At 41.5% G+C, this 144,179-nt stretch overlaps 1 protein-coding gene across 1 annotated transcript; it reads right to left on the reverse strand.

The window, feature by feature from the left end:
* Window positions 1–4,052: 4,052 nt before the first annotated feature.
* On the reverse strand, window positions 4,053–96,494 carry LOC149286338 (carbonic anhydrase-related protein 10-like). Its single transcript, XM_089494242.1, has 9 exons — window positions 96,377–96,494; window positions 93,450–93,524; window positions 41,120–41,262; window positions 40,500–40,685; window positions 37,344–37,439; window positions 13,319–13,391; window positions 10,617–10,771; window positions 4,364–4,529; window positions 4,053–4,090 (listed from the first exon to the last, which is right to left on the reverse strand). The coding sequence occupies exons 1-9, from the start codon at window positions 96,492–96,494 to the stop codon at window positions 4,053–4,055; spliced, it is 1,050 nt and encodes a 349-aa protein (XP_089350368.1).
* Window positions 96,495–144,179: the final 47,685 nt, after the last annotated feature.

A 144,179-nucleotide genomic window follows, 5' to 3' on the forward strand; every position in this document is an offset into this window, starting at 1 on the left:
GACAACATTTCCAAAAGAGTGGTTTATATTCGGGAAATGGCTAACATGTGAAAACACCATGCATATTAATCTGGAATGTAAAAAAATGTAATATTCAATTTCCTTATACCTATTTGTACGTAAAAATATTTGCTTTGGAATGTAAAAGTAAGAGATAATTGATTCAAAATTACCTAATCATTATTTTCTATTTTTTATATGGAATTGCAGAAAGAAAAAACATGTTAAATGTTTTAAAGGCATGTTTTTTTAGAATTCGCAAATACTATATTTATTGAGTATTTGTTGATTGATAACATTGTATCAGTGCCTAAAAAGCAAATATGAAATAGCTTACAAATATCTGAAGTCTATGTGTTTAGCTATAGGGGCGGGCAGGCCTTGGGAATGGGGGGCACAATTGCCGACAGGGCTGGTCCAAAATTCTAAATTCTTCACAAAAGGGCTGGTTCGACTTGGACCAAGCCACTCGTGGGGGAGTGGGAATGCAGCAAGGTCACGTAAAGCAATGTTACGTGACACTGCATTAAAAGCGAGGCTGCACGCACAGTATGCAAGAAGCCAGAAAGTGACCTATGGGCGAGGTAAGGGGGTGACGGGAGAGAAAGAGTGGGAAAGGGAGGGAGGAGGTACGTATGTACATTAGAGTGAGAGTTTATGTGAAACTGTGTGTGTTAGTATGAATGTGTATGTGTGTGAGAAGAAGTGTATTGGCATGAGTAAGTTTGTGTTTTAGCATGAGTGTGTTTGTGTCAGAGTGTGTGTTAGTGGATAGTAGTATGTGTGTTAGCAAGAGTGTCTGTAAATATGTGTGCCAGTGTGTATGTGAGTATCTGGGGACAAGCGGCCAATGTGGCCACTTGGGTTTAACTGACCCCTAGGCCTGAACTTGTCAGCCCTCCTCTGGTCAGTAACCAATGAAGAAGGTGACCATGCAGAGATCAGGTGACTGGTAATCTACCTGTAGCTAGAATGCAAAGAGCACTAAACATCTTTGAGTGCTTAATGAGTTCCACACATTTCAAAAAAACACATGTGATATAGAAAATAACGAACATAAAAATCTGTGCTCTTCAAAAATGATACATTGCATACAATAGAAAATTAGCCCTACAAAATGTCTTTGGGGTTACGATAGCACCTCTTGTGTAAGGCACACGTAATGCCCAATCAGGGGAGAGTATGTCACCAAAAGGGCTGTCATTTTGTCCTAAGTTAATTGACTGAAGATAGCATATTGAAGAGAGAAGAAAAGAGAGAAGATAAAAGATAGATGAAGAAAATGCAGAAACGAAAGTGGCCGCTAGATAAGATAGGGAAACGTTTAGAAAGTGTGAGAGAGTGAACAAGAATGAGAGCGTGAGGGAGTGAGAGAGCGACAGAGCGAGGCAGAGTGAATATGGGCACCAGGCAACAAGTTTGTTCCCAAATTAAAAATGCCCCTGAATTTTTAGCAGAACTGAACGGGTAGGGAATGTCTAATATTGCATGTCTAATATTTATAAACGTTTATGTACATATGATTTTACAGACAGCTAAGACCAGTGGTGGTTACAGGTGTTTGTAGCAACTAGTGTGTACTCCAATATATTCTGAATTGTGTCTGATAGATGTTGTAGGGGACTAAAACCTAGGAGTTCAACTTAGTGAGAAGTCAATGGTGCTGTGTTTAACCACCCAATGAGGCTCGCAATGCCTCATTGGACTAGCTAATTCCTGGTGTAAGAAAGAGGGCTCCCACACTTTTTTACTAATAAAAAGGTTAAGATATGTGTGTATCGATGCATATTAAGGTATCAATGTGCAAAAAACCTCTAATATTAAATTCTCCAGCAGTGATGCCACAACAGTTTAATGTTTTTTGTATTCAAAACATATCTCAGCCTGTCTGAGGCAAGTGGTCTTTACTTTTTGGCGTTACCTGTATTTCTGTCTTATTTAGGTCCTCCAAGTAAACCAGGAAGCATCAGTATGTAAACATCTTGCACATCTTCTCAGTAGCACTCTGATTAAAATCATTGAAGCAGCAATCACATATATGATAGGAAAACAACTGCAAGGGGGCATCACATAAATTTAAAGGGACCACAGTCATCATATGCATTAAAGTGCATTTGATGACTAAAATGTCCCGTTAATGATGTTGAAAAAACCCACTATGTCTATTGAGTCCATACTTTCTAATATATTCCTAATTGGTTTTATCCAGAGGATATAAAGCAAAACCCTGCAATAAACTAATAGTAGTTTTGGTCATAATAAGGGATAATGATTTTGTGTCAAAATAATGCTGGCGTCAAACTGCAAATTTCCTACCATTACAGATAAATACAGGTTTGTTTGTTTTTTTACATTCAGCATCCATACTATACACTGCCATCTTCTCCTTACCTTCAGTAAAGAACAACCATCCCTAAGGGATTTATTTAGTATAGAAAAAGCCTTCCAAGTTGGGAGTCTCATCACGGTGTACAGTATAAGCAGCAAGTAGACAATCTGATTAAAAGAATACCACCTTGGAAGACTTTTTCGACACTAAATAAATCCAGGTTTCTGGCGACGGAAAAGTTATCTTGGCTCTATCTTGTAGCCTATCTTTTAACATCTCCAAATCACTCACTTTTTATACAATTTTAATATGGTATTTTTCACTACATAATACCAAATATTTTACATTAAAATTTAATTTTAAGCTATATGTTTAACATACCATTATGGCCCAGAATAAACTTAAGTAAACACAATTCTAAATAAGACCTACATAAACGTTAAGTTATATGTTCTTACTTACGCTATGTTGAAGAGATTACTTTTTGATCTCAGTGGTTAAAAGGTTACGTTATGATAGATGGCAAAAGTGATAAGATGGAATGTCTATCAATAGTCATAGTGTGGTCTATAGTGATCTAAAGAATTTCACATTTTGCAACAGGGACACCCAAGATCATTAGCAGTCTTTGTGCAGCATGTCTAGCTTTAATAATTTTGGTTTTCTTCACGTATTTTAAGTCATCTGGCTGGAATTGGTCAAATTTGCTAACCTGCTTCCTGGTATTTTACAGAGGATAATAATTGTGATGCCATTTTTTTCTATCCAAATTTGTATTAAAAGTCAAAAAATCACACACTTTTTCCCCAATGTGTTGATTTTAAGTTTTTGCAGCTGAATGGCTGGAATCCTTCAGTCTGGGTTTGAGGAAGACAATGGCCTGTCAACTACAAGAAGAGAGAGAAAATGTCATTATTTATTATTGCATGAAGGATTAAGTATCATTCCAAATTATAATATAGAGTATATAGTGTGGATCACAATTTTCAGGAATAGAACCTTTGTCCATGTATTTCACATAGAGAGAGAGAGACATTTGCTGCCGATATAAATAACATATTAATACTCAATGTAATATGTTTAGATTAAACAATATTTATAGTAATTACATTGTTTTACTAAACAATGTCGTTAGAGATTAAATGCAAAGGACTGAAATCCTACTGCACTTAGGAGTTAAATTGATTTTAAAATGTATTTGATTTTATATTGATTGAGCTTGTCACGGAGCTGGCTAGTCCGACCGACTGCCTCCGCTGTATTTTGACATTTAGCACAAACATTATTCATGTATAATGAGGCAATCAATGCTAAACAAGATATAAACTATATAAACATAGAAAATAATATGTCAGGGTTATTCTCTCTGACATTACTAGTAGGGGGCAACTGTGTTATCTGCCCTAGGCCAACTGTTCCAATGGGAAAGAGCCACTATGCCACATAATATGGCACTAACCTCCATAATGCAGCACTGTAAAATATGATGTCATATCCCAGGCATTCAACACAAAAATACACCAGACAGTGGAACTGTCATAAATTCTACCATTCATTGATTCAGTTTCAGCCTACTTACAGCTTGTGGTTTTTGTTTGTTATTCAGTATAATTCTTTTGTAAATATTTAGTTAACTTAATGGAAGCTGTGACCAGGGGCTGCATGTGACACATTCATTGTTATTTAATCAATTTATGTCCTAAATTTCAATCCTTTCCAAATATTACAAAGGCTGCATGAAGAAATCATCAATTGCTACCACTTAACACAAGGGAGAAAACAACATAATCTCATGTTATAATGAGAATCTATGTATAACATGTTAACATGACTGTGTAAGTATATGTGAGCATGAATGTGTAAGTGTAGGCATTACTGTTAATGTGTAACTGGGCAAAGCTGGCACACACATGCTGTTTGGGGGCAAAGGTGGAACTGATAATCTCGGTAAATTTCCATGTGATTGTACTAATACAATAATACATTATATGATTTTTGTATAACTACTCTAACAGTTTGAAAAATACCACTTACTGTGAAGTTTGTAGTTAGCTCCTTTGCACTTCCGTCCTGGTTTGCGGAAATCAAGATTTCCCCTCAGACCACGATGGAAAAGTGGTTGTACTGGCCGGAAATTGTCACTCATACTCTGAAATATTTGAGATGGCTGGTTCTGGCTGAGTAAGCGTAAGGAATGCATCTTTAAATAGAGGGAGAGAGAAATACGTTTATGGGAATATTTTAACTGTTTCTGCAGTATATATAACATTTATATAAACATAACGCTTACATGGACTCCAACACATTTTACTGCAAGAAAATCAGGCATTCGTTAATTAGTAGAGTTTGCAAAATTAGACTCATTTAGCTGCCTGTACTGAAAATTGGCAAGCCTACCCCAGTATACCTGTATATGCTTAATAGAACTCCCACTCTAATCTATGGTGGCTGAATAGGAGTTGCAGCAGCCAATAACATGTATGTTATCGCTGGTGCTGACATGCATTGCTGGTGCTTTAATGGTACTGGACATATATGCACTAATACTAATACTTCCTACTTTCAGTAGAGGCAGCTAGAGGCAAAAAGACAGACTACTAACTAAACAATGCATGATCCAGTCTGCATGCGGTAAATACATTTCTGTATATACAAAACGGACTAAGACATGAATTTAAAAATAGAAATTACATTGTGAGAACTTGACTGTTTCTTATCTTAACCTCTCCATATGCAGATGTATGTGGTGACCTTAAGACTTTTCTGTTGCTTATACTTTCCAGCCACACGCATATTTTAAGCAACATCCCCCAAGTACTTGGGCACGTTACCATTTTTTTTCCATTGTATCGTTTTTAGTTCTTATTTTAATTGTTTTGACTGGAGATCCATTTGATGTCTTTAAAGATCTCAGGGATCTCTATTGGGACCAGAAGCTACACACATATGATGTCATGGTGGCATTGGAGTCCATTTAATTATTATTTAATTTATTTTTTTCTATTTTTTAAAGAGAGAGTAGTAGAAGCATTATTAAACACTCATCTACAGACACCAGACAAGCCACACAACCACAAAGGATTCTGGGTAGGCAAATGCAAATAAGGTCAACAAAGATCACCTTTTGCCTCTATATCCACTTTATACATGGAACCCTTGAAAGTAATTGCCTGCTGTACAATTGCCTGCTGTACAAAACTTGGGTAAGAGGTGCAGTAGCCAGGTGCACTCTCCCTCTTTTCACTTTGATCCTCAATGCAGCTTGATTACCCGCATCGCTAATCAAAGTACCTGTGATCAGCCTGCAGGGGGTCTCATCAGAGGTCCCAAGAGGGTATGGACTGTATTAATACGTTTTAAAGGGAGTTTATGGGTTAATATACATTCTTTAGGAGGCTGTCTGTAAGTAACACTGGCATATTCATTTTCCTTTATCGTATATGCACAGACCACAGTTTCCCTGGCAATCTGTATGATTCGGTTGTGTAGCACTTTTACAAATACATTTAATCTTGTGTAAACAATAGGTCTAATCTGTCTGAAACACACAATCTATATCAGATCGACAAAATGATATTTTCACGGTAATATTTGACATGATTTAGTATTTGTCTCTCACTAAAATATTCCTTTTTTACAATAGCTGCTAAATGGCCATCGGACCATGTTTGGTATGTATAAGAATAAAAAAACTATTACAAAATAGTATGATAAAAATCATGATGAACTTGATTTTTATTCTTTTCTCACAGACTGCAGAAGGGTGCATAACAATTTACATATCTGCCATCTATTTTCCAGCTTAACACAATAGCCCACGGGTGACATTCTCGCAAATGAGGTACAGATGCTATATTGTATCTCAGCAAGTGAGTTATATGAGTCATGTTGATTGTCATTCTGTACGTTTCTATGCATTGCTAATGATGACAAGATTTCAGACACAACACTAAACTACTATGTGTTAATTATGCATATCTTGATAATGCCGCAATATGTTTTACACTGTACTGTTTTAATAGCTGTATGAACATCGATGAACTTTATTAACCCCTTCGTGACAAAGGCTGATTTTACTTTTTGTACCCTTCGTGACAATGGCCTTTTTAACATTTCTGCGCTGCTTGTGTTTAGCTGTAATTTTCTTCTTTCCCGTTTACTGAACCCACACACATTAGATATTGTTTTTTTCAGGACAAGAAGGGCTTTCTTTATATGACATTGTTTTGATTGTATCATATTATTTACTACTAAAAAAAGTATAAAATATGGTGAAAAATTTAGAAAAAAATGACTGTTTCTAACTTTTAGTTGAAAAATATTTTACTCATCTATAAAAGGTAATGAAAAAACCTGCTAAATAGATTCTACTATTTGTCCTGAGTTTAGAAATACCAAATGTTTTTATGTTTTTTTGCTTTTTTCTACACATTATGGGGCAATAAGTACAGGTAGCGTTTTGCGTTGGGGAAATCTGGTAATTCTTCCCCCCATGTGCCATTTCGGGTATCTTTGAACCCGGCCAATGCAATTTACCCCATCAAATCATATATTTTTGAAAACTAGACAGCCCAGGGTATTCCAAATGCTAGTATTTTAACTATTTCCATGCACCATATCTACCACCAGTTTTTGTCAAACTTTGTGGTAGTCATTTTTTTGCATTTGTTTTGTCACACACATTTTACTTCAGGTATGAATTAAAAGGTTCTCGTTTATGTCACTATCACAAAACACCCCAATATGTGTTCAGCAACATCTCCTGAGTACAGCGATACCTCACATGAATGATTTTGCCTGGCTGTTTGTGGGCAAAAGGGCCACATTTGGGGCATGCGCATTTTTCAATGTTGAACTTTGGCATTTGGGGATCCACTGCCTATGCCCTATTTGGTACATCTTTGAGTCGGGCCATTTCAGTGTGCCCAATAAACCCATATATTTTTGAAAACTAGACACCCCAGGGTATTTCAAATCCTAGTATTTTAACTCTTTCCATGCACCATATCTACCACCAGTCTTTGTCAAACTTTGTGGTAGTCATTTTTTTGCATTTGGTTTTCCACACACATTTTACTTCAGGTATGAATTAAAAAGTTCTCGTATATGTCACTATCACAAAACACCCCAATATGTGTTCAGCAACATCTCCTGAGTACAGCGATACCTCACATGAATGATTTTGCCTGGCCGTTTGGGGGCAAAAGGGCCACATTTGGGGCATGCGCATTTTTCAATGTTGAACTTTGGCATTTGGGGATCCACTGCCCATGCCCTATTTGGTACATCTTTGAGCCGGGCCATTTCAGTGTGCCCAACAAAACCATATATTTTTCAAAACTAGACACCACAGGGTATTTTAAATGCTGGTATTTTAACTCTTTGCATGCACACATTTTACCACCAGCATGTTTTCAAAGTTTGCAGTAGTATTTTTGTGTGTGTATTTTTCCCACACACACCTACTTTATGTATGAATTTACAGCTCCTGGTATATGCCGCTGTCACACGACACCCCATAATGTGTTCAGCAACATCTCCTGAGTACAGTGATACCCCACATGCATGGGTTTGTCATTTTTGTGGGAACTAAAAGGCCACATTTGGTACGTGTGCATTTTTCTAATTGGAAATTAGGTGTGTGGCCATCCTTCCCCCGGTGTTAATTGGGACGTTGTTGAACCTGGCCAATTCAATTTACCCCATCAAATCATACCTTTTTTAAAAGTAGACACCCCACGGGCATTTAATATGCCAGTATTTTAACTCTTTCCATGAGAGAATTGTTTTAAGCTAATATGCTAATTTTAGGACTTGCTCACAAAAATATATTTTTTATATATATATTATTTTTTTTTGTCTTTTTAAAAAAAAAAAAAAATTTCAACTTGGAGGTTCCCCTGATAGTGACATCAGTGGGAAATGATTTTTACATTTTACTAGTTTTTTACTATTTTTTTTCTAATTATTATTAATTTTATTTTATTTTTTTATTTATTTTTACTAATCACACTGTGATTAGAAAGCTGGGTTCCATTGACTTGCATGGTGAATGCAGTACCTGTATTCAACCTGCAAGTGGAGCCAAAGTTCTCTAGATGGTCTGGACCATCTAGCGAACTTTTAAAATTTGTTGGTTCCTGTTACAGGGCAGCGGCCATCTTGCTTGATGGCGAAGATCATCGGGAGCTGCAGCTGTGACCGCTCTCCGGAGCGGTCACAGCCCATCGAAAGGTAAGTGTTTGGTGTCGCTGGATGCCTCCTGATCGAGGCATTCCAGCGACACCATTTAAGTTTAGGAGGCGATCGTCGATCGCCTCCTAAACGCTTTTAAAACGGGCGTCCGCCGCCATACAAAGTATGGCGGATGTTGACGCCCCGTGGAGGGGCCAGAGATGGCCCCTTCGTTCCGATCGCGGCGTTGCTGAATGCCTCGAGGTCGAGGCATTCAGCAACGTTTTTTGGGTGCAGAAAGCGAAAACAGATCGCTTTCTGCACCTGTTTAAAGACGTGCCGGTCCTGGCACGTCAATTGTCGTAAAGCACATGCTTTTCCGTGTCGTGCCAGGACCAGCAATTGTCGTTAAGGGGTTAAGGTTCTAACTTTACTATACTCCCATGTCTACAACAAACTCTATAAAACTATAAATGACTTTAAAACATTTAAAACAGTTTATACATCCAGTAACCATGCCCTACAGTTTTATATTTGTTTCTGCTGGGGTGATGTTTATAATCTGCATGCCATTTCTATGGATTCTATAATTACTTTGAGATTGTGTATAGTAATTGTATGAAATTTGTCCTCACTATGGTAACTGTGGTTACTATGGAGTAGGACTAGAAAGTGTTGCAGGTGCAATAGGTGGTACTTACTGCCAGAGCTGCTGATTCTAAATGTGACTTTTATTGTGACGAAGTTTTTGGCTCACATGCTGAACTACGAACTCATGCTGAACATGCTTTTATATAATTTTATTTTCTAATTTACCTGCCAGTGTTTTTCATGTGCGCCAAATGTTTTAAAACAATCTTCTTATAACAAATAAGGTATGTATTTAAACTGTTATTTTTTACATAGGAGAATAAAATGAGTTGGGTGATCTAAAACATTTAAATGTTACAAATAAGAAAAACTAGAAGTGATCAGGAAGGAAGCAAATTATTTTTCACCGCACTGTACATAAAAAATAGTTAAAACAGAATAACCTGCTGTTCTCATTTTCAGTAGATAGTTGCTGGTTTGAGACTTCTGTATCTGGAAATGCCCCCTTCTAGATCAAGAATTACCGTATTTGCTCGATTATAAGACGACCCTGATTATAAGACGACCCCCCAAAATCTGAATATTAATTTAGGAAAAAAAGACGATATAAGACGACCCTATAGGAAAAAAGTTTTACCAGTAAATGTTAATTCATGTAAACTATTACATTTTTTAATAAAAGCTATGATTGAGAAAAATATTTTTTTGTTTTTATTTCCTTGTATTTTCCAACCTGCCCCCCAGTTAAGCACATCTGCCCCCAGGCTTGCCACTCCAATATGGCACTGTGGCCCATGATATGCCTTTTAACCCTCTATATGCCACTGTGCCCCATGATATGCCTTTTAACCCCCTATGTGCCACTCTGCCTCCAGAAATGCCTTATACCCCTATATCCCATTCTGGCATTTAGGGGTTAAAAGGCATATTATGGGGCAGAGTGGCATATAGGGAGGCATAAGGTATTTCAGGAGGCAGAGTGGCGTATAGAGGCTTAAAAGGCATTTCTGGAGGCAGAGTGGCATTTAGGGGGTTAAAAGGCATTGTATAGAGCACTCTGCCTCCAGAAATGCCTTATACCCCTATATGCCACTCTGGCATTTAGGGGGTTAAAAGGCATATTATGGGGCAGAGTGGCATATAGGGAGGTATAAGGCATTTCAGGAGGCAGAGTGGCGTTAAGGGGGTTAAAAGGCATTTCACAGAGCACTCTGCCTCCAGAAATGCCCTTTGCCCCCATTTAACACCCCCCCCCACCACCACCACCACCAACACACACACACACCGGTGCTTCCAATTTCCTGTTGTATTGCCGGGGCAGCGGGTTGATGTCTACGCTGAAGCTAAAACCCTGTATAATGCATTTAGACTTTATCAGTTATGTGGGCGTGTATTTTTTTTTTTGATAATCAACACGAATACAACGTGAGTACATTTACTAACGTGGCTCTAAATATAATTGCTAATAAAACATTTTAACTTTTGGAATATGATGAAAAAAAAATAAAAAAAATGCACCCACCTGCATTGAGGTTATGTTTAAAGGCCTATCGATAACAATCCAAGTTACAGTCTCGTAGCATGGTGGGACAGTCATGGAACCCTGATAAGTCAAAAATCCAAAGCTCTCAGGATACAAATCTTCAATACTCAGATCTTGTATAAAATTGGCATCATCTGCAAAATACAAGGAATTTAGCATAAACAGGGTCAGATATTACCACAATTATTGCTTTTTTATGAGGTTCTGCTACACATATGAAGCTACAATTGCTTTTAACATGTTTTTACAGGCACACTTTGCACTTCAGGTATGAATTTACAGCTGCTGGTATATGTCACTGTCAAACACCACAATATGTGTTCAGCAACATCTCCTAAGTACATTAATACCACCCATGCATATGTTTGCCAGGTTTTTTGGTGGCTTAAAGGCTACATTTGGGAGGTGCACATTTTTCAAATTGCAATTTTAACATGTGGCCATCCTGCCCTCGTGTATTATTTGTGACATCTTTGAAGCTGGTCAATTCAATTTAGCCCATCAAACCATATATTTTTGAAAACCAGACCCCCCAGGGTATTAAAATGCTGGCATCTTAACTCTTTCCATGAACACATTTTACCACCATCCTTGTGGAAGGTGTTTTTTCCCCACAGAATGTCTACTGTAACAAGGTGCGGGGTGTTGTCATGGAAGGGGTATACATTCCCCCTCGATTTTGCAGGGTTTTCTACGACATATAGGGCAGGCTGTTTCTCCACCCCGCAGTTTACATGCACCTGGACTGACACGGGTTCCAGGCCGGGAGTTTAAGCTGACTCCAATGCACTGGTCAGCTGCAAGTAATTAGCTGCACTGACTGCAATATAACCTGACCTGTTGGACAGAGGGAAAAAAAAAGAGAATTTGTTTGGAAGCAGCAGAGCTTGCTATGCACAAAAGAGACCATCAAAGAGGTTGGTGGGATTATGTTTTGTTTTAGTTTAGACCCTTAGTAGTCAGGGAGTTATATGTTAGTAAGCGCTCAGACGAGCTAGGCTTTTGTTTGTAGCGAATTTGTGTTCTATGTAATCCTGTAAATATCTTCATACGTGGACTACAAATAAATCGTGGGTGATTACCTAACTGAGATGTGGCGTTAATACCCTAGAGGACCGTGCTGTTTGGTACCCTGTGTGGGTGCAGGATCACACTACTTTAGGTATGAATTTCCAGCTCCTGGTATGTGTGTCTGCCAAACAATGCGTATCTCCTGAGTACAATGATACCACCCATGCATAAGTTTGTTGGGTTGTTTGTGGGGTAACAGGCCAGATTTGGGAGGTGTGCATGGATATTTAAAATGCCAGTATTTTTACTCTTACCATGCAAGGATGTTTGTAAAGATATCTATCTATCTATCTATCTACACACACAGACACACACACACACACATATATATATATATATATATATATACACAGACTTTTTTTAACATTTTGTTGGAACTGTATGGTTCCCCCGATGGTGACATAATGGAATAATTATTTTTACATATTACCACATTTTTAATTTTTAACTAATTTTCTTTTTTTCCCTTTAATTTATTTTACAGTACCTATAGTCAAATTGCAGGTTCAGAGTTCTCAGGAGGGTCTGGAGAGATTCTCTTGGGAACGTGTTTATATTTTTAATGGGTACCACCATCTTGCCAGAGGAAAAATCTCTCGCAACGGGGCTTGTGACCACTCTTCGGTGCGATCACATTGCGCCCTGCTGGGTTTTCTGTGTTGCTGAGTGCCTTGATATCGAGGCATTTCAGCAACACTGTTTAAGCTTAGGACTAAGTCCTTTTAAACAGACGGCTCCATATTTAACATGGCGCAGTTGAAGATCTGTGGAGTGATCAGACAGGGTCCCTGATTTTGGTTTGGGAGAAGAGGATCTTAGCTCACTTTCTAAACCCATTTAAACCTATGATGTGCCAAGCACGTCAACTGTTGCCAACAAGATTTTTTTCTGTTGCATTCCTAGGATGTCAATTGTTGTCAAAGGGTTAATTAATGTGATAGCTGAGTGTCCCCTTAAAATTAACATTTGTCCCCCCTTACATATATATATGAAGGGATTACCAAGCTCAACTCCTTTGCTTACAGGAGATGTATTCAGCCAAGGTATACCAGCACTGGCTTCTGTTAGAGTCCCATTATGTCTAATAAGGCTCTGGCATGCATTTCAGTGGGAGCACTTTTTTGCCAAATATTGATATTTTTTATTATTTATTATATTTTATGAAAATGTTTCCTGCTACTCAGTGAGTGTCAGTATGCATTTTCACCATAGATGTCAAATCTGGGTTGTCTGACAGTGCTGTTTTAGTGGAGTTGTTTTGTAGCCTTTACACTCCTACCAAACTCTGTTAAGATTGTATCCGTGCCATGCATATAAATCTTTGCAACAGAAAATAAAACGTAATAAATTATAAAAAGATCAAGATTTCTAGTTACAACTCCCTAACAATGTCCATCTTCATTATTATCCTGCTGTACACACCACTGTAGAAGACCTTTCAGCATGTGTTGTTAAACAGAATCATATTATCAATCAAATATATGATCTGGTCGCATTTTCACAAGGAACTTGATAACATATCACACATTTCGTTTTGATCATGTTGCTGCTCCACTGCCTGCGAGATAAAAGGATATTGCTTTACCCCATGGGATCTTCTGAATTCTTACTTCTAAAAGATATCCTTGTGATAGTTTCTCTGTTCAACATCCTGTTGAGAAATGGATTGGAGTTATCCGCCACCTTCAAAGGAAAATACCCCAGAGTTAGTATTAGTAATGCAATGAGAATAAAACATATGTATATATTATATTGCCAAATGCATTCTAATGTACTGAAGGCTTGACCTCATGCATGATTCATTATGCAAATATAAAAAAGGCTAGTCAGTTATGTTTTATTTTGATAGTGGCACTTTAATGTACTATCTGTAATCTAGGTAGAGAACAAAAAAAGAACATTATTATAAATATGCTGAAGAACCATAGGTCTTTATTATACTCCCACATTCTTAATCGTGTTTAAGGTCTAAAATTCAAAGCATGGATGGGAATCAAGTTGCATATCCCTACCTAGTATATATAATCTCTCTTACCTATATTTTAATTATTAATATGAATATTAAATTATAATAATAAGAGGGGGTGTCTTTGAAATCCTGTAGGGGTTTGCCTTTAAGGAATATATAGTTGGCCAGGGATAGTTTGTTGTTTAATGGTAGTCCCCCCTCTAAATCATGAGGTGCACATTTTTGGTTAATTTCTCTGCTTGAATCCACTTTGAGCACTCATGATTTGGGGGTCTCATGAATACCTGGGAACTCTCTGGGTTTTGCCGGGAGACCCAGAGACAAGCACGGCTTCTCTGGTTCAACACCCTGAATCTTCTTTGTCACAGAAGTGGATTCCTCATACTCCCGATATACTCCCAGACTATTTTCCTCATAAATGGGGGGGGGGGTCCCACGAAATCAGTGGACAGTCCCAGCTGGACACATATGTGCTCAGAAGACATGGGAGGTAAATTTCGTTTTTTAAATGTTTTTTGTACAAGATAGGCAAGGATGCAGCATCCATGATAAAATGTGTCTGGAACATGAAAAAGTTATGTAAAAACCCCCATAAATGCTCTGTTCTTGGAAGATTCATGGTCTCTGTGGGCCACATAGAAAGATAAGTGGGCTGTCTGAAATCTTTGAGTGGTATGCATTCAAGGAATATTTATTTGTGGGGGTTATTTTTATGTTTATGAGTAGTTATCACAAAATGTGCATTATATGTTCAACCATAAAAAAAATTTTGGCGTAAAAACCCTTTGTGGACACATGCATAACACACATGTGATACGATGTTTTTCAAGGGACTTTGAAGATTTCATTAAGCTAGCAGTAAATAGATATACAATAAAATCCTGTATTTGTTAACAAAAAATTAAAACATTGCTAAAAAAACTTATTTCACTAATAAAAAGGATAAACGTATGCTTGTGCTATTGCCCTAGATGTGCGCTTCAGGAAATATATACTTTTTAAAGTTACCAAATTGACCATGGGATTATATGACTTGTACCTTTTTTTTATATAAAAAATGATAAGGAACATGATGATGATTTAAAAAGATGTCTTTGAATAAACCTCATGCATTTTGGATTTTGGTTTATAGTAAAATAGTATGGGAAAACAATCACATATTTTTATACTTAAGACATCATATCTTGTCCCACAATGCAACATTTCCTTCAAGTAAGCTACCAATGAAAAGCAGAACTTCAGCCTGCCCCCCCCCCCGCAAAAATCAATATAGTTTTTAATGGGTAAACTGAAATCTTTTCAGCAGAATGGAGGTTAAATGAAAGGGGCTTGAGTCGGCGTATCTGGACTCTGGCCAGGGGTTCCACACCTTCATGTATTTGTCTGACGTGGTGCATATTTGAGCCATATGTTTTTGCTAGTATTTGTGGGTGGAAGTGTTTGCCAATTCTTGCTGATCTGTGCTGATCCTATATTTGAGTTTGTTTGTGCCACTTTGGAGTTCCTAAGATTCCTGTTAAGCAAAGTTGACCAGAGGTTTGGGTTAATTTGAATTGAGGTAAACTTGCTTAGTGGATCAAACATCCAGGCCCAAATTGAGGATATGTAGGTAAGACTCCTGGGCTGTGCATCGCCTAAAACATAAGTCTGTCGTCCCAGGATAGATTTTTAGAGAGACCCATTGGATGAAAATACTACCTGGCAATCACTTTGCATCCATTTTCTTTGAACATTAGCTGTTAGTTTTGAAGTGCTTGTGTATATATCTGTCCATTGTTAGAGACTCCCTCAATTCTGATTCCTATACAGTTGTGGGATGGTGGGTTTGAGTTAATGCTTGTGATAAAGTGTAGGTATAACGAGGAGATGGTGGCAGTCGGTTTGTGCACAGATGCCTTAGTTTGGTTTGGGATGTCTGAAGTGTTTGATTTGCTTGTATCTAAGATATTCTGAGTTGGGTAACTGAAGCCCATCTTGGAGGGTATGGAAATCCTGTAGGTGTATATGGTGTAGGCACACAAGCTTAATGGTTGTGTGCATCCAACCAGTATTCCACTAAGACTGATCCTGTATGAATCCTCTCTCTTCAGCTCTGCTTTGGAAACACAGACCTATAACGTTCCATGGAATAAAGGCATACATAGAGTTGCTACTAGGATTAATGATATGTATATGGGAATTTGTGAAACCTCATATGAGTTACTGTATGTGCATATCTGTCTATTAATTAAAAAAAATGAAATGTAGACCGCCATACTTTTTTATAGATTCATTCCATAGTTATGCTGACTGGTTTGATAAGAAAATAATTACACTACCCTTGGCAACCATATGTAAATGTTCGTGTCCCCACTTGCTCTCATTAAGCTGCATTGTGACTTAAGACGTTAGCAGTGCTAGTTTAGATGAAACACTGACCAGACTGACATGTTTCAGATTTTGTGTAGAATTACCTCCCCTTCCAGACAGTCTTTTCATACTGTCAGTGGTGGTACCCACACCTGGAAACTCTCTTTAACTTTGAGTATCAAGGTTTTTCCCCCAAATCTCAAGGTCTCAGAGTAAATGTGCAGATTCTCAGGGTCACACAGTCTGGAACTAACTCCTTCCTACTATATACTGCTGTCATTATACACTACCTTTCAAAAGTTGGGGGTCATCTAGCTATTCTCATGGAAAACAAAATAATTTCTAGCTGTGCTAACATAATAAAAAATTATCAATACGTTTTTAAACTTAAACTTGAATTAGCTAACACAACGGTGCCATTGGAACACAGGAGTGATGGGTGTTGATAAACAGCCTCTGTACATCATCCGTTTCCAGCTACAACAGTCATTTACAACATTGTATCTACACTGTATTTCTGATCCATTTAATGTTATTTTGATGGACAAAATGTGCTGTTACTTCAAAAACAAGGACATTTTAAGTGACCCTAAACTTTTGAACAGTGGGGTACATAAGACTGACAACTGGTGCCTTTGCTAAAGTTTGTTATGGTCGATATCCCTGCTTGATTGCTGGTAAAATGTATCTTTACATAATGACCAATTAAAGTTTTAATGAAGACTGGTATCGCCATTTGTTTAACACGTTTGATGAGTCATTATATGGAATCTTCGCAGTGGGCTATTAACCTCTTTAGGAAGGGTTGGGTTTTTTTACCATGTCTGCGCTAAAAGACCAGAGCCATTTTTGTGTTTTTGTTTTGTCTTTCTTCAACTGTAATGTATTGCTTTCTAAATTAGTGCACCCACACATATCATATATTTTTTTTTCAGCACAAGTAGGGCTTTCTTTTGAAATAATAATTATATATAAAAACCATCATTTGGTATGAAAAATATCTAAAAATTAGGGAAAAAAGGAAATATTTTCAGTTTCACCTATAAAAACTATATATAACCAGTGCAAATGGAAAAAAAACTCCAAAAGTGTTTTTAGGTATTTGTCCAGACACCTGGGCAGACAGCAGCAGCAGTGCCCCGGCGATCAGATTAAAAGGTCTGGGCCCCCTCTACACCACCAGTATTTTCTCTTCTACTCATTTTTTTGGTGTCAAACATGGCACAGACAAGCTGTCTGGGGGCACTGACAAGTCGTCTGGGGGCACTGACAAGTCGTTTTGGGTTCAAAGATGGCGCAGACAGGTCATTTGGGGCACTTACAAACCATTTGGGGCAGAAATGGCACAGATAAGCCATTTAGGTGCAAAGGTGGTGCAGACATGCTGTTTGGGGACAAATATATTATTGAATCATTGTGGGAGACCAGCAATGCCTCTACCACTGAGGGCTAGGATGACCACATTTTATTGAGTATTGAGTTTACACACAGGCAGGTGTATATTTTATATATATATACATATATCACATAGACACTGATGACACACCATCACATACATATAAAATACACTTTATATTCTAGAAATTATTAGGAAGGCTTAGGAAACATGTTGATTTCAGATTTAATAATATATTTTCATATATATATATATATATATCTATTACCAGACATGAAAACACTCAGACAATTAACCCCCTCCATTACCAGGTACTACACACATACACACAGTCACACAAACACTGTCACATACACACACACGTCACACACACAGTGGGTTTCTTACCTGGTGCTAGCTGCTTACACTGAGCTCCGTGTGGAGGAGATATATACATTTACAGCAGTTTTACTGCATTTGTACTTCACTGTACTGCAGTTTTACTGCAGTTACTTTTGTACGGAAGTACAAATGCAATAAAGCTGTAGTATATTGAAGTATAACTGTAGGTTTGCAATATAAAAAAAAAAGTGCAGTAAATGTGCAGTAATACTGCAGTACATTGAAGTACAAATGCAGTAAAACTGCAGTAAATGTGCGGTAATACTGCAGTAAAAGTGCAGTATTGCAGTTTTTTCATGTCCAAAAAACGGCAGTATTACTTCAGAAAAACTGCAGTAATTTTTTGTAAGGGCGAGGCTTCTGAACTCTAAAGAGTTGAGAAGTCTCTCCAGATTGGCTGAGAGTGAGGGCTCCTCTTCCAGAGGTCCAGTGAAAACCTTTTCTTTTTGTCTCCTCAAGCTGGTTCCCTTACAACTGTAATGCTTTGAACCCCATGACATCGGCCCAGGTGAGGGGACTGCTTAGATTAGGGTAAATCAATGTTTATTAAGGTTTTTCAGTTTTATGGGAAAAGGCAGGGGGAAGGGTACAGAAAATCAAAGGAATCGGGGGGAGGGGGGGAGGAACGAGTAGGTACAGCTGACACTGCGCACATACAGTTATCACATCGACAGTACATGAGTACAATGGAAAATGATCACAGCATGGAAATATAGCGGTAAAAACAGCACGGCAGGAACAGGGTGCTCCAGAGCAGTAGGACACATAGTTACAAACCCCGTCCTCGCAAGGACAGAGCGCATGAAAAAGGGGGGTGCGTAGACCCTCCAGCATTCGTCACCCAGAGAAGGGGGGGGGCCGGGCGTTCCGCCCACGCGCCAGTAGGAACAGGGGTGTTAAGGCGAGGCAAGGAAGCGTCAACATCCCCCGTGCAACCTCGAATGAGCTCAGCGTGATAACCCGCACGGACACCCCCAGCACCTAACCTCAGAGGCAGAGCCCTAAACCCGTAGAGAAGGAGAGCAGCAAGGGTATGAGAGGGAAGGGAAGAAGCGAAAACAGAAAGGACAATCAAACAGACAAAAAAAAAAAAAAAAAGTGGGGGGGGTAAGCTCAGGAGGGAGTGACCACGCCTCGGAAGGAGGTAACCTGGAGGCCGCCGCTCAGGAGGGCGCGCCGTCAAGCAATGGGCGAAGTTGGGGGCTAGCGAGCAATTGCAACCAGTGAAACCAAATGCGATGATGTTTTTCAGATCTGTCCGTGGCAGAATAAATCAGTTCCTCGAGAACTCGGGTCCGCTCCACCCGTTGGACCCACTCCCGAATCGTAGGGGGGGAAGAGGCACCCCAATGCAAGGGGATAAGGGCTTTCGCAGCTGTCAGAAGGTATCGGGCCACTGAATTTTTATACCACGAAACCGGGTAGGGCATGTGGAGAAGGAGTAGGAATTCCGGCGAAAAGGGAATGTCCCTGTCGGAGAGGGATCGAACATGGGAATGGACGGCCGACCAGTAGGGAGCTATGCGGGGACAGGACCACCACAGATGAAGCAGAGAGCAGGGAGATGCACCACACCGCCAGCACTCATCCCTCCCATCAGGACAGAACCGGGCCGTGGTCGACGGGGGCCTATACCACAGGGCCATCAGCTTGTAGGACATCTCCTGGTCCCTGTTGTTTAGGGAGCATCGGTGAGTGAGCACGCAAATCTTTTCCCACTGTTGCTCGGTGAGGGTGAGTTGCAATGAGGTCTCCCACTTGCCCTCGTGAGGTGGGGGGAGGGATAAACGGCCGAGAGGAGGAGGCCATAGAGGAGCGAAACGCCATGGGGCGGGGGCGAGGTCAGGGTGCACAGCGCTTCAAACCTGGTGAGGTCCCTAAGGACCTGGTGCCTCCGGCCCAGGGAACGAAAGAAATTGCCCAGCTGGGCATAGCGGAAGCGCGCGAGGGCCGTGGGAGGGGCCGGGCCCACCAGAGCCTCCAAGGGCTGTAGACCCGATGGAGAGAGATATGCACGGATGCCCAGCGTCCCCCTGGCGGCCACCTCAGGGAAGACATCGCCTCCCATGCCCGGAGGGAAGTCGGGATTGTCGCGTATCGGAGTAAGGGGAGACGGGAGAGAAGAGACAGAGGTGCCCCGCAGCACCGAGTGCCACACGCTGAGCGTCGCCCGCATGAAGGGGTGAGGAGCCGCCCGCTGGCGGGCGCACTGCGCCTCCAGCCAGGGTAGAGAACTAAGCGACGAGCCCAGCATGCCGCCCTCCACCTCCAACCACCGCTTCCCACCAGAACCACAAGCCCACTCCACTATCCGCAAGAGATGGCATGCCCGGTAGTACGTACGTGGGCACGGCAAAGCCAGGCCACCCCTCGACTTGGGCAGGATCAAGACAGTGTATCTGATGCGGGGGGAGCGGGGGCCCCATATGAAACGAAGAAAGGCGGAGCGGACAGAAGCGAAGAAGGAGGGGGGAATGTGTATGGGCAGAGCTTGAAACAAGTAGAGGAGTCTGGGCATCACGTTCATCTTAATAGTGTTGACCCTACCTAACCATGTGACAGTGAGCCGGGACCATCTGCGGAAGTCGGACTGTATAGCGGAAAGGAGTGGCAGGAAATTGTAGGCGTACAGCCGGGAGTGGTCGGGGGAGATCCACACTCCCAAGTATTTCAATTTAGTATCGCACCACGCGAAGGGGAAAGCCGTGCGCAGGGAGGCACCGACATCATCCGGCACATTAACACCCAGGAGCTCAGATTTAGACATGTTGACCTTGAAGTTGGAAAGGTCACCGTATGTCGCGAGCTCTCGCAGGACCGAGGGCAGGGAGACGCGGGGCTGGGCTAACGCAAAAAGGAGGTCATCTGCATATCCCAAGACCTTATGGTGGGATCGTCCCACCTGGAGACCCGAGATGTCCGGATTCTGGCGTATCGCCTGTAAGAGGGGTTCCAGTGATAAGGCAAACAGCATCGGCGAGAGGGGGCAACCCTGACGGGTCCCGTTGCGAATAGGGAAGGGATCAGAAAGGATGCCGTTGATGCGAAGCCGCGCAGAGGGGACAGAGTAGAGAGATTGTAGACTGCTTAGATTAGATGACTTGATCTTAGAGGAGGATCAAGCAGAAAAGTAGATGGATGTTCCCTAAATGCCATTACCATGAAGGGCTTTTCAAAAAGCTTGTACAAACTTGCCACTAATTTGCCATGATGCCTGCAATGTTTCATTGTTTCAGGTGCTCTTTTTCTAAAATATGTTTTGAATCGTTGTGGACATAAAATGCTTTGATTAAACGGGATATTAAGGTAAAATTCCAAACCTTTACTCATTACTACCTTTAAAGGCCAGCCCCAGATCAGGGTGAGTGGCACTATGACTGGATAAGAAGCAGACTCACCTCCCATACCTGGGAAATGTGCACAAGGGCCTTCCCCTACATCTCGTGGTGATTCTCATGGCCCCTAAACCATCCTTAAATTTTTGACCCCAGCACTGTTGTAACCAGAAGGGAGGGGCATTCCAGGGCAGCCAGTGTATAAAAGGTTTGTAGCCTTAGCAGGACAGCGAGGGTTTTTTGTAAGAAGGCTGTAGTTTGGGGTAGCCGTATTAGTCCAGTGTATAAGAATGCAAAAAAACAGAATGTTGCAGAATCTTGTAATACCTTTTTTATTGGGCTAACAGTATTTAAAATAATAGACGAGCTTTCGGGAGTCCTCCCTTTATCAAGTCAAAAGCATTTCTGACCAAGCAAGTGAAAAACACAGTTTAAAACTGACCAGTACATGTTCTCATACAGGGTTAAAACAGGGGTTAAAACAACACAGTAGAGAATTTGCAGACAAAAAACTAAGAGGGTCGTAAATAGTAAATAGTGGCATATACTGCACAGATAAGGCTAGGGGGGGAGCAGGGGTAAGCGTGTAGGAGAGAGAAGAAGAGAAAGAGAGAAAAAAAAACCCACAGGTTATAGGAAGTTTTGATAGTGTGCTAAGAAGCTAAAATCCACATTAAGTCCTCTGTTTTTACAATCATAAAAATGTATCATTTTGGCTTCAAATGTCTTTCTTTCTTGGGTGTTTTTGAAATTACCTCTCAGTGTTTTGATTTTAAGGTCATATATGGAGTGACCTGTTTGGGTGAAGTGGTGCCCAACTGGAGTATATGCCACTATTTACTATTTACGACCCTCTTAGTTTTTTGTCTGCAAATTCTCTACCATGTTGTTTTAACCCATGTTTTAACCCTGTATCAGAACATGTACTGGTCAGTTTTAAACTGTGTTTTTCACTTGCTTGGTCAGAAATGCTTTTGACTTGATAAAGGGAGGACTCCCGAAAGCTCGTCTATTATTTTAAATACTGTTAGTCCAATAAAAAAGGTATTACAAGATTCTGCAACATTCTGTTTTTTTGCATTTGTAAGAAGGCGAAAGGGGAAGTTCCCAGCCTCCCTCTTTTTTCGTTCTATCCAAGTATTAAGGTTTTATACTAATTTGTGATGTGGCGGTTGGTGGAATTACAATTATAACTGGACTGGTTGCACTAGTGGGGCAGGAGTGCAAGACACTGCCTGGGCCTACGCCCTGGTGATGCAGATAGTGTCACAAGTTATAGAAGATTGATTATTCCAATTGAAAGTTACCATGTAATGTCATTATAGAGTGTCATGGTTGGGGGAATTTTCGGAACCCACAGACCATGGCCAATTTTTACCTAAAGTTGAATAAAGTATTTGTAAAACCAAATCACTGGTGTGTGTGGGGGTTAATAGGGTATGGGGGGGGCATGGTTGACGATACTATGGTCATGTATGTAAAAGATAAAGAAATCATAATTCAAATGTCAGGATTTTCCCACTACGCTTGCTGTTAAAATAAAATGTTATGCAATGTTAAAAATATGTTTTGGTTATTTTACTTTAAAACCAATATGTTCAAATATTTTTGTTTGTACAAGTCGCCATGCCAAGACCAGAGTCCGACTTAACTTATACTGTATGCCAGCCACTTTACCCACTTCTAGTTCTATGATTAGTCTATTCCTACAAAATAAAATGCTAGCTTTAGTTTAAGAAGGATCCTTAAAACAGTTATAAAAGAGTATGCTTTTTAACTCTAGATAGAATAAGCAAAAAAGCAAAGAATTTTGTTGTTTTAAAGTGATCTATATTTGTTAAGGAAAATATAAATTTAATTTTTCTTTTGATTTTATTCTGTATATTTCTATTTTTTTTTTTTCAAAATCAGATTTTTATTGAAATTTTCAAAAACAGAAAGGAGGGAGGTAGGGCAGGGATACAGAAGGAAAAAAGGAAGGGGGGCAAGGGGGAATCAGGACACCACGGCACAAGACAGTGGAACATAAAAATACAAAGCAAGGTACATAACACAAATACAGGCAGAGGCGTGCACCAGCACGCAAGCAGCGTTACAAATACTCAGCTCAGGAACAATGGAGAACACAAATCAAGAAGTCCGGACAGCTCGCGGCCACGAGCACCGGCCCGCCGAGTAGCCGGGCGACACCGGGCGAAATTAGGCAACTACACACCGTGCCCAACAACCAAGGATAACCAGTAAAACCACGTGGCCATATAGGCCTCCCTAAGTTTCGGGGTCGAGGCGGAGAGATCCTCCACCCTCCTGATCTCCTCCACCCTTGCCACCCAGTCCCGGTGAGAGGGAGGGCAAGGTCGTTTCCAGTGTAAGGGTATAAGGCTTTTAGCAGCGTCGAGGAGATGTCGGACCACCGACCGTTTGTAATGAGAGATCGAGTGAGACGTGTGATGCAAGAGCATGGGCAGTGGACGGAAAGGGGGGGGAGAGTCTGATAACTCCGAAATCACCCGGTGAACCTCCCGCCAGTAAGGTTGCAGCAAGGGACAGGACCACCATATGTGCAACATCGTGCCCACATCCCCACCGCACCTCCAACACCTGTCGGACGTACCCGGGAACATACGCTGAAGGCGCTGCGGCGTTCTGTACCAGTGTGTCAACAGTTTATAGTTAGTCTCCTGCGTCTTAGTGGCCCTCGAGCTCTTATGGGTGAAAACAAATATCTTATCCCAGTCCTTGTCAGAGAGTCGAGCGTCACAAACGGTCTCCCAGGTCTCACAGAAGGACGGTCGAGTCGTAGAGGTCACAGTCATCAGTAAGGAATAGAGCAAGGAGATGGCCCTCTCCGGTGGGCGAGCCCCCGTGCACAAGGTTTCAAAGCCCGTTAAGGGCCGTGGAGACGGTCCCCATGCGGCAAGGTAGAGAGATAGTGCCTAATTTGGTGGTACGTGAAGCGCTCCGACCGCGTCCCTGCAGCAGCGAGCTCAATGACAGCAGCCCGCCCCCCTCCAGCAGCGCCCGGGCCCGGACAGGGGCAGGAACCCCGAGGAAGTCCAACCGTCCCACCCCTCGCCCCGGAGCAAAGTCCGGGTTCTCGCAGAGGGGCAGCAACGGCGACGGCGCGGTAGACAGGCGACCGCGCAGGCCCACCCCCCGCCAAACCGCCAGTGTCGCCAGCACACAAGGATGGGAAATGCCGCCGTGGCCGCCACCCGGGCCCCACAAGGCATGGTACACACGGCCCCGCAACCCACCAAGCTCCAGATCGACCCATGGCTTAGCTAGGGGACCCAAGGTATGCCACTCCAAGATGCGAAGTAGGTGGGCAGCACGGTAATACGCATGAAAATCAGGCAAGGCAAGCCCGCCCGCAGACTTGGGCCTCGTGAGCTGGGAGAACCGCTGCCGAGGGCTCTTGTTGCCCCAGACAAACCTAGACACCATAGATCGGAGAACCTTAAAAAAGTCCCGCGGTATCCGAATCGGGAGCGTCTGGAACAAGTACAACACCCGAGGCAAAAGGTTCATCTTGACAACATTCACCCGGCCTATCCAGGAGAGATATAGCGGCGTCCACCGCCGCAGGTCCTCGGACAGAACGGCCAACAAAGGTGTAAAATTAACATGATAAAGCTGCGCGGGGTCGGCGGTCAGCCAAATCCCTAAATACTTCAGCTTTTCCGGGCACCACTGGAAGGGGAAGCAAGGCATAAGCGAGGTCACCATCCGAGGGGGCAGGGAGACATTTAAAATTTCGGACTTCGAATAATTTATCTTAAGGTTAGACAGCGCGCCGTAGAGACGAAAAGCCTCAAGAATATTCGGGAGCGAAATACTGGGGCGGTCAACAATAAACAGCAGATCGTCAGCGTACGCCGCTACCTTATGATGTCGACCACCGTCCCGTAACCCCAAGATGTTCGGGTCTGAACGGACAGCCTCCAAAAAAGGCTCCAGAGACAGCGCAAAGAGCATCGGGGACAGGGGACACCCCTGTCTGGTCCCGTTCCTTATCGCTATGGGGGGAGAAAGAGCCCCATTAACCCGCACGCGAGCAGTAGGTGAGGAGTAGAGGGCCCCAATCCAGGCCAACATAGAGGGACCCAGACCCAGATGTTCCAGGGTAGCCTCCAAAAAACCCCAGTCCACCCTATCAAAGGCCTTCTCCGCGTCGGTTGATAACAGTAAAATCTGGCGCGCCTCCACCCGCGCCTTGTGGATGACAGAGAGAAGTCGAATAGTATTATCACGCGCCTCACGCCGAGGGATAAAACCAGCTTGGTCAGGGTGGATCAACAGCGGGAGGAACCGACCCAAACGCAACGCCAGCATTTTAGCAAAAAGCTTCAAGTCGGCATTGAGGAGCGAGATCGGGCGGTAGCTCTGACACAGACCAGGGTCCTTGCCCTCCTTCGGAACGACCGTGATCGTGGCCGCCAAGGACTGGGAGGGAAACCGAAGTCCCCCCCGGATGGCATTGAGCGCAGCAAGCAGGTGTGGGAAAAGGGGCGCCGAGAACGTACGGTAGTACCCCAGGGGCAGACCGCCCAGACCCGGACACTTACCCCGCTGGGTAGCCTTCAGAGCCGCGGAGAGCTCCTCAGCCGAGAACGGCGCCTCCATGGATTCCGCCTGTTCGCGGGTGAGTTTGCGAACACCGTGTTCCGCAAGATAACTGTTGATGCGGACCCGCTTATCATGACTGGCACCCCCATCTGAAACCTGGGACGAACCATAAAGGGAGGAGTAGTACGCGTGAAACGCATCCACTATCTTAGAGGGGAAATGGGACGTGCGTATTGCGCTTAAGGGGGTTGATCATTTTGGCCAACAGCTTACCACACTTATTACCGTGCTCACTGAAAAATCTCTGACTATACAGGGAAGCCCGCCGAAACTTAGAGTTGAGAATATCAGACAGTTGGCCCCTGAGGGAGGTCAGATCCGCGTAGGTCGCCTCATCCAGGGTATCCTTATGCAGGGATTCCAACTGCTGAATTCGAACAGTAAGCCTATCAATCTCCCGCGCGCGCGCCCTCTTTCGCTGCGTACCTTGTTGAATAAAGAAACCTCGCAGCACACACTTATGGGCATCCCACACTACCAGAGGGGACAGCCCCTGCGTAGCATTATCCTGAAAGTAACGTTGCAGTTCCGACGTCGTCTGTGAGACAAGAGCCTCGTCCAGTAGAAAAGAGTCGTTAAGTCGCCACGTCCACTCCCTGGGCCTACACAACGGAGAGTCTAGCGTAATGGAAACCGGAGAGTGATCTGTCCAGGTCATCGGTAGGATCGTGGCCGCCTGCAGCAAGTCCAGGTAAGTCTGAGAGAGAAAGATGTAGTCCAGACGGGAGTAGCAAGCATGAGGGGAAGAGTAAAAAGTGAAGTCACGGGCAGTCGGGTACAGAGAACGCCAGCAGTCAATCAGGCGCTGCTCAGTCAGGAGTTTGCGAACCGAGCGCAACTGGTTAGCCGGGACACAACTGGAGCCCGAGGAAGTATCGACCTCCGGGCGAAGAGGGACATTGAGATCCCCCCCCAGAATCACAAGGCCCTCCCCAAAAGTGGCGAGCGAGGCCACGATAGAGCGGAGGGCCACATGCTGAGCCCTATTAGGAAGATACACGCTAGCAAAGGTGTAGAGAACCTCCGCAATGTAGCCCTTAACAAAGGTGAAACGGCCCGAGGGATCAAGGAGAGTATCCTTAACAACGAACGGGACCCTGTTAGAAAATAGTATAGCCGTCCCCTTAGTCTTGGACTCCGGATTGTTACTAAAATATCCCAGAGGGTAGCGGGAATTCTTTAGACTAGGGGCGTGCCCCCCCCTGAAGCAGTACCACGGAGGCATCATGCGCCTTAAATTCTCTCAGAGCCCTGGACCGTTTTTCGGGTATATTAAGACCCTGTGCGTTAACAGAATAAACGGTCAGCGGGGCTTGGCGGAAAGCCATGACAGTCGGTATGCGAAGCGGCGTCTCAGTGCCGCGGGGGGTAGAGAGAAAAAGGGGGGGGTGGGCGGAAAGGACGGTGGGGAGGAGAACAGGAACGGGGGGGGGAGGTATGTAATAGTAGTGGGATATGTAGTGTGTGGGGTAACGTGTCAAGTACCGGGCAGACCCCTACCCCCCTAGGGAGGCGAGCGGGGTCCCCAGCGAACGGGCAACGACACCAAGCCCCGTGGGGTAGAGAACGAGGCGGGCGAAGAACTCCAGAAAGCGGCAAAAGCTCCGCAGGTAAACCAAGTGCCGCCAAACCATAGAACGCCCCGCCACCCGCCCGAAACAGACACAACAGACAGCACCAGAACAGTGAAATAACAAGTAACAAATTATTGGGCAACGCAATACACAGAATTACGCAATACAAGTGCGGACCCCGGAGGAGAACCCCCCAGAATAGAGGAATCAAACATGTCCACGGCCGGAAAAAAAACAAAAAAACAAAAAACAAAAAAACCCGAACGTGTAGTGTAGTGAGAGCGAATGGCTGCCCGTGGGCCATACTGGGAGCGTCCCAAAGCAGGCATGCCTGGAGTCCAACACACCGCAGGAGATCGCACCCCAGGGTGTGACACAAACGCCAGCGGAGACGGGGGAGAGAACCCGCCACTCAAGGCGGCAATGCCAACCCCACCAGGAGGGACATGTGCAAGATGGCACGGGGCAGCGCGCGGCAGAGCGCGGCAGAGCGCGGCAGGCGGCCGACATAACAAGGGGCGGGTCGAGCCCTGCGCACCCCGAAGCCAGCGCGAGCCCCGAGGGCCAGCGCGTGCGAGCAGCACGGGCGGTCCGAGCGACACGCGGCGAGCACCGGGGCGGCCGCAGGGTAGCAGAGCGACCCCCGAAGCACCAACACACCTGGGGGGCAGGCACTCGAACCCAGACCCAGATGCACACAAATAATAAAAAACTAAACGATGCGAAAAAGTAAAAACGACGCGGGAAAAGAAAGAAAAAAGAAAAAAAAAAAAAAAGGAAATAAAAAGAAAGTCTCACACGAGCCACGGGTACGCAGCGGCTAGAAGGAAACGAAAGTCCGCACGTAGTAGCAAGTCCCGCTGCCAGGCCAGCGTAGTCGGCCAAATAAGGATACAGAGGAGTCTCCACGGGGTCACCACCGGAAAGTGGCCGGCATCAGTCACCTCCCTCCAGGAGGCCTGGCCCGCTGGGACCCGCGTTGCGCCGAGCCAGCACGGCGCCGGCGAAAATCCACATCTCGGGCGGTCCAGTCGGGTACCTCAAGCGGCGGCAGGTCCAGCTCCAGCAGAAAGGGTCGAACGTCCGCAGGCCTGCGGATGGTAGCTGTAAGGGGGCCCCGACGGGCTACCAGGGCAAAAGGGTAACCCCACCGGTACGCGATCTTCCGCTCCTGAAGCGCGGCAGTCACAGGACGTAGGGCCCGTCTGGCTACCAGCGTGTAGGGGGACAAGTCGTGGTAGAGGGAAACCTCATGCCCCTCAAAGGCCCAAAACCGGCGTGCGCGGGCCTTCAACATAATCTCCTCCTTCAGCGTGTAGCTGTGGAGACAGCAAATTATGTCCCTGGGGGGGTCTCCCGGGCCGCCGCTGGAGCGCAGGGCTCTATGGGCACGGTCAAATTTTATGGGTGTCCTCCCAGGGTCCGCAGGCCACTCCAGGATCAGGGAAAAGAGTCTGTCCAGAATCGCCCTAAGATCCTCAGGTCGCTCACCCTCAGGAAGACCCCGCACCCGAACATTGGACCGCCGCCCTCGGTTGTCGAGGTCCTCCAGATGGTAAAATAAATCCGCCATCTGATGGGAACAGGAGCGGCAGTGGGCCGATAGCTGGCGTTCGACCTCCCCGGTCCTGGCGTCAACACCGGTGACCCTCTCGTCAAGGCGGGAAACTTCAGCCCGTAAGGCCGCGACTTCGGCCCGGACCGTTTGCTTGACTTCTGCCACGAGGAGACTGAAGTCGTCCTTGGTGGGCAGAGACGAAAAAAGTCGGCGCCACTCAGGCGAAGGCGGTCCCGAGGCACTTGCTGCGGGCAGCAGGGAATCTCCATCCTCCGAGGCCCCAGAGCAGGCGGGAGTCTGCGCCATATTGGAGCCTTCCGGCTGAGTCTGCAGCAGCTGCGGAGTAGTAAAATAGCCCCTCAGCGACGCGGGTTGAGACCTGCCGCTAGACGCCGGGGTAGCCGGCTCCGGGGGACCCTTTTTAGTGCGGCCCATTGCGAATTACAACGGAGTGCCTGCGAATCTCAGGGCGGGCGGCGCGGAACAAACAGATCAGGCAGCCATCTTCTTCGCCAGGCCAGCCACGCCCCCCTATATTTCTATTATTAATACAATGCTATGTTAAGTGGCTATTGAAAGCAAGAGGCAAGGGTAACATCAATTTCTCAGGAAAATCAAAGCTGATTAGCACATTCCATAATGCAGTAATAGTCGCTTGATAATATACTTAACATAGTTTACCTAAGATAAAAAGATGCATTCTGGGGGCGGAGCGAGCGCTCAGCGAAGATGGCTGCATAAGCTGGTAGCTCTGCTCACCGTCCGACTTTTTAAGCATTTATTCCGCTAGACCCGACCGATGGGGAAGACTAACCGCGCGGGGGCGACCCCTAGAGCCTCTGGGTCCAGGGACAGACCGTCTAATCCGTCTGTTCGGTCGTTTTTCCAGGCCCCGCACGACCACGACTCCCGAGACTCGGAGCCCAAAATGGCGCCGTCTCCCACTAGTCAAGTCAGCGAGTGCTCGGACGACGGCCTTCGCGACCAGGACTCGAGCTACCCACCTTCGCTGGCTGCGGGACTCTCGTGGCAGGAGGCCCTTAAAGCGCTCCCGACAAAGGCCGACCTGGTGGCCGTGATCGATACCTCGCTGGAGCAGGCCCTTCAAGGAGTCCGAGCCGACCTCGTGGTAATCAAGCACGACCTGAAACACCTGGGAGATCGCGTGCTTGCACTCGAAGACAACCACTCGGCGGCCTGTGCTCGTATTGACGCTCACTCCTCCGCTTTACATGACCACACCGAATCGTTTCTGCAAATCCGACGTCAGCTGGAGGACCTGGATAATCGGGGTAGGAGAAATAATCTCCGAATCCGTGGCCTACCTGAGTCGGTCCCTCCGGAGTCACTCCGCCAGACGCTGCAGTCGGTTTTCAACTCGCTCCTCAAGTTGCCGGATGATGCCCCTATTCATTTTGATAGGGCCCACCGTGCTCTGCGACCGAGGGGTTCTCCGTCCTCCCCGCCCAGAGATGTTGTGTGCTGCTTCCATGAGTACACGGTCAAGGAGGCGGTTTTGAAGGCCTGTCGTACCGCTGGCGCTGTGGAGTATGAAGGGGAGAAGCTCTCCATTTACCAGGATCTCTCCCCGATCACCCTTCAGAAGCGGAGGGCGTTGCGGCCCCTTACAGCAGCGCTCCGGGAGGCTGCCATTCCCTATCAGTGGGGTTTTCCTTTTATGCTGCTTGCCAGACGGGACGGCGACACCTTCACCTTGCGACACCCTGGGGACTTGAAGCCTTTTCTGGAGGATCTCCACTTACCTGCCCTTGAGGTTCCTGACTGGGATGCGGCTCCAGCGGCTCTCCCACCTTTATCGGACCCGGCTGCCTCCTGGATACCACACTCCAATCGGAGGAAGAGGACCAGACGTGCCCCAGCGACATCGGCTGATACCGGTTAACCACCCTCGCTTCCTGCAGTATTTGGACGCTCTCTTCGTCATCACGGACTGTTCTCTACTTGGGACTGCTTTCCACCTCCCTCCAGCTGAACTTTATGCGGCACCGGTCGGCGTTTATACCCGTCGTTTGTACCTCCGACCAGTCGAGTATATCGTTTATCATTTATCGCACTCGCATTACTATTTTTTTTTCTTCTTTATGATTTTTCGCTGATTTTCCGCCGTTTTTTCCGTCGCGCGTCGGCATTTATGTTTTTTTTTATCATGTTTTTCCTTTTTTCCGCTATACGTTTATGTTTTATTTACGGGTTTATGAGCCTCGCCGTTTACAGACACGGCTGCCACCTCTCTACAAGTCCTACTGAACGTTTTCTCCGCATATACACTTCGGAGACTGGCCGCTCGACGGCCTTGTATATCGGTATCTGCTCTTGATGTCCTGGTTCAGATGGTTTGTTTGATCTGACCCCTCACATGGGGTTAGCTCTGGCTCCCCATGTCCGGATGTGTCACTCGTTTCTCCTTTTTCCGCTTCTTTCTCCTTGCTGTTTCCCCCCCTTTTTCCCCTGCCAATGGTGGGGATCTATCTTTTTCTGCCCTCTCGGACGGTGTAGCAGGGACATACTTCTTCCTTCTTGTTCCTCTTTTCATTCCCTATTCCTTTCTTCCTGCCTTTTCTCTCCTGCTCTCGTGGGCTTTCCCCCCCCCGAGCACTCCTGTCCTCCTTGGGACAGTGAATTTGGGACTCCCTGAAGTCCCCCAGCTCATTTGTCGTCGACACTCAGTGTCGCGGTGATAGGTTATCCTGTGGCCTATCTTCACTCTATGCACTACACTTCACGTATGTGTTTATTTTCCTGTTATGTTGTTTTGTTTTTGTTCTTGGTTTGTTTGACCTGTGGTGGCTCTTCTCTTCTAATTTGGCTACATGTCAGCCCTAACTCTGTCCTCTGATCACTTGCAATTGGTGACGCTTAATATAAGGGGCTTGAATAAACCGGAACAACGTTCCAAGCTTTGTTTTTTCCTCCGCTCTTCCAAATCGCACATAGCTTTTCTTCAGGAGACTCATTTTAGGCAGGGCCAGGAACATAGACTTTTGGATAGGCACTTCTCTCACTCCTTCTTCTCCAGTTCCCCTTCCTCGAAGACTAAAGGTGTGGCCCTCCTTATTCATAAGAGGGTCCGGTTCCACCTTTTGGAGGACTGGAGGGACGATGAGGGGCGCTGTATATTTGTGAAAGGTTATATTGGCTCCCAGAAGGTTACCCTGGCGAATCTCTATGCCCCTAATAAATCGCAGGGTCGTTATATTATTTCGATGCTTAATAAATTGGCGGACTTCCAGGAGGGGGTTACGGTCCTAGGTGGTGATTTTAATATGGTGTTTGACCCTCGGGTGGATACCTCCTCTGGACGGTCGCACCTCCCATACTCTCTCATTCGTAAAGTCCTCAGGCACCTTAAATTCAACCAACTAATTGACGCATGGAGGACGCTGCATCCTGGAGAGCGGGATTATACCCACTTTTCTGCTCCCCATGCCATGTACTCTAGGATAGACACTTTTTTTATCTCCCATTTTCACCTCTCCTTCCTGCGCTCTGCTGTGATTGGTCCTACTACTATAAGCGATCATGCTCCGGTTTTCCTGAGGCTCTCTCTGACTGCTCTCCCTAGACCCCAGTGGAGTTGGAGGCTTAATGAGTCGTTGTTGGACGACCCCCATAATGTGTCGACTTTATCCTCTCATATTGCTCATTATTTCGCGGACAATCTGACACCTGATGTTCCTGCGTCGGTTGTTTGGGAGGCCCACAAGGCGGTGGTAAGAGGCCATTTGATCGGCATGGGGGCGGCGGCCAAGCGTGTTCACTCAGAGGGCGTTCTTTCTTTGATACGGCAAATTGCGCTTCTGGAATTGCGTCATAAGGCTACTCTTCTCCCGGCTTTACAGCTTCAGCTTACTACCCTCCGCGCTCGCCTGGCGTCTTTGTTGGATACGCGCATCAAGCGTAATTTTCTGCTTACGCGTCATTTATTTTATGAGCTTGGCGATAAGCCGGGTAAGCTTCTGGCTCGAGCCCTGCGGGCCAAGAGGGCTCAGACTTACCTGACTAGGATACGTGATCGTCATAATACACTTCACTTTCATTCCCATAAAATTGCTGAATGCTTCCAACAGTATTATTCATCTCTCTATAATCTCCCTTCGGATCCGCGCCCTGGTTGCGATATCCATGCGGCCACCTCTGATTTTTTGTCCGCACATCTTCCCAGGGCTCTCGCTACGGAAGACAGTGCACTCCTAGAGGACCCGATTACTCTGTCGGAAATTGAACTTGCGGTTAACAATTCCCCACCTGGTAAGAGTCCGGGTCCGGACGGCTTTTCTGCCGTCTATTATAAAAAATTTCTTCCACTATTAGGCCCCCATTTGGTGACCCATTTCAACGCTATTGCCAGGGGTGAGCCCTTTGACCCTGGGGCGCTTGATGCTAGCATTGTGGTAATCCCTAAGCCGGATAAAAATTTGGACCTGTGTAGTAGCTACCGGCCGATTTCGCTGATCAACGTAGATGTTAAGTTGTTCGCTAAGGTGCTTGCCAACCGCCTCCGTCCTCTTCTGCCTGGTCTGATCCACCCGGATCAGGTGGGATTTGTGCCGGGGAGGGAGGCACGAGACAACACGATTAAGGTCGTCGACCTGTTGGCACATGGCCATCACTCTGGCACCCCGCTGGTCTTGGCCTCGATGGACGCCGAAAAGGCGTTTGATCGGGTCTCTTGGCCCTTCTTGTTCCGGGTCCTGGAGGGTGTTGGTTTAGGCTCTCGGTTCCTGACGTGTGTGCGCGCCTTGTATTCTTCACCGTCTGCCCGGGTCACGGTTAACGGCGTTCAGTCCGATCGGTTTGTGCTCGCTAACGGTACACGGCAGGGTTGCCCCCTTTCCCCCCTTTTGTTCCTCCTCGTGGTTGAGCCCCTTGCGATGGCGGTCCGTGCACACCCGGACATCTCGGGTATTACTGTTGCGGGCCGTTCCCATGTGATTTCCTTGTTTGCTGATGATGTCTTGGTGACGTTATCTGATCCGGGTCGCTCCCTTCCTGCGTTGCTCTCGGTCCTCGACCGCTTCCTCTTTATTTCTAATTATAAGATTAATCTATCCAAGTCCGAGGTGATGGGGTTTCGTTTGACCCCGGAACTCTCTCGCCATATCCGTACTACTATGCCCTTTCGGTGGAAAGTAGACTGCATTAAATATTTAGGAGTCCGTATCCCTGCGGCTTTGTCTAAGATTAAGGATCTCAATTTTGATCCCCTCCTGTGCACCCTCCTAGCTGATTTGCACCGGTGGGCTTTCCCTCATGTGTCCTGGTTCGGGAGGGTCAGTGTTCTGAAGATGAACATTCTTCCCCGCTTTTTGTATTTTTTTCAAACCCTACCTATCTTTCTTCCCCGCTCCTATTTCCGTAAATGTCATGGGGCTTTTCTCCGCTTCATATGGAAGGGCAGGCCGCCGAGACTTTCTTTCTCTTATCTGACGAGACCTAAGACGCAGGGAGGGTTGGGTCTCCCTAACCTGGAACTTTACTGGCGGGCGGCTCACCTACGGCGTGTTGTTGAGTGGTCAGTTGGGGCAAATCGCCTTTGGGTATCCGTTGAGGCTGCTGCTATATCTTGCCCGACTGCTGCCCTCCCTTGGGTACCTAATCCACAGCGCTGCGTAGTGCAAGCTCCCCATCCCCTAATTGGCCCCACTCTGAAGGCTCTTGGTCATGCAATGCGGCCGGGGGGTCTTGTGTCTGTCCCTTCCCCCTTGCTTCCCATCACTGGCAATCCGGACTTCCCTCCGGGTAGGGATATTGCTCGCCTGGCGCCCTTGGCGCTTGCTGAAGTCTCTGTTTTACGGGTGTGCCATGTGACACGCGGCTCGGCTCTTAAACCCTTGGCGGAGCTGACGGGGACTGTACATAACTCCTTTTTGACCCTTTTCCTCTACCACCAACTTAAGCATTTTCTTTCCTCGTCCGGGGCTCTCGCTGGGGGTGCATGCTCTCCCACCGCTTTTGAACGACTTTGTCTCGAACCCCGAGAACCCCCTCACCTGCTCTCTGTTCTTTACGCCCTTCTTCTTGCACCGGTGGTCGTCACTAAACCTTACTACTTCAGCCTTTGGGAGAGTGATCTGGGACTAGCCCTTTCTATGGAGGAATGGGAGAGGATGCTCATGATTGTACATAAAGGGACCGTATCCAGTAGGGTGCAGGAAACCCTTTTCAAAATTGCTACCCGGTGGTATAAGGTTCCCCTTGATTTACATAGATTCCTGCCCCAAATTTCTCCACTCTGCTGGCGTTGTAACTCCCATCCGGGCTCCCTTTTCCACATATGGTGGGATTGCCCTGTTATAAAGCCCTTTTGGAATGCGGTAGCTGTGGTAATTCGGGAAGTGTCGGACCCTACATTCATGGCCGCACCGGCCTCTATCCTGTTGCATTATAACAAAATTCCGTACCATACCTATAAGGGATCTATCACATTCCATTTGATTAATGCTGCCCTCACCACCCTTCCGAGATCCTGGAAGTCCGTCAACCCCCCTTCTCTTGCTGCCTGGTTCGATAGGGTAGAATTTATTTATCAGATGGAGATCCTCTCCGGAGCCTCTGGGGGGCGGGATCATACGGTAGAGCTCAAGTGGTTCTATTGGCGCTCCTATATTTCCTCCCTGGAGGATCGCCCTGTTCCTCCTCTGCTGTAGGTATACGTTGGCAGGTTCCTTATCTCTCCTCTGATCTCTGTTCATGAGCCATTTTCTTGTTTTCTTATCCTTATTTTGACTTTGTACCACCCACGGTCTGGTTTGGTTTATTTTTATTTTTATTTTAGACCACTTTGGTCTTCGTTGTTGTCCGCTCCGTACGACCATTGCGTAGCTCTATGCCTTTGACACATGTCTTTCTGATTATGTATGCTCAAGGTGCTCAGCTGTTATTTGCAACTCGCCCGAAACATTTTCACCGGATTACATCTGTAACGATGGCTACTGACTCTGCTGTTTTTTGTTGATATGCTCTGTACCTTTTATCACTGTGCCTTACCATTACTGTGACATTGTGCATTGTCATGTTTCGCTTTCAATAAACGGAGAATTGAGAAAAAGATGCATTCTGATTACTATCGTGCACATATGATTATGCATGTTCAGATAACTGTGACATTTATGGCCTTGTCTGCAATCAGATTTTCCCATTTTAAACTTGGACTTTATAGTCCATTTAAAATTTTCATCAGTTCTTGCTATGACATCATGTAGAGTTTTGTTGCTGTGCATAGTTTTTGTTCTTTAGCGTTAACAAAACTAGGTCTCACATACCAGTAAAAGTCAGCTTTGTGTACAAAAGCAGCTGTACATAGAAAAGGGCTTGTAACATTGATCCTAGGACAAGTCTAGAAAGTTACCAAGACACATAAAACATGCTCCATGTGCACTACTCTTTTACAAACAATGCATAGAAAACTCGTGAAAGGTACAGGAATGCCTGTTAAAATCCTCTTTATTCCAGACATCCTTGTGATTATATGTAAAACTGTGAGAAGACACTCAAAAAAAAAAGGAAAACTACCCAAAGTTTTTAACCTAATCCATTATGTAACCAAGTATGCAAGTCAAACATTTGATTTCACTTACTCATGAGTAAGTGTACAAATACTCATGTACCCATGATCCTCTGATATTCTTCACTGTGTCACTCACCTGGAGCTCAGAACACTGCAGCAATACCATTGCATGTACTGTGTTATGAACCTGCTACTTACCCGCTCCCGGAATCCAGCAACGAGCGGACACATCGCCGCTTCTCCTCTCCTCCCCTGATCGCTGACACTCCATAGGGAGAGGAACGTGTACAGAGGTTGCCATGGAGATGCGTCTCCTCCGATGACATCACTTTGGCGCCAAATTCAAACGTATAAAAGCCCTGATCTCCCAGTAACCTTTGCTCAGGTATCAGCTGCACTTTACCCTATACCCAAGCCTTGTGTGCTATTTTGATTACCCGTGTACCAGACCCTCTTCAGTGATATCTACCAGTGATTTTTGCAACCTAGCTTGACCCTTGCTTTGTGACCTGACTCTGCCTTTTGGATCTTCTCTTCATTACCTCTCCTGGACTTTCGTGTGTGTAACAGGACCAACCTGTTACCTGGCTCGATGCCTGCCATGACATACTGTAGCATAGTGTGCCACGCCACCACATAGGTACGGAGGCTGCATATGGCTGAAAAGGCCCCAGATTGCAGCCTTATTTTTAGCAAAATGTTGCCCCATGCAAGGGCACCTAAGCATTCAACACTAGGTACCCTACTGACTACACCACCAAAAATATGGAGTTACCCTTTAAAGTAGTGGCCCAAAATTAGCTTTCTTCTGCTTATGTAATTTCAGATTTTCTAAATTATCACATTATAATGGGGTGTTTGGCGCCTTTAATGTCTTATAGAAATTATGTCTTTACTATATAAAACAAGAACTTACATTCATTAACAAAGATACTACAGCCAGACCATTGGGATTACGGGATGCTTCGCTGACGTTGTTGTATAGCTCCTGGTTATAATGAATCAGTTGTACCTGTAATAAGAGAGGGATCTCTTATAAGGTCAGCCAAAAAACAGCCAAATGTCACAAAAAGAGAGCTATCGTTACAATGGTAATTGTTGCAGATAAATGAAGATTTGATGCTCAAAAAATATTTACTTTTCCATGATACTTCCCTCTTAACCTAGCAGGTGAATCTCAGGTTGCTCTCCAGTTTTGGGTACTTTATTATGCATATTGTAGTTCATTTTGTGTGGATCCCAATTAATTTTACTGCATTTAAACAGGTGTTTTTGTTTGTTTATAGGAGTTAATTTCTGTTTCATTTTTCTTCTTCTCTGCTAATGGTTCACACTTTTAATGGCTCCAATGTTAAAATCTCATTCTCATATTGATTTCATGTATGCAAGTTGAGTAGAAGCAGGTAAGGGAGAAAGAATGAAAAACAAAGCAGAAGTATAATTTTCTAACTCCAATAAAAATTAAGGTGTGCGCCTGTTTTATTAAAGTGAAATTTTGCAAAATTTACTTCACTGAGCAGTTTACTGAAATGGCAGCAGTATTCCTTTATCTATTGGTGTATATATAGCTACTCAGGAGTGCCTTTCAGGACTACGACATTCACATATTTATGAATATGTAAATATTGTATGAATTTGTATGACTAACCATATACCTTTCTGTCTTTATTGTTATAAATTACAGATTTGATTAAAATACAAGTAAGTTGTATATGCTTTTAGTTACTCTGACTGTCACAAGCAATATAAATTATCTAATTAAATGTGGGCAGAAAAACTTCCCTTTCAAGTTACTGCTTCCTTTATATCTGTTTTTAGTTTTTTAGATTTCTAGAGAAATGCTTTTGAGTTCTTTACACAGAATAAATAGACTTTTTGCAATTTCATAGACAAGTAAAAATGGAATTCCAAGTTGAATGACCTAAGGAAAGATTAATTATAAGTAATCATGTGCATAAATGCTTTCCTCCAAAGAAAAAAAATACATGTACATTTTTATGCACATATTTCCTTAGCATAATGATAAAAAGGAAAGGGGGAATATGACTGCTGGCCCAGGTCAGGTCAGGATAACTGTGGCCCTCATTGGGCAACATGGTTTTTAGTCTCCCTGTAGCAAAAATTCAGAGACTTAGGTTATTGTTGGATACGGTAAGCAGTTCAAACAAAGTTCAGTTGAAGCAGATTCAATGTTTGTCAGGCCATTTGACATTTGGTATGATTTGGCTAACCAGGGAGTGGTATTCAGGACAGAGAATATGAGTGTAGTTCATGTTATTAATCGGTCAACAACGGTTTCTGCGGTGTTTACAACATAACATTTGGATTAAGGCAAGGCATGTTCCTGGGGTTCAAAATGTCATAGCTGACACTTTATCTCGTTTCCAGCTTGGCCGCTTCAGAGGGAGTGGGCCAGAGGCAAATTCAACAGGTCTACCCTGCCGCCCCATTTTTGTGGAGCCTCGCTTTGCAGGACTCCTAGGATTACTTCGGTCATCATTGTCAGGGAAAACGGCGCATTCGTATTCCTCGATATGTAGGTACTGGCTGCAGGTGGCAGAGAGGCAATTAGGTGTTAGAAATAAGGAAGATAGGAGGTGGCAGCTTTGGGTATATCTAGTGGAGCTTCAAGTGTCTGGTGTTTTAGGGTCTACAGCTGAGCGCAATCTTGCTGTGGTTTCTTTCCTTTTTTAGGAATTAGGGTGGCAAGACCTGACATCAGAACTTGTTATCCGCAGCTTGGTTAAGGGCTGGAAAAGAAGTAAAATTACAGATAGCCGGCATCCTGTGTCTAGGCCTTCTCCTTGGCTTTTTTTGGTGCGCTTAGGATAAGGGAAGCATTTTCTGCTAGCTCTGCCTGCTCAGGAGGTCTTATGGACTGTGATGTTCAAATTAGTCAGGACATATAGTACATATGGATTAGACGATCTAAGACTGATCAGATGTCTAGAGGTACACGGTTGATGGTTAGGAGTATTGGTGGGATCTGGTGTCCAGTCAAGCTCCTATCAGAATATTTGGAGGTCAGGCCAAGGTTCACTTCTGGTTCACTCGGATGGAGTTCCACTAACAAGATACTAGTTTTCCAGTATATTTCCCAAATGTGTGGTTTGGTGTGGGTTAGAGGCTAAGCATTTGTTCTTACACTCACTTCCCATTGGTGTGGCAACTGAGGCATTTAGGTGTGGTTAATCATCAGAGCGGATTAAACGGATTGGTAGGTGGTCATCAGACCTCTTTAAGTTCTATGTCTGGCCTCATTTATTGTAATTGTATTTTGTTTTAGGTGGCCCACCTCGACTTGTATGGATTTTGGGATCTCAAATATTAATTGGGCAGCGCTCCGGGCCAACTCCAGGGTATATGGAAGGAATCTGGGTTTTCCGCAAGAAAAAATGCATGTTCGATGGAGGGGTCTACGAGGTATGCGATAGAAGCAGGTTTACCCAGAATGTTGTTATCTGTCCAGGTTTGTCCCGTCATCCATTATACTAGTAATACACGCCGGGGTAATGATATTGGAAAGATTAGGACGGTTGATTTAATTCATTTAATTAAGTTAGATCTGGCTAGAATATGTAATCTTAGTGTGGTCAGAGGTGGTGTCCAGGCCAATTTGGAAGGAATGTAAAAACCCCAAAGCTTTAGACTGTTGCAGAAGGAAGCTTAATGTTGCAATTTCTAGGTTTGTCACGAGGATAAGCAGGGCAGCCATTAGGCATAATCAGTTGGAAGGTGAAAACAGAGATGTAATGTGTAAGAATGGAGTGCAACTCTCCGCTATTGGTCTTGATATATTTAATATGGGGCTGCACAAAAGCATTGAAAGGGCTATGACATTATGGAGCATCTGGGCCTAAGCAGTCATGTATTGAATGTGTACAATATTAAAAAATATACATGTGCATACTTACTGAATTGCATCAAACTAGGCATTTGCACAAAGGCTAAATAAAAAAATGCTCATGCATTTGCAACTTTTGCCACCGACAAACATGGGACCTATACCCACTCAAATTAAGCCAGTCAAATCAAAAGATGCCAGGTTAGTTAATCTGACAATGAAACTAACCTCACCAGCAAAGGCCTCCTTGTTCATTAGATGCTCTGAACCTATTCCATTTTCGCTGCCAAAATGCAACATCACTTCTTCAAGACGGTGATTATATAAAAGAGGCCCACCAGAGATATTTACTGGGTTTTGGCTGTCTAGTCGAAAGGAAACATGGCGCCCAGTGTTGAACATTGTTCCACTGACCTAGTAGAAAATGCATTGACATTATTTTATTCTATGCTAGACAGTTTCAAGCAACGCCTTGCAGATCTTTTGGCATTCTGGATTTTGAGTTACTGTTTAGCAAACTACATTTTTATGCCAGATAATCATTGATACATCCACAAATGTCAGTGGGGAGTGCAAACATCAAATTACTTTAACTATATAGAAGTTCACTATATATGCAAAGATTATTATTATTATTTATTTTTCTATATAGCCCCATCACAGCAGTGCTGTACAATGGGTAAACAGGACATAATAGGTAGTGCATAACATAACAATAATAGCAAACCAGAAAATAAAATGTAACTTCTTCAGTGATTTAACTTTAGCTATTTTGCAAAAGTTATTGTTCCATCTCTGCTCTATCCCTGAAATTTACATAGATATCCTATTCATTTTTGTTTACATACCATTTTTCCATTCATGTTCAGTCTTAGTGGAGGAAGGAAAGGATCAAAGATTATTTGGCTGGTATTGATGTTAATAGGTGATTGTCGCTTGCCAATCGTGCACAAATTCCAGGCAGAGTTCACCAGACCCCAAAAGGCAGGACCTAGAAAAGAGAAATCAAAGCTACAAATAAAATGTGATCAATGTTTGGGACTGTGAAGATAGCCCCAAGCTATAATGCTGGTATCAAGGATTATGCTGTCACTGGTACCCCCCCCAACACTGTAAACCACTCTTCCGCAATAAAAACAATATTAATAAACATTTTTTTATACCTTCATTTTTCAATGAAAAAAAAAGGGCCTGCTATGTGCATGTCGCAAGTATAAAGTGGTGGCATACGTTTATAAAATACTCTTTTAGTTAGCCAACCACAAATTTTGCTACTAAACCTGCTAATAGAGTTTAAGTAATATGGCTATTTTGCTAATGTTTAAATCAACCATTGATTTCCCTGTCTTGAGCCTAGGCAGCAGCCCAGGCTTAAGCTGGGTTTCATCTTGGAAATAGGCATAAATATCTCAATATGTGGCTCTCCAAAGACCATTTCTTCTTATACATACATAATGTCTTCCCCCTTAACCTCCACACAATCTTTACCTCTCTCATGGGTGGCCTATATGATCATGCCCAAAATAAACATTTAGTTATTCCTTTATCTGCAAACCAGGAGCTACTACATTAGAAACATAGAAACAATCTGCTTAAACATACTGTATAATTTTGATGTTGTACCATATGCTGCAATTTGTTGGCACACAGGAAGACATCCTAAATACTACATTGTCAGCATAGGAGTGGGACAAAATGTATTCAAGAAACTTCATATTAGATCCTTAGCGTATGCTATAGATACCCTTAGTTACAGGGTAGACTAATTATTGAAGTAGCTGTAGTGCCTTGCCTGCTTATATGGTGGGAATGGCCAACAAACCAACACTTTTAGAAAGCATTTTACAAAGTCTTGTCCAATTTAACTGGGTGACCTCCATTCATGTCAGCCACCTGCTTTCACAAATAAGAGTTGTACTATAAAGGTAGAATTTGCTGAAGCCTTCAAAGCATTTCCCTCTCTTCAATGGGAATTTGTTAGCATCTTACATAAGTAATGCAGGCGATGGCTAACTAAGGGGGCTTTGTGGGCTTATGGAGTAATTTAGTGAGTCTAATATGTATATAGGCCATCTAAGTGCCATTAAGAAGTAGTTTATGAAGGGCTAGATCTACATGGCACAGTCTGCTAATACATATCCCACACTCACTATCATGAGCTAATTTGTCATCCCTCCTCTCTTCTGCTTTTTACAATTATTCATTTCTTAGCATTTACTCCAGTCTATCCCCGTCATTGCTGATTGTACTGTTTAATTGATTACTTTGGCATTTTATTTTTTTATCCCAGTCTATCTGCATTTTTGCCTGGTATACTGCTTAGCAATTTTTTATTTAGGCATTTCACGTTTTGCATTTACTTATACTTTAATACGTTTTAATAAATAGCATACACATTTATTACATCTCTGTTTTCCTGAACCTCCTTGTTCTTACTGAACCTATCCTCTTCTGACACTCCACCTTTGAGGTTCATGCTATCTGGCTATTCAGCACTTTGTCATTATATACTGTCCTGGTCCTGCTAATCTCTGTCTTGATCACTTCTTGGAATTTCATACTTCCTCTCTTCTGGTGTTCCCTGATGACTTAAACTTCCCCATTGACACCCCATTTCAGCTCTGTTTTCTTAAAATTTGTTCCTATTACCTCTTCCGTTAATCTTACACTTAACTAACACTTACTCACAATAATGGACGCACTCTGCTCTTTTTTTCCATAGCCTCCTTTTACCACGTCCTTTTATCTTGCTCTCTCAGTGTGCCCCTTACTCCTTCTAATGCATCCTAGTAACCTTGCCCAACCGGTGACCTTTGCTCTCTCAATCTCCAACAATTCTCCACTGATCTACTACCTGTCCTTCCTTCCATCTAAAACTTCTCTTTAACAAACCTAGCAACTTTTACGTACAATTTTACATTTGCCCTAACTCTCCAGAAAGTAGTACAAAACCACTACCTGACATTTACATTCCTAGCCCCGGCACCCAATACTAACCATTCATTTTTCTCATTATTCACAAACTATTGAAAGTAAATGGATGAGCCTTTATCTGTTTGGGACCTCCTGCATTATAGATTCATCCTACAATACTATAATCTGCCCCATTCCTTGCCAAGCAAGCCTACTTCACCTCCCTTATCTCACTGTCCAATTATGACCTTCCCTTTGAAAACTACCTAATTTGCTCGATTATAAGACAAGGTTTTTTTTTCAGAGCAAATGCAGCAGCAGAGGTTGTCTACGTGCATCGTGCAGATGTTCACCGGCTGCCAGAGAGGAGGAGCTACAGGAGACCTGGCTCTACCTCTCTGGCAGCCGGTGAAAGTCTGCGCGAAAATCCCTGTTTCCTATACATATACCCACATTAGGCCTGAGTGAAACATGAGTGCTATGAACATGCATTTATGATCACGCCAAAGGGTCTTCTTTAGAATGCCACTATATTACATGAGTGATCAAATAGGAGTAGAAATATTCAAAAGCAGGGCAAAGTCTTTCTCCTCTCTTTTCAAAAACACAGAGCTTCATGACCCAATCTCCATCATCTTACTACAATCTGTCTTCAATTAGTGCCGTATGTACAGTATACTATTTTGGTCTAATAAATACACCTCTGTAAAATACATAGAAGCTGTGGTTTTGAGCAATTTTTGGTCACATAGACACTTAGGTATTCAGTAAAAACAAACATCTAGGAAATATGACATAAGCCTTACATTTTCTGGCAAGGGGCTGTATGTTTTACTATTTGTATGTGACAGGATAGGATATCTGATTAAGCATAAAAGGTCTGCACAGTGGTAGTTATTGGCATTTTGTTCCAAAGCATGCTCCAGCAAAGCCCTGTAGAGGAAGGCTTCTGTAACTTTATGGGAAAACATTGTGGAGTGTTGTTTTAAATAACGTTCTTCTGGATTACCAGCTTTTTTGACATCTTGGATAATACTCAATATTAACTGCAAATTATATCCAAAGACATGTATTAAAAAAGTTAATTAAAAATACTGCAGTGTTGTTTACCAAAAGCCTACCACTACATTTTTAGTAGTAGCAATACCTTTTAAAATACAAACACAAATAAAAGCAAATACTATGCCTTAACACCATATTAGTTTTAAATTTTACCAGTAAAATGGCAAAATAATAGATTGGAAGTTTGCGAGAACAGGGCCCTTATCTCTTTCTGCACCAGTATGTCTTAACAATTGTTAATCTTTTTATCAAATTGTATATGTCTGTTTTAATGTTATTAGCCATTTTCATAGTACCCCAATAATACCGCAATGGAATCATCTGACTTATATTTTACATACATCACTTAAAATATGTTACTCAATGCCTGTGTTAAATCCATCAGGCTTGCTCTCCTAAGGCTTAATATTGATGTGATTACTTTATTTGAATTACCCATGATAATCACAGCAGTTTCTCACGTCCTTCAAATGGTTCAGTTCCCTTTGTTCTACATCACTTAAAAAAACAACGTAGAGACATTCTGTCAATGGTACTAGTTGCTCTTTGCATTCAATGAGATTTATACCTCAATATATCTCTCCTACTGCTATATAAATAAATAAGCACCAAATAGTGTTATAAATTATAATATAATGGTGGAATAATGAAGGTATTCTAGAATTGTAAGGGAAGGAAAAAATTTACCAGGAAATGTTTCATCCAAATAAAAACTTGCCAATTCTGAAAATATTTTGCAAAATTCAAAAGGCAATACCAAGGACTGGCAAAAATGTAAAAAATATTCTTCATAATTCAAAAAATCAAAAGTGGAACTAAATAAGTAGATCTATACACCCCTATATGAGTCTTAAAGCAGCTTGCTATATGGGATGGATTTAGGCATTCCAAGTTGATAAGCAATAATAATTGAGAAATGCCAATACACTGAATAATTTCATGGAATGAGGTATTAATGTTAGAGCTTTTCAAATCCTTTTAAATATTACTTGGTTTTACTTGAAACATTCTGCGTTCAATGATGATACAAGCAATGATTTTAGCTAGTGCTAAAGATACAGTTTCTATACACTGCCTCAGAAGTACTCCTAGGATAAAAGGTATACATGGATATAGAACAGGTTAAAGAATACATAGCAGAAATGTGTTAAAATTAAATTCCCACAGTCTTTGCGGGACATAAAACAAGCACCTGGTATACTGGCATAGGGATACATCATCGGTGGGTATTATAGCATCATGGCATCATTTTTGTGTTCATTGCAAACTAATTTGATTAACCCATTAAGGACCATAGTTCTTATTTACACTATAGGACCAGATAAATTTTCATGATTTTACTATGTCTATGTTCAACCATTTTCCAGTTTCTCAATTTTACCCACACAAATTATACTGTATATTGTAGAAATTTTAGCACAAGTAGTTTTTCTTTAAACAGTGTTCATAAATGTATGAAAAATTGTGTAACAGAATGTTTTGCCCCTCAAAAATCTTGAATAAACAAACAAAATCCCTAAACATATGCATGTGGGGTATTATTCTACTGTGTTAAGTTACCTTTTTACAGTGGAACTTATCGCTTGTAAATTTTTTAAAAAAAAAATTTCTAAAGGAATGCTAAAGGATTTATTAGACGGAATTCTGTTTTTATAATTATTAGTGACAACTGTTTTTTCTGCTGTCATTTTCTCTGGACTATTGTCCAGTGGAAGGAAATAATATAAATGTATCTCTAAACTAATTAAATGCAGGTTGTTTTTCAATGAAATCCATCCTAATATGTTTTTGCATTTATGTTAATATATACTGTGACAAATCTCCCTTTTACGTCAGGATTTTTGCCAAGGATCTTGTTGGTAACCACAGTCTTCTGGGGTAAATGAAGCCCAGAATTTGCTCGATTGTAAGATGACCCCCCCAAAATTTGAATATTAATTTAGGAAAAAAAGAAAAAACCTTAATATAAGACCACCTTATAGGGAAAAAAAGTTTTACTAGTAAATATTAATTCACATGTAAACTATTTTTTTATATTTAATAAAAACTATGATTGTGAAAAATGCATTTCTTGTTTTTATCTCCTTTTATTTGCCAACCTGCCCCCTAGTTATGCACATCTGCCCCCAGCTATACACATCTGCTCCAGATATGCCACTCTGCCCCCCCCTCCAGACTTACCAATGCATCCCCAGACTTGCCCCCGTGCTCCCGACTCCCTGGTGTCAACCTCTGCTGCTGCCTGGGATCATGCAGAGGTCCACCGGCTGCCAGAGAGGAGGATCCAGGTCCCCTGCAGCTAAAGTAGAACATCTTCCTCTATAAACCGGCATGTATCAAATGACTCAATAGACATTTTTCCTAGCTGAGGTTTCTCTATCCTTAATTGATTATGTCCCATCGCTTATGATAATGATAAGTTTTAAATTCAAAACTTTTTTGGGATATTTGGGTAAGCAACACCCTGCTCACAATGTAGAATATGAATCAATATATACCGTATTTGCTCTGAAAAAACCTTGTCTTATAAGCGAGCAAATACGGTATATATATATATATATATATATATATATATATATAGTAAAGTATAACTGGAGTGCGGTACATCAGGATAAAGAAATTAGAAATTATTAACTTAATATTACCAATAAACCTTTTACCAGTATACTTTGTATTTGTGATGACAACTATTTTCTACATAACCAGTAGAATAGTGTGGCAAAAGTCAATATGACATTTTAACAGTTCATATACAGCTGAACATTTTCAATAAGCTAATGAAATAATACTTTGCATAGCAATATTAGCCAGGAAATAGTCAAATGCTTCAAACAACTATTTATCAATATAATTGAGCATGATGCATATAAACTATGTAATCATCAATCAGCTTTAATGAATATATAATTACCACAGAGTATGAATCTTCCCAATGTAAAAAGCTATCTCACAGTGATAACTGGTATAAATGGTATTTAATTGGAAACGCAATATTTATCCTTTTCATATTGGGAATGAAAATATAATGCTATTGTCACGCACAGTGGAGGTGGAGACACCGATATCAGGCAGGACCGAGATAAGGTCAGACAAGCTGAGGTCAGGGAACCAGAAAACAGGAACGTCGTAGAAAAAGCCGTGGTCAAGATACCAGAAATCAGGAGTAACAGGAAACTCAAACAGAAACGCGTACTGAGGAATAGGCACTATTAGAATTGGCACGACCATCAGAAGGCAAGGTCTGAAGGTTTCTGAGTCTCTTAACCCCTTTCAATCCCCTATAGACGTACCGGGACGTCCAAAAAACGCCTATTAAGAAACCCCTATGGACGTCCCGGTACGTCCAGCCCTTCTTGCAGCGTCAGGGACACATCCCTGCCGCTGCACGGGAGACCAGGCTGTCGTTTGACAGCCTGGACTCTCCACTGACAGCAGAAGCCGGCATCGCCGGCTTTCTGCTGTCCGATCTGCTGTAACAGCTTCCGGCACGAAAGCCGGAAAGCTGTTACATTTCAAACTGGTCGATCGCGCGGAAGGTCATCGGAGGACAGGATATCCCCTGCAGGGGATATTCCTGTCCTCCGATGAGGCACAGACACTGCGATCTCTATGCACGTCTGTGAGATCTGAGAGATCACAGTGTGATCGGTGCAGGGGGATCGCGGGGAGGGGAGTGAGAAACCATGTCTCTCACTCCCCCTCCGGTCCTGAAACAGAAAAGCAGAAAAAAAAATGTTAATTCATTTAAAAAATAATAGTAAAAAATCATTAAAATAATAATATAAATAATACTAAAAAAATTATAATGTGAGCTGTGATGTCATTGTGACATCACTGGCATGTTCAGGAGGTCCCTAAGAAGACCTCTAACCATTTTTGTGTAAAAAAAAAAAATATAAAAAATACAAAAATAAAAATAATAATATAAAAAAAAAAAATAAATAAAAATAAAAAAAGATAATAACAAAATAAATGTGAAGGCTGATGTATATTAGCCTGTAGTTGTGGGAGGGGCTATGGTTATTTAACCAACGCCTCTCCCTTCCACAGCTACGTTACAGCTCCTAACGTTGGCTGATGCTATACAGGAAGTGATGTCATGGAACTTCAGGATGGAACATTGCAGTTTTCAGCTAGTATTGGCAGTGTGGCATGTCTGTGTTTCAGGAGCCAAACGACTCCTGCAAATCAGTTTTTTTTGGTGTTATTCGAGAGGGGGCACCCCCCTTCCGGTTATACTTATTTTCTCGTTGCTTTCTTGGTCGTTTATTAACTCATTTACGGGGTCTACGTGGGGTTTTGTTGTTGTTTACAGACTGCTTTGTGTATGCAGGGGCGCTGCACAGGTGCTGTTAATCATTCCTAAACCTTCCCAAGCCTGTTTTCACTTTCTTTGTAATCTCTATATGTTTCTTTTACTAACAGTACCTAATTACAACACCTGTGTTAAAGGTAGCAGTTCACTGGAGCTATGCTGGGTACTTCTCTTGATTCGGATTGTTTATATGTATGCATGGCCACACAGGTGCACTTCTCATACTCAATCGTTACTAAGCCTGTTAACCCTTTTACTACCGATACCTGTTGGATACGTCTAGTCCTGCACTACACGTCATTACGCACGCTCTCTTTCCTTCATGCTTTTATACGGTTCAGCTCATGTTACTATGTCTGCACTTTTATGGAGGTTCATTTCCTTATCCAAGCGTATTTTCAGTCGCTCGCTATATTGTTCTTGGAGTTACTTGTTGTATGCTACAGCTGGTCAATTACATTGGTTGTTGGAGTACTTTCAAATTATACTTAACTCCAATTAATTCATGTACACACAATTTGTGGATAACAATCAGCATACAAGCTACATTCACTAGTTTACTCTGTTGGTCTCCTACCGCTTCTGCTGGTAGACTGTTCCATGTATCAACTGGCCCTGGTTGAAGAATTTCTGTTGCTAGAGTCAGATAAGGGTTGCCAGTTAACCACTTTTTTCATTAACCCTTTGTTCACTATTAGTGTGAGTTATTTAGGCTGGTCACATGATTTGTATGTATGTGTATATAATTTGTTGCTTTGGTCGCCTCCAAAGCAGTTACAGACGGGAGAGCCACCTCATGTTCTGTTATTTCCTCTGTCACTGTTATTGCTAATTGAGGAACTGTCTGTTGCCCTCGGCCGCTTCTGCTGGCAGGCTGCTCCATGTATCAACCGGTCCTCCTCGAATTTTCTTCATGTTTCTCTACACTATCCAGCTTGGCCATGGGATAGGTCTGGTGTGTTCTTATGTATTCTCTGTGCTGGTTCTTGTATGTGCAGGTTACATTTGTTGTGTATTTCTGGTAGTAGGGCTGGCCCCCCGAACTCTCGCTGGCCCCCCGAAACGCAATATTTGTTGCGTTTGGTCTTCAAGTACTTTCTGTTACACGTCTTCTTAACTAGTCGTCTAGTCATGTACGGTTATTTCCTTTTGTTGCTAATTCAGATACTCATTGTTGGCCTCTACCGCTTCTGCTGGGAGGCGGTTCCACGTATCAACCGTCCCGCTCAGATTTTTCTTCACATTACTGTACACGATTACAGCTTGGCCGTGTGATAAGTCATGTAGGTTGTTTATGTTTTCACTGTGCGGCGTGTTATTTAGGATAAGTGTCCAGGTCAAGTGGTTTGTTATTGGTCTTCCAGTTTCTGCTATAGGGCTTATCTACCTAGTCGCCGCTTAAGCAGTTCCCGAGCGGACTGCCACCTTAGGTACTGCTAGTTGCCTCTTGTTGCTAATTCAGGTATTCGTGGTTGTCTTCTGCTGGGAGGCGGTTCCACGTATCAACTGTCCCGCTCAAAATTTTTTCTTCTCGTTGCTTTACACGATTACAGCTTGGCCGTGTGATAAGTCGTGTAGGTTTTTTGTTTTCACTGTGCTGCGTGTTATTTAGGATAAGTGTCCAGCTCACGTTATTATTGAGGTACTCTGTTTTATCTCACTGTCTGGTTTCCCATTCCTATAATTAGATTACCGGCAGGTCGGTTCCCGTCATTACAACCGGGCCCCTCTTCCAATAATTGGAAGAAACAGATGTTCCATGGGGTTGCTAACCTTAGAGTGTCAGGTTTAGTGAGTCAGATAGGAGGCAATATTCTCGAGACCTCGTTACGTCCCCGCTTAGATAGACGGCCGCCTTGAACTAGGCAGTTGGCCCCCCGCCCCACCCCGAGGCAATCTCCCCTCCTCGCTTGGAGGTTACGCCCCACGAGCTAGTTTTCGTGCCTCACTGTTAGTTAATTAGGCCTCCCTCTACGTTTCATCCCGCTCCAGCGCGGAGCTCGGTTAGATATTCAGTTAGTTCAGGTTTAGGTCCGGGGTATATGTCCAGGTTCCGTTGCATAGACTTGTCATTCCTATCCGATCAAGAAGAGAGGTCCTCCATTCCCTGTTCGCACGCTTCTGGGTTAGACTTTGCCGCCTCACATTCCCTCCGTGCTCAGTCTGTTGCTAGATCGACGGCTGTATTAACAAGGTGATGCATTCCTTTCTCTGCCTCGGCCAGCATAGCGGAATTTTTCTACCCACCGTTTGCTAGTCCCCTGTCTCCTCCTCATAGATCCAGCCAGCCACAATCTAGTTTTGTGGATAGGGTGCAATGAGGGACATGCTCACCTCACTAGTGGGTGGCATCGGTCTCCTTAATTCACGAGAGTTTAGCCAATTTTGGAAGCCCATCTTGCACTGGCAGGCCTGCCCCCTTCCTCTCCTGCAGGCCCTGCCACCACTGGTTGCCATGTTAGTCTATTCATGCTATGTCATATTTGCACGGATGCCATTAGGCCCTACCACAGCGATGTGCCCCGGGGCATTATTTCTCAAGCAATGTCTATCTCCTATTAAGTGTGGAATCCGGTTTTAAGAGAAGCTGCTGTTTTTCATCCCTCCCCGTAATGCCAGATTAGGGTTTAGCATGTGGTTCCTTTACAGGTATTATGGCTGTACCTCCAGAAGCTCCCTGCCCCTTATTTCCCATACGAGCTTCAGCATAGTTTCCCTCATTCCGGCTGATGAGTTTTCCTTTAAATGCGCCTCTGTGGGTATTCAGGCCAGAGTCAATGTGGGGGGGGGGTTAAGATCATGGTTGTCGCTCCATGTCCGTGAGTCCGTTGCATGGCTGCTTCTCAGGCTCCACGTCCGTGAGTCCGTTACATGGCTGCTTCTCCACGTCCGTGAGTCCGTTACATGGCTGCTTCTCCACCTCTGAGTCCGTTTTTCAGGTTTGCTTCTCCGCGTCCGTGAGTCCGTTACGTGTCTGCTTCTCCGCGTCCGTGAGTCCGTTACGTGTCTGCTTCTCCGCGTCCGTGAGTCCGTTAAGCGTCTGCTTCTCCGCGTCCGTGAGTCCGTTACGCGTCTGCTTCTCCGCGTCCGTTACGCGTCTGCTTCTCCGCGTCCGTTACGCGTCTGCTTCTCCGCGTCCGTTACGCGTCTGCTTCTCCGCGTCCGTTACGCGTCTGCTTCTCCGCGTCCGTTACGCGTCTGCTTCTCCGCGTCCGTTACGCGTCTGCTTCTCCGCGTCCGTTACGCGTCTGCTTTTCAGGCTCCGCGTCCGTTACGCGTCTGCTTTTCAGGCTCCGCGTCCGTTACGCGTCTGCTTTTCAGGCTCCGCGTCCGTTACGCGTCTGCTTTTCAGGCTCCGCGTCCGTTACGCGTCTGCTTTTCAGGCTCCGCGTCCGTTACGCGTCTGCTTTTCAGGCTCCGCGTCCGTTACGCGTCTGCTTTTCAGGCTCCGCGTCCGTTACGCGTCTGCTTTTCAGGCTCCGCGTCCGTTACGCGTCTGCTTTTCAGGCTCCGCGTCCGTTACGCGTCTGCTTTTCAGGCTCCGCGTCCGTTACGCGTCTGCTTTTCAGGCTCCGCGTCCGTTACGCGTCTGCTTTTCAGGCTCCGCGTCCGTTACGCGTCTGCTTTTCAGGCTCCGCGTCCATGTGTCCGTTACGCGTCTGCTTTTCAGGCTCCGCATCCATGTGTCCGTTACGCGTCTGCTTTTCAGGCTCCGCATCCATGTGTCCGTTACATGTCTGCTTCTCAGGCTCTAGCTCCAGTGAGTGGGACGTTTAGAGAAAGGATTCAGTGTGAGCCTTCTGGTCTCGCTGAGCGACTGTCATCATCCACTCATATTCACACATTGACGATTATACGCAAACTGTCCCTCAGAGCTGACAATCTGACCGTATCCGCTATTAGTTCACGGTGAGCACAGTTAAGCCTTTTCATTTAGCGATGAAGCTTTTCCTAACAGAAGTCTAAGATCAATATTGTAGTTCTAAAGAACCTCTCTGGTTTCTTCTCACCCTGATATAACGTATTAGAGGTCTGCAAGGTCAAGCCAGTGAAGTCCCCCAGTGAGTTACCAATGGATGGCGAGTAAGAGCTTTGCTAATGTTAATGGACATCCTGTTTAGTCCTGGTACATGTATAGTGCTTAAGCTTCCATGTAATTTTTTCGGATGCAGGCAGTTTGGTGAGCTGGCTACTGTATTTAATTCAGCTTCGGTTCTTCTGATCATTACGAGCTGTCACTCGGTCATACGAAACGAATCAATCCGGTCCGAGTACACTGTTGCTTCCTACCAATGTCCCCGGGTAACCAGTTGCAGTCCTTATTTTACTGGGACGGTAAGTCAGCCTTCGTTGGTTCATGCGACCGAGGGTACTGGCCATTACACTTTATTCTTCGTCATCTCTGAAGTCTCGGACTTGTGTTCTGTTGCTGATCATTTCGTTCTGTCCCTCGGTCTTACGAAAACGAATCGGTCCGGCCAAGTACACGAATTAAGTTTATAGGCCTCTATAGGCCTACCTGGTACGTCGGTCATGGCACACCTCAGACCGAATGGACCCTCTCTGGGTCTTTGGTTCTCCGTTCCACTAATCCTATTCGTTTGCCCCTCACACAAATGGGAAGGCTGATGTATATTAGCCTGTAGTTGTGGGAGGGGCTATGGTTATTTAACCAACGCCTCTCCCTTCCACAGCTACGTTACAGCTCCTAACGTTGCCCTCCCTTGCCCCCCCTTATTATTTTCCTTCCTTTTATTTCCTCTTTTCTCCTCTATCCTTTCTTTCATTTCTATTTACGGGGTGGCCCTCTATAGGCCTACCTGGTACGTCGGTCATGGCACACCTCAGACCGAATGGACCCTCTCTGGGTCTTTGGTTCTCCGTTCCACTAATCCTATTCGTTTGCCCCTCACACAATTAAAAAAACCTTACATCCCATTGCCCTAGCATAACATCTAGCCAGTATAACCCTCCTGCCCCCGTTCACAATCCCCAAACCGGTTAAGCAATAGGCATAAAAATTATACAAAAAATGTACACCTTATAGTATGCTCCCTGGTGCTGGGAAAGTATGGAAAATTTATATAAATTAGGTATTTATGAAATCAGGACACATGAATTGATAAACTTGGAGGGGAGTTTCTATCACTTTACCTAATTTTGTGAGGATTCAGAGGGAAAATGTAAAAAAAAAATCAGGTTTTTTTTCTCATTTTCTCTAGTTTTTACTAAATTTCTCATTCTAGATTTTCAGCTAATCATCCAACTATGGTATCAAAAGAAAGCTCTATCTCTCCTTGAAAAAACAACATATAGTTTACATGGGTACACTATTCACAGGAAAAGAGAATAATCTCTGAACCGACAGCGCAAAAATGGCAAAATTGCTCTGGGCTTTGAGGTACCAAAAACCCCTGGGATTGAAGGGGTTAAATATGTACAGAGGCTGCTGTGTGGAGGCAGGGGGTCTCCCCCTTCTCCGTGGTGGCTGAGGCTGCTGTGTGGAGGTGGGGGGGTCTCCCCCTTCTCTGCGGTGGGTGAGGCCGATGTGTGGAGGTGGGGGTCTCCCCCCCCCTTCGCAGCGGCTGTGGCTGCCGTGAGTGTGAACCGAGCGGTCTTCCCCCTTCTCCCAAAAAAATAAAACACTTTATGCAACAGTAGGGGCATAACTAAAAACTGCAGGGCCCTGACTCCCAAACTTCACCATGTAACATGTCCCACAGTGACAACCTTGCCCACAAACAGCTTGTGAGTACCTCCTTTTCCCCCAAGCAGCTTGTGAGTACCTCCTTTGCCCCCAAGCAGCTAATCAGTGCCTCCAGAGAGCCTGTCTGTGCCATCTTTGCTCCAGCTTGTCAGTGTCCCCAAACAGCAATCAGTGCCATCATTGCCCCTTGCCTCCTCCCAACATACACTATGGTACACATATGTAAACACACGTGCACAAATTTCCACATGCTTACACACACACGTACACACACATTGTGCCCCATTACTTCCAAAAGCCATAAAAAAAACCTCTATCTGTAATCTAGAGATGTAGCTGAATACATTTTGGTGTGGAAACAATCCTAAAAAAACATGAAAATTTTGGTTAAAAAAAAAAAATTTTTGCCAGAGATTGGTGACCATCTGGTTGAATGATACTTGTCCAAATGCTCCTAGTGAAATACCCTGGATTGTCTTTGATAAATGAAAGTTTGGAAAATGAGGATATTCCATTTGTGCACCTAACTTCTAAAAGCCATTAAAAAACGTATGCATGTGGGGTGTTTCTGTAATCTGGATGTTTCTGCAGTTCCGTGTATAATCTGTGCAATGGATATTAAGAAACATGGAAAGTTTGGTGAAAAAGGAAACAAAAATCAATGATACAGCTCCTTTGCCAGGGACTGTTGACCAATTGGTTGCATGAAAAGTGTCGAAACCTGCATTTAATTAGTTTAGAGATACATTTATATTATTTCCTTCCACTGGACAATAGTCCAGAGAAAATTACAGCAGAAAAAACAGTTGTAACTAATAATTATAAAAACAGAATTCCGTCTAATAAATCAAATGAGATACATTTTTGGGGCGAAGAAAGGGTTACGTTTGAAACCATATTTATAGATATATAAATATATATTGCACACACAGCACCTTTATTTTTTGTATGGAGAGACTTCAGTGTGTGGATGCAGCTATTTTATAGCCTAAGCACTTTTTTACTTTACTTCTTCAGTGCTTCAGTTTAACGCATTAATTATCATAAGGTGAGAAGCACACACACACACACACTTACACATCCAGACACACACTGTCATACATACACATAAGCAGACACACACTGACATACTCAGACATGCAGACACTCACACTAACACAACCACACATGTTAACACACAGATGCGTTAATACGCTGATACTAACACAAATGGACGGACACTTACACACACACACACAGTAACATATCCAGACATACACACTAACATACACACACAGAGACACCCACCCTAGCATACCCACACACACACACTAGCAAACTCAGAAACACATACATTCACACACAGTAAAATATCCAGACACACACTGAAATACCCAGACACATACACGTAAGCAGACACACAGTAATATACCCCGACACATACTCAAACATAGGCAGACACACTAACAATAACCCAGATATAGGAACATTAACATACGCAGGCACAGAGGCACTAACATACCCAGCTTGTCCATAAATCAACTCACACACAGTGCCAGCTGCCACAGTCAGGTCACACAATGTAAAGTGTACACTAACTTACAATTGGTGAATTGAATTCTATATTAATATGCCCAATAATAAGAAAACAAAATGAAGGAAGCTGTTTTTTTAAAAATCATATATAACTTCTTACCATCTAAATTAATAATTTTTCAGTTATAAATGCTTCAAAAATCTGTTGTCACAAAGGGTATGCCATTGAAAGAAAGTTATGGTTGTGTCTTAATGTAAAGTAGCGAGTGCACAGCCTGTATAACAGTGTAAATTTGCTGTCCCCTCAAAATAACTCAACACACAGCCATTAATGTCTAAACCTTGGGAACAAAAGTGAGTACACCCCTAAGTGGAATTGTCCAAATTTGGCCCAAAGTGTAGCCCCCCCAATTCCGGCAGCACTCATGCAGGCACAGACCATGACACTCCCACCACCATGCTCGACTGTAGGCAAGACACACTTGTCTTTGTACTCCTCACTTGGTTGCCGCCACACACGCTTGACACCATCTGACCAGAGGATATGATTCCAGTAATCCATATCCTTAGTCTGCTTGTCTTCAGAAAACTTGTTTGTGGGCTTTCTTATGTATTATCTTTAGAAGAGGCTTCCTTCTGGGATGACAGCCATCCAGACCAATTTGATGCAGTGTGCGGCTTATGGTCTGAGCACTGACATGCTGACCCCCCACCCCTTCAACCTCTGCAGCAATGCTGGCAGCACTCATACGTCTATTTCCCAAAGACAACCTCTGGATATGACGCTGAGCATGTGCACTCAACTTCTTCGGTCGACCATGGCGAGGCCTGTTCTTAATTGAACCTGTCCTGTGAAACTGCTGTATGGTCTTGCCCATCGTGCTACAGCTCAGTTTCAGGATCTTGGCAATCTTCTTTTAGCATAAGCCTTCTTTTTGTAGAGCAGCAATTCTTTTTTTCAGATCCTCAGAATGTTCTTTGCCATGAGGTGTCATGTTAAACTTCCAGTGACCAGTGCTCCCCATTCACACCTGAGACCTTGTAACACTAACGAGTCACATGACACCGGGGAGGGGAAATGGCTAATTGGACCCAATTTGGACATTTCCACTTAGGGGTGTACTCACTTTTGTTGCCAAGGTTTAGACATTAATGGCTGTGTGTTGAGTTATTTTGAGGGGACAGCAAATTTACACCATTATACAGGCTGTACACTCACTACTTTATATTGTAGCAGAATGTCATTTCTTCAGTGTTGTCACATGAAAATATATAATAAAATATTTACAAAAATGTGAGGGGTGTACTTACTTTTGTGAGATACTGTAGGTATTGATTACCTAATCTGATTAAATGTTCTGTAACTTTGAATAATAATGATTTTTCCAGTACATTTTCCGGCATATTCCTAGCAGTACCAGTCTTTGTCACTTGATGTCAATCTTTACCTGTATATTGGTAAATACTTAATATTAGTTACTCATGGAAGTTAACTTTTATAATTTTTAACATAACTCAAGAAGTGACTTTTTATCTGTAAACAAATTTGCCTTTCTGTCTGAATCAACTTGCTTGTTGAGGTATAGTCCCTTATCTTTTTACTATACACTATATGACCAAATGTGTGTGGACACCTGACTATCACATCTATGTGAGCTTGTTGGACATCCCGTTCCAAAACTATGGGCAGTAGTATAGAATTGCCCTCGTCCTTTGTCGTCAACTCCACCAGGAAGGCTTTCCACAAGGTTTTGGCATACTGATTGCGAGCCAGGCCTTCTTGACCAACATCAGTGCCTGACCACTATCAAGTGAAAACCGCAGTGAAACGGAGGCTGCCCGTACAATGTGTACTTGTGTGTGTGCTTGAGCGTGCATGTGTACTTGTGTGTGTGCTTGAGCATGCATGTGTACTTGTGTGTGTGCATGTGTACTTGTGTGTGAATATGGCTTGGATGTGTACTTTGTGTGTGAGCATGAATGTGTACTTGTGTATGTGTGTGAGCACAGATGTGCAATTGTGTATGTGTCAGCACAGATGTGTGATTGTGTATGTGTGTGAGCATGGATGTGTAATTGTATGTGTGTGAGCACGGATAACATAGTCATTGTTAGGATGAAAAGTAAGGGGACAGTGTTTTTTAGATACAGCTTGATACTGGAGACAAGCTTTTCTGATATATTTTAATTAGACTTGCGCATTCGTCTTCGGGCGAACATGAAAACGAGCACGAAGAGGCCGTTTTTTTGTTCGTTCCGAAGACACGCCGAAGAGAATACAGTGCCGGCAAAACGTAGGAGAAGACGAAGACTCACAACCACGAGGAATCGAAGATTCTTCGTGATCGTCTTCGTTTTTGCCGCGCAGCCGCCAAAATTTCAAACAGGAGTGAGCTGATCTGAATTTTTATTTAATTTGTCATCAACTGTAGTGTAAGTGCTGTTGAGTTGACAGTGCACCCAGTGTCTCAGTGGCACTGGGGTGCCCTTGCCCTGGGCTGGCACTAGTGCCTACTGCCTGTCCTGCTTAAATAAATTAAATAGAATTTATAAATAATAATTTAATAGAGTCTATAATTTAATAGTTCATTATAATATTATATATATATATATTTGTCAGTCATATATATATATATATATATATATATATATACTATAGTATACTAGTGTAGAGTGTACTGTAGACATTCATCTACTAGTGTCTAATTTAAAATCAGTAATATTAATTAATATAATTAATAATTGAATTCATTATAAAATTATATATATATTTGTCAGTTATAGTTAGTAATAGTATACTAGTGTAGAGTGTACTGTAGACATTCAAGACATCTACTAGTGTCTAATCTAAAATCAGTAATATCAATAATTCTATAATTCTTTCTTATCTTAATAGTTAATTAAATTAGCTATAAATAAAAGTAATAATATTAATTAATTACTACTAGCGTATAGTTCAGCTAATCTTATTAGTACTGGTGCTGCAGCTCTATAGTTTGTGCTTTGTTTTAGCAACAGCAAGAGACCAAGTAAATTTTTCTGAATTAATAATCTTTCATTTTATTTCATTTGTTTTGCTCACCTCAGTCCATCAGTGAAGTGAACTTGTTGGGCTAGTGAGTGCAGCCGCATAAGTGCTGTGTTTTTTTTTGATCAGCAAGCAGTGACGTTAACTGTTTTGCAAAGATTTTCTCATTTATTTTACATTTTATTTCAATTTTATTAAAAGTACCCTTAGTGTTTTGCTCACCTCAGTCCATCAGTGAAGTGAACTTGTTGGGCTAGTGAGTGCAGCCGCATAAGTGCTGTGTGTTTTTGTTCAGCAAGCAGTGAAGCTAACTGTTTTGCTGTGACATTTTATTTTATTTCTAATTCTTTTCAAGAAAAATTGACTGTGACGAGCTGTACTAAGCAAAGCTTCAAGCTACTAGCTGTAGTACTAAAATAATTCTAATCTTCTTTAATCTTAATCTATAATATATTATAAATAATATATAACAATATAAATTCTAATTCATAATCTATAATATAAGTAATTCTAAATTCTAATTCATAATCTATATTCTTCTATCTATAATACATAATATATAAGTAAATTATTTCTAATCTATTAATATTATATAATTTAATATTAATAAATCATACTGAATCTGATTTAACCTCACTTTAGCTTAGTGGGTTTGAGAGCGTCTGCCTAGAGGTAGACTTATAGTAAGGAAATATAGCTTTAGGCTAGCATAGTAGTAGGCCCGTGTCAATTCAAATTAAAAATAAAATACTGCTAGTTATTAAATAGTTAATCTTGAGTTAATAATTTAAATAACTTTAGCACTTTGCCAGATTGCACACAACAGCACAGTGCAGTAGTGCATAGTTTTACTTTTTAAGCAGTAGCACTGAAGAGAACTTCCTCTAATTTTTTTGTCTTTAATTCGTTTTTCCTTTTTTTTATTTTTTTATAGTTTTTTAAACACTACACTACACTACACACACAACACAAAATTTGAAATGGATCCTCCTTTTGGGACTAAGGAGGGACAAGCTCCATCTACCACCACCACCACCACCAGCACCACCACCAGTTCTAAGATGCAGCCTTTGAGTCAGTCTAGTCGGCCAAGTAGGCCAAGCTCTCGCTTATCATTTGGGGAAGCATTGCTTGAAGGATCATCAAGTAAAGGAAAGGCACCAAAAGCAGGCAGTAGTAGTGCGGCTAGGCCCACAAGCTCTATGGTTTTTTACGGAAAGCCTAAAGCACCAGAAGCACGTTCAAAGTTAAAGGGTAGCACAAGTAGTACCAGCCCAGTGCCTAAAAAGAAGTGCCTTTTGCCCCAAGCAGCATCTTCCCCATCCACAAGCAGCATGCAAGGTACCAAGCAGAGCCAAATTAGCAGCAAGACTCAGAGGGGTCCCAAACAAAAGCGATCTCATTCCTTTGTAGGGAAAACCACCACCCCCACCGCCTCTACCACCACTAGTGCTGCGCCTACTGTTCCCACTGGTACCGCCACCCCATGTCCTCCTAGTACCTCTAGCAAGCCACCAAGTCCTTACAAAATTTTTGTAAAGACAGTTAGAGAGAGGGCTACACATAGTGGGACTCCACCTAGCGAGGTAGCAGAGGAGCCTGAGACTGAGAGGCCAAGTGCAGAGTCTATTCTTCCTGCTCGCACTACTACTAGTCACGAGTCTCACGACGATATCAGTCTTAGCTCCAGCCTAGCAGGAATTCCATTCGATCTGGCTAATGAAGAGCTAGACTATGAGCCAGAGGAAGTAGAGGAGATGAGTGGTCATGAATCAGATTCCTCAGGGAGCAGTGTCCAAATGACTAGTGCACAATTTTCCCCTGAGCCTCCACCTTCTCCGCTACGATCATCACCATCACCACCACCACCAGCAGCAGCAGCAGCAGCAAAACCTAGCAAATCTAAAGCATTTAGCAGTCCCACTATGGCCAGTACTGTTACCACCAGTCCCACCACCACTAGTTCTGCCTCTGTTCATCCACCCCGAGCAGTAGGAGCAGCACCCAAGGCACACTCCAAGGCTATGCGCGCCCCAATTTGGGAGCACTTTGAAAATGTTGAAGAAGGGCGCTATGGAAAGTGTAAACATTGTGGGAAGCTAATAAGCAGAGGGAAAGTGTCTGGCCATTTTACCAGTGCTAGCATGAAGCATCACCTCAGCACTCAACACAACGCTGTGCTATTGGGGAAAGATGCAGAAGTAAAACTTAGTGCAGGCAGCATAGCTGGTGGCCGTGGAAAAACCCCAACAGCTTCTTCTTCTGAGCCAATAGCAGCAGCAGCAGCAGCAGCAGCTAGTGCTGGCAGCCAGAGACCAAGGCAGGTTGGAGCACTGCATGTCCAGCCCACCCTGGAACAATTTGTGGCATTCCAATCCAAAAGGTCAATGCCCAAACAGCAGGCCAATAAAGTAACGCGACTGATTGGTCAGTTCATTGCTGTTGGAGGGGCATCCTTCTCTATGATCGAAGGGGAGCCTTTCAAACAATTGATGGCGGCTGTGGCTCCACAATATACAGTTCCGTCACGTTCCACTTTCAGCAGGAACATTGTCCCCTCATTGTATCGGTCCTGTGTTGCAGCAGTGAAAGAGGAGCTTTCCAAGGCTGCTGGTCAGTGTGTTCATTTCACTACAGATTTGTGGAGTGCACCTAGCGGCCAGCATGCCTTTCTTTCTTTGACAGCACACTGGTGGCAGCCCGGTGTGTCTAAGGAAGCTGCTGCAGCAGGCTACCGATCTTTCCTTCTCCATGCAGAAGTGATGGATGAAAAGCACACTTCCCAAAATATTCTGCATGCAATGAGGAAAATGTTTAGCCTTTGGGTGGGAGCAGAGGCGGGCACCAATGTTGAAGTTGGTTTTGTGGTAACTGACGGAGGTGCCAATATGGTGAAAGCGCTGCGAGATGGTCATATTGTTGGTGTGCGCTGTGCAGCCCACATCATACATCTTGTAGTGAAGGCAGCAATGTCAGAAGGAACTAATGTGGCAGCAGTAGTTCTGTCCCGCTGCAGAAAGATCGCTGGGCACTTTCACCATAGTGTTAAGGCTAGCCAACTTTTGAGGGAAGAGCAAGAGAGGTCAGGTCTTCCCGTACACTGCCTACGCCAGGATGTCAGTACACGGTGGAACTCCACGTTAGACATGCTGGAGAGGATTTTGGAGCAGCAGAGGGCAATCCATAATCTTGCCTCAGAGCACAATATTGGGATTACCTCTCCATTGAATAGGGAGGATTGGACAGTGATCGCCCAGCTAGTGGCAGTCCTTAAACCATTCAGGGATGCCACAGAAAATTTAAGCTCAAACACTGCCAGTCTGGCCCAGGTAATCCCAGTGTTCTCCCATCTAGGCAGCAAGATGGATGTGTTCCTTGGAAACCGTGAGGCTGTTCAAGGTGGCACTCTACATCCTGACGTAGCAGCCATAGCCAGGAAGCTGAAGGATCTGCTAAAAGTACACCTTCGCAAACAAATGGAAGAGAGTCCCGAAATGATGCTAGTGTGCCTTTGCGATCCAAGAATTAAGGGAAAGCTAGCTTTGAAATTTAATGTTCTCAGTAGCTACCGGGAGCAATTGGTCAACAAGGTGCGTGACTGGCAACGTAAAATGGGAATGCTGTCCGAGGAGGGAGAGGTGCAGGAGGAGGAAGAGATGATGTGGTCTGCTACTCCTAGCAGCAGCATCAGCAGCAGTGCCACAAGCAGCACAACACAGCTGAGTGGAGCAGCTGCGTTTTGGGAAGAGGCACTTGGGAGTATAGTTGGACCATCTGACAGAGCTAGCAGCAGAAAGGAGAGTAGTGCTGCTGAAATGGTCAAACTTTACCTCTGTGAAGTTCCTTCTGCGCCTAATGTTGATCCTCTTAGCTACTGGGATGAAAAGAAGAGTGTGTGGCCTGCACTCTCATGGGTTGCGCAGCAGCTACTATCATGTCCGCCAACCACTGTTCAAAGTGAGCGCGTGTTTTCTATGACTGGAAACATACTGAGTCCACAGCGCTCACGCATGGCACCTCATCTGATGGAGCAGATTGCCTTTCTTAAATTCAATCTGCCCAAGTTGGGTTACCCAGCTCTTAGCTTGGAAAGTAAATTTTTTTTCTCTGTAATGTTTAAGGTAGTTTCTCCCCCTGGTTGCACGTGTTTGTGGTGTGGCAACGTCTGCTACCTCCGCCGGTGTAGCCAATTTACGCTAGGGCCTAGTGTCTGAGTTCTGGAAGTCCGCTCCCAAACGCCATGGACTGACACTTTCATGCTTTGCCCTGGGGTGAAACAGGTGAGCGGGTCGTCAATTGCCCACTCATTCACCTTTTTCCGTTTCCAACGCTGCTGTTGGTGGTGGTGCCAGTATCTTTTGCCAGTTCGCTTCCTGGCTGAAATCATGCCTCAAATGTCCCTAATGGAGAGGGTAGTTTCTCCCCCTGGTTGCACTTGCTGCGGTGTGGCAATGCCTGCTACCTCCGCCGGTGTAGCCAGCTTACGCTAGGGCCTAGTGTCTGAGTTCTGGAAGTCCGCTCCTAAACGCCAAGGACTGACAGTCTTTGGATGCTTTGCCCTGGGGTGAAACAGGTGAGCGGGTCGCCAATTGCCCACTCATTCGCCTTTCCCAATGCTGCTGCTACTGCTGCTGGTGGTGGTGGTGCCAGCGTCTCTTCTCTGCCAGTTTGCTTCCTGGCTAGTGTCATGCCTCAAATGTCCCTAATGGTAAGGGCAGTTTCTCTCCCCTGGTTGCACTTGCTGCGGTGTGGCAACGCCTGCTACCTCCGCCAGTGTAGCCAGCTTACGCTACGGCCTTGTGTCTGAGTTCTGGAAGTCCGCTCCCAAACGCCAAGGACTGACAGTCTTTGGATGCTTTGCCCTGGGGTGAAACAGGTGAGCGGGTCGCCAATTGCCCACTCATTCGCCTTTCCCAATGCTGCTGCTGCTGCTGCTGCTGGTGGTGCCAGCGTCTCTTCTCTGCCAGTTCGCTTCCTGGCTAGAGTCATGCCCAAAATGTCCCTAATGGTAAGGGCAGTTTCTCCCCCCTGGCTGCGTCTGTTTGCGGTGTGGCAACGCCTGCTACCTCCGCCGGAGTGGCCAGCTTACGCTAGGGCCTAGTGTCTGAGCTCTGGAAGTCTGCTGCCAGACGTCTAAGACTGACAGTGTTTGGGTGCTTTGCCCTGGGGTGAAACAGGTGAGTGGGTCGCCAATTGCCCACTCATTCGCCTTTCCTATTTTTCACTGCTGGTGGTGGTTGTGGTGGTGGTGGTTGTGGTGGTGCCAGCATCTCTTCTGTGCCAGTTCGCTTCCTGGCTAGAGTCATGCCCAAAATGTCCCTAATGGTAAGGGCAGTTTCTCCCCCCTGGCTGCGTCTGTTTGCGGTGTGGCAACGCCTGCTACCTCCGCCGGAGTGGCCAGCTTACGCTAGGGCCTAGTGTCTGAGCTCTGGAAGTCTGCTGCCAGACGTCTAAGACTGACAGTGTTTGGGTGCTTTGCCCTGGGGTGAAACAGGTGAGTGGGTCGCCAATTGCCCACTCATTCGCCTTTCCCATTTTTCAATGCTGCTGCTGGTGGTGGTGGTTGTGGTGGTGCCAGCATCTCTTCTGTGCCAGTTCGCTTCCTGGCTAGAGTCATGCCCAAAATGTCCCTAATGGTAAGGGCCGATGTGTTGTTAACCCCGTATTAACCCCTGCTAGGCAACCGGGAAGGAAACGAAGATTAAACGAGCACGAAGAATGTCCGCGAATATTCGCCCGAAGAGAAGACAGGAACGGGCGAATATTCGCGGAATACGAAGGTTTTTTTCCCCCCGAAGACGAGCACGAAGACGAACACGAAGAGCCCCCTGGTGCCCAAGTCTAATTTTAATGCACAGAGTAATGCAATAGAAACTATGACATGTTTAGACGTTCCTCTCAGCTTTAAGGTATTTTTCTCTTACAGTAAAATTGGCAAGCATTATAACTAATTGTAAGTCTAAAATGTATGTTAAATGTCTGTATTTTTGAAAAAATGTACTATAGATTTCAGATTTCTATCATTATTGGATGAGGCATGATCGTGTAAAGAGATGGATGGCACCAATTGATGAGTGGCAGGTTCAGATAGCCAGATCACTTTCCATCTACAGAAACCAATCATGTCTAATGTCCAAATCAATAACAGTATAATGCCTTAATCTTCTAAAACACATGCAATTCTTAAAGCTCCAATGAGTTACCAGCAAAATGAGGGAAAAGTCAATTGAATGCTGAATGTCTAGAGTTTAATTTTTTAGCAAGTAAAATGTCAAATATTTATAACACAGAAATATAACATTTTTATTTCCTAAAAAATTAATTAGCATTTCCTACTTTTACTAGCCATTTGGCAGTAAGAAGAAAGAAGCATGGTTGTTTAACCTATTTAAGCACAGTAAAAGTGTGATTTCCTTGATATAGTCAAGAAGTTTAAAGTTATATGTGTTGTAGGGATAACTGGACTTACAAGAACAGTAGTGTACAATATTTTCTTTTCTGTCTCTCCCCTGACAATGACACTAAGCATGTTTCAAAGGTTACCAACCTAATGCTACAAATGAGCTGCCTTCAGGGTGTGTGTGTGGGGGGGTATGGTTCCATTCGTTGAAAAGAAATTTAAAAGGGAGAAAATAAAAAGGGGAATTTGCTTGAAAATTTATTGAGCATGCTGTGTTTGGCCAACTTCAAAAGATATTGATTACCTAATGGCGGATCCAGCTCTTGAGGTGTTGCTGAATCAGATTCAAGCATCAGCCCTGCAAAACAGAGCTGTGTGGCTTCAGGACCGGATGGAAACCTTCGGGGCTGGCCTGCTACTGGGCCAGTTGTATTAGAATCAATAAGGCCTCCGCAAACCAGACACACAAGGCCTCCATTGCGGCCCTGATGTGATGATGCGCTCAGGGGGTGATCGGTGAAGTTGAGGGTCCTCTAAGAAAGGAGGGGCTAAGAAGAAGGCATCTGGTAGATGCCTGTCAGCAGCGGCAGGAGACATGGATCATCAGTGGCAGACGGAACCTTGCCCAGAGAGCGGCAAACAGAAGCAATCCATTTGCCCATCTCCGTCTGGACAGCGGTATTGGACAGGAGGGTCACTGAGCAGGTGGGCATAGTCTAACCAGTCGGGGGCATTAAATGTGGTCTACAACTGGATATCCCGTTTTTCTGATGAGGAGCAGAGGACCTGCACGTCAAGAATGCGGGGGAGGAGTAAGGAGAGAGGCGGTCCAGGCAACAGGGGACGATGTTCGACAAGTCTGTCACGACAGAGATGCAGGCAGGAGGCAACGTCTTTATTCCGGCTGCCAGAACAGATGATCACCTGAGCTCCTGGACACACCTGCATTGTCAGGCTCAGCTAGGGGTGAGGAGTATGCGTGTTTTGAAGGCCATCTTGGTGCTCATTTAAAACAGGATGTTAAAGAAAAAATTTGGTGGGGGGATTATGTTGAGATTATTAGGTGTTTTATTTTAGACAGGATTTCTAAGGAGGATTATAAGAAAAAGGAGGAAAAACAGACACTGTTTAATTCCTTGTACATTTCAGAATTGGCTGGAAGTATTTGCAATTTGTGCAAACAAAAAAGCCCCAGAAAATTGTTCTCAGTTTTTTGTTACATGGACAAAAAATTCAGCGTAGGTGAATACATCCTCCATGCTCTGGGATCATAAAGATATAGCCCTATATACACAGTATATCCAGAGCAGAGAGTTTGAAGGAAGATATTTCTTTCTGATCAGGAGCTCAGAAGCATACAACATACTTCTCTGTAAATTTCTTATGTCTACCAGACTGAGCTTTATGAGCCCTTAATGACCTCACCTGTAATTAGATACCTATGTACTTAGCCTTAATGGTTTGTACAGCAAGTGAAATACAGGCAAGTAAACCATAAAAGCTGCTACCATCAGGATTCTCTCTGTCACAATAATAGACATGTGCAAATGGGCCAAAAACAATTCAATTTCTTTAGTTTGTTTTTGGTCTTGTTGTCCCACATTCACTTTCTCACACTCTCTGGATGTCTCCCTACCTTCTCTGCCGGATAAGTTGACAAAAAAAGGAAGAAGACAGATGAGAGAAGAATAAGAAGGTAAAATGCTAGAGAGAAAGTGGAGCTGTGAGACACGGATGTGGTCTGGGGAGAAGGTAGGGAAATATTTGGAAAGCATGAAAGAGAGCATGCATGAATGAATGTGTAAGAGTGGGAGTGAATGAGCCCACAAAATTTGATCAAGAATTCTGTGTTTTTTGCTTCATTGGTTTTTACTTTGTTTTCGGAGATTTGTACAAATTGACAAAATTCTGAAAAATCTGAATGCCCAAGTCTACACCGTAATCAGTTTATTTTCTTCAAAGCTTAAATTCATCACCTATAAACATAATACTGGGCTGCTTTGCAAAAGTGCTCTACTTTGGACTTTTCATCTGCCCATTTAATATTGTACCAAAATGATCATGTTTCACTAGGAAGTTTTGGTTTTTAGTGTTCCTCTACAAAAAACCTTCTTGGTATAGTGTTCAGGGTATGGTACAGGTTAAAACCAACATTCCAGATTGCTCAAGGTCAGCCTTAAACTGTGTAGATTTATAATGTGTTTATATGTAAAAAACAGTAATAAACTGATCAGTGTTGTTTTACTTTGTGGTGCTTGGTTTTTTGTTTAAATGTTAATTTCCCCCATTTTGACATTTTAAAACTTTTTTAAATTAATTTAGCCCTTGGAGTCTCATACTGTTGCTCACATTGCTCTGATAAGTAAATTGTACTGCTTAGATTTATTTTTCTCTTTTTTGTGGGAATCTTGTTTTTGGTGGGCAATTGAGTAGGATAAGTGTTAAAAAAAACAAAAACATCATGGATAGTGAGCCACGTCAATTTGTGCAGCTGTTACTCATCAATCAATTATTTGAGGCAATTGCTACTCAAACAAATCTTAATGCCCAGCAGTACATGGCAGCTAATCCTACCTCATATTATGCAATGCAACAGACTTGGCACCCCAGTTACTTGATGAAGATGAAAAAGTTTTTTGCACACTTGCTGGTGATGGGTATTGTAAAAAAAAAAAAAAGACAAGCATACGCTCCTATTGGAGCAAACATCCTATGTACTGAGTGGACACACTTGCCCGTGGGACTGTTCGAAAAAAAATGGGAAAGCAGCTGGTTTACTCAAGGCAAAGGCATTGGAAAACATCCTCTTTAAGGAAAATTACAGGCCCTTAGGTACACAGACAAAAATGACATGTACATGCTGTCAACTATACAGGATGAAAACACAGTGACAGTGTGCATAATACCATACCTTGTTCAGCGCATGTCAAATATATAAAAAGGTCAAAATATATTTAATTCGAATGGCCATGTACAACCCGTACAAAAGCTGAATGGTTAAATGGTGGAGCTTCCGGTGACATCTTCTACCCAGATTAGCAGGTCGGGGGAGAGGACATCACTGAAAGCTCTGCCATTTTGCCCTAAGATACGCCTGTGTGACCTTCCCCAAAATGGCAGAGCTTCTGGTGACGTCCTCTTCCCCGACCCTCCTATTGGGGAGAGGACATAGTTTTTCACTTATCATGCTGGGAGCTAAAATACTGTTAGGATTTTTAGCTTTCCTGTATATAACCTGTGGCTTCTGTGGTACTGAATACATCATCTTGCAACAAGATGGACCAGTGTTTCTCAAAAATCTTTGCTATGCTAAATGTTGGGTAATAAAGGAAAAATCCTAATCATTATCCCCCTTATCACTTCTTTTATCAATTACTTTGTTTTATGGAGAAACTTTCGGCCACACTTGCTCCCCTGGTTGGAGGAACAGGGGAAGAGTGTATGCCCAGAGGCTCTGTCGTTTTGGAAAAGTTTACCGGGAGGCCAGAATAATGAAGACAGATTGGCTGAGAAAGAGAAGTGTTTCTCATTTTGTCCGCAAATCTATCTGCATGTGAATCAGGGTGAGTGACAACGAATTTCATTCTGAACGGAAAAGGGCTTTTCATTTTCTACCAAACCGAAAGGGGAAGAAAAAAGTAACTCGTCTGAAACCAAAACGAAAATTTCATCTGAATCATTTTTGTACAATTTGCATAGCTCTTCTTCATATCACATCATACTTGCACTACAGCTGTGTTGTAATACTTGTTGGCTGAGCAGGACATCTTAACAATAATGAAGATTTTTCAATGAAGATTCTACTAAAAGATTGTTCTGGCTGCCAGTTCCTCATGAAACTAAAGAGTTTTATTGCACACTAGTAAGGATTTATTTTAATAGTTGTGAGATGCCTAATTATTTACGTGACAAAATATGTCATGATGAAATTCCAACTCCATGGTTTGAAAGCTGCATTGCATCCTCCATTTGACTTGAAGTCAATGAAGGATCCTTGGTTTGGGGTCCACAACTAATTTTATTATTTTTAACACTCACCAACCTTCTTAACATGCGGTGGAGTGAGGGGAGTATATTTGAGCAATATACCCCCATGTTTATTGAATTACCGCCTGCCTCACTGCGCACAGGGTGGGGAAAGAAAAAATGGGCCAATTTGAGCCCTCCATGATTGATAGGGGGTCCCGCAGTTATTACTTATTTTCATTATTATTTCTATTAGATCGTATGGTAGGGTAATTTTATGAGTTTCAGGTGAGGACATATTAGTCCTCATTAAACTAGCATGCCCTCACATTTCTTCGACTGAAACATTTTAGTCACTCTTCTAGTTGTTTTGCTTGAGTTAGCATGTAAGGGCATGCAATCTCAATTAACTTAATCCTTAACTCAATTGACTAGTAGAACCCAAACCAGAATACCTGCAAATGATGACAATTATTTTTTCTTTAGCCAATGCACTCATATGAAATGTAGCCATTGTGTTTTTACATATATTTTTTATTTTAAAATTTTTAAAGTTTAAAAACCCTACATGAATTAACAAAATATAACTTCTATGGGCAGTAATACTTATTCTACAATTCCCTTATATTTTGATAATAAAACCCAATACAAGGCCTCACACTACTTCTTTTACATCACCATGGCAACTTGCAATATAAATGTTGATTGAGGGGGCAGCCACCACATAGCACTTGCCAGTGATTAAGAAACTAGTTTCTCTGAGTTTTCTCTGAGACCAGAATGACCTTAATTAGACCTAGCACTGCTTTAAAGTGACCTCTGACAATCTCTCTTAGGAATTAAACATTATTGTTAAGGATAAAGTGTGTCTGAATTATGTACTGTGTAAACAGAAATATACAGCACATATAGAAGAATAATTCTGTATTATTAGATTTCCAATAGCTTAATCACAGGAGTATACCTTATGCATGCATTAAAAACAAAAGGGAATTCGGAAAGAGAGAAAATGCTATAAAGGATATTTTGTTTTTGATTATTCCCCCTTTTTGTAGTTTTATATCGTTAGACATATCCAGCTGATGTCGATAATGTTATTTTGGCCCCTTTGAGAATCTATGGCTTTTATTGCATTTTCTTTTCTTTTTTATATAAGGCTGCATTTTTTATGGTTGTTTTTATGTCTTTGGCATCTTTCTACTTATCCCTGAGCAGAAGGCTGAATCTTTAGACCATAATTTTAATAATGCATTGGTTACACTTTCAGTGCTAGACAGAATTTTACTACTTCATTTCCCTGTGGTAACTACCCTACATGTATAACACCACTTAATACTGTTTATAGAAATAATAAGCAAATATGTCAATGATCATATGTGTTCATTATACTATTTTTCTCATAGAGGATACACTGCCATTTAGTACTACTATAGTGGCCACTAAAGAAATAGTTCAATTAGTTTTAATAATTAGCTTTAGCTCAATAATTAGCTTTATTCAAATATTCAATTTACGTTTCATTCTTGTCACGCAACAGCTGGATAGGAGATACTGAAGTCAGGTAAGACTCAAGGGTACGGTAACGTTCAACAAGCCAAGGTCGGGACTCCGGAAAACAGGATAAATGGGTAAACACGCCAAGGTCAGGATGCCAGAGAATATACGCAGTCGAGAGGTCAAACACAAAGGACTAAAAATATCAAAACGCACTCTGAGCACTAGCACTAGGCATAGACGACCATTAGAAGGCAAGGATCCTTCAGACTGAGGTGTTTATATAGGAACCGGAAGTGCAGATTCAAATGTGCCGCCAAAACAGTACGAACGTCACTTCTGGTATCAGGGTTTTCGGCGTAATCTCCCATCATATAGACATGTAGGTTGGGAGTTCGCGGAAGCAGGTTGCCGCGCAAAAGGAGGTCTCCCTCTCCTGCGCGTCTCTTCAGAGGACTGCAGCGGTGGACGAGAAGAGGAGGGGGGTCTCCCTCTCCTTGGTTTTGGCAGCTGCTGTGGCGGTAGTCGTGTCTCCCTCTACTCTGTGGCAGCAGGTAGGTAACAATTCTATTCTTTTTCATTTGCACATTCTGTCTTTGTTTCAGTTTGTTTCATTTTCTATACTTGTCACTTTCAAATGTATGTATGACAACAATGTAGTTGTCATATTTCAGATTCATTTTTGCAATAAAAAAACCATTTAATTTTTGAACATATCTCTTTAAAATAACCTATATGACTCAAATTATTTTTTCTTCTAAAGAATATATATTTTTTGAAATACAATCATATTTATAGATATCAAAGGATGGTATTTTTCAACTATTAAAAAAAAACACTATAATTAAGGTATTTGTGCTGGGAAGGTTTGGGAGTACATGCAGGGATCAGATGTGTCCAAATCAGTGCGTAGAGATTTTTCATGGTTATTATTATTTATTGTTTTATATAGCGCCATTAAATTCAAATTTGAAGGTGCTATATAAAACAATTGGTAGACAGGACATAACAAGTAGTATATAACATAACAATTTGACTTACAGAAACAGGTGAGGAGGGCCCTGCTCAAACGAGTTTACAATCTATGTTTACAGCTAGTATCTGTGGCTAGTGTTGTGGCAAGGTGATTTTCAATGTTTCATACTTAGATTTTTTTTATTCAAAACTAATAATTTTAAGAAAATATTTGTTAGGTATTGTAAATGTTAGGTTAAGGTTAGGTTAGATGTCAATGGTGTATGTCATTCCTAATGGTCATGTCCACTTTAAATCATTTACTGATTATAATTCAACTTCTCTGTGCGAAGAATTCAAATAGCAAATAATGCATTAAATTATATAACCTTAAAGAATATGTCAAATAAAGCTAACTGTACCCAACAATGCACACATAATTCCAGTCAATTCTTCCCACAATATGGTTTCAAATATTGTTCATAGTCATGTGTAGGACAGTCAACTGAATGGGGACACATCAAAATAATGGAACTAGTTATGTGTGCTTTGTTTAAAGAAGACCTTAAAACTGCAATGTTTTTTTTTAACAAATGTGTTATTAACATTAACCAGAAGAGTTAGTCAGAGGGCTTTAATATCTTTTAATGACTCTAAAAAATACCATATCAGCATATTAACCAACATAATATACATCTAAACTGAACATTAGAACTGTACACACTGCCTGACAATTAAGTTGACTCCTGCGCCTCGTATGTTCTCCCACTAAAAGCTGAACCACAGGAATAGTGTAATGGTTGTTTAGGGTTATATAGTTTTTTAAAGATAAATTTGATCATCGTCTGAGTTGTGAATAGCTGGAATGTGTGTTTGCCATAGAAACCACATGTGTGAGTATGAATTTGTTGTTCACCTTTGAGTAAATTGGATGAATCAAATGACTCCCCATACACTAGGTAAATTACTCACCCGTGTTACTGTATTTAGTGGGTTGGTGTAATTTGCAGTCCTGTGCTACGTTTAACATTGGTTCAACAAACCATAAATAATCTTTAGTCTTTATTAACCGTTCTACCATTATATATTTTGTTTCTAAAAATAATCCAGCCTATATTTAAAGGCATTAATTGAATTTAATAGTTCAACCTCTGGATGTTGTGAATTCCAAATCTTTATTGTTCTTATTGTAAAGAACTCTTTTCAATGTTTTTCTTCGCTTCATGTCTCAATGGAGATGTATTGTTCTTTGTTCAGTCTTATAAAATTCTAAACTGAGTTGAGCAGCGTCCTCCTGACCTGTTTGTGTAGTCAAATTGTTATGTTGTATACTACTTGTAATGTCCTGTTTACCCATTGTACAGCACTACGCAATATGATGGCGCTATCTAGAACAATAAATAATAATTAACAGGTCATCGTAAAAAATGTTTTGTTGTTTTGTTCCTGTATGTATTTGTATAATATTTTCTTTTAATGAACCAATATCCATGTTTATACACAACACTATCTCACTGGCAGCAGTTGACTGACATTGAAAAATAACTTTGTATTTGTCAATTTTAAGTCTAAACTGCCACTTGGAAGTCCAGTTCTCCAATTTCTAGACTGTATTTTTCTAATTTTATGTCACCTGCAAACATGGAGAAGTGGCTTTCACGCCCTACTGCAAATTAATTTATAAACACATTCAATTTAAATAGATGTCACATAAAACTGTAACTCTAAATAGATGTAACAATGTAACACTACAACAACAACTCTCTTAACTCTAATCTTTCAACCAGTTTTCAATCTATCTCCAAGACAAATTAACTAAGCCTATCACCAATTTGTTCAGTAACCGTTTACGTAGAACAAAATTTTACTAGGTAAGTACCTGGGTAGCCCACGGACTGGGTGATGTGGCTGCACTGGCGGGTGCCTGCTCACTGTAACCGGACTGGTGGGGCCTGTACATGTGAACATGCAAGTATCATAGTTCAAGCAGAATCAAGCAAGGTGGATAACCCTCAGACAAGGTACTGGACCCACGTCTGGTAGCTCTGACAGGGTACACGGCTGGATAGCCCACGGACTGGACTCACAGCTGGAAAGCCCTCAGGCAGGGTGCTTGGACACATGGCAACATGGCAGTGGAGGCTGGCAGGAATGCTGGCAGGTGGCAGCAGACAGTAGTGGAGTAGGAAACTGCTAGATAAAACCAATGCACAGTACAAAAGATGATCCCAAGAACAGTCGCAATCAAAGCCAAAGGTCAGCGGGGTACTGCAGAACAAATACTAGAATTAAATCAGAGTCCAAAGCTAAAGGTCAAACACAGAAGACAGATCAGATGCAGCAAATCACAAGCTCAGTATACAAGACCTAGAAAAAAGATCTAGTCCTGAGGCTTTGGATCATGCCTGGTTTATATATATAACTTGATGACTAAATTGAGGTGCAGGTGTGACTCAAGAGCACACAGACATAACATGTCCATGGATAGGCCCGAAAGAACCAAGAACCCAAAAGCCAGCTCGTCACACGGATGATAGGTGATTAACCTATCATGCACAAGGTTGTTAGGTTGAGCCCCTGTGGAACCAAAAAACAGCAAGCAATTTGTGGATTAATTATCCAGCAAATTGCAAATTGGACCTCTAACACAGTTCCAACTAGAATATTTAATATTGCACCCAAAGGCAAGTTCACCACACAAAAAAACGTAATAATATAAAAAAGAAAATTAGTAATCTTAAAAAAAATAAAATAGGGGTTCTCAGGACTTGTGAGTCCTCTCTTCACCTGAACAAATATAATCAGATTTAAAAGAGATGTGATAATAACTCCTTCCCTAACCCACGTGCAGTGGGCCAAAGGGTTATATCATTTTCTTCTAACATCCCCTTCTACCAGCACAGTATGATGGGTGAAGAGGAGGTAGGGGTCTCTGCCTCCCATAGAATACTACATTACACAGAGAAAATATTTGTCACAATTGTATATACTGTATTTGCTCGATTATAAGACGACCCTGATTATAAGACGACCCCTCAAAATCTGAATATTAATTTAGGAAAAAAACAAAGACTACCCTATGGGAAAAAAGTTTTACTAGTAAATATTAATTCATGTAAACTATTTTCTCATATGATTGAGAAAAATATATATTTTTTTATTTCCTTTTATTTGCCAACCTGCCCCCCCAGTTATGCACATCTGCCCCCAGCCTTACCACTCTGCCCCCAGAAATGCCTTATACCCCCCTATTTGCCACTCTGCCCCATGATGTGCCTTTTAACCCTCTATATGCCACTCTGCCTCCAGAAATGTCTTATACTCCCCTATATGCCACTGTGCCCCGTGATATGCCTTTTAACCCCCTATTTGCCACTCTGGCATATAGGGGGTTAAAAGGCATATCATGGGCCTGAGTGGCATATAGGGGGTTAAAATGCATTTCTGGAAGTATATATATATATATATATGTATATGTATATATATATATCTGCTAACAACAATCACACTCCTATCAAGCCAAGGCAGCCAGTACATGCTGGAACCTGGGGATGATAGTAGTGTGATTACAGCCTCCCTATGCCATGCTACCACCCCCACCCCCCCTTACACATCCATGCTATCACACACACACACTCATTCACAAACATTTAAATACTCATTCATTCCATTAATCACACATACTTGCTCAAAAACCCTCCACCACCCCCTTACCTGAACTGCAGATCTCTCACTCGAAGACTTCTGCAGGGGCCCGGCTGTGCGAGCAACTTCTCTGGCCCCGCCCCCAGAGGAAGGAGGGGGGAGGTAGAGTTATGTGAGGGCTGTGCTAGCTTCCTGTTCTCCTGCTGCTAGTAGCAGAGACGCTGCTCGCGACCAAAGCCCGGTAAGCAGCATGGCCTCAGCAGACATTTTTTTTTGAGGTCTGATTATAAGACGACCTCGATTATAAGACGCGGGGTATTTTTCAGAGCATTTGCTCTGGAAAAAACCTCGTCTTAAAATCGAGCAAATACGGTATATATAGCTACATAGTTACCTAGGCTGAAAAAAGACATGCATCCATCAACTACAGCCTTTCCCACATCTGTTAATTGCTGTTGATCCAAAAGAAGGAAAAAAAAATAATTTTGTAGCTCTTTCCAATTTGCAACAAACTAGGGGAAAAAAATCCTTCTTGACCCCAGAATGACAGTCAGATCTCTTCTTGGATCAAGAAGCTGTTTCCCCATAATTTAAAAATTATATCTCTGAATATTATGTTTTTGCAAGTATTCATCCAGTTGCTGTTTAAACATCTGTACAGACTCCGATAAAACTACCTCTGCAGGCAGAGAATTCCACATCCTTTTTGTCCTTACTGTAAAAAAATGATTTCCTTTGCCTTAGACTAAATCTCCTTTCTTCCAGTCTAAATGCGTGACCACGTGCCCTATGAATAGTCCTGTTTACAAATAGGTTTCCAGACAATGGTTTGTATTGGCCCCGAATATATTTATATAATGCTATCATATACCGTCTAAGGCGGCGTTTTTCAAAACTAAACAGATTTTAATTTGTTAACCTTTTTTTTTTTCATAACTTCCTTTTATTAATTTTGTAACCTGCCTCTGCACCCTTTCCAGTACTTTAATATCCTTCTTTAGAATAGGTGCCCAAAATTGCACAGCATATTCAAGTGTGTTCTTACCACTGATTTATAAAGAGACAAAATTAAAATAAAATTTCGTTAGGCTGAGTTTATTTTTTGTACCCTTCGTGACAATTGCTGTTTTAATATTTCTGCACTGCTCGTGTTTAGCTGTAATTTTCTACTTTCAAAGACAAAGGCTGATGGTAGAATTAGTGCTTTGAAAGGGTTAAAATACTAGCATTTGGAATACCCTGGGCTGTCTAGTTTTCAAAAATATATGACTTGATGGGGTAAATTGCATTGGCCGGCTTCAAAGATACCCGAAATGGCACATGGGGGGAAGAATTACCAGATTTGGAAAAAATGGCTTTGAAATAGCAAAACGCTACCTGTACTTATTGCCCCATAATGTGTAGAAAAAAGCAAAAAAACATAAAAACATTGGGTATTTCTAAACTCAGGACAAATAGTAGAATCTATTTAGCAGGTTTTTTCATTACCTTTTATAGATGAGTAAAAGATTTTTCAACCAAAAGTTAGAAACAGTCATTTTTTTCAAATTTTTTCACCGAATTTTATACTTTTTTTAATAGTAAATAATATGATACAATCAAAACAATCTCATCTAAAGAAAGCCCTTCTTGTCCTGAAAAAAACAATATATAATGTGTGAGGGTTCAGTAAACGGGAAAGAAGAAAATTACAGTTAAACACGAGCAGCGCAGAAATGTTAAAACGGCCATTTACTATAAAAAAATGACTTTTTCTAACTTTTACTTGAAAAATCTTTTACTCATCTATAAAAGCTGATGGAAAACCCTTCCACCTAAAATTAAGGGGTAGTAGAAGCATTATTAAACACTCATCCAGACAAGCCGGAAGGCTTGTTTTTTTCCCCAGAAATCCCATGGTGCTGCCACAACCACAAGGAATTCTGTGTAGGCAAATGCAAATAAGGTCAATAATGGTCACCTTTTGCCTCTATATCCACTTTATACATGGACTGAAGACAAAACCCAGATAAGAGGTACAGTAGCCAGATCACCACTCATGGACAGCTGTTTCGTCCTTAATGGGACTCGTCAGCAGTAGGCTTACTATTTGAGGCTTGGGGAAGCACAATAAAAACCAATAACAAAAGTTATGGCGGGTAAAGTTATTAAACACTCATCCACATCTACCAGACAAGCCAGAAGGTTTGTTTTTTCCCCAGAAATCCCATGGTTCTGCCACAACCACAAGGAAAAAACAAGCATTCTGGTTTGTCTGGTAGATGTGGATGAGTGTTTAATAATGCTTCTACAATCCTTATAGAAAGACAAAACCAAGTAGTCAAGTAAAAGACAAAATGGAGTTGACAAAACAATGTAGAATGACAGATGATGACATTTTTCAAAATAAACATTAGCCTGGCCAAAATCTGGGTAACAAAAAGTAATATGAGCTATATGAAGACTAGCCAGTTGCAAGTGGCAATAAAAGGAAAAGGACATTCATTGGTGGGTATAAGTCTCTATTCAACCTCCAAGCTGCTAGTCTGAGGGAATGAGGAGGATAGGGAAATGTTTCCTTGTGGAGGAGATTAATGAACAATGGGAGCTCTCAATCTTGGGCAGTGAGGTAATAGAGAGTAAAAAGTGATGACAGAAGTCTTTCCTTTCTATATTTTCTATAGAACTCTTGGCATCAGAAATATTGGTGGGAAAATATTAAGTTCTTGTATGCCAAAATAACCTAACCCATGGCTCTTGGATAACTTCTTATGGAGAAAAATCAAAGAGCTTGTAATTTCCAGCTGAAGCCATCCAATTGATCTGTGGAACATGCCATCTCTCTTTCCTCATCAAGTAGTGTTTCAAACATTTGTCAGCGAGGACAACTTCCGATCATACCTGGGAACTTCTGCACTCTGGCTACCCGGAGCCTTCCCTTACAGGACGTGGCCAGGACTGCGAGTTCAAATAAGAGAGAAACTGAACTCGCAATAATTCTAAATCAATATAAGCTACTATACTGACAAAAGAAAACCTAATTTTCTAAAAAAGGAATGGTGGAATTACCTACAGAGGGCAAGAAAAAAGACTAATCTGATGATCTGATGATGGTGCACTATGTACTATAAACTTATTTTACAATTTACTAATTCTAGGCTGATAAAGTGCAATGTCCAAGTAATAAAATAAGGAATATTTTTTTGTTGTTTTTTTACTTACCTGCAAAGTCCACCGATGTGGGTTTCACCATTATTCCCCTTTCCTGTGTATAGTGTACTAAAGAAACTTTTTTTTTTTATCAAGGAGAGATAAAGCTTTCTTTTGATGACATAGTTACATGATTAGCTGAACATAGTAATTGAGTAATTCAGTAAAAACTAGAGAAAAATGTACCCTCAAAATGTATCAATTCAAGTGTCCTGTTCTTGGAAATACCCCAGTTATATATAATTACCATACATTTCCAGCAGTTATGTAATTTTGCAAAGCAGACAATACAAAGTATTTCATAAGGAGGATTTGGACTTATGCAGCCATTTTGCTACCAATCACTGCCAGAGTTAGCTGTAGAAATAGAACATGCCAGTATTTTTGGTCAGGATGTTTTGCTAGGCCTATGCAGTACCCTAGGAAAGCATGCTCCAATAAAAGAAAAGTAAGACGCAGAACATTTTCATCTTGCACGTTTGAAGTAGCATACTCAAAGTATTACTCTTAAAAAAAAAAATGGAACTCCAAGCAGGGTAGGGCTGGCAGCCTAATGCCTGGGGGGCAAGTCAAGTCAAGTGGCCCATCGTGCCACCGAATCAGCCCACCATACATGCCCATCTTTTCCTGATTTTCGAACGCATATTGATGTAATAAAGCAAGACAAATATGATTCAAATGTGGTTTAACATAATTCAATGTATTAGCAACAAAGGATGGTAAAAAAAAAGCAAGACCTAATGACCCCTTGATGCTCAGCCAGTTAAATGCCCCCCATGATACTGGCTGAGAATTATGGGAAGTATAGTACACAGCAGCAGAGAAAATTGTAAAGGCTAATATGAGTACCCTACCAGGATCATACCTTAAAGTGGGCCCATACACTCAAATATTAATTCACTGGGAGGGGCTGATTGGGGACAGAGGTGACACTGGGGAGCTGAATGGGTACAGCAATGACATGGGGGGCTAAAAGAGGATAGAAGTGACACTGGGAGGGGCTGATTGGGGAAAGAGCTGAGACTGGGGAGCTGAATGGGGACAGCAATGACATGGGGGGCTGAAAGGGGACAGAGGTGGGAGGGGCTAATCGGGGACAGAGGTGACAGTGGGAGAGGCTGAATGGGGACAGCAATGACATGGAGGGATGAAAGGGAATAGAGGCAGGGCCGGCCTTAGGGGTGTGCTACCTGTGCGATCGCACAGGGCGCCATGGTAGCAGGGGCGTCTGCCCGGGACTTAACTTGAAACATCTTTTTTTTTTTGTTTTTTTTTAAACTTTATTTAACATCATTCATGTTAAATAAAGTTTAAAAAAAACCCAAAAAAACCCTGATGCTTTAATCTAAGTCCCGGGCAGGGGCGCCGAGCGGTTGCGCGTGAAGTTCTCAGCAGCCGCTCAGCGCCCCTTACTCTCCGTGACTCCGTCGCGGTGCCAGCATCTCATGTTGAGCGCCGGCACCGTCGCAGAGCGAGAAGACGGATGCCTCCCGCTCTCACCGCAGGACTCCGGCAACAAGGTAAGGGGGGGGGTGTAGTTTGAAGGGGCAGAGGGGGGAGTGTAGTTTGAAGGGGCAGAGGGAGGGTGTAGTTTGAAGGGGCAGAGGGGCGGGTGTAGTTTGAAGGGGCAGGGGGGGTGTAGTTTGAAGGGGCAGAGGGGAGGGGTAGTTTGAGGGGGGGTAGTTTGAATGGGCAGAGAGGGGGGTAGTGAGGGGGGGCACCAGAGGAGTAGTCCGCACAGGGCGCCACAACGCTTAAGGCCGGCTCTGAATAGAGGTGATACTGGGAGGGTCTCATTGGGGACAGAGATGACATGGGGGGCGGAAAGTGACATGGGGGGCTGAAAGGGGACAGAGGTGACACTGGGAGGGTTTGATTGGGGACAGAGGTGACACTGGGGAGCTGAACTTGTAAACACATACAGACACAGAGATTTATTTTTTGTTTAATAATTTAAAAAAGCATTATGTTTGTCCCCCACAGACACACTTACATACACACACACACTGATTTTTTTTGTTTTTAACAAATACAAAAACATATCATACAGTTTTTAGAAAAATAAATGCTTACTGTTTCCTGACCTTCTACTTCTTCCACTTTGGGGCTTTTTCAGCTTGACCTCCGTTCTCTGGTAGCTGCAGACTGCCGTTTTCTACGTAACCAGGATGTCACTGACACGACATCCGGTGCTCCAGCAGTCTGAATGCGAGGGGGCGGAGCTTTCACCCCTCTCTCTGCTCCCATCACTAAGCGGCATGAGATTGCTGGAAAACTAATCTAAACGGCCGATGCGTGCTGATGCCGCCGGCTAGAGCTACTTTAATAGTTTTTAAAAAAATTTTTATATGCCAGATCAGCTTGCCATATTAAGGGGAAAAAAAAGTATTAAAGTAGCTCCGGCCGCCGGCATCAGCACACATCGGCCGTTTAGATTTCCAGCAATCTGATGGCCGCATAGTGATGGGAGCAGCGTGAGGGGTGAAAGCTCCGTGCAAGGGGGCGGGGCTTTCACCCCTCACGCTGGCATTGCTCACATCACTAGGCGACCATCGCATTCGGCCGCTGGATGCTGATGCCGCCGGCCGGCACTACTTTAATATTTTTTTTTTTAATTAAGTAAAAAAAAAAAAGTATTATAGTAGCGCCGGCCGGCGGCATCAGCACCCAGCGGCCGTTTAGATTAGATTTCAGGCGGCCCCCCTGCCCCCCCTGGCCCAGCCCGCGCCTGACTCCAAGAAAGTGTAAGCATTTCCTATTTTCCCACATTTCTTGTACGTACTGTGCAAATTGAACATGGAAATCTAGGTCAGGTAAATGCCAACCTTTTTGTACCATATTCTGGTTTGCTTGGTATGGCTGCGAACATTGATCTGAAAGATTTACACTCCCATGTATTTATTATGCGATGATGCACTTCGATTTAAGGACCTGTGCATAAACCTCTCCTTTAACACTGACAGGCACCACTCGTTCATTGTGCATGGTGTAGATAACATACAGATCTTTTTGTCAGTGTACTTAAGGGCGAGAATTTCTTTATTGGGCAAAGCACTTTTGTTTGAGGTGGCCTAATTGCTTGGGGAAATTTTTCCTTTTTTCTGACCATGCCACAGGCTAGGGTGTCAAAAAGAAATACATGAAAAATGAAATAACCCTGGGCTACTGTAATAATTATTCTCACAGAGGTGGTAGCTTGTATTCAAAAATGGCAAAATAAGGTCCCACATTATTTTCCCACTTGTCCCAACAGAAACAAAGAAAAGGAATCCCAGCACTCCAAACAGCTTCCAATCTTTAGGATACTTTATTAAGCGAGATCAAACAAAAGCAACGTTTCGGCCAAACAGGGCCTTTGTCAAGCTAACACTTCACTCCAAATCACACCCTTAAGTAAAAATTCTATATAAACCAATCAGGTTCAGTAAAAAGTCACACCAAGTAATGCAAACAATTAGTGATAATTACATATCTTATTTAAAAACAATCACCAAGTGATTTAACCCCTTCAATCCCAGGGGTTTTTGGTACCTCAAAGCCCAGAGCAATTTTGCCGTTTTTGCTCTATGTGAATAGTGTATCCATGTAAACTATATATTGTTTATTCAAGGAGAGATAGAGCTTTCTTTTGATACCATAGTTGGATGATTAGCTGAAAATTTAGAATGAGAAATTTAGTAAAAACGAGAGAAAATTAGAAAAAAACAGATTTTTTTTACATTTTCCCTCTGAATCCTCACAAAATTAGGTAAAGTGATGGAAACTCCCCTCCAAGTTTATCAATTCAGGTGTCCTGATTTCAGAAATACCTAATTTATATAGATTTTCCATACTTTCCCAGAACCAGGGAGCATACTATAAGGTGTAAATTTTTTGTATAATTTGTATGCCTATGGCTTAACGGGATTGTGGGTTGTGAACGGGGGCAGGAGGGTTATGCTGGCTAGATGTTATGCTAGGGCAATGGGATGTAAGGTTTTATAATTATTTTTTTATTATATATTTTTATATTTTTTTATATTATTTTACTTTTTATTCTTTTTTTGTATTTTTTATATATTTTTTTTACACAAAAATGGTTAGAGGTCCTCTTAGGGACCTTCTGAACATGCCAGTGATGTCACAATGACATCACAGCTCACATTATTTTTTTTATTATTTATATTATTATTTTAATGATTTTTTTATTATTATTATTTTTTAAATGAATTAACTGCTTTTTTTTTCCTTCACTGTTTCAGAACGGGAGGGGGAGTGAGAGACATGGTTTCTCACTCCCCTCCCCGCAAGTCCCCTGCACCGATCACACTGTGATCTCTATGCAGGTCCTCACAGACCTGCACGGAGCTTGCAACGTCTGCGCCTTATCGGAGGACAAGATAACCCCTGCAGGGGATATCCTGTCCTCCGATGACCTTCCGGGTTACGTCAGCAATGATGCAACCCGGAAGGGAATACCCGATCGCGCGATGCCCCCATGTCCCATATTTGGGACATCTTTGAACCCGGCCAATTCAATTTACCCCATCAAATCATACATTTCATACAACTAGACACCCTATGGGCATTTATAATGCCAATATTTTAACTCTTTCCATGCTGGAATTTTTGTGAAGATAAAGAATTGTAGGACTTGCTTATTAAAAACTTATTTTTTTTTGGTGACAGTGGGGATTTTTACATGAAATCCAAGCTATAACGATTTCTATCCCAATGACTTGTCTGAATGTCCTAGCATTATAAATGTGTTCAGGGGGGTTCTATGAATGTTAGTAAATAAAATGTCAACCTACAAGGTTTTATCACACCATTATCTACAAAATCCACTGTCACAATGAGAAATTGATTTCAAGATTTAAAGGTGTTGTTCCACCTAGGGGGCCTCATAAAATATTACTAGACAAGTGCTGCATTGTGTAAAGAGAAATAAAAGAAAAATATAATTTTATTTTTCTCCTCGATGCTCACTGTCGATTAAAAAATGCATTAAAATGTTTATTGAGATACTAGAGTTGCTAAGCAACAGAGTCACGGCATTTCTCTAAAGCCATCCTCTATGTCAGGGGCGTCCAACATGCGGCCCGCGGGACCTCGAGGTGCGGCCCGCGTGAGATCGGCAGCCAGGATCACAAGAGCCCTGCTGCTTACTTGTGGGAGGGTCTATTCTCTGCTCCAGTCCTGCCTCCTCTGTGGGGAGAACGAGGGAGGCCGCGCCCCTGCTGAAGTCTGTGATCGGCATTGAGAGAGCTGTAGTGCAGGTAAGGGGGTGGGGGAGGGTGTTTGAAAGAGTATGCCTGATTGTCAGTGAGGGAATTAATCTGTGAATGAATGAATTTGTGTGTGTGTGATAGCATGGATGTGTAAGTGCTGGAACCTAGGCATGATGGGACTGTGATTGCTGTTAACAATCCCACTCCTATCATGCCAAGTCAGCCAGTACATGCTGAAACCTGGCTAGCTGCTCCCCTTGTGTATTGATGCTGCCAGCAGTATGGGGTCTGCACTTACAGCCACCCTGTACCAGCATGTACTGGCGGACTTGGGATGATAGGAGTGTGATTGCTAACAGCTATCACAGTCCCATCATGCCTAGGTTCCAGCATTTACTGGTTGCCTGGATATAAAAAGAGTGTGTTTCCTGTTAGCAATCACACTCCTATCATGCCAAGCCATATTGTTGATTTTTTTTGTCCAATTGTGGTGTGTTACTTTTAATAAAAGCGTGGTTCCACACTAAAATTGGACAAAAAATACCAGTACAATGCCCAGCCAACCAGTACATGCTGGAATCTGGGTATGCCTGATATTGCTGTTAACAATCATAATATATAATTTTTTGTACAATTTTGGTGTGCAACTTACTTTTATTAAAAGTGTGTGGGGGGTCATTTTCAGTTTTGGCTAAGTGAACCCTGAATTTTCGGTTTTGGTCCAGAATTTTCATTTTAGTGCATCGCTAAAATAAATAGAACTATTTTATTTTTACTTATCCAGAATCCTGAATTTGTAGTCACAAAACTTTCTAGGCCCAGAAATCAGTGAGAGGAAAAGTAAAGGTTTTGTGTCATTTTCTTTTTTTAATCTGCATATTTTATTAAAGGCCATATTTTCTCACCGTGAAAAATGAGTGCGGCCCGCGCACGTATACAATTCTGATGAAGTGGCCCACTGCAGAAAAAACTTGGACGCCCCTGCTCTATGTATTACATCACAGCAGTATGACCTTCTACAACCACTCCCTGTAATGTTACATTCCCTGCATGGTAGATAGGATCATGCTTTTCTTAAAACCAGCATGCCAGCTGATTTTACATTAGATAACATGACAGCATGCTGGCACTTTATTTCCCCTACCTCTCCAGCATCTGTTACCATGGTGGTACAGAACCATATGAGGCTGTCTGCGTCATATGTCGATTGCTCTCTTTTCTTTCTCTCTCTCTTTATTCTCTTTCCCTATTACATTCTTCGGTGTTGAGCGGTAGGATATCATATCTCCGTATCAATATCTGAAGTGAAGGTTTGTATGAAAATGATCCCTTAATTTCGTGGCACTTAAGAGAAGATTAATGATCTCCTCAACCATCCCAGCTTCTCCAGCGGCAAACAGTTCAGTCCGCCTTTGGAGGGCACCTGCAGACTGATGGACACCACATGTTGTGATGAGTGAGATTGGCATCCATGTCCGGACACCTTGCAAACCCTTAATCCCCCATTTTCGTTTATTTTTTAATCTCTTCCCCATTGTGTTTTTTTCACATGTGCCGATTTCAATAAAAAATAATTGTTGGCAATGACAAGATGTGTGTGAGGGAATTTACCAGAATGTAATAACAAAACAAAATTACAGTCTAACAATACAAATTCAGTCACATGCAACATACTATTCTGTTCTTTTTTGTGAATTTAAATATAGCCTACTTCTGCATGTTATTGTAAAATTTTACAATTTTAAAATGTTCTAGCTTGTCACTACACATACATGCATGCCCATGCTATATTACTATGTACTGCGTATGAAAACAAAGAAAGGTTTGTGCGGGCACATTTTAGACTGTTTATAAGCACAAGGCAACAAACACATTACTTTCAACTACATTGCCATTTCAAAGCTGTCTAAATATTTTATAATTAGTAATACTATAGAGAAGCTAGATTTAAGAAGCTACTAATCTCATTCCCAAATCCGAACATGCTTGCCAACGATAATGTTTCTCTAAGCCTGCTATGCTACATTTCCAATGAAATCTTTTTTAAGAAGGAGCTTTCACAGGGGAGAGCAAGAGATATTGATATTTCTCAGCATTACATTCTCTGAAAAGATGCTTCTAATGTGATGGTCATCAGAGGTGTAATACGATGTTTGTAGGACAGCAAAATAGTCTTCTGAAAAGAATCACATTTTGTTGTGGTTCTCGCTCATCTACAAGTGTATTAAAACTATACAGATATTCAGATCTGGAAGCGCATCAGAACTCATTAATAATTTTACAGATCACACTATTTTCTTTAATTAGAACATTCTGTCAATGTTGTTCTTAATGTCAATGCTATGGAGAAATGATTTTTATCTAAAACATAATATTATATATATATATAGCTTCAGTTTTTTGTTGGTGATATATATATAGCTTTAGTTTTATATATATATGACTACCACCTACTTATTTTAATACTTTTAACTCTTGTCATGCTCATTTGGCCAAGGGCATGCACAATGTTATGAGCCAATGACCCCATTCCTTCTTGTTTGTTTCTTGTCTCCCTCCTTACTAACCTGTTTGCTTTTTTCCTTCCCCAGTCTTTTGCTTACAAAACCGTTATAATCCTTATTTGCTTGTGTCATTATTTCTCTTCTGCCAACGATTCATTCAGCCTTCTCTTTCTTACGCTCTGCCTTCCTACCTATTCATATTCCTCTCTGTCTTTGCCTTTCATTCTGTATTAACAGCCCCCTACACCTTGCCTTCCCAATCCACCCAGAAGACACATTGCAGCCTCTTTACATCAAACAGAGCTGAAAAAAATTACATCTCAGTTTCTATTAAACATAAAGATAGACAGATGGGGAGGGAGGTGTAGAGGGATGAGAGAGATAGAGATGGGACACTCAGCATTGATTTGAGAGAAATCTGGAGTAATTTCCCACAGGTCGTGGAGCCCTATAAATCTTTAACAGGCTGTGTGAGTGTGAAAAGTAAGAACATCTGTGGGGGGAAGCACAGCAAGAGAAATAAGCCAAAGTGGTAACAATAACGAACACCCAAGAGTGTGCATTAACCCACTGAAATCTGACAGTTACTGTCAGAAGGTTTCTTAAGCTCTTTGTTGTAACATGAAACATAAGATATGTTGAACTTGAACGTTTTGAAAAGTGGATATTTTTCCCCGTTATGCAGCAGACGTCTCACATAACAGGATAAAATATAGAATGTGTAAAAATTAGGATTGGTGTTTCAATGAATTACGGTAATTTTCAACAGAGTGAAGTTTAAAATATGATATCTTAAATCCTCCAGATTTTTAGAATTACCGTAATCATGGAACATTTTTATAAAAACAGTCAAGTGGAATAAAAACAGGTGTTACTGTTGCATATTACAAATATATACATACTGTACATCTTATGTTCTACATTTAAATTGTGTACACATAATATCTGTGATCTTAATATAAGTGAAACAGTATTTAAACACAGCATTATCCTATTTAATTATTTTAGCATTTGGTAACAACATTTCAAAAAGGAACGTAACTTGAAGGAAATCATGTTTATCAAGTAATAACTGGCAAAAATAATTGTATTAAGGACTCTTTCCTTATACCTGGGATAGTTGGTTGCTACACTAAAACACTTATTAAAAAATATGCTTGGCACAGTTTATATATAATATGCATATTCTTCCACTCAGTTGAACAACAAATGACATATACTTGCACTTTATTGCAAATCAAGACCTAGATACCTAGGTACCTAGATCATTCCAGATACAATTGCCAAATATCTATTAATATTTATCACATTTTTTTTTCTAAAAAAATCTGCAGAAACCATCTGTTAGGTGCTAAACAAAAACAAGTCTCTGATGCTCGTGTCTTAATAAGCTATCTGTATAGGTTTTGTTGTTGCTTTAACATACTGGCACCTTTTATTATAGAATGTAAACCCAGTCAGATTGTCTAGTAACTATATGTGGAACAAATGTGGTTGATTCACTAAAGAGTTGAGCTGTCGAGGGTTCAAGGCCCTAAGACTTCAAATTTTAGGAGTTTTGGGCAAAGGCATGTGATTTCTATGAGAACTATGTCCTTGCCTGAAACTTGCAAAATTCCAACAATACATATATAAATATAAAGACCCATTTTAACTGAGGGCATCTGGTGTGGACAGTGGCATTGGGGAAATGTAATTAACCTGGAGGGTATATTGCCCAACTATGCCCATTTACCACATCCAGGTCCCAACAGGTAGGGTTACACAAAATTTAAATGCCTTAGGGGCATCCTGTGGGGAAAAAAGATAATCAATTACCTTGAATCCTCATATCCAGCCCAAGGAAAGAGGCTATCCAAAAAATAAAATAACTAAAAAGCCCAATGCAAAATTAAAAAGCACTGCAAAAAAAAAGAAAAACCAAAGTAATCCATGCTCACCCAATCGCAGCAGGTTGAAAAAAAGGTTGTGCTCCCGAGCCCTCAATGTTTAGAGGTTGCATTGCAACATCCATTGACTTGAATGGGCAGTGGAGAACAATTACTTAAAAATACAGTAGCACTTTCTGCCCAGGGTAAATACAGTGGAGATAATCGTGATTCTTGGGCACAGTCCTTTGTATCGTTGTGGCATTTGCGCCACGTGAATGCTTTCAATATCACAATGTATTATCTTGCATGCATTGGGTCATGCAGAAATTTGAAGTTTTGCACTTATTTTTGTTTCCTCAGAAGTTATGTCAGAAGTAGGGGATGCTGCCTCCTAGGGGACCCCAAAGGCTTCATAATGCATTAGAGTATCCTATGATGCTGGCATTAACACCACCTACTGCTAATGAATATTGCGCCAGGCATGTAAAAAGTGTGGGTTTTTATCTTTTTACTGGCTTACTTACGTTAAAAATTGACACCTTGACTTTATTAACTTCATAATATATCTGCATATAATTGAGTTCTAGTTTCACATATCTGGAATTACATAATCAAAAATGTATGTGTTGAGATCCAAAGTAGGATACATATAAGATTGCCGTCAACATAGCTTGCAGGGGGATGCAAATTTTATGTAACACCTTTGCTCGGAAGCCAAAAGAAAAAAAAATATATTGCTAAATAATTTTTTTTAACGTTCACCCTCCTCTAATCCTTTAATATTCCTTGAGGTTTTTGTTGCTGTATTCCTAGCTACATATTTTCTAATGGTAGTTCTATTTAATCAATGAAATATTTTGTCTACAGGTGTAGACATATTTTGATATCTATATTTAAGATTATACACATTTTCCACACAAAGATTCAATTTCTAATTGTGTTTGTTTCCTTCCAGATGCACCCACTCACTAGTTGAAATGCGCATTTCTAATGACTTCTTGTCACTGTACTGGCAAAGAGGAGGAGGGGATGGACTGAAACATTTCACTTAATATTAAAAAAAATCACGTAGAAGTTACTTTTCCTTCTCATGTAAAGATAAAGTATGAAAAAAGTGTATATAAACAAAAATACACTAGCAAACACATGTGTGGATGTCAAAGGACACCACTTTGAAACATATGAGATCAGCATAAGAACTTTATGCTAGATGTAGTGTTTAGAAACTGCAACTCCTATGAGTACTTCTATACTCAGAGTCACAGCAGAGATCTACCAACTCTGGTACCGGGAAGAACACCTGTTACAAATATAATACTAAATGTACTAATTAGTAATGGTCTGCATTTTCTCTTTTTTTTATGCAAATAGTTTGAAACTCTTAATTGTGGTTTCCTCTTTTCAACATACATGGGATTTAACCACACTTAGTATCTGTAAGTGTTTGATTTCTTGCAGGTGCACTCTCACTAATTCCACGCTATTTTAATTTTTATTGATGACAGCAACATGTTTTTTTTTGCCTCATTTGAAGCTATTTATGAAATAAAACAAGACAAAACAGGGCTGGTTGAAAAGTGAAATTATGCTCCTGAAAACATTACGTTATTTTTTTTGTTTTTTGTGGAAACCCTATCTTTATGCAATGGAGCTACAGGAACTCCACACAGTTTGGCTTTTCCTCACCCCTACAACCCCTTGGGTTTTCCACCCAAGCTCCCTTTGTGTGTTTATCTCCTCCCTAACCATACTTTTGTATAGATCTGGTGCTATAAGATACCTCCAGGGTAGCCAGGTGGCTATAAATCGCTGATATAGATCATGGTATAACGTCACCCCCTCTTGCACCCGCATTGTATAACATTTCCACATTATGTAACCAAAGACTAATCACAGGTTAAGTCAGTTGTTCAAGGGAACAGTGGAATAGTTACTTTTTCCATGTTTCACAAGTACAAGGCAATGAAACAGAGGATAGGAACAGATGTAGAGTGGCCAAGCACTCTACTCTGGAGCTGGGTCTAAGGAAATTATTAATTATTCCTAATACCATGCTAATACCATATAATATATGTCACACTTTTTATTCACTATTGTGGTATTTTTCTTTTTTTAAAACAGAGCTCATAGAACTGTCATAAATAATGAAGTCAGTTTGGTAATTGTGCAGAGGAAGTTACTGAAAATATCACATGACTGACAACAATGTTCCAGATCAGTAGATAAAGGAAGTTTATTGGAACAAAAGGAGATAAAAACAGGTTTTGTCAACTAACCTACATTATTGTATATCTCACTTTATTTTATGCTCATTTAAAAAAACAAAACATTTATTTCATTAAGTCCACAATTCATCCCACCAATTAGTGTTTTAAAGTGACTACAAAAATATATACACAAATCACTATAATGACATTATTGGATTCATTCCTAGCGATCTAAAGAGATTTGATTGGAGGCTAATACTGTAAATTCTGCAGTCATTTATTTTTATTATAAATGGACAGAAGAATAAGCCAATGTTTCAAAACATACACTTTGTTAAGAAAAGGGCACTTTGTTAGTAACATAGTAACATAGTTCATAAGGTTGAAAAAAGACCAAAGTCCATCAAGTTCAACCTATATACATATTGTGTCCCTACTGTGTTGATCCAGAGGAAGGCAAAAAAAAAACCCCTTATGAAGCAGATGCCAATTGCCCCATACCAGGGGGAAAATTCCTTCCCGACTCCAAATATGGCAATCAGAATAAATTCCTGGAGCAACGTTCTGTCCCTATTAATCTAATATCCATAACTTGTAATATTATTGCTTTCAAGAAACACGTCCAGGCTCCTTTTGAACTCTTTTATTGAGTTTACCATTACCACTTCCTCTGGCAGAGAGTTCCATAATCTCACCGCTCTTACTGTAAAGAACCCCCGTCTGTGCTGGTGTAGAAACCTTCTTTCCTCCAACCGTAGAGGATGTCCCCTTGTTATAGATACAGTCCTGGGTATAAATAGGTCCTGGGAGTGATCTCTGTACTGTCCCCTTATATATTTATACATAGTTATTAAATCCCCCCTAAGCCGTCTTTTTTCCAAACTAAATAACCCTAATTCTGATAATCTTTCTGGGTACTGTAGTCCTCCCATTCCCCTTATTACTCTGGTTGCCCGTCTTTGAACCCTCTCCAGCTCCACTATATCTTTCTTGTACACTGGTGCCCAGTACTGTACACAGTATTCCATGTGTGGTCTGACTAGTGACTTGTACAGTGGTAGAATTATTTCCTTGTCGTGGGCATCTATGCCCCTTTTGATGCACCCCATGATTTTATTTGCCTTAGCAGCAGCTGCCTGACACTGGTCGCTACAGGTAAATTTACTGTTAACTAAAACTCCTAAGTCCTTTTCCATGTCAGTCGTCCCCAGTGTTTTCCCATTTAATACATATTCCCAGCCTGGATTTTTCTTCCCCATGTGCATAACCTTACATTTATCTGTGTTGAACCTCATCTGCCACATCCCAGCCCAAGCCTCCAACCTATGCAGATCCATTTGTAATCGTGCACTGTCCTCTATTGTGTTAACCACGTTACAGAGCTTAGTATCGTCTGCAAAGATTGATACTTTACTATACAATCCCTCTACAAGGTCATTAATAAATATATTAAAAAGAATAGGACCCAAAACTGACCCCTGTGGTACCCCACTAGCAACAGTAACCCACTCAGAGTATGTACCATTAATAACCACCCTCTGTTTCCTATCACTGAGCCAGTTACTTACCCACATACACACATTCTCCCCCAGCCCAAGCATTCTCATTTTATGTACCAGCCTTTTATGTGGCACCGTATCAAATGCTTTGGAAAAATCAAGATATACGACATCCAGCGATTCACCCCGATCCAGTCTTGAGCTCACCTCCTCATAAAAGCTCATCAGGTTAGTTTGACAGGACCGATCCCTTGTAAACCCATGCTGATATGGAGTCATACACTTATTTTCATTGAGATACTCCAAAATAGCATCTCTTAGGAAACCCTCAAACAGTTTACACACAACAGAAGTTAAACTAACAGGCCTATAATTCCCCGGGTCACTTTTTGTCCCCTTTTTGAATATTGGCACAACATTTGCTATGCGCCAGTCCTGGGGAACAGACCCTGTCACTATAGAGTCCTTGAATATTAGAAATAGGAGTCTGTCTATTACATTACTTAACTCCCTTAGAACGCGGGGGTGAATGCCATCTGGACCTGGTGATTTGTCTATTTTGATTTTTTTTAGGCGGCACTGCACTTCTTCCCGGGTTAGACAGGCGACACGTACTGGGGCAGTTATCTCATCCTGCTGTATATTACCTGGCATTTCATTTTCCTCTGTGAATACAGCAGAGAAGAATATATTTAATAGATTAGCTTTTTCCTGATCACCGTCTATAACTTCTCCCTCATTACTTTTTAAGGGGCCAACGCTTTCATTTTTAACCTTTTTACTATTTATATAGTTAAAGAACATTTTGGGGTTTGTCTTACTCTCTTTGGCAATGAGTCTTTCTGTCTCCACTTTTGCTGCTTTTATCTGATTTTTACATATTTTATTTTTTTCCCAATAGCTTTTTAGTGCTTCCTCACTGCCTTCCTGTTTTAGTAGCTTAAATGCCTTTTTTTTGCCATTTATTACCCCCTTTACATTTTTATTTATCCACATTGGTTTTCTCTTGTTCCTGACTCTTTTATTCCCATACGGTATGTACCTTTCACAGTGAGAATTTAAGATATCCTTAAAAATCTCCCATTGAGTGTCTGTACTCTTGTTTTTGAGGACATTTTCCCAATTTACAGTGTTAAGGGCTTCTCTTAGTTGATCAAACTTTGCCTTCCTAAAGTTCATAGTTCTTGTGGCTCCTCTAAGAGTTCCCTTATTGAAGGACAAGTTATAATGTATCATATTGTGATCACTATTTCCTAGATGCCCCCTGACCTGCACATTAGTTACTCTGTCAGGTCTGTTGGTTAATATTAAGTCCAGTAGGGCGCCCCCTCTGGTCGGGTCCTGTACCATTTGGAGGCTAATACTGTAAATTCTGCAGTCATTTATTTTTATTATAAATGGACAGAAGAATAAGCCAATGTTTCAAAACATACACTTTGTTAAGAAAAAGGCACTTTGTTAAGAAAACGTTCGTATTTCTGTGAACCAGCTATATAAATTCAAAAAGTGAATATGTGTACCAAATAAAAGAAAAAAATAAATTCAATTTTTATGTTGTTTTTTTTTTAGATTTGTTAAAAAACAATTCTGCTTTAGTGTATGGTACAGTCTGATATCTGATGCATTATACAAAAACAATAAATGAGTTAATTCATATGGCATTTGGAAAGCATAAAGATTAGAGATATCTTACAAGTACCTGGTACAAAACTCCCCTGGACAGCCTCTTTGTATGCCCACCATTCTTCATAAGTCTTAGCAGGGCTGAATTGAGCTAAAAGCATAAAAAAAACAATAGCTATCATCATACATGGCACAAAATATACAATACATAATACTACACATTATTCCAGTTCATATTTGTTGAAGATGTAAAGTTGTAAATTCAAACTTAATTAATCCCCTTTATATTGGTACCACAGTTTTGTGGGTATAGGTGCTTGAAACTACTTTTCTATTCTTGTGTGCATCTAATAATTTAAATAAGCCATGCTAATTCAATTTTATTTAACTACAACATTATCATTAACATGTTTTCTCTGGAAATTCATGAACTCATACATTCTGAATCCCAGCAACTGTACTGCATATAAATGGCAAGTAAACAGGTACTTCTGAAAACAAATGCAGGTATAGCTGTACCGTTTTTGAAATGTAATAATGCTGGATTATGATTTATCTTATTATATCATATTATCATAGCTTTTAAAGAACATTTTGTTACACTTTTAAATGTAAGGCTACCTGGAACACTGACTTTAATTACAGTTCACACATCGCTGCTGTTAATGGGGTAGCTCCTAAAAGAAAGGAGGATGATTAGTGATAACACTAATCATAACCCTTTTTTGACAACAACCAATTAATAAACTTACATGGAACTTGACTCCAGTGGCATGGAATAAGTGACATCTATAGTATATGTTCAAGGCCAGAGTCTTCATAAGAAAGACTAGAGATGTGTAGAATACAAATAGAGGGTGACTGGGGCTTAATGGTAGCCCAAACCACTCACGTTCAATCTTTAATAATGTTAAAACTTTTCTGCACCACCTTTTTCCATTCTTCTACTTACAAAACCTAAGCCAGCCGCTAGCCCACCACTAACATTTATTTAGTATGTGTCCCCATAACGTTCCACTCAATTCCTCCTTTATTTAGTATCAAGGCTAATGGCACACATGGGCCAAATCCTAGTTAACGGCTGCCAAGCAATATTCTTGTTGATGGTGTTTTCATATAACTGACATCTGTATCTTTTTCTACTGTAATATTAACCCCTTAAGGACCCACAAAGTACTTTAATATGCACGCTTCTTTAATATGCATTCTTCTATAAAAATAATGCATATTAAAGTACTCACAAAGTACTAAATATACATTCTTCTTTAGCAGGTGTTTAATCGTATTTGTGGTGATGACTAGAGAAAATAACGTTTTCTATAAATAGATATATATATATATATATATATATATATATATATATATAGATATATGTCCAGTATTGTGTCAGTCATTTAATGTAAAATTTTCTGCACAATGGTCCATCGAATCACAACCTTTTGAGAATAACGATATTCAGCTGACAGCAATGATTTTTTTTATTATTAGATTGAGTTATTAATGAATTGCGATTGGACAGAAATTATGAAATCATTCAGGCTTCCCCTTTAGCAAGCAGGGATTGTAATGTTTCACTCGGTTTAGTGAACTGTGTCACTATCCTCCCTTATAAACAATCAATCAATGCATAACTGCAAAAACCAGTTCTATATATAGGAAATATAATGCAGTCATATTAGTATTGTGTTGCATGGCTAATGATCATTTAATCATATGGGATGCAATTTAAAAGTGAAAATGCAATTGCTTCTCTAACTGAAGATTAATAACAGTAACAGTCCGAAGTAAAAAATAGACTTAACATCTATGAGATCAAAGTTGTACAGGAAAGTAGGAGGGAAAGGTGAGGCTTTAATGTTTTGCAGCTAAGAGAAATATAAAAGTATAAAAATAATACATTAATAAATTCAGGTTATCATTTGCAGACAAAAAAATGTTTTAATTTTAATGCTAATACTATAGGGCCAGCCCAAGGATGAAATGCCCCCCCCACAACCACAACTACCCAAAACCACACCCACATCCATTATGTCATGATTAATAAGTTCACTCTCTCATGCTTTCACACTGACACCCTTTCAGTGTTTTCCTACCTCCTTCACTAACCACTTTTGTGCCCCTGTCTCCTTTCCCGCACCTACACTTCTTCTATTGCTTCTTTTGTCTTTTTTCTTTGTCTACTTTCGCCCCCAGTAACTGGCATATACACTAGCACATATTTTTACACGCATTCTCACATTTGCGCAAATGTACACACACACGCCAACACACATGCATACACAACATCCATGTTAAGACATACTCCCTCTCACACACACGTATACATATATATCCATGCTCGCATGCAGACACTTACATATCCATGCTCACACAGAAACACTTACACATCTGTTATGTATTGGGGTGTTATGCAGTCTGTTTTCCAGTAGATGGCAGCATAGTGAAATTGTGCACCTGGTCCTCTGTTTTGTTAGTGTCTCTTGTGTTTATATCTTTATCATATGTGTGTTATCACTGAAGTAAACTAAAGAATAATTTCTATTTTCGCTGCTTGTCTGTGTCTGTGAGGAAGCATATATAAGGTGGTTAATGCTATTCAGAAAATAGCTTTTTCACAAAATGTTATTGGATCTAAGACTTTTGATACTGGTCATCGATATTTTCTGCTAAACTGAAAGACTGCTCACTTGAAGAAATACTAGCACTGTTAAAAAATCACACCCAGCCCATCTAAAATTTCAACAGACAGAATCAACAACCGGTTAAAAGTATTGCAGCATACATTGCAGAACGGCGTAGGCTGTCTGAAAATTGCAATTTTGGGGCCTGTTTAGAATCCTTGCTAATGGACAGGCTTATGTGTGGAGTGCATGATGAAACATCGCAGAAAAGACTTGTTTGCAAGACAGAACTGTATTATTGCACAAGAGGAAGCACTCACATACGGGGCTGCATTTTTACATTCAAAAGAGATGCAATCCTCCTCCAGCAAAGATAACTCACCTGACATAAATCTAGCGAAGAAGATGGATGTTAAATCAAAGGACTTTTCACCACACACTGATGTCGCAGCTCCATTTGTTATAGTTGTGGTGGAAAATACAGGCATAATACACGTCATTTTCAAAATGCAGTTTGCCAAAGAAAAGCCGGTGGAAAACAAACCCAATATAAGAATGCGAGTACAATACCAACCGCAGCACACTACACATGCCATTTTAAATAGTAAAAAAACTACAGGTGTTTATTCAAATGACTAAAGTGGACAATTTGTCATCAGGTGGGGCTTAAGTGTAAGGGCTTACACTGAGATTGTCCCCTAAGATGTACCTTGCAAAATGGAAGTAGATTCCGGGTACACATAGTCTTTGATTTCAGAAGAGACATTTACCTTATGGTCTCATAATGGCCCTTCAATAGTTAGCTTGTGATATTCAAAGTAGTGGTAGATATTCAAAGCATTGGTAGCCTACACAAATAGGTTGTGAATGTCAAGGGTATGGTCAATTGAGCAAGTTTGCTAGGCAGAGATTGGTTTGAACCCCTAGGAATTTCATTAACTGTTGTTCAGAATTTAACCACAGATACTCTACAGATATGATTGATGACTTTAGCGCAGTTTTCAAAGAAGGTCTTGGCTCTCCTATTTATTATGTATTCATTTTTACAGTACCCCCAATTCATATGAAGCAGAGTTGCATTAGCTCTCAGACAAAAAGAGATGCTGAGATTACATATCTTGTAGAACAAGTTATACTTGAACCTATAACACACCCTAAGTAGTTCCAGCGAAGAAACCAAATGGTGATGTCTGAATTTGTGCTGACTACAAATGTACAATCAATAAATCATTTCGATTCTTACTACTTTGAGAAAAAGGAAGGTATTTGCCAAATTGGATATGGCTCAAGCCTACCAGCAGTTACCTGTGGATGATGAGGTTGCTGATGCATGAAAAAACACACAAAGGAGCATTCTGAGTAATTTGCAGTTTGGAATTTCCATTGCTCCGGGCATATTCCAGAAACTAATGGAGGACCTCTTATCTGGACTTCTGGGCGTAGTACCTTATTTTGATGATGTTCTTACTGGAGCGGATTGTATACAGTAATTGGCTGAACAGCTACAACTTGTTTATAAACTTTTTTTTGATGGATGCAGCATGTATTTCCTTGGTTACTGAATTGACTCACCTGGCATTCATCCAACTGATTCTATTCATAGAACCCCAGTTCCAACAACAAACAAGAACTGCAAGCTTTCCTAAGTTTGCTTAATTATAACCATTCTTTCCTGTCTGACAAAACCACTGTTGATGAACCTCTGTCTACTGGATACAGATGCTTCACGGAGGTGGACTTAAGTTTATATTACAGCTTTCAATGCTGCAAAAACTGTTGTCTTCTGACAGTGCACTTGTACACTATGATTTGGAGAAGCCACTCAACCGTGAGTGAAAAATGTGGTACCCCTGGCTCCATTCTATTCATTTGCTTCTTAAATTGTATATCAAATTGTTATTTATAGCTAATTATCTTTGCAGATACAAACAAAATTTGTCCTTGATCTTGTTATATTCATGATGGTGATATACCGATCCCATTCATGTTAACATTCTATCACTGTATTAAAATCTACTACCACTTAGTTACTACCCATGCAGTAAAGTGATACATTTTTACTATATAAAACACAACCATTGTGAACATAATGACACCAAATTGTGTGGGTTTATACATTTAATTCATTATGTGTGTTTGTTGCAGAATTATTTAATTAAATTGGAAGAATGGTTAAACAAATGTCAGACAATATTCAATTTAACTGTAAAGTAATGCATTCAGTTACACACATATGACACATGTTATTTCAGAGGTAAATAGGGTCAAATTGGGGAAATCATGATATGAATAGGATTTAGGGGTGTTACTTGAGTCCAAACAGTAACCATATGCAATGTCAGGCTACATCAGCCAAACCAACAAGCTTACTAAGATGAATCATACAACATTACCAGTGAATTTTGGGCACTGAATGAGAAAGACTACAAAGAAAAGCTACAATTGCAATAAGTGAAATTGAGCTCTGAGGGCTGATAAGCTTTGGAATATCCTACTTATCTATGTGGTAATAGCAAGTACTTTGGTGACTTTAAAAATAGAGTATTTGGGAGTTCACAGCATAATTTAATGATCCAGAGTTTCTTCTGACTCCCCATGAAAACACAATGATTTTTCTCCCTTTCACACACAATGTGCACAAAATGTCTGGATGAATGCAATAAGCAATCCCTTGGAAGGGTTAATGTTGATGAACCTGTGCCTTTTTTGCCAACTACCTTACATAAGCCCATTCTAAGGATAAGCTGACCCTTGCAAAAGACATTGCAACTGTGGAACTCGCAGATACGCTGTTAAAATGTAAACACACACACCTAGACACTCACATGACCAGACATGCACACTAAGAGCCTCAGTCTTTCCTCAGCGCAGCTATGTAGTGTGAGCTGCTGCACTCTACTTCGGGGTCACAAATGTTACCTGACCCTGCTCTTAATATAGGGTATCCCGGGCTGTATATAACTCTCTAGCCGAGGTGTAACTAGTTGTATTAATTCATTCCCTTCTGTACTGCCTATACAAGTTGGCATCCTCTTTATGTTCCCCACTACTGCTTAACATTCCCTGCCTTCCATTAGAGAAAATGTCTTATAGGTCTTGGTCCTCTGTTTATAGGTCTATGTGTAATAAAAAAAGCATACTGTAACTAGCAGTATGACAGTTTTTGACCCTATGTTCTGTTTTTCACTATAATAAAATATCAGAGTGTGTTCTACTTGAGTTTAGTGTGTTAAAATGATGGGCATCTGAGGACAAAAGGAAACAAACATGTCCACTATTCAGAGACAATGAACTATTTTTTTTTATAAACTCTTTTTCTTTTGTTTTAAATTTGTAGCTTTTTAGGCCTGACAAAAATGGTAGCAGTGAACATGACTCATGAAAAATAAAGCCATTAGTTTTTTGTTTTTTTTACCTGGCAGCTTTATCGTAGCATATAAATCAATGTTAAGGCCACACAGGATAAAAACAAAACAAAAATAACATCAAGGGGAGCAGATGTTCAATCAAAACCCATAAGTAAATATCAGTGTAGGATTATAACACTGATACAGTGGTGCTGATTAGATAGATAGATAGATAGATAGATAGATAGATAGATAGATAGATAGATAGATATAGATATGGATCTAGACACAGACACACACTAAATTTTTAGCTGTGGTAACATAGTTACAAAAAAGGTTATTTTAATATTTAGAACATTGATAACGTACTGATCCATTTGAAGTTATTTTTATGGAAAAAATAGCTTTTCTTTCAAAAACAAGGACATTTCTAAATGACCCAAACTTTTGAATGGACATTCGTCTCTCCATGTGGGGATTCCCTCCTGTAAACAGGGTCAACCGGTAACTTAGGCTATGCAATTATTATTACTTATTGTTTTATATATAGCGCCATTATATTCCACAGTACCATATAAAGGGAATTAATACTTGAGTAACGTTAATCACAGTCCCTTCTCAGTAACTCTGAACATCACAGAAATAGCAGTGGCAATGTCTGATTTTTAATCAAAAACATCTACCCAGGATATTTGCCATTGGTAGTTGCCAGAAGCAGTAGAAGTCTGCTTCCACTCTCAATAAATTGTGCACAGTGGTGGCGCAGTAAGTAATTGAAGTTTTAAATGTAAGCCCAGCACATGTTTTTTTTTCAGATAAGCTCCTGGTTATTAGGTTATTTATAATTTATGAGCAGTAGACTTTTCTGTATAGCACCCACGGTATTAAGATATGTGCTGTTATGTGCTACCGCTCTGCATTATTTAGTTAAATGCTCTGTTTCATTCAATAATATACTCACTTATTCTTCACTGTACTTCATAATCACTGCAATGTTAATTTATGTTATTAGACTCTATATTATTCAGTAATAAACCTGAACACTACTACTTCAATCTTTAAATCTCAGGTAATAGCCTCTATTAATGACTGTATTGCAAGTTGGCATGTTGCCATTTTGTGATAGCATAAAGGAGATATAAATACAATCACTGCCTCTTTTTGTGTTGTGTCTTTACAGTATTTTTTGCTTTATTTTCCTACTTTGTATTATGAACTAGAGTATTTACAAGATACCAAATCTAGTAATTACATCTCACTTTTTCTTTTGGTTTTCTCAAAACCCATTTGTTTAGTGAAGGAGGGGAGAAGAGGTTCATGTGTCTGTAGTTTTTGGTCTATGTGTTTTCGAGCGAAAATCATTGTGTCCTTACCTTCTCTTCGGATCGTTTCCGTGTCCCTGTCTCCTTGCCCCGCTTCTTCTCTTGCATCTTCTTGTTCTTCTGTCTTCTTTCTTCATCTGCTGCTCTTGTGTCTTCTTTCTTCACCTGCTTCTCAATGGACACGGCCTCTCTGTGAACTTCCGTAAAGTGGGGAGAGGTTGCCCTTGTGTATCAGCCCTTTAGCGGAAGTTCACAGAGAGGCCAAAATAATTCAGATGCAAATGCTGTAAGATGATCACATGCAATAGATATTTACAATGAAATCAAATTACTGTTTGCAGGGGCGTACCTAGAGTATATGGCATCTGGGGCGGATCGTGTATGTGACACCCCTCACACATACAAAAATATTAATGTTGCCAAGAATATTTATTTCACAAATTTGTAAACTGTATGTCAACTGGAAAAAACTAGAAATCTGAAAAAATTAAATTACGTTACAAAACAGACATGGTACAATATAACTCCCATCAACTATGTACTGAGCCAGATATTATTATTATTATTATTATCCTTTATTTATATAGCGCCAACAGTTTACGCAGCGCTTAATACAATACATAAATTCAAGGGATATAACAAGACAAGAATTGACAGACTAAGACAAACCGATACATTTGGTGGAGAGAGCCCTGCTCGCAAGCTTACAATCTAGAGGGAAATGGGGTGACAAACATAAGGCATAGAGAAAGGGTGAGAGGTATTGTGGGGGTTGTATCGATGACAAGGGAGTTCTAGCAGCTAAGATGGTATGCTTCTCTGAAGAAGTGGGTTTTTAGATGTTTCTTGAAAGTTGGGAGGGAGGGAGAATGCTGAAGGTTCCTTGGGAGTAGATTCCAGAGATATGGGGCAGCTCGAGTGAAATCTTGTAGACGGGAAAAGGAAGAGGTGATGAGTGAGGAGGAGAGCCTTAGCCCATGGGAGGAACGTAGGGATCGAGTAGGAGAGTATTTGCTAATGAGGTCAGAAATGTACGGAGGAGCAGTATTATGGATGGCCTTATATGTCCGTACCAGGATCTTAAATTTAATTCTAAAGGTAATTGGGAGCCAGTGGAGGGTTTCACAGAGGGGGAAGCAGAAGAGGAGCGACGTGCAAGGAAGATGAGCCTAGCAGCGGCATTTAGGATAGACTGTAGAGGAGAGAGTCGAGACAGTGGAGTGCCAAGCAGAAGAGTGTTGCAGTAGTCAAGACGGGAAATGATAAAAGATATGGACGTGGTAGGCCTCTGCACCTAAAACAGCCTGCCTGTGCCACCGCTGCCCCCTTACCAGCCTGCCTGTGCCACCTCTGCTCCTGAAACAGTCTGTGCCACTGCGATAAGCGGCCGCCGGGCCACCGCGCACCCCCTGAAGAGTGGCACCCGGGGCGAACTGCACCCCCCCCTTTAGGTACACTACCGACTGTCTGTCAGAGAATGCCTGTATCTATATAGCTCACAAAACAGAATGATAATTATGAATTGTGATGCATCAGATGAAATGCATCAGTCTCTTAGTTTAGTAATATGACAAAAACAATCCAGGCTTGCACTATGGAAATCATTCTCCTATTTCAGCAAAAAGAGCAGCTGCATTTCCAATGTATAATATATGATAATTATGAACATTACGTTGGTTGTTAGACTAGGAATGATTAGGTAATTGCTATCCATAGCAGTGTGTGACAATAAGAGAAGTAGGTAATAAAATCTAACAATTTATCAATCAAAATAAAGCATTTTACAAATATGGTCTGGCAAAAATGTATAAATGCAGTTGTTGCGGCAAATGGGAGAAGGATCTCAATATTGTCTTTTTTTTGGCAGTCAAGTTCCTCGTCTGATATATGTAAGACTTATCAAAGACACTCTCTTGAAGGAAGTACATGTATTTAGATATTTTAAATGGTAGCTGGTTTAAATAACATGAAAGAATTCAAGCATATTATTAATTACACGCAAAGATCACACAATGTACCAGACAGAACTTCCACAAAAGGGCAGGGAGGAACGGGGAGAGGTTGTGCCAAGAGGGTCCACCTATTTGCAGAAGTTCACCAGGAGGCCAGAATAACACAGACAGTTTTGCTGAGAAAGAGAATGATTTCTGCATCTCTCTTTCTCCGCAATTCTATCTGCATTATTCTGGACTCTCTGTGCACTCCCGCATTCCAGGAGAGTGTGCCCTGAGATTTCATAGACCAAGGAAGGGATTCTTTACAGTGAGGACAATAAAGGTATGAAATTCACTGCCAAGGGAGGTGGTGTTATCAAATACATTAGAAGCCTTCAAAAGGGGTCTGGATATTTTTTTTTAGAAAGCCATGACATACAGGGCTATAAATAGAATTACTATTTTAGAGGTTCTTGATCCAAGGAGAAATCCTTTTGCCTTTTGGAGTGAAGAAGGAATTTTCCCCCCTGATGGCAGCTTTCGAAGTAGCTTAATTAGGGGTATTTTGCCTTCTTTTGGATCAAGAATTGGAAGGTTAGGTAGAAGGGTTGAACTTGATGGACTTTTTTCAACTTTATGTACTATGTAACTATGTAAGGTCTGGGACATACTTAATGAGATAAGACTTTTTACATGTTTGATTTGATAATATAAATAAGGATTATTTTGTTTCATATTTGTATAGCTGGGAACTTGTCAGATTTAACCCAGAGTCTTTGGGTAAAAAAACCAAAAATACTTATGTGGGATGGCACCGTTTGGGTCTTGTTATATATCTGACAAATGAATATAATATGGAAAAAAATGTTATGTACATTATAAAGTTTTAGCCCAAGTTCGGTGTAATTGTACAACATTTTTTAGGATTTAAGGAACAGAAAAACAAGTTAACAGAAGATTTTAAGCAAAAGATAATAACAGAGGTTCTAAATAAGGCAGCAGTAATTGTGAGAGAAAAGTTACTAGATTCTAGTAGGAAAACTAAGAAGAATGACAATAAGATGATTCTGTTCATAACCAATTTTAATACACAAAATAGGGAAATAAGAAATATAGCGAGTAAACATTGGTCACTGCTGGCCAGAGATACTGCATGCGATGTTTAGGGGAGCCCAAATCTTAAAATTTTAACAAAGTTATAATAAATCAGAACCAATTAAACATTTTATAAATCAAGGAAAGGGGTTTTATACATGTAATACTTGTCTAGCATGTAAAGCGTTGTGTGCTGTACGTCTGTATAGTCTGATTAGCTGCAAGATCTGACAGAGGGGGAGAAGCACGGAAAATCCTTGAAATCCAGCCGCGAAGTACACACGCCGGCAAATACATCATCAAACACCTTCTAGCTGGAGAATTGGGGACGGTTAAATGTGGACTCTCTGTTAACAATATACAGTGTAAAGATGGATACAATGTGAAAATTTGTAGAATCGCTTTCTAATATTTATTTATAATAAAAGAGAATCTTCAGCATTGATAAAAGAACATTTTCCTCCTTTCCTGTCTGGAGTGGATGTTGATTTCAGTGAAGAAAGAGACCACACTTATTAATTATTGTGAGTGGCGGAGATGGCTATTTAATTTCATTGTGCAGCGTAATGAAATCCATGAACTTATGAAATCCATGAACTTATGAAATCCATACATAGTTATAGTAAAACTAGATACATAATGTTGATCCAGGGTGAGTCTGATTCCCTTGGAGTCAAGAAGGGGTTTTCTTCCCTTTTAGATGACATGACTGTCTCAGTCTGGTTTTTTGCCTTCTTCTGAATCAACTAATATGGGTTTGTGGAATGGTTGAAACTAGACTTGTGCATTCGTCTTCGGGCGAACATGAAAACGAACACGAAGAGTGCATTTTCGTGTTCGTTCCGAAGACATGAAGAAGAGAAGACAGTGCCGGTAAAACGTAGGCGAAGACGAAGACTCACACACGAAGAATCTTCGCCTTCGTCTACTATTCTCCCGGGTCCCGTCCCCATCTAACTTACCTTATCTTCACAGCATCGCGGGAGTTGACTGAAGAGGAAATCCGCAGGTTCGTCGTCAGGGGTTACAGGGCAGTGTGAGTGAGCCTATTGGTCACCTGCAGGGTCTTCCTCTGGCGTCAACCAATTGGTTGATGCCAGAGGAAGACCCTGCAGGTGACCAATAGGGCTCACTCGCACGGCCTTTTTAACTCCTGATTTCCACTCCCGTTAACCCCTGCGATGCAGCGTTGGATAACGGGAGCAGAAATCCGTAGGGTAAAGGGCTGTGCAAGCTACCAATAGGCTCACTCGCACGGCCCCTTACCACTAGTTGCTAGGCAGAAAAAAAAAATCAACCTGGGACCCTGCTGCAACAGTTAAAAGTCCGTGCCAGCGACCAAAGTCGCTGGTACGGACATTTAACTGACACAGCAGGGACACCAGTGGTCTCCCCGCTGTGTCAGTTAAATGTCAGTGCCAGCGACCAACAAAGTCGCCGGTACGGACATTTAACTTAGCATAAATAACTTACTATAACTTCGGACACAATGCTGCCCTCTGTTGGTTTTACATTAAGTAGCATATGCTTGAAATCCAAAGTTATTATGCTACTCAGTGTAAAACCAACAGAGGGCAGCATTCTGTCCGAAGATATATTAGCCATATGTGGCCGTGTGTTCATTTTCATTTATTAATTATTTCAATAAAATATATCCCCATGATCCGCTGGTCTCCCCGCTGCAAGAGTTAAATGTCCGCACTCGCGGACATTAATTCTGTCGAACTTGCAAAATCTTTTTTTCTATTTATTTTGGAGTTTTTTTGTATTAAACCATTACACGAAAGGATCATGGGAATATATTTTATTTGCATAAATGCAAATGAGCTCACTGCCACAGATGGCTAATATATGTTCGGACAGAATGCTGCCCTCTGTTGGTTTTACATTAAGTTGCATAATAACTTTGGATTTCTTTCAAGCATATGGAACAATGCTACTTAATGTAAAACCAACAGAGGGCAGCATTCTGTCCGAACATATATTAGCCATATATGTTCGGACAGAATGCTGCCCTCTGTTGGTTTTACATTAAGTAGCATTGTTCCATATGCTTGAAATCCAGTTATTTGTTATGCTACTTAATGTAAAACCAACAGAGGGCAGCATTCTGTCCAAAGACATATGGCTAATATATGTTCGGACAGAATCCTGCCCTCTGTTGGTTTTACATTAAGTAGCATTGTTCCATATGCTTGAAATCCAGTTATTTATTATGCTACTTAATGTAAAACCAACAGAGGGCAGCATTCTGTCCGAACATATATTAGCCATCTGTGGCAGTGAGCTCATTTGCATTTATTCAAATAAAATATATTCCCATGATCCTTTCGTGTAATGGTTTAATACAAAAAAACCCCAAAATAAATAGAAAAAAAGAGTTTGCAAGTTCGACAGAATTAATGTCTGCGAGTGCGGACATTTAACTGTTGCAGCGGGGAGACCAGCGGATCATGGGGATATATTTTATTTAAATAATTAATAGATGAAAATGAACACACTGCCACATATGGCTAATATATCTTCGGACAGAATGCTGCCCTCTGTTGGTTTTACACTGAGTAGAATAATATTCTGCCCGAGAATATATTAGCTATATATATGGTAGTGAGCTCATTGGTCTCCAGCAGGAGGCCCCTTGCTGGCGACCAATAGAGTTGCTGATACGCACATTTAAACTACTGGCGCCAGAGCTGCTGCGGTACGCGTTAACCCCGTATTAACCCCTTAACCGGAAAAAACGAAGAAAAAACGAATATTCGCCCGAAGAGAAGACAGGAACGGGCGAATATTCGCGGAATACGAAGATTTTTTTTTTGACGAAGACGAGCACGAAGACGAACACGAAGAGCCCCCTGGTGCCCAAGTCTAGTTGAAACTATGAATCACTGCTTCCCTGGCTATGGGTTAGACTCTTAAATCACTACAAAAGTGAGTGGGATCAGCCAAGACAGAAAGCTGTTATGCTTGGCAAAAGCTGGGCAAAGAGATTCAAGATTCAAGATATACCAAACAGCCAGAGGAAAACAACAGAAGCATTTGAGTGGTTTGGGCAGATGGCCTCTTTGTATCGACAGTAATAGCATCAATATACATCATCATTTATTTCTGCAGGCGAGATCTGTGTCATTCCAGAAATGGTTCTCTCTGTTTCAGAAGATGCGCTGCAGCCCTTGACTTCTGGAGATCTTTACAGGGCAGGTACAATTATGCACGGTGAAGGGGAAGTGCTGTTTCACACTTTTTTCCCAACTTTCGTAGATTCTTATATTATACACTCATGCAAACATTATGCAAACATATCTTTTTTTAAATACCGTTTTATTATAATTTTTCAGGAGAGCCTCTCAATCTTATCTGTCTGCACGGCTCAGTCTGCTCATCTCAAACATTACAGAAGGGGCGTTACCTTTAAGTCTTCTAGTTTAAAGGGACATCACTCCCATCACACAAAACACCACACTCACTCACACCTATAACACACCAATGCCATCACACTTATCACACAAAACAACTCACTCCCTCACACCTATCACACTAAACACCACACTCTGTTATCCCTATCACACATTACTCCCACCACACACACACATCACTCCCACCACACAAAACACCTAACTCCCTCACACCTATCACACATCACTCCGATCACACCTATCACACAAAACACCTAAATCTCTCATACCCATCACGCATCATAACTCATTCTCCATCAGTGTCCACCACAGTGTATTAGGATCTCTAAAATGTTGCTGTTTCAAGTGCATGAGAATGAGAGAATATTATCACCTGCATGAGAGGGCAGGTGATAATATCTGTTGGAGGTCAGACTGCTGTGATGCAATGCATAGAGGAGGGCTTTGGAAGAATGACAGGTATGTTTTTAGTATTTCAATGAACTAGAAAACAAAATGACGGATACCTTTTTGCTCGCTCTATATGATGCAGTACTTATCTGGTGAGGCCTCTAGGTGGAACAGCACTTCTAATAGCAGATAGGATCCTTGGGAGTACGGCGCAGCTAAGCGGACAAGGGCCATGTGTGAGTGTGGGGGAAGTGTAGGGAATAGAAGGGGGGGAGGTAGCCATTGATAGGTTGCTTGATAAGGGGTGGTCTTTGGGGTCAGAAGGGAATATAAGGGATTTCTACCTCCCCCTCCCTTCAGCCACTTTGAAGTAAACAGCTTGGTGACAGCTTCAGGTGTCACCAGAGCATTTATTGCACGGCTTAAGGGCATGGATATTGAGGCCATACTGTCAGCCCTTAGGGCTGAAGCTCTTCTAGACGGTGGCAGGCACCTACAAGCTCAGCTGTCACGCTTACAGACTGCCTCTGCGGTTCCCGCCACGTCAGACGGCGGTCGCGGTAGTTCCAGGCGCCATGTGCGCCCTCCAGCACGTCTAAGCCCATCATCAGGAGGGGGGACCCGGTATCGTAGCCGGAGTCCCACTGCCAGCTCGCGGGCTCGGCGGCCCGCACCCACGAGTGCACCAACGGCACCTCCTGCAATTACTACCTCCATGAGGGCTTCCAGGGGATCAAGGGCAGCTTCCTCATTCACTCCTGCTCAGCAGCGTGTCACTCGCTCTTCTGTTGGAAGGAGCACTCGGCAGGCTTCCCATGTGGTGAGTAGGCCGCAGGCTGATTCACAGAGGGCTGTTGGCTTGCCTCTGCGTGCAAGGGGGAGGGGCTCACAGCGTGCAGCTGGGGAGAGAGAATCTTCTGGCAGCGGCTCCCTCAGCCCCCCTCCCTCCCGTGCTGTATCTCCTGGGCTGCATTCCAGCATGATTACTAACGCTGCAGGGGGAGGGAGGGGGACTGTTTCATCTTTACCATCTCTGCAGGCTTCACAGGGTGTGCTAGATGCTCGGCTCTCTGCTTTGCCTGCTGCTGTTACTACTCAAGTGGATCAAGCTTATCCTGTTTCAGTGGACCCAGTATTGCCTGGCCCTTCTTCATTGCAGCAGACTTCTATACAAGATGGTGAGTATGTAGGTAGTAGTAGTGGAGTTCCTAAGGGGCAAGATTTAAGTACTTTGATAGCGACCATGAAGGGGTTTTTTGATTTATGGGAGCGCAGTACTGGGGTACACACTCCTCAGCTACCTCTCTCGGTAGATAATCAGGTTCGGGCTGGGTGGCAAGGAGTGGGCACAGAAGGGGTATCTTCCCATACAGGGGAAGAACCATCAGTCTCAATGTCAGTGTCACATGTCCCTACAGTTTTATCACAGGTTCCCACACAGGTCCCTTCTGTTTTAACACCCTTACCTCCTCCTGTGGGTGATAGCGGGGCTGTAGATAAGGAGCTGGTTATGGTTGCTACATCTGACCCTTTGGCCACAGTTGCCCCGGCAGCTCACGGGGCAGCATATATGTGCTGGTCCGGTCCCCTGGGCCTGCATTTGAAGCAAGAGATTAAGGACAAAATCTGGAAGGGAGATTTTGTCGAAATTTTTTCCCTTCTTCCTTTGGAGGATGTGCCGCCTCCTGAGAGGGATGGGAAAGAGTCAGAAAAGGAAAAGGAGAGGGAGCGTTACCGCTATAGAAAAATTCCAAAGACTTTTGGAAATTGGATACGGGCATTTTCCATATTAGCTAGTATAATTGGTGAGAAGTCTCCTGAAAAATGCTCTTCCCTATTTTGTTACCAGGACGTTATATGGAATGCCTGTAGGGTTTATGGAGGACTAGGATGGTGGCGTTATGATGAACAATTCCGCCAGCGGCTAGCAGTCCGCCCGGCGACGGGTTGGGATCAAATGGATATTGGTTTGTGGCTGGCAATTATGACGCGTCCAGCCACACACCAAGGCAATTTCTCTTCCTTTCTTGGGGGGGCCGGTGCAGGAGGTTCCACCTCTTCGCCGGCCGGTCAACGTCGTCCTGGCTGCTGCTGGCAGTTCAACGATAACCAGTGTAAATGGGGTAATAGCTGCAGGTTCAAACACGAGTGCTCAGGGTGTGGGGGTTCCCATCCAGCCTCTCGGTGCTTCAAAAGGGGTAGACCAGGGGAAAAGAGTGATCTGGGGCAGAAGAGCGAGGACGCCAGTGGACGTCGACGCGATGCGCCCCTGGCTAAACCGTTATAGGAACAGGAAGGCGGCAGAGCTTTTGCTTGCGGGTTTCCAGGAGGGTTTTTGGATCCCTTTTCGGGAACGGGAAGCATCTGTTGTATCACGCAATCTTCGTTCGGTTCAAGACCACCCTTCGGTGGTCAGGGACAAGTTGAGTAAAGAACTAGCTTTGGGAAGGATGGCTGGGCCTTTTTTAGAACCACCATTTAGCAATTTACGGGTATCCCCTCTGGGTGTTGTCCCTAAGAAGGAGCCAGGAAAATTCCGACTCATACATCATTTGTCTTACCCATTTGGGGGTTCGGTAAATGATGACATTGCGGAGGAGCTTTGCAAGGTTTCATATGCTTCATTTGATTCGGCGGTCCGGATGGTCCGGAGCGCGGGTCCTGGTGCACTGATGGCTAAAACTGATGTTGAATCGGCCTTTAGGCTGCTACCGGTGCACCCGGATTGTCATCATCTTTTAGGGTGTTTCTTTGAAGGTAGATTTTATGTAGATCTGAGCCTCCCTATGGGCTGCTCGATCTCTTGTTTTTACTTTGAATGTTTCAACACCTTTTTGGAGTGGGTGGTGCGGGAGGAGTCTGGCTGTGACTCCATCATGCACTACCTGGATGACTTCTTATGCGTTGGCCCTGCCGATTTAGATGTATGTCGTCATCTTCTTAGTTTTGTGGAAATGGTTACTCGGTCTTTTGGGGTCCCACTGGCACGTGATAAGACTGAGGGTCCAAGCACATGTCTTACTTTCCTGGGAATCGAGATCGATTCGATTTTCATGGAATGTCGTCTTCCGCTTGATAAGCTTATAGGTCTTCGGGCGGATGTGGCAGCAGCTAAACGTTTAAAAAAAATTCAACTGCAGCGACTGCAGTCGCTGTTAGGTAAGCTAAACTTCGCCTGTCGAGTTATGCCAATGGGCAGGGTGTTTAACAGGCGCTTGGCTGCGGCGACGTCTGGTGTACTGCGCCCCCATCATTGGATTCGCCTCACCACAGAGTTGAGGGAGGACCTAGAGGTTTGGGACAAGTTCTTAGTGCATTATAATGGGCGTTCCCTGTGGCAAGCCCCAGAGGTCTCCAGTTCTGATCTCCATTTATTCACTGATGCGGCTGGTTCAGTGGGTTTTGGGGCTATATTGGGGACACACTGGTGTGCAGATGCGTGGCCGGCATCCTGGCACGCATCTGGCTTGACAAAGAACCTTGCCTTCTTGGAGTTATTCCCCATTGTGGTGGCAGTGGACATTTGGGGGGATATCCTTCGGGACCGCAGAGTAGTTTTTCATTGCGACAATATGGGGGTGGTTTTGGCCATCAATAATTTGACGGCCTCAAACCCACCAGTGATTAGGCTCTTGCGGCGACTAGTCCTTCGTTGTTTGCTTATGAATATTACTTGTAAGGCAGTACATATCCCGGGGTCCATAATATAATGGCTGATGCCCTTTCTCGTTCGCAGTGGCGGGAATTCCGAGCAGCCGCTCCTGGGGCGGATGCAGAAGGGTGTCAATGCCCGGTGGACCTTTGGTATCTGGGCCAGAGCGAGTGATGACTTGGATTCGCTCTTCTGTTTCAGTATCTACTTGGGACCGGTATGGTAAGGCCTGGGGGGAATGGCTTGCTTTTGAACAGGTCCATGGTGGTTTTCGGTCAGATAAGGATCGGTTACAAGGTTTGTTAAGACTATTGTGGTTGTGGGAGGCCGCTGGTTGCTCTCCTGCAACGGTGTCCCTCAAGTTAGCTGGGTTGAGTTTTTGGTTTAAGATGTTTAAATTTCCAGATGTTACCAAGGAATTTATGGTGAAGCAGGCTATGAAGGGTTGGCGGAGAGGTACGCGGTCTGTGGACTCCCGTCGGCCTGTTTCAGGGGCACTTCTTGTAGGGCTATGTCGTATTTTACCTCAGGTATGTATGTCTGATTTTGAAGTGAGGTTATTTAGGCTAGCCTTCTCCCTGGCCTTCTTTGGGGCCATGAGGGTGGGGGAATTAGTGAGCCCTAGCAAGACGAGACCAGGAGGTATCCTTTTTGCTGATGTTGTTCTCGAGGCTTCGAAGATTCGTTTTTTAATTCGTCGCTCCAAAACAGATGTTTTGGGCAAGGGAAGATGGGTGACTTTGCATGTGATCCCGGGATCGGCAGTTTGCCCAGTCAGGTGTTTTTCCCTTTTTTGTGATGTCCGCCCAGAGGGCTTGGGCCCTCTGCTGGTGCACCGTGACGGGGTACCACTATCCCGTTTCCAGTTTATAAGAGTGTTTAACTTGTCTCTGGCTGCATTGGGCATTCCTAGCGGGGATTTTGGGGGCCATTCGTTCCGGATTGGGGCAGCAACGGAGGCCTCCCGTCTTGGGTTTACTGAGCAGGCTATCTGTCGCATAGGAAGGTGGGAATCTCGACGGTTCAAGTCCTATGTTCGCCCTTCGGGGTTGCTTAATTGTCCCCTTTTATTTTCATAGGGTTCCGCGGGCACCGGGTGTGGCTCATTGGCCACTCATATATATATTGGGCTCGGAAGCGAGCAGATGTTCGCCCCGGAGGAGTTCGTCTTGGTTTTCCCACTGATGTAGCGGACGTGAGATGGTTTGGGACTCTTGAACTTGTCCAGCTGTCCTGTCTTCTCGGCAAGCCGGATATATTGGTAATTCATTTAGGTGGCAATGATTTAGGTTCTCTACCTGTTTGGGGTTTGGGGGATCTCATTAAACAGGATTTGGCCCGTTTGATGGTTTTGTTCCCAGGTGTCTGTCTAGTTTGGTCCGAGGTTGTCGCTCGGAATTATTGGAAAGCTGCGCGGGACCAGAAGGCACTGGAGCGCTGCAGGGTAAAATTAAACAAGCGGGTATCAAAGTTTGTCCTAGGGATAGGGGGTTTATCCGTCCGGCATAAAATTTTTGAAAGGAACGCTGCAGTTTATTTCCGGAGTGATGGAGTACACTTGACAGAGGTGGGCCTTGATTTATTTAATTTAGCGCTGCAAGAAGGCATTGAGCAGACCATAGCGTTGTTGGCGGGGCGCTCCCGCTGATTTTAGGTTTAAAACAGCGGGGCTGGTGGCGGGGTGTCCTTGCCAATCCGGGTTGGTTTGAGGAGTTGATGGTTTATGAAAGTGATGATGGGGCTATCCCTCCCCTAACCTTTGGTGTTGGTAATTATTATGGCCGTGCCCACTGAGCTAAAAGCCGGCTAGTGGTTGGCACTAATTGGTGGTAAGGCCTGGATTGGTGGCCGATTATTTGGTGGACGAGGGGGGAGGTAATGCACCCAATAGAGTTTTTTATGTTATTGTTAATGAAAGTTGGCAAGGACGAGTTTTTGAGATTATATATTCTAATAAATGCTGTGGCCTGTTTTTCACCAAACTGTTGTGTGTCTGTTATTTGGGGAAGGTTGGCGTGGGCGTTATTTGGTCGGGTTAGGATACACGTTACCCACTACCTTCACACAGGATCCTTGGGAGTACGGCGCAGCTAAGCGGACAAGGGCCATGTGTGAGTGTGGGGGAAGTGTAGGGAATAGAAGGGGGGGAGGTAGCCATTGATAGGTTGCTTGATAAGGGGTGGTCTTTGGGGTCAGAAGGGAATATAAGGGATTTCTACCTCCCCCTCCCTTCAGCCACTTTGAAGTAAACAGCTTCCCTCCCTCCCTCCCGTTTTTGTATTGTGATAATTATATTTTGTGTATTAACTTTTGTTTCTTGTCACAGCATGCCGGGGTGTCCTTGCCAATCCGGGTTGGTTTGAGGAGTTGATGGTTTATGAAAGTGATGATGGGGCTATCCCTCCCCTAACCTTTGGTGTTGGTAATTATTATGGCCGTGCCCACTGAGCTAAAAGCCGGCTAGTGGTTGGCACTAATTGGTGGTAAGGCCTGGATTGGTGGCCGATTATTTGGTGGACGAGGGGGGAGGTAATGCACCCAATAGAGTTTTTTATGTTATTGTTAATGAAAGTTGGCAAGGACGAGTTTTTGAGATTATATATTCTAATAAATGCTGTGGCCTGTTTTTCACCAAACTGTTGTGTGTCTGTTATTTGGGGAAGGTTGGCGTGGGCGTTATTTGGTCGGGTTAGGATACACGTTACCCACTACCTTCAGACATGTAAAACAGGGCACAAAAGATGCCTTCATCTATTTTCATACTAATAGGGTAAATCTCAACATTTAAAGGAGAATGGGATATTTTAAAAGAAAATGTTACTACCGTTAATAGCGAATGGACTACAACAAAAACCATGAATTTTAAAAAAATCATACGCAAAATAACATGATTTGAATTGCAAAATGAATCCAAAATGGAATAACATTTATAAATAAAACAGCAATTATGATTTCAGTGAAAATGTTATTAAACATACAGCACTGCTATGTAAAGTGCAGCCAAGCGGTCAGATATCTGCAACTAGTAAAAATTCAGTGTTGCACATATAACTAAATATTTGATGCTTTGGACCTGCCATCCATTGTGACAGAAAAACAATAAATGTTCAGAGGTGATTAGAAATAAACATTGCACCTTGTCACAACAGATTTACTAGAAAGGTACAGTGGCAAAAAAGATTATTTATTTATTGATCGACAGAAGAACCAGTATTTTAGATTGTCTTACTATACCTGCTTGTTTTGTTGAATTTATATTTTTGAATACTTTTTGAATACAAGATATATCCAGTCAAGACATTTATTAAAGTTAATGCCAACAAAAGTATCTGTGCAATGAAATCTACTGTGGGGCAAACAGGGGTCTTATGAGAAACAATTTTGAACAGTATTGATTATACAAATTACTATGGTACTGCACACATTAAGCTATGGATGGATGCCTATAACCAAGGTTTTCTAATTTTGCTAAAAGAATCTGTGAGATGAAAATTCTTAGAAAAAGAAGATATAAAAAAATAACATAGGTCTATCGATTTTCCATTTTACAGTTTGTCCCAGTCAACTGTCTGCATGCCCTCCCAATATTTTGATTTTTAATCTATTGTATGTTCCAGCACACTGACAAACATTGCATGATTTGGACACATGCTGGAGAGAGGGGCAAAGGCCTGGGATAGGGTGTGTACCCTCCAAAGAAGCTTTTAGTACATTTAACCCTACTCACCAAAGAGGGCAGGTGAAGATGTCCTCTAATGGTTTGAATTTATTTAACTTCCCCATTCCAACAGGAATAGGACTGGGTGGATCAGAGGAGGTTAACCTAATATTTGGTTAATAGGGGGTTCCGGGGAACCAGCATTCCTATTTAATCATTTTTTAATACCGTATTTGCTCGATTTTATAAGCCTGAATATAAGACGACCCTATAAGAAAAAAGTTTTGCTAGTAAATATTAATTCGCATGTAAACTATTTTTTCATATTTAATAAAAACTATGATTGAGAAAAATGCATTTTTTGTTTTTATTTCCTTATATTTGCCAACCTGCACCCAGTTATGCACATTTGCCCCCCAGGTATGCCTTATACCCCCTATATGCCACTCTGCCTCCCAGATATGCCTTTTAACGCCTTGTATGCTACTCGGCCCCCAGATATGCCTTTTATACCCCTATATACCACTCTGCCTCCCTGATATTTCTTTTAACCCCCTATATGCCACTCTGCCTCCCTGATATTCATTCTAACCCCCTATATGCCACTCTGCCTCCAGAAAGCCCTTATATCCCCCCATATGCCACTCTTACCCTCCCGACTTACCAGTGCATCCCTAGCAGTGGCGTCGCTACAGGGGGGCAAGGGGGGGGGCAATTGCCCCCCCTGTTGCCCCCCTGCCGAATTTGAAACCCCCCAGGACAGTCCTTGACTGCTAACGACGGCATGGTGCCGTCGCTAGCAGTCCCAGTCAGGTGCTAACAACGGCACCATGCCGTCACTAGCACTATCTTACCTTGATGGAGGTCTGTGGACCTCCATCACCACCTACCCCGGCGATCTGCCCCTCACACTGAAGGGCATCACCGGGGCCACCCGATCTGCCCGGTGACGTCTCGCGCAATGACGCGATGACGTCACCGCGCAACTTTATTAACAACTGACAATTGTCAGTCAAAGAGGTATGGGGGCATGCTGCTTAGATGCCTGTATCTCAGGCATCTAAGCAGTTACATACCCCCAACATATACCACTGGAAAGGTTGCATGTGTTTCTAGTACAAACCTGGAGTGCGCAAGACACAAATGAACATGTTGCTATAGTTAGAAAAAACATATTTTCAAGCCAAAGCGACATATTCCGTCATTATTTGTGCACTCAACTTTTGTCCTAGAAATACATGTAGCCCCTCATTTGAAGCTCCAAGGGGCGTAGTTTCTTAACATGGATGAATTGCCTGAATGAGGGAGAACATGAGTTAATATGTGGATGAATTGTCTGAATGAGGGAGAGCATGAGTTAATGTGATGTGTGTATCATAGATGTATAATTGTGGAAGGGCAAAGATGGCACTAGCAGGATGTTTGAGCCTTGGGGAACAGGATGGCACAGGCAGGGTGTATATGGGACAAAGATGGCAAATCTTATGTGTGTTATCTGGGTGCTGGCCAGGTTCTATGTGGGCAGCATGGTTGGGGTGTGCAACCTGTGATCTATGCCTGTAATTTAGGGGTTTTAAATATACCTTTAATGCCGTGTTTTTATGTGAATTCCAATTGATCTGAACCTGCAAAGCTGGGTTTTTGTGTTATTCTGTAGATCCATATCTGCTATGCTATGTTTCCATACATTATTTATGTATACCTGCAAATACAGGGTTTGTATGTCTTGTTCAGTTGATTAATACCTGCAATGCTGTTTCCATGTATTTATTTGATCTATACCTGCAATGCTACATTTCATATATTATTGTATACCTGCAAATACAGGATTTGTATGTCTGATTCTGTTTATTTGATATATACCTTCAGTGCTGAGATCACAAGTGAATTTCAATTGATCTATACATGCAAAGATGGGTTTGTGTGTTAATGTGTTGATCTATGCCTGCTATCGGCAGCAGGGACTAATATTAGGCCCTGAAATCATTTAGTGGAAAAGTTAAGGTATTGTGTTGTTTAAAGGATTTCAAGGATTAGTCGTACTAAATGGTGGCTTCAGGCTTCCCATGTTGAATGATCAAGTATTGTATTGTCCAATAACAAAAGTATCATTCCATAGCACATTACTTTTGGCAATATATATATATATATATATATATATATATGTGTGTGTGTGTGTGTTTTTTCAGTGGTATGATTTAATGGTGGAAATTATTAATGCCCCCCCAGTTTGACTGTGGTATCTTGTGTGCCCCCCCTATATATTGTTTCTAGAGTCGCCACTGATCCCTAGACTTCTCCCCGTGCTTCAGATTCCTTTGTGTATAGTGGGGCAATTTTCAAATAGGTTCCAAATATTAAAGTACTTAACATTTTACTTATTTTTTAAAAATAATTATTTATTGTGTGCCAACAGATACTATAGTACTAGTATAACATAGTGAAAATTAACAATAACATTAACACAATTATGACATACTGGCAAAGAAGCTTTCACACTGGAGTATGTACTGGAGTAAGGATAAATGTGTGCATATGAGCAAAAAAAGACCTTTATAAGCCAGACATGCCCCCAGCATTCCCTACTAAAGCATTATAGTTCCTGGCCCTGATTGTTGATCCCATGGATTTCTATATGATATCTTATTTTCAGGTTTGGATCCTTGGCCTGGACTCAGAAAGTCCACGTTTGTTTTTTGTACTATGTGCACTCTATTATCTGGACTCTCAGAAAGTCCACGTTTGTTTTTTGTACTATGTGCACTCTATTATCTGGACTCTGACCTTTGGCATGGATTTCAACTTTTCATTTGGATTATCCTTTGGTTCTGAGCTTTTGTCCCCTTGGAGCCTGTTCCAAGACTCCCTTCTTTGTCTATAGATGGCACTTAAGCCTAAGGCTACAGCGGATAATCGTCTGCAACTAGGTGCATCAATGCTTTTTTGCCTTAATGAGAGTTCTGAGGCTGATCCAGGGGGGACATCAGTTCATAAAAATGACATCCTGGAACTGGAAAGGGATTAGTGATGAGCACTAAAACTACAGACAGACTTCAAGTTGGACTTGCTTTCTTTGGAAAAATATGGATATGATTATCATATAATGCTTTTTCAAAGACAATGCAAATAACACAGTCAAAATAGATGCATCATCTAAAATTAGAAGTGATTTATTGTTGAGCAAACACTTTTTTCATTTTTTAAATCATATGTACAATTATATGCATATATAAAAGGAATGGTAGCTGCAGAACAGGCATTACACATCTCACAGTTATCATTGGGCTTAACCCCAGATCTTCTTAGAACCTTGCAATATTCCAGGTTCCTAGGTAATCATCATGAGGAAAGACTGAGTTATCAGTGCCAATGGGGATTCCACAAAAGTTAACATGCTCTGGTCCTGCACCCCATGAGCGATGATCGCCCTGACAACAATATTTAACAAAATATAACAATCTAACAAATCAAGGTCCAGCAGGAAACACCTAGACACAAACTACTCGATGACTAAGCAAAGCAGCCCAAAATGGTATGAAAAGTCACCTGACAAAGATTTGCTTAGTACCAGCGATGGAAGACGTGAAACATAATTGTTAAAGAGATCATGCAACTAAACCCCAAGAACACAGTGAAGGGAAAGCAACAAAGAATACCAGTTTGTCATGTTTTACTGAGAAATAGTACCCATTTACTGTATTGGCAGCTCCTGCCCTTCAAGGGCATGTACCAACACCACCTGTACTGCATATCTGAGTACAATACAGTGTATACAGTCCCCATCTTACAAAGCTTTCTTCCATAGTTTAGGAAGTGACTGAAGGACTGAAACCTGACATCATCTGCCCATGCCAATGACATGTTAAATGGTATATTGTGCGATACATCAAGGAAAAAGTATATAAGCAGATGGCAAAATTCTTACTGCGAATCCCTTGGTGTAGATATAAGCACACCTGGAACCCTTACTTTTTGGGATGTGGGTGGTTGGCTCGCTTTCCCCAAACGTTGAAAAGTTGATGCGGCGAAAGGTGAAGTGAGCGGGGAGTACGGCATGCCCAAGTCTCGGCGGTGACGTGGAGAAAAGGCGTTCCACCCAGAGAGTTGCCAGGTATGCATATTAGTTATTATATTTCTGTTCTTTTCTTTTTATAAGTGTACCTCCTTTTCAAACATAAAGGAATCTATTGGCTGCATGTTGAGGTCTACTAGCCATATAAAGTCTTATTATAATTCAGCATTAATATTTATATCTATATAGAGGTACATAAAACCTCATAAAAATGTGTTTCTGGAGAATCACATCAAAGACATATACACTAAGAAACATGAACACAGTACTGTATTTGCTCGATTATAAGATGAGGTTTTTTCCAGAGCAAATGCTCTGAAAAATACCCCTCGTCTTATAATCGGGGTCGTGTTATTATCAGACCTCAACTAGGTCTGACTATGAGACTAAGATCCAGATCCCCCGCAGCGATGCAGGGGACCTGGATCCTCCTGTCCCCCCCCCCAACTTACCGGTACTTCTAAGTCCCCGGTGCTTAGTCCGGGCAGCGTGTAGAGCTCTACGAGATTCGCATACACAACTTCCGCTGCAGCCGGGGAAGGTCTGCGCGATGGACAACCCCCGCTGCTAGCCGCACCTCTTCCCGGCTGCAGCGGAAGTTGTCTATGCGAATCGCGTAGAGCTCTACACGCTGCCCGGATTACGCATTTAGGGGTTAAAAGGCATATTACGGGGCAGAGTGGCATATAGGGAGGTTTAAGGCATTTCAGGAGGCAGAGTGGCACATAGGGGGTCAAAAGGCATATCATGGAGCACAGTGGCATATAGAGGGTTAAAAGGCATATCATGGGGCACAGTGCCATTTAGAGGGTTAAAAGGCATATCATGGGGCACAGTGGCATATAGGGGGTATAAGGCATTTCTGGGGCAGAGTGGCAAGCCAGAGGGCAGATGTGCATAACTGGGGGAGGGGGCAGGTTGAAAAAAAAGGAAATAAAAACAAAATATTTTTCTCAATCATAGCTTTTATTTAAAAAAAATTGTTCACATAGTTTACATGAATTAACATTTACTGGTAAAAAACTTTTTTCCTATAGGGTCGTCATATTCAGGCTTTTTCTTTTTATATTCAAATTTTGGGGGGTCGTCTTATAATCAGGGTCGTCTTATAATCGAGCAAATACGGTATTTCATACAGTAGTGTTATGCTGGGCAAGTCAAAACTCTCCTGAGGGATATATGGTGACCGATATTAACATGGAGTATATTCTGACAGAAAAGGGCATATTCAAAGGCACATTGAAGATGCATCTATGACATGCCTTTTAATTCCATAGTAAATTCATTTACATGTAGAGTAAATGTAAGTTCATCCGGTACTCATCTATTTTGTATTACTTTCTATCATCTGTAGAACACCAGCTGGGTAAAGATTTAAACAATATTAAACTGCAAGTTGTTGTTCGCTGTAGGTGGGTACGTTGAATCCACAACAGCGTGCTCATGGTGCTCCCACAAGGCAGGTGTCTCATTCTAGATTGAACACTAATATAAATCTTTTCAGGACCCATTAATCTCTGTCTGTTAATATGTGAAATGCATACTAGGTCCCATAGTGTAGTATTTGTTTATCTGTGGTGCAGAGGCAGTATAAACTGCATTTTAAGTACATGCTGTGTAGAATTTATAAACTAACAAAGCTGACGAACTGGAACTGCACTTATATAATTATACAACAGATATAATGTTTGCAACAATAATCATTTCACGTGGTTCTATTTGTGCTTTGTCCTCCACACAATACTACTACAGTACGAAATCCAATTATGGTCTAGGTCTATAATTTAAATTTTGTTCATACTAGCAATTAAATTATTGCTAATTGCTAAGCATTGAAATGTAATACATTTTATTACATGTTTAGGATACACAGTTCACAATCCAGGAAAGGGAATATGTATTTCTTCTACAACATTTAGGAGATATTGGTCACCACTGCTGAATTTTAGATTTGAGTCGCAATTATCTACCAGTATGCTGCTACTCACTTTTAGCCCCAGGGAATCTACCCACTCCTGTGAATGATTGAAGAAGCTCTGTTATTAAAAGGATAGTTCTATACAGCACCACCGACAAAGAATGCTTATTCAAGTATCTTGCACGTACTTTAATTATGTATTCATATTTTGCCCCCTCAAAATATAAAAAAGCAAATCCTTGGAAAAAAGACCCATCTCTGGTGTTCATGATTGGCGACAGTTTTCGCTGTTTCAAGGAACCAATGACTGATTTCAGTGGTGTCACTTTTTTACCAATGGGAGTGCTTTCTGGTCATGCGCATAGGGATTTCCACGGAACTGGAGCCCTGGAGATTGCTGGCAGAGAGTATGCATTCAGCACAATGTTTCTCCTGCAATTAAAATAGCCATGGTGTGGGGGGGAGGATATCATATAAGAGATTCACGGAAATCCCTATATGTATTTGTATGGAAAAAAAATAATTAAAAACTAGCCATATGCATTCCCTACATGAATCTTGTAAAATACTTAAATGAAGCAATGGGCAAAAAAACTACCGTATTTGCTCGATTATAAGACAAGGTTTCTTTCAGAGCAAATAGAGGTCTGACTACAAGACTAAGATCCAGATCCCCTGCAGCGCTGCAGGGGACCTGGATCCTCCTCTCCGGCAGCCAGTGGATGTCTGCTGGGGCTTCTATGATGGAGCACCGGCGTGACATGATCTTCCAATGCTCCACCATAGAAGCCCCGGCTGAAGTACCGGCCAGCAGCAGTGGAGGTTGTCTGCGTACATCACGAAGATGTTCCCAGGCTGCTAGAGATGAGCATGACAACCTCCGCTGCTTCCTGACACTTCCGCCAGGGCTTCTATGACGGAGCACCGGCATGACGTGACCTTCCAGTGCTCAGTCATAGAAGTCCCGGGTAGCAGCGGAGTGGTAAATAGGGGGTATAAGGCATATTGGGGGGGCAGAGTGGCATATAGGAGGTATAATGCATAACTGGGGGGCAGGTTGGCAAATAAAAGGAAATAAAAACAAAAAATGCATTTTTCTCAATCATAGTTTTTATTAAATATGAAATAATAGTTTACATGTGAATTAATATTTACTAATTAAACTTTTCTTATAGGGTAGTCTTATATTCAGGCTTTTTCTTTTTTTCTAAATTAATATTCACATTTTGGGGGGGTCATCTTATAATCAGGGTCCTCTTATAACTGAGCAAATACGGTATATACCGACATTTTACGTATTTAGTCTGCATCTAAAGAAGCCGGGTTGGAATTATGCATTAAAGGTTTGTTATTACTTACAGAAGGTTTATGTTATACCATAAATTTTTATGCTTTTCAGTGATGATTTGTATGTAAATTGCTCTGCTTATATCCTGTGAATTCTGGTAAATTAATCTGAAGCTATGGGTTTTGAAACATTGCTTGGGGAATCAATTTACACAGAGTTTAGTGCACTATATTTAAACAATGTGTTTGTGTATAAGACATCTGAGCATCATTCCATTATAGTTCATGACAACATATCCAAAATACATCCAGATTTAGCTTGACATGATGTTCAAACAGATGTTATAATTACACACAAATAATTCATATGTGATTTGGTTTAATAATTTCACTCACTAATAAAGATTAGTTGTGCTGCATTTAATTAGCGAATGAAGGGTACATTACTTGATCAAAATCAAAGTAACAACAGAAACTTGGCAAATTTATCTGAAGCATAAACTTTTTTAATACTTGAAAGTGTTATCATTTTAGCGACACTATACAACATTTCAAATAGGATATGAATTTCAATTCACTGGCTTCGCTGCTCATGGCAATCCCTGGTAAGGTTCTCCTCCAAGAAGGATTTACATAGTTACATAGGCTGAAAAAAGACATGCGTCCATCAAGTTCAGCCTTTCCTATATCTGTTAATTTGTTGCTGTTGATCCAAAAGAAGGCAAACCCCCCCCCCCCCCCCCGTTTTCGCTATTTAGGTGGCTCTACATAATGCATAGCTCAATCTGGAAAAAAAATTTTTCAAGAAAATTCATCAATTTCACTGTGTATTACACACAACCATCCAATCTTGTCTTGCAGCAGAATCTCTTTTAATTCACCCTTGCAGTAGCACTTTAGTGATTAAACCCAAGTTTTACATAACAAGACATGCAAGGCAGCTTGGCATTCACTATGGTAAATGTAGTTTTATGGCCAGTAACTAAGCACTAGAATAATGCAGGGACTGCTAACACATGATGGAGACAAAGGAGGGGTAAATATAAAGACATATATAGTAAACTAAAAGTAAATGAAACATTGGATAAGTAAATAGCAAAACATATGTTTGGTCTATCTGTCTATAACACTAAACAGAGAGTTGTTTCAGTCTGCGTATGTATAAATAAAAAGACCACTAGGGGATTGCGGATTCTAGAAGTACCGGGATAGTTTTTTTTTGTAATTTTTTGTAATGGAACTGTCACTGCCTGCCACTAATTCTATACCTTCCAAGTCTGCTACATTAATACATTATGAAGTTCAGTAATTAATGGTACACTGTAACAGTTGTTCTTCAATGAGGTTTCCCATGCAGGTATGGATATATGTTTAAGTATACTTAAATGTAAGTAGGCATTTTTAATATTTACTATTATAATAATAAATACTACTACTAATATTTTAGTACATAGCTGCTGTTTCACTGTTTAGCCCATGGCAAACTACCTGCCAATATTTGTTGTTCAATTTCTTGTCCATGTTGATATATTAGAAAATATTTTGCAATCAAGAGAATATGTATTTTACTGGTTCTATTCACATACTTTCCAGGTTATGGAACACTCAGAATTCCCAGTCATTATACTCTGTCAAGCCTTAACATTTTTTCTAAGTATGGCATTAATTACAGCAATGGTTCTTTAAAGTTTTTAACTATTCTTTAGCTATAAAAGAAACCATGGTTGTATGAAAGGGAAAGGCACCACCTCATACCTAGTAGAGCCAGTATTTTATCAAGAGAAATCGGTTCCTGTTCTGTTTAAATAAAAAATATCAATGAGATATTCCGGTGGAGTCAAAGTTGATCACACTTTAGCATCTTAACCCCATCTTCCCTATCATATTCTAAAGAGATTGTAGTTTGCCAGCATAGATACCTCAGTGTGTACCCTATAAATTTCAGGGTTGCATTGCTGATTTGTCTGTACTTGTAATATGTGAGTGTCAATGGAATAGTTAGCTTGGCAAGCATGGTTTCAATCATTAAACATGGTTCCAAAAAGGTTCTGCTTATAATTCAAATTGTGTTGGAATACGCAACATTACTTTATAGTCCAGATTTCTAAATCACTATCAGTTATGAGATTTTAGCTATTAACTATAATACTTAACTTTCATGATAACCATTAATGATGCCCTCGGAACATCCTTGTATGCCAAAGTCTTATAAATTTACTGTCAAATATTATTTTCTTGATTTGTGATTAAATATTTTTATTGTTTCAATTAACTTTCACTGAGACTCTAGACCAGCTACTGGTATATAAAGTCCTGTCAGCTGAACTGTAATTTTATAACACTGGGGAATGTTAAAGAGGAGTGATTGGATTTCATAATGGCACTGCAAAAATAAATAAATAAATTTGGCAGTAAATATTTCTGTCACTGATAAAACCTGGGTTTCTTGTCTGACTAGCAATACTGTCTCTTTTACTGCCAACTGAAACATCTAAAATCGATTTTTTCATTTAAAAAAATTCAAATATTAAATTAAATATTTTTAATCAGTAACCAGGGTGCTTATATGAATATATTATATCATATTTGAGCACTACACATATCTTGGCAAGTTCTAAAAACTTACAAATCACACTTTTTTTTCCCCAAGGAATCAATAATGCAAAGTTTTTTCAATATAAAATACCTGATTATAAGACGACCCCCCAAAATCTGAATATTAATTTATGAAAAAAAAGAAAAAGCCTGAATATAAGACGACCCTATAGGAAAAAAGTTTTACCAGTAAATGTTAATTCATGTAAACTATGTGAACAATTGTTTGTTAATAAAAGCTACGATTGAGAAAAATATTTTGTTTTTATTTCCTTTTTTTTTTTCTTCAACCTGCCCCCCCTCCCAGTTATGGACATCTGCCCCCAGGCTTGCCACTCTGCCCCAGAAATGCCTTATACCCCATATATGCCACTGTGACCCATGATATGCCTTTTGACCCCCTAGGTGCCACTCTGCCTCCAGAAATGCCTTATACCCCTATATGCCACTCTGGCATTTAGGTGGTTAAAAGGCATATTATGGGGCAGAGTGGCATATAGGGAGGTATAGGGCATTTCAGGAGGCAGAGTGGCGTATAGAGGGTTAAAAGGCATTTCTGGAGGCAGAGTGGCATTAAGGGGGTTAAAAGGCATTTCACAGAGCACTCTGCCTCCAGAAATGCCTTATGCCCCCCCATTTAACACTCCCTCCCCTCCCTCCTCCAAACTTACTGGTGCTTCTGAGTCCCCCGGTGCTTAGTCCCGGCAGCGTGTAGAGCTCTACGTGAATCGCTGCCCGGACTAAGCACCGATAAGTTGGGGGGGACATAACACAGGAGGATCCAGGTCCCCGGCATCTGAATCGCGTAGAGCTCTACACGCTGCCCGGACTAAGCACTGGGGACTCAGAAGCACCGGTAAGTTGGGGGGGGGGGCATACACTGCAGGATCCAGGTCCCCTGCATCGATGCAGGGGAACTGGATCTTAGTCTCATAGTCAGACCTATTTGAGGTCTGATTATAAGACGAGGGGTATTTTTCAGAGCATTTGCTCTGGAAAAAAACTTGTCTTATAATTGAGCAAATACAGTATATTGGCAACAATAATATATTATTATTTATTGTTTTATGTAGCGCCATCAAATTCCGTAGTGCTGTACAATGGGGTGACAGGACATAACAAGTAGCATGTAATATAACAAATTGACTAACAGAGACAACAGGTGAGGAGGGCCCTGCTCAAACGAGCTTACAGTCTAGAATATTGGCAGCAGGATCTAATAATATATATTGGCAGCAGGCTCTAATATTTATATATATTAAAAATAACTGGCAGTTCAGCTGTTATTTTGAAATCATATTTCAATCACGGTCTTTACTTCAAAGAGGTAAGTACATATTATGTAGTTAAAATGCATGTCTAACGCGTAAATAATATATATATATATATATATATATATATGTAGCATTTTAGAACCCCCCACACACACTTTGGTCCCTGCCCCCCCATATGCCCCCCTATATATGAAAGCTGGAGCTGACACTGCTTCTATGATACCAGGAATTTCAACTAATTGACTTCACTATGCTGTGAGAGTGGAGAACCTCCACAACCTTTTTCTGCAAGAAGTGATGGATTTACTTAAAAGTCAAATTTGTGAAAACATATATAAACAAGGACCACCTTTAGGATCTCCCCAAAAAATTGAAAAATACATATATTCAATAAATTAATGTTTTTATAACACCCTCTAGAAGCCTTCTACACAATGGAAACAATAACTAAATTGTATAGTGTAGCTTAATGACAAAACTATTGCATCATGCTGCAGAATAACTATTATATCTACCGTATTGGCTCGAATATAGGCCGCACCCGAATATAGGCCGCACCCTTAAAGTTTGTTGCTGTTTTAAAGAAAAAAATATTTTTAAAGAAAAAATACATATTGGTGGAATGGTAAAACATTGTTTTGTCTAATAAATGAACAGGAATACATGCATTTTAACATTTTTGATATCTATCAGTTTGTCAGCATATACAAACAGAAAACCAATAGCCATTTTAAGTCCCCCCCTTAATTCATAATGCACCTTACTTATAGATATGCCCCTCTGCCCCCAGATATGCTTTATGCCCCCAGATATGCTTTATGCCCCATAGAAATGGCCACCTGCCCCCCCAGATATGCTTTAGGCCCACTAGAAATGGCCACCTGCCCCCTAGATATACTTTATGCCCCCAAGAAGTGCCACTCTGCCCCCCTGATATCCCACTCTGCTTCCTAGAAGTGCCACTCCCCCCCCCCCCGACTTATCATTATCAATGCATCCCCAGACTCCCTGGTCTCCCGGCCAGTGGACATCTGTGTGATGTGCGCAAACAACCTCCGCTGCCGGCACTTCAGCGACAGAGACGCACCGGCTGAAGTGCTGGCAGAGGTTGTCTACGCGCATCGCCGCAGCCGGTGAATGTCTGCGCGATACGAGTAGACAACCTCCGCTGCCGGCACTTCTATGGTGGAACACCAGAAGGTAATGTCACGCCGGTGCTCCACCATAGGCGGAAGTTCTGGCAGCAGAGGTAATCGCACAGACATCCACGGCTGACGGAGAGAAGGATCCAGGTCCCCTGCAGCACTGCGGGGAATCTGGATCCTAGCCCTGCTGCTTTCCCACAGCAGGGATAAATGAAAACGGAACAAAAACACCCGCCTGGCGCCTGGAACTATATGCCCCGGGCGTCGGGCCACACGAACTTCGCATCCCTGCGCAAAACCCCGAATATAGGGCCAATATGGTATATAAAATGATAGCAGTACTTTCAAAAAATATGCTATTTTATAACAAAGTCAACTGTATTTGAACTGCTGTTGAAAAAGAATATGTAATAATACCCTCTGAAAAAATATTCTGTGTTATTGTTTGTAGGGAAAACAGTACCTTCATTTAAAATAATACAAAACATACATTTTGCAAATGCAACTTTGGATTTCCTTTAGGCTTTACTACTGAAATGTGGAGTAAATATGCATAATCACATAGAAGTCTGCAGGTGCACTGTACAACATTATACACTTACTGGCAGGGCTAGCTAAAAATGCTAACTCCCAAAATAGTCTATGTATTTGACACTACTTTTGCATGTACTTGTTTGCTACGATATATATAGAGTTGGTCTTGGTCATTGGTATTCTACAAGCTTTAAGCAATCAATATATAATCAAGGATAAAAATATGAATAGTAGATACATCTTGATGATTATATACATATATATATATAATGTAAAAGGGTGAAGCCGTATTAGTCCAGTAGACACGATGTCAAAAAATAGAGTATTGTAGAGTATGCAGTGATACCTTTTTTATTGGACTAACATAATATTAAAAAGACAAGCTTTCGAGAGTTATCCTCCCTTCATCAGGTCCGAAGCAATACTAATCAACATGATAGAGGTTACAACTTAAAACAAGTGATGGTATAAGAGAAGGGGGGGTTGAGTGGGGTGTCGTAAATAATAGGTCTGGAGGTGAGAAATGCAGAGAGGTAGAGAGATAACCCAGGGACAGAACAAATAAACTTAGGGAAACCAATAACCACAGTCAAACATCAAAGATAATAACAGCAATTAGACACACATTGGATGTTTAGATGAAGTTCATATGAAGTTCTGGTAGTGTGTAAGGAAAACAGAATCCACATTAAGTCCCTCTTTTATGGTGTTAAAATGTGTAATCATTTTCATCTCAAATGTTTTTCTTTCCTGAGAGTCTCTGAAATTTCCTTTGAGTACTTTAATTTTTAGGTTTTGGATGGAGTGATTGTTCTGTGTGAAATGATGTCCTACCGGGGTGCAATATTTTTCTTCCTCATGGTTTTTGATGGAGCTTCGGTGCAGGTTCATTCTAAGGTGCAGTTTAAGCCCCGTTTCTCCAATGTAGCACCCTTTGTCACATGCAGAGCATTGTATCATGTACACCACGTTTGCCGATGTACATGAGTAAGAATCTTTGATGATGTATGTTTTGTTGTTGTGACTGGCCCCCTATACTGGCATTTAAGCAACCACCAAACCTGAGGAAAAGATTAGTGCGCAGCAAACTGGCCCCAGAACAGGAGCATACACAGAATGGCACTGTACCATGCAACAAATCCCGCTGCAAACTTTGCCAACATATATGTGACAGTAACACCCCCCCCCCTTCTTTTATACCATCACTTGTTTTAAGTTGTAACCTCTATCATGTTGATTAGTATTGCTTCGGACCTGATGAAGGGAGGATAACTCTCGAAAGCTTGTCTTTTTAATATTATGTTAGTCCAATAAAAAAGGTATCACCGCATACTCTGCAATACTCTATTTTTTGACATCGTATATATATATAGAGAGAGAGAGAGAGAGAGAGAGAGAGAAAATAGGAGCACTCGCAGGACTTCACATTAAAATGCAACACAGAGCCTTCATCAGGACATACCATACAAAAAATGTGATATGAACATGCAGCCCTGTGCAGCAGGACGGAATTTCCCCAATATTATATATTATACATAATATATTGTCCACAATATTTATCAATGAAGAATAATGGATGATAGAAAAATTGCAACTCAACTCTACTCTACAGGGGAAGAATATATATTGCAGTCCCTGTAAGTGGTATATAAATTAAATACATACACATGCATAACTCCCATGATTATATATTAAGTCAGACAATAACAGTGGAACAGCATAACTTCCATATGTATATAGCAAGTCAGACACTGACAAAGTTACAGCATAACTCCCATCATTAAATAGTAAGCCAGACACTAAGGGTGGTATAGCATAACCTTATATACTGAGCCTAAAGGTGGTACAGTATAACTTCCATCAATATATAGTAAGCTTGCATGCTTTGTAAACAACAATGTATATTTTACTTGAGGAGCAGGATGTGCCAGGGGCCAGAGCACAGTTTTCCCTGTAGAAGGTTGGGCCAATTTTCATAGTTTTGCTTACGTTGGCTATAGGGGCAAGCCTTACTAAACTGCTTACATTTTACCATGGAAAACAAATATGTATTTTTTCCAGGACAAGTTGAGCTGTTTGTAGACAGCTACCTCTACGGCATACTGTGCATACACCGAGATCAATAAGCCAATAGTTGCATGACTGTTCTCAGCACAGGCAAAGACGTATGTATGCTGCCAGCTGTTCCTAGACATGAGTGGTAGGGTTTGCAGTGAAATTAAAGCTGGAACACAACAGGGGAAAAAAAGCTTATGTTGTGATTTTCTGTGGGCAGATAATGGCTGAGGGTGATGGCAATCTAGCAACATTGGAGGACATTCAAGTTGGATAGTCTGTGGCTTGTATATATATAATATATATATATATATACTGATCAGCCATAACATTATGACCAATATTAAGTTGGCTTTCTAAGCTGCCAGCTGATTTTAGTACAACTTTTTCATTTTTAGTCAGCTCATTGATTTCTAACATATATGTACGTTTACAAACAGTGTTATAAAAAAAGCGGAATTTCTGTTTTCTAAAGGATAAACTTTCATATATACACCATAAATTAAACCAACTACTTTTATGACTCTAATAATAATCAGGTAAAAAAATATGAAATATACATTTCAACTTGCTGACCAATAATAGGAAAAAAGGAAAACTACAAAAGAGATTTGGTTAGTGGATAAGATCAGTGTTTAATCCTGTGGATATGGTTTTTTTTCCATGGGTCAGTGGATCAAGTAAAGGGGCACCAATAAACAGTCATGTCGTAAACATTTAAAATAGGGCTGTCCAACTAGTGGCCTCCAGGCCGCATGCAGTTCACGAGGCGCTCATTGTGCCCCATGGCAACCAGAAGGAGCGAGATGCGCCATCTGGGCCTTCTGGGCCCATCCAAAATTCTTCACCAGCCCACTCATGTGACCCTGCAGTAATATTGCAGCTTTGGCTCTGTACTAGGTAAGTGTGTGGTGATTATTAAGTGAGGATGTTTATGTGTGCTTGTACATTAGTATGTAAGTGTATGAGTGTGTATGTGTAAGTGTTTATTAGCATGAGAGTGTACACTGATCAACCAGAACATTATGATTACTGACAGGTGAAGTAAATAACACTGATAATCTTGTTATCATGGCACCTGTCAGTGGGTGGGATATATTAGGCAGCAAATGAACATTTCATCCTCAAAGTTGATGTGTTAGAAGCAGAAAAAACGGTCAAGCATATGGATCTGAGTGACTTGGTGAGGGCCAAATTGTGTTGAAAACTGCAGCTCTTGTGGGGTGTTCCCAGTCTGCAGTGGTCAGTACCTATCAAAAGTGATCCAAGGAAGCAAAAGCAGTAAACCAGCAACAGAGTCATGGGCAGCCAAGGCTCACTGATGCCTGTGTGGGGCGAAGGCTAGTCCGTGTGGTCAAATCTAACAAACGAGCTACTTTAGCTCAAATTGCTGAAAAAGTTAATGCTGGTGCTGATGAAAAGGTGTCAGAACGTACAGTGCATTGCAGTTTGTTGCATATGGGGCTGCGTAAATGCCGACCACTCGAGGTGCCCATGCTGACCCCTGAACACTGCAGAAAGCACCTACAGTGGGCACGTGAGCATAAGAACTTTTAAGGATCCACCCAGCAATGATCCATAGAGCCCTGGCTCCTCAATATAAAAGAAAAAGTGTCAGAAGCCTCTTTGCATCTCCATTGACTTCTATTCTCTATTCTTCCATTCACGTCTATGAGGTATAAGCTTCTGTGATTTCAAGGTGACAGGCTGCTCATAAATTGTGTATTTTTTGGTTTCATGCCTTTTTCAACTTCCTTTCTATTCACATTTCCTGCATACATTTCTTTTTTCTATTTTGTGCCAGTGCTAATACAGTATGTGTTGAAATCACGAGTTAGGCTTTCATGTGCTGTATTTTTTGCCAACTCTCAAGTAGTCCCACATTAATTTATAGACCTGAAGGTATTTTTATTGTGCCCTAACCTAGGCCTGACCCAGGGCAGTGCCCCTTACAGTCTCTGCACAGCCCTGGATAGCATGTGCAATGAAGGCTATGCTAGCTAAGTTCGTTCCTATATAGAATAAAAGGGCTGAAGGGGAACTTAAACAAAGTCTTAAGTCTTATTTACAATATAACAAACATATACACTCACTGGCCACTTTATTAGGTACACCTGTTCAATTGCTTGTTAACACAAAAAGCTGATCAGCCAGTCACATGGCAGCAACTCAATGCATTTAGGCATGTGGACAGGGTCAAGATAACTTGCTGAAGTTCAAACCGAACATCAGAATGGAGATTTAAGTGACTTTGAACGTATCATGGTTGTTGGTGCCAGACGGGCTGGTCTACTGCTGATCTACTGGGATTTTCACACACAGCCATCTCTAGGGTTTACAAAGAATGGTCCGAAAAAGAAAAAATATCCGGTGAGCGGCAGTTGTGAGGACAAAAATGGCTTGTTGATGTTATAAGTCAGAGGAGAATGGGCAGACTGGTTTGAGATGACAGAAAGGTCTTTACAACCAAGGTATTCAGAGTACCCAGGGGAGGGCTGGCAGCCTAAGGCCTGGGGGGCAAGTCTATTCAAGTGGCCCGTTGCGCCACCGAATCCATGCCCATCTTTTCCTGATTTTCTAACGCATATTGATGTAATGTGATGGGACTGGGAGTAAAAAAAATTATGTTTAATACATTAAAAAACTCTGTCTTTGTAACAAAATTAAATTTAAATATGGAAAAATTGGACCATAGGCATTTCCTTGGGCCCCTGCCTGTAATCATCCCCAGAGTCCCTTTGTCCCTCATTCACTAAGCCACACCTCTGTTTTACTTACTCCCTGTAGTTCAGGTAGAGATCAAATAAACAACACATGTAAAGAGCAAGTGCATGTATAGATCAACTGAATAAGAAATACAAACCCTGTATTTTCAGGTATACATAAATAATGTATGGAAACATAGCATAGCAGATACAGATCAACAGAATAACACACAAACCCAGCTTTGCAGGTGCAGATCAACTGGAAATCACATAACAACTAAGCATTAAAGGTATAGATAAAACCCCCTAAATTACAGGCATAGATCACAGGATGCACAGTCCAGAGTGAGCAACTTTGTCCCCAAACAGCCCAGCCTTGACACCAGTATACGCTCTGCAACACCCAAACACACACACCAGTACAAGCTCTGCAACACCGACACCCAAACACACACACACCAGAACAGGCTCTGCCACACCGACACCCACACACACTAGGACAGGCTCTGCCACACTGACACCCAAACACACACACACACACACACCATGACAGGCCCAGCCACACAGACAGCCAAACACACAGACACTAGGACAGGCTCTGCCACATCAACACCCAAACACACACCAGGACAGGCTCTGCCACACCAACACCCAAACACACACACACACCAGGACAGGCTCTGCCACACAGACAGCCAAACACACAGACACCAGGACAGGCTGTGCCACATTGATATCCAAACACACACACAAACCAGGACAGGCTCTGCCACACCTACACTCAAACACACACACACACCAGGACAGGCTCTGCGACACAGACACCCACATCCAAAATGCTTTCCACACTGGTTTGCTGTTTGTTTGTTTTTCCCCCTTGTGTATTGATGCCCCAGCCAGCCCCCCCCTTTGGTTTAAATGTATTTCCCCCCACACCCTTGTTTATTGCCCATGTGGATTTGTGCCCCCAGCCAGCCCCCTTTGTACATTATGCCTCAACACCCTTGTGTATTGATTTATGTGATGTCCCCAGCCAGCCCCCTCCCTTGTGTATTGATGCCCCCTTTGCATTATCAATGACTGACCTATGTATATTGAACCCAGCCACCCACCCCCCACCTTTGTGTATTGGTTTATGTGGTGCCCCAACCACCCTGTTATGTACTTATACCCCCTAGCCACCCCCATTTTGCATTTAATTGTTGTTCCAATGCAGCCCCCCCTTTTGAATATGGCTCCTTTTCCGCCTATTTTTTTTTTAAAAAAATTTTATACTTATGTTTTTGCTGCTGCTGTCCTCCAACGTGCTCTTCTAGCTGTCACGAGGAACTGTTCCGTGTGACTCCGCCCCCTTGAGCGGCCCATAACATTGACGATGTGACGTGCCGCTCAAGGGAGCGGAGTCACACGGAACAGGACACTGGGCTGAGATCAGTGCTTATTGAGGGCCAATCTAAAATAGTCTATTTTTTACTTTTCAGGCATCATTTTGTGCTTTTGTATGTTTGTTTTCACCATGGGCACAAACGAGCGCATCATTAAGTAAATGCGGTCCACAGGCCACTAGTTGGACAGCCCTATATTAGATGCTTATGACATGGTGCCTCTTTACTTTTTCCACTGACCAATGGGAAAAAAAAAACATATCCACAGGATTAATCCACTAACCAAATATATTTTGCAGTTTTCCTTTTTTCCTATTAGTTTCATTGCTCAGCGAGTGAAATGTATATTTCAGATTGTTTTTACCTGATTAATATTAGATACGTAAAAGTAGTTGGTATCATTTTTGGTGTATCCTTTAGAAAAGAGAAATTCACTTTTTTTGTAACACTGTGTTTGTAAAAGTACATACTTTGGAAATCAACGAGCCGACTGAAAATGAAAATCAGCTGACAGCTTAGAAAGCGAACTTAATATTCTACCTCATTATAATGTCTTGCTGAAAAAAACAAGCCTATTAGAATTCTACTCTCTTCCCTTAATATAAGATTATTCCAATTGCTGTTATGCTTTGACGTGTGATGTAACATAGTGATAGATCCTACGTGTATGAACTGGCAGCATGCCTTTTTTTAATCATCATATTTCAACTAGTCTTATATGTCTTGCTTTATTTAAGACTAGGGAAACAGTTGTCAGAGTAGACCTACAGTGTCTACCCAGTAGCAGCATAGCTGATTTTAACACTTTTAACCCTCTGAACTGCTGGCGGGCCAAGCCAAGTGTGAATGTGTGACATGGATATGGATTGTCAAATTCTTATCCCTTTCTTGCTTCAGCGATCTCATACACAGCTACACATGGAAAGCTAAAATTTAAGCCTATACACCAAGGTTGAAAGAAGCAAGCGGTGCTTTTACATTCATGGCTACATTCACAAGGCAAACTTATTCTTAATGATATTTTAGAGACTGATTTAAGCATTTTTATTTGATCCTTTACTTTTTTTCTATTATATGCTTTGTTTGCTGACAGATCCTAATGCTGTAATTAACATTTTCTAATATTTACATTAGGACATTTGATGTTCTGCAGTGTTTCATTTTATCACCATAAAGATGTGTTCAGTTGACCACATACGCTGACTTCTTGAAAATATTTTCAGGCTTTCTGGCTTGTACGTGCCCACTAAATATTAAATTACCAGATTATTATGATTACACTTATGTTTCTCTGATACGAATGAGGTCATGCTGTACATGACTTGCCAATAACTCTAGCTCCCTCATTTTGTTTTTGCCATTTGTTAGCAGCTATGAGAGGCTACTACTGTTCCTTTTACAAAATGTTTTAGTTAATGTTTTAATGTAATTAGTGTGAAGGTAGCAAATAGTTTGTTCCTTTTTACAAGTGCTTTTTTGTTTTGATGAAGATGCTTCCTAATATGTGAACATGTGAAATGTACTGATGTTTTCAACATCCACCTACTTACACACTTGATGACTACCAGGCCAGCTAGGAGTCTAAAATGATATGTCACAAGGTGATCAAACTATGAGTTGGAAACAGAACCATCGCTAGCTCCATTTGCCCTCGAGGCAAGAATAGAAAATTGTGCCCCCCAGCTTTTTACAGAGGTTGTTTTATTTACACTGCTCTTACACACACCTGTCCATAAACACACATATACACATGCACATTGCCTTTACACACACCTGTCCATTAACACGCATATATGCATACACTGCCCTTACACACAACTGCCCATAAACACAGATACACATACACTGCCCTTACACACAACTTCCCATAAACACACATATACACATACACTGCCCTTACACACATATACACACACACCAGCTTACAAACATACAAATATCTGCACTGCCCTTATACACACACTGTCCATACACATACCAGCTTACAAACACTCACATATATACACATACACTGCCCTTTACACACAAACACACCATCTTACAAACATACACATACCTGCACTGCCCTTACACAGACACTGCCCTTACACACAAACCAGCTTACACACACACACACACACCCCTTTCTCCCCATCTCTTACTTTTCTCAACTTTCATCATCTTCTATCTTCCATCATCTACTATCTTCCATCCTAAGGTGGGAACGCGAGGTCTGTCACTCCAGGCCTCTGCTTTAGCACTGCCCATGGGGGCGCCTGATGAGCAGGGCTAGTTGGGCAGAGCACAATCGTGCCCATGCCTCGATCTTATCTACAGTATCATCTGCTTCCTGTGTATGTTAAGAACAGGAGATACAGTCGATAATTTACTACAGTAGTTATCGCCTTGTGAAAACTCTATAGAACCAGCTCAATTGTACTGTTGTGAGAACCCAGATCCAAGGGCTGGTCAAGCATTTATCTGTCTAGAAAAGAGATTACCCTCTTAGGATTCAGCCCAGTCTGCAGTAAGAATAAAACTAAGAGGACAGTTGTCAAGCCAATGAATCTTTTCTTAACAGAAAAAGTAGTCACCTGTCAAGTGTCATACTTCTGCCTCACAGGAATATTCTCCACTCTTGTCAGGCACTGATCCACAATAAAAACAGGTTCCAGACCTGGATACAATCTTCAACATAGCTTTTGCCTATCAGTGACACATTTTGTACCTTAATTCTGCAAATGTAAATTGGCTTATAAAATATTGATATTTCCTATCATCAGATCTTTTTATTTACTAGGTACACTGTAGTAATACTTTTTTGTCCATTCTAGAGAGTGGTATATTTTGTGACATGCCTATATAGCTGGTGATAAAGAAAACATAAGAAAAGTTGTCTTCACCTTGAATATTCATGATAACCAAACGATTGTAACTCTTACACCTACTCTGGTAACCCTCCAATTCCAACTTGTGAGAAGAAACCCAGAAGCACTACTATATGTTTTCCATATAATCAGTTGCCAATGGTCTTGATTTGTTTGTGGTAGCACAACGTATGTCCTGACTGCCAGCTATCCTGATCCAGCTTTCAAGTAACTGTGCTGAGCATTCATAAAAAGGGCAGAGCTGGGTGCATTACATTTCAACATTTCCTTTATATTACCTTTTTTAGATAAAACATACCATAAAATCAGTGGTGGAAAGTGATTGAAAACTGACTCACATGTACAAATAACAAAAGACAAATACAGTATTTAAGGGTATATACGATCCTTTAAAAAAAAAAATAGATTCCATTGAAGAATAAGATCAATACAAATTAAGTTATCACAAACATATTTTACTTGAGACAGTAATGCCTATAAATTGATTTTTTCAGCTAGCGCATATTAATGTAAATAAATGAACACACCAGGGTACACTGGAACACTGATGTCAAATATCTCATTATGGAATATTGGATATAAATGTAACTCCATTATTTTTTTATCATTTATAACTACCCAAAGGAGATTATTTGCCCTTTTTTGAATAGCTGGTTTGTGGAGGGAAACACTTTCCTGCAAGCTAACACAGCAAACATATATTAACCTTTTTCTCAATGACCCCATCTATTAGGTATATTTACTAGGGGTTTTCTGTTATTTTTTACAACAGGGGAACAATTATGCTTGTGTATATCACAAGTACTCAGGTTGCCTTACACAAGGTGTCTATGAATAGTTTAACCTGTCCAGCTAAAAAAATATATGTATAGATTTCCTTAGGTAAAGTATTTATGTGCTTGTCACCTGAATCTAACAATAGCAAAACTTCAAAGTGCCTGCCTTCTCTTTGTAAACTGAGGATCAGCACAGGCAGCCTGCTTCAATCTTTATTATATGCGGGTGCTCAATGCTGGTCCTGCCTAACATATCCTTCACAACAGGGAACATAAAGTAAAACAAATAATAACACAGGGCTATGTCCTATCCAGTAACATATTCTGGTAATGGAACCAGGGGTCCTTTACTCAAACTATCCGAAGAAAACCCAGCAATAAATCACTTTTTTAAAAAAGTTAAATGTTTTAAAAAGCTAGCCATTCATTAAAATGTTATTCATAATAAAAACATACTGTATATCACACTGTATATCACACCATCCAGGCACATCCTTTAAATTTAAATTATCACAAAAAATTCCACCCAGTGGAACCTTTTCTCCCAAGGACCCGTCTTGAAAATAAAATAAGTGCCCGACATAACATAAATATGGCAAGGAGAGTATTCACAGGGTTGGTGAGCAGAGCTGCAACTCTGAGGCTTCAACAGCACTTTGTGGACTTTACCAGCCCTGTAGAGGCTACAGCTCGCCTTACTTGTGGCATATGACCTGTGGCTTAAATTAACTGGTACTACATGTGACACTGTGTTAATACATGCCTACGCTTGTGCTTCATTGGCACAGCCACATAGTACCATCATCAGACTTTGCAGCTGAAAACGAGCAGCCGATTCAGGATCTTGGAACAAGTACAGAGATCACAGTAGACAATGCACATATATGTTTTATACAGTTAAGTAATATAAAGGTGTAATGATAGAAATGCCACTGCATTGACTTCTCACAGGGAGTTTCGTTAGAAAAAAAAATGAAAGGGGTCCTGGATAGTCCACTTTTCTAAAAGATGTTTCACTTATGTTGATTTATATTGACATGTGTATGTTTTAAAATGGACCAATATCCAACAAAGCAGAGTTTTTAGAAAAGTGTACAAGTGAAAAGAAATCCAAACCAAATATTGTCCTTTCCAAAACCCTAGTTTGAGTGTTGAAACCACTCAGAATTGCAGGCAGTAATTTCATTGCATCAATCTCATTTATCTTAATTGGTCCAATCAAATGTAGCCCACGTAACTTTCCAAAGTAGACCGCACACAAGCAAGCTAAACGTGCTGATCATAAATATTATACTTTTTTTTTAAGCATAGTTCGCAGCACTGTACTATTTATAGATAGGTGGGTTAACAAATATATAACAAAATACATAACATACATATACAACAGGGGTTGATGACCTTTTCTGTGAGCTTGCACCTAGCCATATGGGACTTTCATACAAAGTTCATGAAAAGAATGGTGAGCTTATGAGGCCCCCCACCATTAAGCTTACAATCTAAAAGATCACAATGTAAAAATACCAAGCTTGGCATGCATTATGTACTACAATTTTTTAAAAGAGTTATTATGCAGTCATAGAATGTCCTACACGTGAAAAGGATTACTGCTCCCTACAATGTTTACCGGGATCTTGAACACCGGGATCTGGCTAAGTTTAATGTAAATATGTTTCAATTAAAACATTTGGAAAGACAAAGTACTAAAGGAGGAACTTTCAATTCCGTTTTCAAGGCCAGAAGTACCTGTGGTGTAACCACGGTAATGTATCTCATAAATACAGAGATTGTGAAGAAGTCTGTCACAGGGTAACAAAAATGATGAGTGTTTTGTCAAGCAAGGACTGCGAGAAAAGACAAGCTACACTGAATCTTCTCAGTCTGCCAAGATGCCAAGGACCACCGGAAAATAGTTTGGGTCTCTCTAGCATTACAGATTGGTAAATGGATTAATGAATCAACAGCAAGTCTCCTATATTCAAGAGTAAGTCTTTAATAACGTTTACAGGGATAATGATAAATGGAGAGTTAAGATACATTTGACAGCTTCAGGTTAATAAGACGTATGAATTTAATCCTAGTAATACATGGTTTTAAGGGAAGTCAGCTATGATAAAGAAAGGAAGAGATGTGGGTAGAAGGATTTAAATACACACAACTGTTTGCTACTCCTTGCAAGATTGTACAACTACAGTTGTTGTAATACTGTTCAACCTTTTTAATGATATACATTGCATCCTGAATTGTTGCAATATTTCACCTTCCTGAGAAATGGCTTCGGTAAAACATTAGTAAATAGTAAAGTTTTAGCACAACATTAGTAGTAATACAATTAAATGGAGCAAAATCATTTGAACAACATTGTCACGGTAACCCCCTGAGGCTGAGGACACATGGGGATGGGTTTGAGGTAGGGAGGGGGCACTGATGGATTCCCAGTCCCCTCTTATGTCCAAGTCACCCTGTGCACCCTTATAACATGTTTTGTTGGGGGGGACAGGGTGACAGAAAACCCCGTCTGGTCTGACCTAACCAGGCCCAGAAGTGCTCCATGTGCCTGACAGGACCTAGCCATGGAACTGTGCAGCAGCTAGGAACCAAGGCAATGCCCGCCAACAACTGGTACTGCCTCACTACAGACATCCGTTGTCCCACCATGTCGCATTACACTATGCTCGTGGTGGGAAACATAAGGAGGTGGTTACAGAGAGGGAGATCATTTGAGAACCCTATCTTTAGGACCGGGGTTTACCCAGCAGTGGCTTTGGAACTGCTACCGCACGGACTATTTCTGGTGAAAGTTACGGCCGCTGAGCTCTCCATTGGTACCCTGGGATTGACGCTGCTCCCTTGGGATCACCTCAAAATGGTGACTCTTTTTCGGGTTGGCACTGCTGACTTTGATGCTAGTTCCACATAATGATTGAAATCTTATATTCCTGGTGGCTATGAGAAGGAAGCAACGTATGGCGGGTGTACCCAGTTGGGGTACAGGTCATTCCTGTTACAAACATTCTTATGATTCCACTAATGCATGACCAATATAGCCCAACAACTGTGAAGCTACATGTACACACTAGCTGTAGTTAAAGCTAGTTGAGTACTCAGCATCAAAGCAGCACGCAACCCCTGGGACTGTATATCAGCATGAGTATTTGAATCAAAGATTATTTTTAAGAGAAAGGAGCATGGTGATTAAAATACAAAATCAATGTTAAGAAATACTCCAGGTAAAATGTATATTTCAGAAACACAGAAAGTTGATCCGTTTGGGAGTTTGTCTAACAATATGCCCTTATGCCATATTAGCTACGCACATTTTACAAGCCATCCTTGAGCACAATAAATAGTAATTAGCAATAACTAGTAAGCAAATCCATGTTTCCAATAGCAGGAATAAATGTCATCTCCTCATTTGATAAACTGCTTATACTGCATGTTGCATCCCTTCTGGCTGTGAGGAGGATGTATTGCTATGACATATGTCACTGGCTTGCCTGGCATTATTAAAGAAAGTGACAAAAGATTTTTTTCTGTTTTCTAGAATTATATATTTTATTTGAATAATAGGCTCCCTAATCTTATCACATGGCCTTATAACATGTTTTGTATGCATGTGTGTCTGTTGTTTTGTGGTTTTCTGTGAGCTATATCATCAATCTTGGTCCCAAAGATATTTTTTAAAGATATTCTAGAGTAATCCGTTCTGTGTGTCTGGCACAAAATAACCAACAAAGTATGGTTACAAGACCAGGTTTTTAGTAATTTTCACTACACAAATACAGGAAACAAAAATGAAATCAGCTTAGCCACTGTTATGGCGGTGCAAAGGTAAAAGACTGAATGATTGAAATAGCTCACATTATCTTAATATACTCATTTTCTTCTACTCCTTAATTGGTACTTTTAAAAATGGTGACCCACTATATTGTACACTAACTTTTGGTTTTAACTTATATTATTTGTGTATATATATATATATATGTGTGTGTGTGTGTGTGTGTGTGATTATTAATGTATGTATTATTTATATATTCTGTTAGTTTTGTAATTAAATAACTAAAGTGAAAAGTAATTTGACAGACTGTGTGAATTTCATATTCATTCTAACCAACACAAAAATCTCATAAAAACTGGACTTTGCAAATATTTTTTATTATGCAGAGTTTTTTTTAGTTAGGTCACAATTGAATTACTGAGATGAGAAACTCTCCCAAATGAGAAATATTTAATTCCTGAGAAAAAATTCCAACTCTTTCTAATGTAAAAGTCACCCTCATTAATGAAAATTGAACCTAAAGGGACCCTGTCATCTACAAAAGTATATAAGAAAGATGATCTTTATATGTTGTTAGTGAAATACACTGCTGTAATAGCAATTTACTTTCTATAAGTACCCTCTTATAACGTCTTCAGTGTTAGAGTTGAGAAAAGCAATTAAGGGTGTGTGTGTGTGTGTGTGTGTGTGTGTGTGTGTGTGTGTGTGTGTGTGTGTGTGTGTGTGTGTGTGTGTGTGTGTGTGTGTGTGTGTGTGTGTGTGTGTGTGTGTGTGTGTGTGTGTGTGTGTGTGTGTGTGTGTGTGTGTGTGTGTGTGTGTGTGTGTGTGTGTAAATGTAAAGGGACCTCATCAGGTCTCAGTGACTGGTAATGTGTATTATTAAAATACTACAATCTAAAAAGTCTCTCCACTTCAATTAGCAGTAGTAGAATTGGAAAAGAATAATTATTTCGTTTATATTTCTTATATACATTGTGTTTAATTGTAATTTATAAATAAATAAACTTAGTTAAAGTATTTTAGAGGAACGATACATTGAGGTTTCTCTCGTTTTCAGGTATGCCCTGGGTTCACAAACATTGCATTATTTAGTTGCCTTTAACTCTATGAATGGATTGTTAAAGCAAACTAAACAGATGGTAGCAACTCGGATCCTTTAGAAATATGTTTTCTCACTTCATCCTGCTCTTAAATACCAAAGTTAAACTCTGTCTCCACAGGCAGTGAGCATCCTGCCTACTTTTCTTTGACAGGACAGAACAAACTCATAGATCAATAGAGAAAGCTGATGCAAACAGATTAACCCTTTAATGCTGCACATCATTTGCAATCCCGCGTATATCCCTCAGACGCTTAAATAGTTAAACATCGTGGTTATTCCAGACTCTACACAGCAATCATTACAGGTTGGCTGTTAAGTAATAGCTTATAATAGGACGCATAAAACATTAATAATAAAGAACGACTTACCTGTGGTGTATATGGCAGTGCTCGCCTGGAGGATTAACACAGATCTCCATATGAATTCCTTCATTCTGCTACTGGTTATCCGTTCATCTCCTGAATGTGCTGGCAGACAGCTAGTTTCCCATCACCATACACATCGGTCGTAAAGATTACACAAAGACAGCTGTCTCCCAAGATCGAGCTATTTCCCTGTTCCTTTTCTCTGGCAGTGTTTGTTAAAATATGCCGGCTTTACAATAAAATAGTGACGATTTGTGTAACCCTTAAACTCCCAGCCCCCCTTCTTATCACACCCTTAATAATCCCTCGGCTGTTGTTTCTTAGAACAAATCTTGCTTTTTGATTTCTCCTTTTCGCTCCTCCTTTCTCATGCCTCTTTCCTTCTCTTGAGCTCTATCTGGCTGGGTACCTTGTAGTTGATGTCACCCTCCCCTTTCGCTTTTCGAATTATGTTGATTCCTCTCTCGCACACATGCTGCCTCTCCCTTACATAATGTGTGTCCTTCCACTAACGTTATCTGGATCAGCTCCTTCTACTCCATTACTCTGCACTACAGTTCTTCATTTCTGTTTTACTTCCCAGGTACTTTTTGGGCATCTAAACGCTTTCTTATTTGCTTTGCTAGTTTTCCCCCAAATCTTGAATCGTTTCTTCACCATCACTTTTCCCTGGAGAACTGGTAATCTATGTATGAAAATTTCCCATTGCTACATGGGTAACAAATCATGTATGTCAATCGGACCTACAGTACACAGGACCACAGGGTCAAAAACAAAATTAGTGTAAGATTTAAGTATGAGATGCTTGTTAAAATGTCGGAGAAACAAATAAAACACATGATTATGTGTATGTATATATATATATATTATATATCTTATATAATATATAAGAATATACATATATATATACACACACACACATATATATAAACCAATATATATAAACGATATACATTTATATGTGTGTGACAGTTTACATATATAACCAGCCAGTTCTCTACAAATGTAAACTATACGTATAAAATATTCTAAAAATGAGCAAATAGCATTAACAATTTACACCACTGTATAAACCTAAATTTAAAAACAAATGTCCTGAAATATTCCTCATATGGCATGCTTGCAGTGATGTATTTCCATTTTCCACCCCCTCTGCAGAAGTGAGAAGTCTGTATATTTCTACATTGTTTCTGCTATTCCTTTATATATATATATAAATATATAGGTTGAAACAGCACCTCCTTGTCTCAAGAGAAATAAAAGGAGGGGGTTATGCTTCAGGTGGATCAAGGCTGTGCTACTGCAGCTATGAGGGTTGTTTAGCTCAGAGACAAATTGATAAATAAATGGAAATTAGTAATGGGTCCTGGACTACAAAACAAATAGAAGCGCAAAAGTCTATGAAATATAAAAATATGGTGGTGAAATAAACAGCGCATTAAATAAAAAATAGATAACATTTTTCACATTAAAATATATATATATATAAATTATATACACTGCAATGGAAAGCTGC

Source organism: Sceloporus occidentalis, unplaced genomic scaffold (genome assembly GCF_023333645.1).
Source record: "Sceloporus occidentalis isolate IW3139 unplaced genomic scaffold, rSceOcc1.0.p SCAF_70, whole genome shotgun sequence".
Taxonomy (NCBI): domain Eukaryota; kingdom Metazoa; phylum Chordata; class Lepidosauria; order Squamata; family Phrynosomatidae; genus Sceloporus; species Sceloporus occidentalis.

Excerpts from the sequence above, each read along its gene's own strand:
- LOC149286338 (XM_089494242.1), bottom strand. The coding sequence starts at position 96,494 with ATGACGTGTATTATGCCTGTATTTTCCACCACAACTATAACAAATGGA. Across the intron at positions 41,263-93,449 it reads CCAGGGGAGTTTTGTACCAG|GTCCTGCCTTTTGGGGTCTG; the intron begins GTACTTGTAAGA and ends TCTCTTTTCTAG. Across the intron at positions 37,440-40,499 it reads AGGAGGCCTTTGCTGGTGAG|GTACAACTGATTCATTATAA; the intron begins GTTAGTTTCATT and ends CTCTTATTACAG.